The 128,033-nt window shown below is 37.3% G+C and overlaps 4 protein-coding genes across 8 annotated transcripts; 1 reads left to right on the plus strand and 3 right to left on the minus strand.

The window, feature by feature from the left end:
* Positions 1 to 3,378: 3,378 nt before the first annotated feature.
* On the minus strand, positions 3,379 to 21,663 carry HAT1 (histone acetyltransferase 1). The gene is made up of 11 exons (XM_026043628.1): positions 21,584 to 21,663; positions 19,380 to 19,451; positions 18,003 to 18,078; positions 16,334 to 16,454; positions 10,279 to 10,458; positions 9,904 to 10,025; positions 9,299 to 9,403; positions 8,849 to 8,955; positions 7,423 to 7,574; positions 6,075 to 6,191; positions 3,379 to 4,087 (listed from the first exon to the last, which is right to left on the minus strand). The coding sequence occupies exons 1-11, from the start codon at positions 21,588 to 21,590 to the stop codon at positions 3,920 to 3,922; spliced, it is 1,227 nt and encodes a 408-aa protein (XP_025899413.1). The 5' UTR covers positions 21,591 to 21,663; the 3' UTR covers positions 3,379 to 3,919.
* Positions 21,664 to 22,389: 726 nt separating this feature from the next.
* Positions 22,390 to 67,806, plus strand: SLC25A12 (solute carrier family 25 member 12). Its single transcript, XM_026043733.1, has 18 exons — positions 22,390 to 22,414; positions 22,952 to 23,005; positions 27,758 to 27,900; positions 31,491 to 31,606; positions 40,035 to 40,174; positions 42,505 to 42,651; positions 43,626 to 43,764; positions 44,546 to 44,639; positions 45,259 to 45,343; positions 49,785 to 49,869; positions 50,342 to 50,500; positions 54,074 to 54,126; positions 54,321 to 54,401; positions 61,857 to 61,997; positions 63,986 to 64,124; positions 66,315 to 66,473; positions 66,661 to 66,751; positions 67,316 to 67,806. The coding sequence occupies exons 1-18, from the start codon at positions 22,403 to 22,405 to the stop codon at positions 67,503 to 67,505; spliced, it is 2,028 nt and encodes a 675-aa protein (XP_025899518.1). The 5' UTR covers positions 22,390 to 22,402; the 3' UTR covers positions 67,506 to 67,806.
* Positions 67,807 to 70,417: 2,611 nt separating this feature from the next.
* DYNC1I2 (dynein cytoplasmic 1 intermediate chain 2) lies at positions 70,418 to 94,375 on the minus strand. 5 transcript variants are annotated; one of them, XM_026043843.1, is made up of 17 exons: positions 94,334 to 94,375; positions 92,724 to 92,841; positions 90,989 to 91,103; positions 87,725 to 87,869; positions 84,777 to 84,836; positions 83,396 to 83,511; positions 78,139 to 78,228; positions 77,716 to 77,878; positions 77,523 to 77,622; positions 76,972 to 77,097; positions 76,046 to 76,192; positions 75,627 to 75,740; positions 75,157 to 75,290; positions 74,044 to 74,188; positions 73,050 to 73,190; positions 71,969 to 72,094; positions 70,418 to 71,260 (listed from the first exon to the last, which is right to left on the minus strand). In XM_026043843.1, the coding sequence occupies exons 2-17, from the start codon at positions 92,829 to 92,831 to the stop codon at positions 71,147 to 71,149; spliced, it is 1,944 nt and encodes a 647-aa protein (XP_025899628.1). In that variant the 5' UTR covers positions 92,832 to 92,841; positions 94,334 to 94,375; the 3' UTR covers positions 70,418 to 71,146. The 5 variants fall into 5 exon arrangements, with proteins under 5 accessions (XP_025899628.1, XP_025899772.1, XP_025899700.1 ...); XM_026043987.1 differs by having other exon boundaries at positions 87,725 to 87,815; positions 94,334 to 94,352; XM_026043915.1 differs by lacking the exon at positions 94,334 to 94,375 and adding an exon at positions 94,196 to 94,218.
* Positions 94,376 to 112,553: 18,178 nt separating this feature from the next.
* LOC112951601 (cytochrome b reductase 1) lies at positions 112,554 to 122,084 on the minus strand. Its single transcript, XM_026044344.1, has 4 exons — positions 121,898 to 122,084; positions 116,235 to 116,443; positions 113,811 to 113,965; positions 112,554 to 113,600 (listed from the first exon to the last, which is right to left on the minus strand). Exons 1-4 carry the CDS (start codon positions 122,082 to 122,084, stop codon positions 113,300 to 113,302), a joined length of 852 nt encoding a protein of 283 aa, XP_025900129.1. The 3' UTR covers positions 112,554 to 113,299.
* Positions 122,085 to 128,033: the final 5,949 nt, after the last annotated feature.

Consider the following 128,033-nt stretch of genomic DNA (forward strand, 5'->3'; position numbering starts at 1 on the left):
GGTCATTTATCACGTTTATTTTACATCATTTTGCTTCCTCGATGGCATTTGGCTTATATTTTTTATTTTCTAGGTTTGTTTTTTATTGCTGTTCTTTTAGAAACTACGTTTTTATGGCTAGTGCATGATACAGAGGAGGAGAAGCACAGCTACAGGACACAGATCACAGCTATCGGGCAAATACCAAGCCTAAGAGAATCAAACTGCCGGGTCAAAGAATGAAGGGAGTGTATTGGAGTAGTTTAAAGAACAGAGGGAATAAAAACAAAATGCGCAAGTAATGCCACGTGCAAAATAATCCTTTTTCTACACACACGTGCATGTGCATATGCACATACTGGTAACTAGGGAGAAAATTCTCAGTTGAGAAGAGAGGATGACTGTTTATGTCCAAATTTATTTGCCTCCTACTACAGCCAGTATTAGTCTTCAGCTACACATCTACAAATTCTGTAATTTAGTTAACATGGGTTGGCTCAAACTCCAAGGTACATAGGAACTCTGATGCTATTTACCTCCACCTACTCTGGGAAAAAAATGGAAAATGTGTGAATTGAAGTTGCACCCTGTGTACTTCGGTCATTAAGGAGTCCTGTGCTCAAAAAATTGTGCTGCCATCCTCTCAATGATCTCGTCTAGACATTGCTATCAAAAATGCGCCTTCTAGTGAGCTGCCACAGCTCAAAAGATGCCCTATCGTACAACCTGTATCCACACCAGACAGTAGTGTGAAGACCCTTGTGGTGTCTTGGATGCATTTTTACAGCCGCGTGCTGCACCACCCACCTTGTTTCATCATAGGTTTTCATTGTGGGGGGAGGAATGACAAGATTCTAGCAGAAGAAAAATAGGGCTAAAAATAAAGGAAGAAATGCCATTTCCTAAGCTGCCTAGTGACACTATTTTCTTTGTTTTATTCCAGATCAGTTTTGGCCGATTTAATGAGCTGAGCTGGCTCCCTGAATGGTGACACGCGAGGGCCGCAGAGGAGCGTGGAGGCGGAGGCAGCAGCAGCAGGTGGGTGGCCGGGCTCGGCTGCCCTGTGAAACACACCTTGCGGAGGCCGGCCTGGAACCCCCGAGACTCCTAAGTTCCCAGATCTCTGTGTGGATAAACATTTGGATAAGGGGGCAGTGAGCATTGGGAAGCTGCTTCTAAGCCAGAGATACAGGATGTATAAATATAGACAAAGCTTATATAAGTTGTTACACCATGGCTGCAAGGAAAGTGAAATCACATGTTTATGGCTGTCATCTTGTTAGACTTATTCTGGATAAAGATCTTTTTCATGAAACTATGAGAGTGTAAAAAACATGATAGGTGTGTGTGTATATATATATATATGTTTGTGCGTGTGTGTGTTTACAAATACTTGTATCTAGAAACAGCAAGTATTGAATGTGAAACACCTCCCTTATTATCACACTATATGGAAACAAAAAAGCGGATAGCAAAGTGTTCTGAGTTGAACTAGATTTCATTTGTGTTCAATCTCTTCTGCTCAAACTGTACAACATCCTTAAAAGCTGCACATATACCTTTTACTTGAGGCATATTTAGAGCAATACATATTCCTTGCTTACTAAAGCAACAAGTTAGTGCTTCTCTAGAAAAAATAGCACACAGCTCTGCTTCTGCAATACTTTGTTTTTTTTTCAGTGGCAAAGAGGGAATTCTGAAACAGATATTTCGAAAGTCTTGTCTGTATTCTGTGATGATTCATTCAATTTGTGTCTGTCTTCTATCTGAAATGAGTTTTGGAAGAACAGAAGGCAGAATTCTTTCTTCCCCTTCTCTGTTTGATTCTCTAAATTGGAAAAATAAAAATATTTTAAACATGGAAATCTGGGAATTGTTAGATAAATGATACAGTTGTTCCATTATTGGTCTGAAGTCTAGATACATAATCTATAGTCCCATTTTTTGCAGTGGCTAGCTTCAGCACCAGGTACAAAAGAACAGAGTGAATACTTACGTGAATGAGTAGTGCTGAGTAGAAACTCTTTTATTATTTTTATTTTTACATTGTTAAAGATTCGAATGTTAGGGATGAAAGCCCATTCCTACAATTTCTGCTCCTCCGATATAAACCAGAATGAAGGTAGATGGTGTGGCCTGAGCAGAGCGTGCATCTATCTGTGTGGCTTTGAGTAATAGTCTTAGATTTTTACTGGTTGCACTAGAATTTTAGCCTCACAGTTCCAATTACTGCCACCTGTGCGGCTAATACCCTTTTGTAAAAGAAATATTGAACTCATGTAGAAATATAGAACTCATGGTTTTCATCATTGGAGAAGAATAAGCAGTGAAAAATTACCAGAGATGTTGATGTCTTTGGGGAAAAAAAAAAAAAAAAAAACTTATACTGGATGATTTTTAACTGCATTACTTGAGACAACTGAAATAGCTGCAACACATATTTGCTTATGAGATACCAGATTTTAATTCTTTTCCATGCTGTTTCTTTGTCAGCTTCCCAAGTCCATATTGTCCTAGCAAGCAATGTTTCACAAAGCAGTGATGTTGGCAAATAGTATTTTGCCATTTGGAAGCTTTGATTCCAACGTTTTAGGTGATAGGTGTTCAAATATATCACGTATTTCTAGCTCTAGCAGTTTGATACTGATGAAATAGGTCAGAACTGATGCTGGGAGAAAAGTAAAACAGTAAAATACACAACGGAAGATTTTCAAGACTTCTAGTGTCTGACAATCATACAATATGATAAAGGATAAGCATAAAGAACAACAAAGTCTCAGTGAGAGACGAAAACGAATTCAAAAAATGATCCATATAAGCAGACGTAAATCCTTCGTATAGACATTGTGGGCTGCTTACCCCCCTGCTGATATTGCACAGAGAGACAATAGGTCAGTCTTGAATTGCCTAAACTGCCACATAGCAGCTTTGTGTGTTTCTTCATAGGAGGCAGGGACATTTGCTGCCCAAGATATTGCTGCAACTGTCTAGACCTTTATTCCCACCATTACAGTAGTTTAAGCGCTCCTCAAATCCCGTAACTTCAGGTAGCGCTTGCTTTGCTTTCGCCATCTATAAACTAGAGGAGTTCTGTTGTTGCTGGTTTTTTTTTTTTTTTGATTTCACATCATTTATTGTTGAGCTAATTGTTTCATGATTTTTAAGTAACCTTTATTTTTGAAAATACATCGGGAAATCTTACTTACAGAATTATTTTAATGCCATCTTCTGTCCAGAATAGGACAGGACTTTAACAGGGTTCAGGTTCAAATGTTTAATTCCTCTGCTCTTGCTAAGATCTACAGATGAAAAGCACCTACGAAATCTAGGGTTATGTTCTTGCATCTGCTAACAAATCCACAAAACTGGGTGTTCCCCCCTACGGGATCTCATTGCAAATCTGTGTAGATAGTTGGCCTTAGTTCATAGGTTCTTTCTCTGCATGCAATTCAAGTAGTATCAGTGATAACTATGCCATTTTCTATAGCAAATGGAGAGGCGGTGCAGCCTATTCCTACCACGTGAAAACTGTCCCACAGACATGCACAAGAGAAACCAGTACAGCAGCCCAAGGAGAGTCAGGGTAGGAGAGATTCAGCAGAGCTGTGCTATAAACATTGCTCAGATTTATATACTAGCCAGCCTCATATCCCTTACCCTTCTATTTTACCTTACAACTTAAAAAAATACAAGCAATGGCACTGTGACTGTGCTTGAGAATCTACATTGTTTATTTCAGCAATAAGTGCCCTCAGACCTAGAATACAACATTTTAAAATCTACAACACGAAGATAGAAAATATTCAAAATGCACAGAAACACAAGTCACCTTAATGTGATTAAAACGTCACATGAGATCTTGCAATTAAGTAGCAGTTAAGGATGTGCTTTACAACACTATAGAAATGTGCAAGTTTTCTGTACAGAAAAGGTAGAATCTTCATGCTTGCGCAAGTCGTTCTAGGACTCTTCGGTAATCGGAAACAAGTTGTTGGAAGCTCTCTTCTAACTGTTCATGTTGCATGTTTAGGTCTATTTGGTTCAACTGGTTTGTCAGCTCCTCTGGTCTTAGACACCTTCTCATCTTGGCAAGTTCTCTCTGCTTTTTCTAAGCAATTAAACAAACAGTAATTTCAACACAACTAGTACAATCAGGAGTATTTACATTCATTCCACCTCAGTATCTAGTTTAAGGTGCTACTAATCCTAAAAAGTGATTAACACTGGTAGATTAGAAAAATCTTTAAAGCCTCACATTTTCAATATTACTGAGCAGAAAAAACAAATTTGATTTTTTTCTTAAGCAAACAGGATTACAATTAATGACACTTTTATATCAAGAAAAATGAACAGCATTTCATTTACTAAAGACTAAATTCTAGAAAGTGGTCCAGAACGTTGATATTAATCAAGCTTATTCCATTATCTCTTTAATCTACTCAATTCCCATAATTGACCATCAAAAATTAGTTTTAAGCCTCCAGTATGTAGAAAACATTTCAAGAATTGCTACAAATAATTCAAAAACTACCAAAGACAAGCAACAACAGAACTGAAATACACTAATAAGAAACTTACAAGCATAAATATGTATGCAAATATCAGGAGTGCCCCTTGCTGTTTGCCACATGCATGCAGTTTATCTATCTGCTTCTTAATGATAAGAAGATCTGAGGTGTTTCCCCCAAATATATTTTTATTCAGCTGATATACTGAATGCTGCACATTGCCTTTGTAGGATGATATACAAAGAATTCTCAGCATTTGCTTTGAATACAAATACTACTCTCCCATAAGAAGTTTTTTACATTACGTTGTGAAGCATTCTTCTCTGAAGGCCCTGTTTCTTCTAGAGAAGATATCCATGCTTCAACACTCAAACTTAAGGACTATTTAGCCCATAATCTTTCTAATTTTGATGCTACAACCAAATGTGAAAAAAATTCACAAGCTGTTCACCTTCTGAACTACTTTTGTGTCCTATTCATTAGGACAACAAATCTTTATTTCCTAGAAATAAAAAGAATGAAGGATAGAGTTGACTATCAGTCTGCTAGTGGTACAGTAGAAGCAAAAATCCCCAGTATTTTTAATGACAATCTCCTCGTTAACCTGGAGGCTTAACAAGTAAGAGTAGTTTATGCAATACTGTTTTATCACTCTGCTAACAGTCCCCTACATCCAACCTCCATACATTCAAAGTTTTGCTTTACTGATAGTGTATTCTCACAGCTAGAAGTCAAGGAGATTCTGGACTTCTTTGGCATTACAGGCTAGCAAGGTGAGTGTCGCTTTAGAAAAGCTTGCCAACAAGGCACTTTTTCATACTTGTGTAACTTTTCCAACAGGTCTTAGGTTTGCTCAGTAAGTACTTAGCACAGAATAGCTAGCATGCTAGTTGCCACAATAAGCTTAGGTCAAATTTGTAGTCTTTTGACTTTTTAAATACAGAATGATGATGCCACTAACAAATAATAATTTGTTTCACCAGTTATCCAGTGCTGGATAATTTGTTTCACCAATATTTCAGGTCTAGGCGAGATGAATTAAAGGTGCTGAACTGAGGATCCCGAGGAGCACACCTGGTGAGGAGTAACATTTTTGGTTTCCATTGAGTTCAGAAAGCTTGTCTGAACTTTATTGCTGGATTTACTTTACATTCCACCTGCATTTAGTTCTGTGCTGCCATGACTAGATTACTTATAGCAAATTGTCTTGTTAAGAACTACTTAACAAGAAGAGCAATCTAAACTGTACCCAGGCTGCAGTGTAAGCCTACTGCAATATTTACCTCTCTTCAACATTTTGGCTTGTTTCTTTAAGCTTTTCAAGAAATTGACTTCTAAAAAAGCTCATCTGGGCATAATGTGATCTGTAGCTGGATACCATAAACTCATTCAGGAGTCAAGCACAGGGTCTTCAACACAGCTATGTAGAAATGTTCTTTGCATCTGTGTATGTCATTTAAACGCTGCATAACTAATAGCAGTTGATTGGCAACATAATTGGCATCGACTATATTTATGGAAATGAAAGTAAAATCAAGTATAATTAGTCTTGAAATAAGTATTAGATTATATTTAAGTCATATACACCTTATAGGGGCCAATCAGTCTTCTTTTAACGTCCAGCCGATAGCTTCTGGACTGTTCTGCATCACCCATATCCGTTGCCCGCAACCGGAGAATTTCATAAACTCGTCTTGTGTGTTGCTGATGAATAAAGAGAATAAAAAAATCCTCAGTATTAAGAAAACAGTCTGCAGCAATGCAGAAAAAGGAGAAATTGAAACAGTTGCTCAGTTTGTCAGAAGCCTAAGTAGTCTGGAGAAGGATCCTGCTAGCCCATGGCTTAGATGAGTGGACAATTCCATGCAGTCAGTGAATGTTGTATCATCTGTAGGGATGCTTCAAGGACAGCAATTCCTATCCTAAGAGAGCAGCAGAAAGTCCACAAGTAGGAGTCCAAAAGTGCTTCAAAGAACTGACAAGAGAGTTGAAACCAGACAGTCCTTTAAAACTAGTAAAGGAGGTATTGTGTTCTAATGCGCTCTCAGTACTTACTGCTCTCCTTATAAGGCCCTCTAGAAGCCAAAAATAGGAAGATACAACAGTGTTTAAGTTCACAAGTAAAAGAATCAGTAAGGGGAAAATGGAAGTGATTTTGCAACCATGCTCTACTAGTAGCACATGCCTAGAGGAGAGAGAGAGAGAGATACTCAAGTTGCTGCTGTATTACTGTTGCATTAAGACCAAATATTCTTTTGCTGAAGCAAAAGAATGAAAAATGAATGGTTCATTTGCAATACTTAACAGGTTTAGCTACTTTTTTAAAAAAGCAACTTATTTATCCATTCAAGTTTAAGACCTCAGACATGGAAAAAAAGGCTACAGGCATTTCTTATACAGACTCTTCTTATACAAGCTATAACATTATCATAAACATATTTGACTACAGCTTCCCCCTCCCCACCTCCTTCTCCCCCAGCAGGTCTATTTAAAGTTTTCACAAAATGACATTCAAATACATTTGAGTTGAGCATCTCTGCATTTCAGTGACTGTGTTCACTAGCAAGTGTCATCACTCACTGGAGATGTTACCAGTGAGATGAACTGTTTAACTGCTTTAGCTCTCTGGATGCTTAGAGCTGCCTTAGTGTTTTGTATTCTTAAACAGCACTAACTTTGTATAGTTTCTGTTTTTACAAGAATATCAAGGTCATGTTCTACTATAACAGCACGAAAGGATGTAGGAAAGAAAAGGCATTTATCTAAAACCAGGAGCTTGGTATTTCACTTCCAGCTGTATCCTAAAGATCTGCTGAAATAAGAGAGCTTGTTAAGTTACAATTCTTCACCTGTACAGTCTTCACCTGTATGACTATATTACTTTTATACCAACTTGATAAGAATAGCTTCAACCACAACTGTTCAGATTTAATACCTTATTTATTTTCAGCTTTTGTTGCGCTTCCATCACCATTTCTTGGCTGAAACCCTGCATTAACTTTTCTGGGGAAAAGCAAAGCAGATCTTGGCAGAGCTTTACAAGAACAAAGTCTCTTAGCTTTACATAGCTGTCAGAAGGATCTTCAGCTAGAAGGAATATAAAAGCATATAGTTACTACAAACATTATTTGCTTCCTCTTCTCATATACAGTTAAAAATGGAGAAAAAAGTAGATAAAAATATTCCTCAATATGCTGAAAACTGTGCTTACTTAAGAGTTCTGCTAGACAATCTTTTTAATGTAGGATAGTATAAGGTGAATGAGACAGCAGAAGGACAAACTTCTAGCAAATAGTTGTCATATGCAGTTTAAGGATGATCAAAAGCTACTAAGTTACCAAGAGGAAGGACTGGGATGTAATTTTTTCCCCGCCTATCTGTAGCGCCATGCAACTACCTATTTATTTTTTGGAGATTTGCTTATGATCATTAGTAGTTAAAAATGCTTTGTGGATGAGTGACCTAATCTTATGTGACAAGGCCTACAGCAAACTGTTTATGGAAAAGACTGAAGAAGTTGTACTAAAAGAAATGTATTCCATTCCTTTTCACTGAAATTAAAGATGAGTGCAGTTTCTCCACAATAAGCATTGCCAACATACACTTCACTTGTGTTAGCTAAGCTATAACCTTGAGTTTAATATATGAACAAAATATTCATTTTAAGTAACATGGATTTCTTTTTTCCCTTAGTATTAGTTCTACGCAGTTAAACTTGGTAAAGAGAAGAGTTTACTTCATAACTTTAGATGTCATTTAACTAAATATCTTGATCATAAGAAGGTTGTTCATCCCAATTTTCCTGCATTTAGGCAAACAGTATGTTTTCCTTTGTTCCATCTGCTACTGCTTCCATTGCATTTTTATTTTCAGGTATTTACATACACATCTATAGTAACACAGGAATCTTCAATCAGCAATGCATGCCCCTGGAGCACAAATCCTGCGTAGACTTTGAGTGGCTGTAAAATTTTGGCTTGCACACTAATATTAATGTTATTTTAGAATATTTTTCAATTCTGAGTTATTTAACAACAGCAAGCTGAACAGGGAGTTTGAAAATGCCTGATCTCTTGGCCAACTCAGCTGCGCATCTCACAATAAAATAGCTAATTAGCTGGTAATCCGTTCATGGAGGGATTGGATTTTCCTGGTGTGCTGTTCTAAGTAAAGGATTTAAGGCACTACATTATATGCAGTTCTTCTATAAAACTGTACTATTGATCCTGAACCAAGCTGAAGGTAAATCTTCAAAAGACCATTTAATTTTGACAAACAAATGCAAAAAGTTTGCAGGCTAACAGTCTATGCATGCTACAGGTTGTGTATTAGACAGAGCAAGTTAAGAATTGAGCACAAACCTGTTATATCAAGTACTGTAGGAGAAGACATATAGTATCTATGAACTGTTTCAAGAAGTTGCGCACCATGGCCTTCTCCTTGGAACGGTGGTAAAATAAGCATCTGGCTACAGAAAAAATACATTAATATATCACCATTAAAATGCATACAAGTGCATGCATTACACTGTAAAGGTTTAAGAATCAAGTGATAGTGCATTTGTATTATAATACTAAAATTTATGTTTTAACAACAAGATTGCTGAATGTGTCTTAAACTTACTAAATATTCAAAACTTGCTTGAGATTCCCTCTACTTCAAGAAGGGAACAAAGAAATAAATCAGTGCATAGCCAGCTAATAATGGAGATTTTTTTAAACAAATCAACACCATTATAAACAAGTATTGGGAACTTCAGCAGTTCCCTCTTCTGAAATAAAAGGCAAGGCACGAGTTACGCCGCCAATTACCTTACACGTGGCCGGGTTTTGTCTGGGTACACATAGTAATTATAGACTGTCATGTAGCCTACGGTCGCAAAGAGCGTAGCTCCATCCTTATTATACTTCTCAAATCTGCAGATAAAACAGAAAGCCAAGCAGGTCAATTACAGTCGCGCTCCCATGCAGTGTCCATTTTCTTTTCCATTCTTCAACTGAATTTTCAGTGTCAGCAAGCTACTCTGTGAGGGCCCAATGGGTACACCTGCTATGTTCTGAATGTACAATTCACTTAATTGGTGTGCAGCAACTTGGATAAATCAGGCCTCTTTACAGCACTTCAGTGCACTTGCCTATTATAAAGATGAATAGGTGGCAAGTAAAAGAAAACACAGGCAAAGCTCATTTTACTGTTTAAGCCTACATTCAGGGCTCTAACAGACAACAGCATTTAATTCAGCTCTATTCTCAAGGCTTCCCAAAGCATAATGGAGGAAAACTCAAGCCTCATAAACAATGGTTTTTCTTTCCTGGGAAAAATATCATTATACTGCTCCAATAATTGGCCAGCCACAATTAAAATGCAGGCTTTGTGGAGGTAATAAGGTCCACTGTTGCTTTAGAACTGTACTTACACTAGAAAGTAGTTCCATCTTTCATCATCTATATCAATAAAGCTAGCAGTTTCAATAAACCACATCAAGAACGTCTGAAGCCTTTCATGATATTCTTGAAAGCCTGGACATGTCATGTCAGCCTAGGGAAAAAGCCAGGAGAAGTCAGGTGAAACCTATCACAGACATTCAGGAGAAGAATCTGCAGAACCTAATTAAAGCCTATATACAATTTTCTATAAGCAGGTTTATGGATAAGAAAAAATGATAAGCTAGTAGTATTTACCTGATCGTTGAAGCATTATGAAAGTACATCACTGCAAAATAAACAACTTTGGTTGCTCAAAAGCAGGGATTTGACTCTGCCTTGTATAAATGACCCTGCCATTTTCCTACCTTGTATATCTGGTAGGTTATATCTTCACCAGCTTCCTCGTTATGGACAGAGTAGGTGTGCAGCAGCATTCCAAAGGGCTTGAAGTTGACTTCCTTCTCCAGCAGGGACACAAAGTCATCTGTGTTGGTGCAAAATCCAGGAGGAATGATTTCTCTAATTTTACTTTCAACATCATCTGCCTGTAGAATATGAGAGGGAGAAGGATCAGCAGAAGATTAAAAAAAGCGACAGCAGTCACCGTTATTCCATTAGAGGCACACACAAAAGCAGGTGTTATGGCCTATCTGTAATTTTAAAGAAAAAAAGTGGTGAGTGTTCCAGCTCAGTAGTGACCCTTCCAGCAGATAAAGGAACCACACTGACAGGATCCAAAAAGGTGACAATCCAGCCGCTGACAGCATCAAAAAGCTGGTAGTTACAGCAGCAGTTCAGTGGCTAATGGTAGTGATGGAGAGAGTCCTGAACATTTTTGCTTTAAAATTATTGCAATTATCCAATCCAAAAAGTATTGGTAACTACTCTAATAAGAATATGTGGATGAAAATACAGTAATGGCAAGGTGAATAAGCATACTGAATTCAGTTACAGAGAAGAAATGCTGCCAGTTCACTGGATGTAACACATTTGTTTCTGAAAGTGCACTAGAACGCTGAAACTCTGACTCTTTAATCCAGGAACTCTCCAGGACTCTGCTACAAAGAGCCTTGTGGATCAGAGCCTCCTAAACAGACAACTAACAAGAGACAGTGGGTGATGCAGGAGTGGTGGGAAGGAAACAGGGCAAAGCCTAAAAATGGACATCTCCAAACAGTGGAATGACAGCACACATTTGCATCCTTGTATTTTATTGCTGGTCCCATAGGCAGACATTTTAGACAAAGGGATACATTACAGGCAGAAAGGACAACATGTAGCATGTTAACCACAGAACATTTCAAAACAAGTTTAACATAAAATAATAGAAATATGGTTTAGGGATACTGATGGCAAATTAGACCTGTGATCTAACACATCAGGGAGGGAAGAAATATTCTGTCAGCAAAAAAAAACAAAAGTAATTTTAGTCTCTGAATTTAAATATTCACAGTAAGAGTTAGAGACTATCAGCTGAGCAGACTTCATAATCCTTTTCAGACACCAAAAAGACCACTTGATTGAATACATTTACTACTTCTTTTTAACCATGAATATTTGATGAAGTTTCACAATAACTTATTACTGCTTCTCACCAGGCAATAAAACTTAATGAATTGGTCTCAACTTAACAAAACAGTACTCCTCAATACAACCCCTAAAAGCCTGACATTACATTCAACAAAATGAGCTTACATTCAATTCAAACTTTCCTCCAGACAATGAACCCAGGTTTTTACTTAATGGAGTTTGCCGTGAGTTCAGCTGTAATGTTTGTATTGTATCTATGTCCACAAGGACTGACACAAGAACACTTTGTGTTAACTTACTAAGCAGCTCTTTCACACCGTTTACATGCATGATGGGTATTAGTTCTAAACCAAGACCCTTGCTACTTAGCATTCAAAACAGGGAAATTAAGATGCTTAGAACAAAATACACTACAAAAGGCTAATACAACATGCTACTAATTCCTGTCCTTTCAACCATAGTCCCTTAAGTAGAAGCAATGCACCTGCAAATGAATAGCACTTTATCATTCAGTTACATTTTTAGTATAAAGAAAGATGGATGTAGTTCAGCACAAACAAGTTTTATTCTTAATGGTTTGGTACTACCAACATTTATATTTATATCTGTAGAGAGAGCTATTAAGCAGTTAATATATAGCTCTACAATACTTGGTGTTAGAAACCAGTTGAAATGCATACAGTCTTTACATCCATTTCATTCTCCAAACAAAGAAGATGCATTTATTGGAACCTTTTCTGTTCTGAGACAATATTGGCTAAATATTTCTTCTTTACATTTGCTGATTCTGTTCGGTTGTGCAAAAATAGCAGTATTTTTTGCAAAATCCATGAATTACGTATGTTAAGTAATACATGGAAACAACATTACAGAAAATTAATCTTGTTTTTCAACTATGAGTGCATTAAAGTCCGGATGTCTGCACTTTTGATAAGCTGCAGGAGGTCAACTAAGAATCCATAGTGATTTTAATTTTACACATTAAATAAAGGTATGGAAAGCAATCTAGAACTAGAAAGGAACTTCAAGCATCAGTTTGCTAATCTTTGCAAGAACTCAGACTACGGGGAAAAACATCTAAATGAATGAATATGTAGTATGGAATGTATGCAACATGCATCTAAAACTTTGCTCCCCTCAAGTTTCTTCATCTACCAGTTATAAGGAAGACAAAGTTTCACATGCTGGAAGTGTGCAAGGTACAGCCCTTACTGACCACCACCACAGGAAAATCTTTCTTTCCATAGAACAGAAATCACAAGATCAGATTTAGCAGACAGAGCAATAGAAAATCCTTAGTAGTAAGGCTAAAAAGTCTTTTCACCTGCTGTCTTTCAAAGAAGCTTCTCTTGAAATGAAGCCTATTGTAACTTAAGCGATTAAAAAAAACCCTTTCATACATTATTTTTATGGGTTATCAAGAATTATTTGTTAAACAGATAATCCCAGAAACATGAATTTGGGTAGTGGCTCAGGTTTCCAGTTTCAAGTTAGTGATTTCTAGGGAATAGAAATGTGGAAACATCACTAGCATAAACTAGCTTATTTTCTTAACACCTGTACTCTTTTATGGAAATATCCATTTCATATTAAGCACTCCCCAAACCCTTTTCTGAAGTGCTCATGGTCTAAAGAGTTACTGAAATAGGATTACTGCCTTTCCTTGCACATCGGTGAGAGGTTTGTTTCCTTTACAAAAGCTAGGCACTCATCTTACCAATTGGCATGCCTTTGGCCTTCTCTATTCCTCTGCTTGGGACCAAGCAGCATGCAAAACTTACATTTCATGGGAAAGACTTTATTGAGTGTTCACAGGAAGCAGCCAGGGAAATACGCACTGTTGAAATCGAAGATAAAGCCAAACACCACAAAAACACACCACAGATTATTTTCATCAAATACTGTTTACCATCTTCTGTCCTCAATCATGTTGTCACTGTACTTGTCTACTACAAGTAAAAGGCATGTACGTAGTATACTGTTTTTAAAATACTTTTAGAAATTATTTGAAAACAAATTCTAAAATAACTATGTGCATTAATTTCAGTTGAGAAAATAAAAAATCAAGTTGCACTGCTTAGTGAAAGTATGTCCAAAGTTATACTTTTATCTCATTAACTTTTGTACTGAAGCAGAAAGATTAGACCAGTTGCAAAGCAAGATAATGTATTTACTCCAAAGACTGTTTTAGAGGTTAGTGAAATATTTTTCCCCCCTCATTTGATGAAATCCAGAAAAAAGGAGCTTACTTGAGCAATCTCCAATGAATGACAATTCAGAGGTCAATGCCATTTATATTTATACCAGAAAAAAAGCAACATCTCTTCAGATATTTCAAATGATCATCTCCACCCAAGGGAGGGATTCTGTCCTTTCTAGCTCCACGGATGAGGTACCAACAAAGAAAATGTTTCTGCTCAGGATCTGATCATACTTTCTTTGCTGGGTCTTCCCCACTAACGTGGTTTAGATCTATCCTTCGGGAGACCATATTAAGACAGGAATAAATATGCCTGGAATTCTAGCATCTGACATTTCGAATCTCATCTTTTACTTCATTTTTGAGAAGACTTTGAAGAAAAACTGATGGAATTTGGGCAAATATCTCTCCAGAGACTTTAGCTGCTACATATTGAATTATATGATATATATTGATATGTGAATATTGAAACCAAACTTACTTTGAGAAACCAAAACCACTCAATATTTAACGTGCTTGTGTGGGGAAATAGATACAAATTCCTAGAGCGTGAATAGCTTTGTAAAGAATTAAAACCGACTTCTGCCTTGCAACCAGTTACCTCAAGGCAGATTGCTGTCCTCTCCAGAACACCATCTCTTCACAGCACAAAGACTACCTGTCATGCACTACGAACGGTTCATATCTTAGTATTATTACTCAGAGAGCTGAAATCAGCACCCAAATAGTTAATTTAGAAGCAAAAATGTCAATACGCATTTGAATTACCACCCTGCTGTGATGACAGCTAACATTTCAATCTCTGCAAATTCAGAGCAGATATAACTGAGGTATTCTTATTTTGGAGTGGCTAAATTAATGGCAAATACAAATGGCAAAACAAAACTGATGGCTTTTATATATATATATATATTTTCCTTCTAAAGTATATATACCTCCATACAGACAACATACTTGGATGGTCAGTCTTTTACAATTATACCAAGGGAAGCAAAGGCTAAGCAACCACCTTTTTCCAATTTGGTCAGAGCTTGTCAATATTTTAGGGAAAAGTATACAAGAGGCTAGCTCAGACACACTCTTATTTGTCCCTGTCACAATCCCTTAGGCAATCAGACTATTACTGTAAATGCAGCACAAGGTGTGGCGGAAGCAAGGGGTCAGAGTGATGAGAACACTTGCAAATTGTGCTTAGGACAAAATGGATCTTGTTTCTCTTCCCTGTATCTCCAAAGAATGGATGTGGCTTTCTTATTTGTATGAAGTATAGACAGAATGGGAATAAAATATTATCGTGTGGATTCACTTCACAACTCCATTTTAAAGTTATATTTGGGAAATGCTGGACTGAGAAATGGGTTTTTTTTTTTTTTTTAAATACGGTCATCGCTTGACAAACAGCTATTCCTTTTCTCCTAACAGCCTAACGAAGGCTGAAGAGTACGACCTTTCCTTGTGAGATATGTCGCCCTAGTCTCAAAAGCATCTCAGACATCCAGGCACTCAGCTTAAGCTAAGCAGAGTCTAAAAAACTTGAGGGAAAAAAAAAGGGGGAGGGGTGTGTGAAATCTATCAAATTCATCTAACAAAGTCAGCCCAACTTCCCCCCCCCCACCCCCACACACACTTTAGAATTAAATTGGTCTTTCCTTGAAAAAATATTTAAATGAGCCTTGATGAGTTTGAAATTAGCATCTTTAAATACAGTTTGAAATTAAAGATGTTTATTTTTTTTAAAGCTAATGAATAGCTTTTTCCAGGCAGAGTAGTTTGAAGTTAATGCAAATATATAGCACTTTTCACACTACAGAGCATTAAAAAGATCCATCAATAGCCAAATCAATGGCTCAGGGGGGAAAAAGGGAGAGAAATCAATTCAAGTTTCTCTTTCTTGTAGCTAAGTAAAACTCAAAACAGTAAGATCTTTTTTGTTGTCACTGCATCAGAGACCATTTCAAAAAATTGATTTTTGCCCCTCAGGAATTACACCAGTATATAATACCACAGGTATATGATACCACAAGTATTTAGCAATTTTATAATCATGGTTAACATATTAATATTTTATTCCTGTGCATAAATTCCAAATATCTTTCCTGAGCTAGGTGGAAGCCTCATTCACTTAGCTTCTGTGGACTTACCTCACAAAAATATTCCAATAGATGTACAGAGGGCAGTTGGAGATAAGTGGGGGAAGCTTTTCTACAAGTGCCCTGTAACACTAGAAAACTTGTACAGAAAAGACAACATCTTTCATGTAATTGTGCTCTGTGCTCCTGTGAGATATAAAATACACATGGCTAGCCAAGATAGGGGACAGCTCAGATCTTGCTTCTGAATAATCTTGTGCTCCATATTTGCTATTTAAAGAGACACAGTAAGATACCTTACCTTGGGGAGGTGATGGAAAGAACCACACCAAAACACCTACATACCCCTATCCCAATTCTACCTCCACGCTTTTCTTTCTAACAGCAGTTTTGGAAAACACTACTGATAGTCTTTCTCCTGGATTACATGAAATTTAGACTTGGCGGACCAATTTTTTTTTTTTGTGGAACCCACCTTGTTATTAGCATTTCATATTTGGCTGACAAATTTGACAATACAATTAGATATATGAATTCTTGCTCATAACCCTTTAAAACTTCCCAATAATATTTCAAGCACAGGTCTGGCTCTTTCTTTACCTCCACACAGTCAAACTTTTCATTAACTTTAGATGTATAGTTGATGCGGAAAAGCGTTGACAGGTTACCGGCGATATAATATAACAGGATCTTCAGACCCTTGTAACCAAAGGCAACTTCACTAAGAGAAAAAAAAAAAAAAAAACAAGCATGCTCAGAACTCTAGTTTAACAGGAAAATACATCACAAAATTTTCATGTGATGAAGCATACTAAATCTAATAGAAAAAGGGAATCAAACGAAACGTGTACTATTAGCTATATAATGCCTTACACAATTTCTACTAGTTATTTTGCTCCTCTATTGGACAAATAGGACAATTCCCTAAACAGAAAGGCAGCACATACACATACTATCACAGCTCTTAAAGTAATAATGAAGTATAAGCTATTTCATGTCTTCATTTTATTTCTTAATATCTTAAGCTAATTAACTTTTTACTTTTAGTGTTACATTTATTAAAACATACTTTGCATTCAGTAGTCTATTTTGGATTACACAGCTGCAAGCTATACTGCTCAAAGCACAAGCAGAAAATCAGTCATAACAAGTCTGCTTTGGTGGGCAGTTCCTACCTATAGTTACCAAAATTAACAGAAACAAGTGACTGCAAAAAAGAAAGCTATGAAGAGCAAAGCCTTTTTCACACTCAAGTATGATTTGGCAGAATAACCACTGTATCGTAGTGAAGTCCAAGGAACTTATACTGAAGAAAACTGAACTGTAGAAGATTGTTAGTTACAGAGAAATAGAGCTTTAATTCATTTAATTTTTTCTTTCTTTTTTTTTTTTTCTCTCCTTTTCTTTAACTGAACCTTTCTCTTGTGGTACTATATTACTGATTGAGAACTTGGACACAATTGTCAGCAAGAATTTGTTTATTTGTTACATTGACAGATTAAAGATTTTTCTCATTCCTGGAAGTATAACGAAGTTTACTGATGTGACTATTTTATTACTACTAATATATTTGGCTCATTCTGAGAGCTTAGAATGCTTTTTAAAAAAGCCAGAAATGAAGAATCTGTGTGCATGCACATATTTTAAGATTATTCAGGTCAGATTATAGGTCAGATTATTCAATAGTGACTTGTCACTGTACTTGGGAAAAAAAATGGAACAGTGTTTTCCTACAGTTTCTGTATTGCCCCAATATCTCCCTGGTTACAAGTATATGTATTCAGAGAAAAAAAGCTTCTGATTTTAGCATAACATTCAATGAGCTAGAACAGCTGAAAAAGGGAATTTAATGTTTCACTTATATATTCTATTGAGTAAAAAATCCATGTTGCAATGTGGAAAAAAATAAATTGATACATGGTTGCTAGGTAATTACTTTTGCACACATCACTCAATCATTAGCAAGGATTAATGATCCTTGCTAAATCTTGGAATTATGTCAGGAATGCAATAACTTAAGCAATTCTGACTGCAAAATGAGACATTTTATTCTCTGCTCATCTCTTCTAAGTTGCATAAAATGATTAAAGGCCCAAATCCTAGAAGTTAGACACCAAGGTAGCTATTTAACTTAAAAATTCATAAATGGAAGCATTGCTATGTCATTTTAAAGTGGCTTGGTAAAGCAATGTTTCTTGATTTTTAACAGTGAGAATGCAACCCTGCCAAACTCATTAACTGTTCTCTGGATACTTATGGTCCAACTTACTCATCTCCAAAGACTTGGTGACTATACTCTGGATTAAATGTTGTGTTGTCATCCTCCAAATCCTCAGGAAAGCGAACTATAAGGGAAAAGAGAGCATGAAAAAGTAAAACATAAGCTCAGGCTTGTTAAAGCCAGAGATGCTATGCTAGATTTTCATGCATTCTTCCACAACAGAATCAAAAGCTTCAATCATGAATCAATGCATGTTAAGCTGGTATAAAACAGAAATAAACACGCTTTGATGCATTTCATTTCTTCAAATCAGTAAGCCTAATGGGCACACAGCACAAAACAGAGAAATTGATGCAGCAATATTACAACTTCCTATATTGTGAATGTTACTTTACTCTCTCTTAAACACTATGGCTGTCGCTCAGCTGGATACTCCTACCATAAGCAGCTCCATCACATAAGCAATACTGCCTGCTCATTCTGTCATTAGGGGTAGGAGAAGCGAGAGCACTTCACTGTAGGTGGGTTTAATGGAGTAGTGAAAGGAAAAACATGCTGAATGAATGCGCTTATGTTCATGCTAAAGTTCTAGCAAATCAGAGCAGATGCAAACAAGTAGTTACAAATGCCAATGTAACATGGTGTATGAATATTATCAGAATAATTAGGTTTGATTTCTTAAATCGGTTTTACTCTCCCACCTCAAGGTTAGTATTAAATAATGTATTTGTTGGACGTATAAAAATACTATTGTCGCATCTACACAAATTCAGCACCTACCAAACAAGCATCTTATTCATGTCGATGGAAATAATAGTTGCTGCACAGTAACTGTGACATGTTCTTTGATAAAACAGACTTATAATTGAGAGAATAAAATTAGAGACTAAGGTGGAATTTTGTGGAGGAGAAAAAAAAGAGTTAAGGTACCAGACTCCTAAGCACTCCGTTTACTTGCAATTAAAATAACTTATTGATGTAAAATTGGAAGGAATATATTTCTTGGCTTAGGCATTAAAGTGACATTTCAGCCACATTAGCAAGGCACAGGTAGCTCCAGACAATAGAAACACATTTGAATACTGAATGAGTTGCATGTGTACAATGTTGTAGGAGTTACTGTTTCTATTGAAGCTGAAAGGGTTTGGGGCTATTTGCTTTTTTTGTTTGTTTGTTCTTTTGTAAGCAAATGTTGATTGTTGAATCACACCTTCATCATTCTATTAAAAGTTCAGATAAAAAATACTTCCTTTATAATAATTCTATAGCTGTACTTTACCTGCACTAATCTCAGAAAAGATTGTGCTATCCCATCCATTTATTCAACTATTTACATTAATAGCTATATATTAAAATCTGAATGAATTTGAGATATAAGAAGTTTATACAGGCGAATATCAAGTGCACTGTATCTAATGATGTTACCTAGTTTTAGTTGAATTGCTTCATTTGTGCTACACTTATATTCAGCCAGCTTCTTCTCCATAGCAGTAAGCCCTGGAGAGGAGGAAAAAAAAAGATGAAGAAAGTTTTAATGATGTGCACAAACTAAGTGCCACTCATTTAAGGAATATTTAGAGGATTCTCCAAAACAGAAGAGACAACAAAAATGGAACAGATGGATCAAAAGAGCCATAGTATGTACCCAAAACATAATATTAGATTTTAACTAAATAACCTTTCTGGAACTAGAAGCAAGATCTAGAAAAATGACTAAAATCATCAGCCTTTTTCTCAGAAAGGAGTTATTTTCAAAGGATTTAAAACTAAGCTATTACCAGTAAAAAAATCTTCAAAGCTGCAACTAGAAATTAACAGTTCAATCTAACAGAGGTTTCTGTAAAACAACATATATTCTCATATATAACATGTTTTCTGTAAAACAGCATGTATTTTCATTTCAGTACTTAAAAACATCCAGCTAATCTTAGCTAAGATAACTTACTGTGTTATTCTCTGGACAGCAGAAGAGGCCAGAGGCCTCAGAGGAGGTCTGGGCCCTACTAGGCCCCATGGTGCCTGTCATGACATCCTAGCAAGATTCACGTCCTGAGGACACTCGGATCTACACCGTGCTGTGGTCAGAGAGCTCACAAGTGCATCTGCTTGGAAAAAACCCTTCTTGTGGGATGTACTTTTTGTAGTTATTTCTACTTTCGTTTCATGAGGTGCAAACTAAATCTATTTTCATAATAACCACATCATTCTATCGAACTCACAGGTCATCTTCTGTAAACAGGACTTTAAGCTTACAGAGGCTCAACTATTCAAAAAAGGCTAGAAAATAAAGGTAACAAGTACAGTAAACAGCAAAACAGAAACTGAACAGGTATTTGGTCCAGCCCCTAGAAGAAAAGCAAGAAATTCTCAGTGCTGTATACAGCACCTAACTATTTCCTCAAGGGGACTTAGGGAAACAGGCTTATTTTGCAAGTGGGGAATTGCTGTGCCCCATCCCAGGTGGCTGCAAGTTTCTTTACAGCAATCCGTTTACTGAAAACTCCAAGAATTTCTGTTTCTCACCAAGCAGGACAGCAAATAAAAAATAATTAATTGGGCCAATAAATACTTTTTTTCTCCTCCTCCTGAAGTGCTCAGACATATCTGTAGGTCCTACTTCTCCGAGATGCTTGTGTACCTATACCAGAATAGGAAGGTGAACCTTTTCTGACTCAAGAGCTCCACAAAGCTTTGAAGAAAACAAAACAAAGACACAAACCACCACCACCTAATGTGGAAGGAATTCTGGTGCCTGAAAAAATAATTGGGGGTGGCGAAAAGCACACACTAAGTGCTGCGCAAGTACACAACACATCCTGTAACATCTTCCTGGAAGTTCTAGTTTTACCATCATTTCATTTAAAGCTGTATTTCCCCAGGCAAAACCCAGGCAAACTGCTTCTTGGACAATAAAGTGTTCTGCAAAATCTGGCAGAAATTTAAAAAATTAGACAAAGGAGCAAACCTGGTGGCACATCAGTGGTGAAAAAACACATAATTAAAATAACTTCCTCTCTCATCTCTCAGCAAAATTGTGTATACTCCTATATCTCATCCTGAGCCATGCAGTATTTGCTGTATGGCATTGCTGCTTGTTTTCCCATCACTTGCCAAGCTTGTCCAGGAGGGCAAACCCCTAAGGTCAGTGATGCAGAAAAGAACTTACAAGTTTCACAGTCCTAAATAAAGCCACATTAGCTGCTTCCACTTCATAGGCTGAGAGCATTTGAGGAAGAGCCCCTCTAAAGTTATCAAGCAAAACAAGAGAGGAAAGCCCCCAAAACCCGGCGCCTGCTTGGCTGCCGCTCGCCGCCTCTCGCCGGGCCCCGCGGGGCGGAGGGAGGCGCCAACGGCCGCCCCGCTCCGGCGCCTGCCCGGCTGTGGGCAGCGCTGCGCGGCTCTGCCCCCGGCAACCCCCCAGCGAGAGCCAGGGCCTCGTCCGGGGGCGCAGCGGCTCCGCGCTCCCTGCGGACGCCCGAGCCCAGGCTGCGACGCGGCCCCGCTCTCCAGAGGCGACATCGGCCTGTGAGAGCCGTCCGGGCCGCCTTTCCGCAACCCCCGAGGCAGGCCGCGGCCGGGCAGGCCCGGCGGAGCCGCGAGGCCGCAGCGGGCGGCGCCCCGACACTCACCCGCCATTTGTGAGCGGCGGCAGCGGCCGAGGCGCCCGCGCAGAACGAATCAGCCCGCGCGCCCACTCGCCGGAAATGAGAACACACACTTCCGTTTCCGGCTGCCAGAACACACAGTAGGAGCGCTCGGCGCCCTAGAAGAACTGCGCTGTGCGCATGCGCAGCCCCACCCGCTCCCTCATTTGCCCTTGATTTGCATGTCCCCGCCCCCGAGCGGCAGCCCCCGCCCTGCCGGCCGGTGCGCATGCGCAGAGTGTCCCGTGCAGCCTCGCACCTGGCGGGCCGCCCTGGCGCTGCCGTGCCGGGTTCGCCCTGCGCGCGTGGCCGGTGCGAGCGGCGCCGCCTGCGAGCGCCAGCGCCCGGGCAGGCAGCGCTCCTCTCTCGCCAGGTTGTCAGTGTTGAAGATAATCCTTTGGGAGGGCGACTTTAAAACAGACTTTTTTCCACTCCAACTTTAGTTATAGTTATTTTATTTTTTCCTTTTTTTTTTCTCGTGAATTCCATATCTAGGCTATTTAGTTGCACTGTTGTATTTAGCTAAGAAGCAGCATCCGGCTTTGCCACGGGCAGCAAGAGGAGGCTCGTGCTGAGGAGCTCCCTTTTCAATGCGGGGCTCCGTTCGAGGCGCGGGCCGCGCCCCCCGGCAGCGCCGAGCAGCCGCCGCGCGCGCCGGGCCGCTCGGGGCGGCAGCTCTCGGCGCTGCCCCGGGGGCGGGGAGCGGCCGGGCGGGGCCGGGCGCTCATTAGCGCGGCGGCCGTTGCGGCGGCTGTTGCGGCGGGCAGTGCCGGGCGGCTCCGCCTCCTCGTCGCCGGGCGCAGCATGGCGGTCAAGGTGACTCTTCCCCCTCCGTTGATGGGGGCATGAGGAGGCGGGCGGCCGTTCCGCTGGCCCCGCGGCTGGCCGAGGACAGGCGGGCGGCGGAGGGAGGGAGCCCCACGGGGCCAGGAGAAGCGCCGCGGGCCGGGGCGGGAATGGCGGGGCGCCCTGAGCTGGGGCCGCGCAGCCTGCGCACCCTGAGGCGCCGCGGGCCGTAACGGTCGCGGCGAGGCGGCCGTTGACTCGCGCGCGCGAGCGGTAACGGCCGCTGCGAGGCGGCGGTTACGGGAGCGCACGGGCTGTACCGGGCGCTGCGGCGCGGAGCTCGGCGGCCGCCGGTGCCGCCGGTTTGACAGCTGTCACCGGCGCTCGGGCTGTGTGCGAGCGGAGCGATACAAGCGAAGGGTGTCATGATGGGGATTCTCCTTATCGCTTAGATAAGAGACCTCATGTTTATTGCCCTTATCAGTGCAGATTGCCCTTTTTTTTCCCCCTAATCTAAACCCTGCCAGTAGATCAGCTAGTGAAGCATTAACTTACTTTTATTCACAGGTGCAATCAACTAAGAGGGCTGATCCTGCTGAACTGCGAAATGTTTTTTTGCAGGTAAACAGACCTGTCTTGTGTGGTTTGCTGGACAGACCCCCCCTCACCCCCCCTTCAGCAGTTTATCACAGTATCAGTCGTGGATTGTGCTTGTGGCACAGTTAAAAATTCATTTTGCAAGACTGGATGTCTCATCTGGCCCTGAGGAGAAATGGCTTCTGATGCAGATTGTCATTAAACTTTTCCAGATTATAATCTGAAATAAATTTCATAAATATTTTCCAATTTCCTATGGACAAAGTAATTAGTGCCATAGCTAAGTAGTACCATTTTTGAAATACCCTTCACAAGATTTCAAAACTTCTTAGATGACTGTCTGTTCCATCTTTGGGATTTTTATCCTTATAAATGGATGAATTACTAGCAATGATTTTAGAAATTATGATTATTAAAGCTGATGCGTTTCATAATAAAAGCAGAGTAATATAGATATTACCTCTGTCAAGGCATTAGAATTGATGCATGTAAACAATGTGAAACTTTTTCTACTCAGAGTGAAGCACTTTCTAAAAGGAAAACCCTCAATCCTCAAAATTTGATAATTAAATTTTTAACATGCTGATGGAATAAGAACTAACTTTTAGGTTTATATTGGACTCCTGATATTTCCAAAACCATTTAAATACCTTTTTTTTTTCCCCTTTAGATTGAACATTACTCAGTGTATTCAATAAGTTTTATTTTGTAGGAAAGGAAAGAAAATTAAGTTTTAGGGCTAAGTACATGTGAAAATCTATTGTGCCATTGTTGAAAAGTAACTTTTGGTCTTAACTTCTTATTTAAAAATCACTATATCCTTTTTGTCTGAGAGTAATAAGTTACATCTCAGTCATAGATTTTTTTTTTCTTCTTTTTTCTTTGTTTTTTTTTGTGTGATTGATTACTCTGCTAGAAACGCTTGAGTGTTGGAATCATACCATGAAAGTGTAGCTTTTAATTTCTAATAATGTTCTTACTTTCATAGATACATTGTTGATGTGCCATTTAGCTGTTAGGTGTGGGAATACAATAGAGTTTTAAAATCAAATAAGCAGCATTAAAGTATGAAAATAATGTACTATCAATGTAACACTGGAACGTTACACATCACTTTTCCAATTAATTTGTAAGATACTTGTACTCATTTCTTTTTGATAACAGAAAGTGAAACGTAGTGTCAAAGTACTCCACTCAATTTGGAAGTGTGAATATAGCAACATTCATGTTAACCTAAAAATACCCCAAACATTTTACTATTGAAATCTTCTGGTTTTCTTCTTATCTTCTTACTTTCAAACAAGCATTCAAATTATTTTTTTTCGTTCTCTGAAGAATCAAAAGTGCAGAAGTTCTCCTGCCCTCCCTTGCATATCTGAGACTGCAATAAATAAATAAATAAATATATAAAAGAATACAAGCAGTACAGACATGTCATGAATAGAAAGAGGCTTTATATTTGTTCTGGATTGTATTTGATTCTAGTAAACTTTGAAATCATATTCTTGCTTCAATAGATATCAAATAAATTTTGTCATAAATTTCATCACAAACATTAAGCAAAAATTAAAAGTGAACCTACTGTCTCCAGGACTAAGTTGCAGAGCGTCTTGTTACAAAATATTGTCAGCATTGCACGCATCATGGGTCAGATACGCCATGCTCCTTGGTGAGGGTGCAGGCTCGTTGTGTGTGCCTCAACTAAAGGGCATGCATGCCTTCCTAAATTTGGCTTCCCTTAGAAAGAGATAGAAGGGAAGACATGAACCCTGGGCCTCTTCATCATCCGTCTTGCGCATGCAGAGCATATTTAAATTTCTTTCTATTCATATGTACTCCCTAATATGGTATCTGAACTCCTCTATCCATCCAGTGCAATTTGCATCTTAATGGATGCTTAGCATTTATTCTTTTCTTGAAATTTCTGAAGCTTCATATATATGTTTTTTAATTTTAAACCGTTAAAAATCTTGTGTCATGAAAAAATGTTATTATTTTTCTGTAAGCCAGTAATTATGAAATGCAGACTTCAAGATTTTATATGTGTGCATCTTCAAAGCATGATGATACCTAACTTGGTATGGTGCAAATGCAGTAGTTTGTAAGTTCATGTTATGTCATGATATTTAAAATACACACATACACACACACACACCCCTATGCAAATTCACCAAATGCTTGCCTGAGACAGTCTGTACATAATAATGATTTTGTATTATAAAGTAGCATAATTTGAGATTGAGGAAAATACACTTGTAATAGGTGTATTTTATTTTATATATAAATTAAAGTATGATTAGTAGTTGCCTATTTTGTCCCCAGAACTGCTTTGTACATGCTCACATTGCATGATGAAAAGGTCATTTGAGGACAGATTTTGTAAGAGGATAGTTTAGCTGCTTTGTCACGCCATAATTTATTGACATGTTGCCAAGCTCTGTCAAAATATCATGACCTTCTCATATGGAGCTGAATGTATCTGGCAGTATTCTTATCTTTAAAAAAAATTAACAAAACTTCTCCTCTGAAGTTTTTTTTTGGTGAAACGAATCACTGTTTGTAATAAAATCAGATAAATTGTTGCCTGAAGAAATAAGTCTGAAACATTTGGATTTGGACTGTCTTTGTTAGGCCCATAAGTGTCATTCTGTTGTTATTGAGGATGCGTTCAGTATTCTGTATGTCCTGTGATCCTTCACATATAAAAAGTGCTTTGGATTATATGTGTAAGCAGAACGTATTTCTTTATCACTTATGCATCTGATTGAAAAGGAGGACTTTTACAAGTTGATTCAGTGATACCTAAGTCACAGTTTCATTATATTGTCATGCGTTGACCCAAAGAATTCCTGCCCAGTGCTGTATGTTCCTCTTTTGGCGGAAATAGTCTATTTTACCTCTTGGTTAGCTCAGTAATCTGCTTTATAATGTAAATTTGCATGGAGCTAACTACAGCCCTGTAAGAGGAAAGAGGGAGAGACATGGAATGTGAGGGGCTGGTGAGGAGGAAGAGGTCTGGAGGCAAAGATAAAAGCATCCTAAGTAGGCAGTGATACTGAGGCAAGCTCCTGTATGCTGAAACTGGGTCCTGACTGAGTTGCATAGGTTGTGAACAGCGGAAACACATGAATGAGACGTGAACTCATCTTAACACTCAAATACAAGATTTAAAACACTGTTGTAAGTGTTCTAATTCTTGTCAGTCCCTGGTAGAATAAGTTTGTTTTATTCCTCTTTCCCAGAAAGATGTGTCAGCTGTGCCAAGATACTGTGATATGTTTTGGAAGAGTTACAAATTACAGAGAAGGCCACTAGTTGAAATTTGAATTCACTACTGTACATGTTGCACTACATACTTCTGGACTGGGGGAGGCATTGCTTTTAATTATTTGTTTTCTCTGCAGGGAACTCTCGTAGTAATCTTTTAACGATTAGGATCTAGAAAAGTGAATAACCTTCTTACAAATGAATTAAAATCACTATTTTTCAAAATGAAAATTCTAAAGAAACTGATGTGAAGTTTTATAACTTTCCTTGCTCAGAAAGAACCCAGGTCTACATAAATGTTTGAAGATTTGCACGTAATTCACTTGTGTGTACAAGTAGCCTATGCAGTAGACAGTGAACATAAGAGATGGATTTTAAAGATATTAAACAAACTTGCTTACAGGTTTCTAGAGTGAAAATGCTGAGAAATGAACTCAATAGCCAAATACTAAACTGTTGGCTTACAGTAGTTTAGCAAACTGGAATTCTCTTGGGATTTTTCTTATTTTCCACAGTACAAATATAGTTTAACTTTGCTATCAATAAACTTAGGTTTTATTTCTAAGGTCATTGTCATGTCATAAATAAATACAAGACCTTTCTTTTCTGCAAGTATACTGCCATCATGAAGCAGGATCTAAACTTACGTAGTGCATTTTCCCTATATTCATTTTGTACATCGTGACTTCAATGCTACTTGCCATTCAGTGATGTTGCGAGAAGCAAGAGAGTAAGTCATGTGCTGTTTGTGTTCCCGAGCACGTAAGGAGTGGGATGGTGGTGCTGGTTATCTGCAGGTACGGCCGAATATTGTGATATCACCTGAAGTAGGCTTGACTTGCAAAAGGAGCGGGCAATACTTTCTGCTTTGGCCTCATGATCTTAGTTCAAGACATGCTTGGCTGTTTTACTTTTAATGACTTGTATTAATATTATTTAAATTACTTAGTGTTTTTAAAATTTGCTTAGAATTTAGATGTGAACATTTATTTTGTTGTTATAAAACTCAAAATCAAATCAGAGCTCAAAATCAAATCAGAGTATTTTAGTTGACTCAAATCCTTCTGTGTTTTTTTTCACTTAAATTATTTAAATGAGAAATGCCAAAACCATTACTTTTATAACAAAAATAAATCTGAAAGATCATTTCTTATGAAAAGAGAAATACTGTCCCACAATTACTAGTAGTAGGCATCTTTTGAACAATTGTTCGTGCTCACTCTTGTAATTGCAAATAATCAAGAGTTTCTGAAAATACATAGTTGTTTTTTTTTAAGAAGATATTAGAAGTTGTCTTTGCATAAACACTTCTGTTCTGCAGGGATAACTTGGTTGTTGCTGTTAAGCAACTAGTATACTAGCACTATTGCTTTAAATAAACTCTTTAATCTCAGAGCAGACATTTGTCCACAATTTCAAATAATCTTCAGTAAAGATACGATTTGGGTAATCACTAATGATTTGTATTAAATGGCTTCTTTTTTTTTTTTTTTCTTTTTTTTGCTGTAGTATGCCAGTGTTGAGAAGGATGGTGAGCGTTACATGACCCCAGAAGATTTTGTGCAAAAATACCTGGGGCTGTATACAGATCCACGTTACAATCCTAAAACAGTACAGCTGTTGGCTGGAGTAGCAGATCAAACAAAGGATGGGTGAGAATTTTACTTCCTATGAGAAGCCTGTAATATATTGATAAATTCGAGTTTTTGTGATTATTTCATTTTCTCAAATGCATTGCTGATTTGATTATGCTTTAACCTTCTCTGAGGAATGAGATTTTTCCCAAATACAATGAACTATACTTTGGAAGAAGGGAAAATATGATATATATAACAGTGAAGGGTTTGAAGTATTTTTTAAAATTGTTTTAAAAGAGGTTTGACAATTACTGTAAATGCAAAGTAGATTGAATTGCAAATATTTTTAATATAGTGTGACTGCCTTGGGAAAGGCCATCACAGACTTAGGTCCACAATCATAGACTTTTGCAGTGTCCTTAGTATCTATAATTGAACATGGAAATAGGGAAAAGGTGTCTTATTCCTGTAGTATGAAATACAAATCAAAGCACTGAGGACTTCAAAAAAGTGCTGCCGGTTAAGAAAGAGATACTAATGATGATATAAAGGAAGAAAGTGTTTTTCTAATCATGGTAAGATCACACTACAGAATGCTTTTCCAGCGCTGATTGTACATAGTGTTATTTGGTTTTAGATGGCCCTCTAAAACAAATTTCCAGAATGTCCACTAGTACTGAGATTATACCCTTTAACCAACTCATCTTCAAAGGAGCCTTCCCTGCATTTCTTTTTGCTATATGTAGGCTTCCAGATTCAGACTTGAATTGTAGTGGGAAGCATGAATGTTGTTAAAGTGGAAAGATTAAGATGCGTAAGATAAAATAGATAAATCTGACACCATTATGTGATGACATCCTTCATTGTTTTAAGAGTATTTTATTCGCTTGCATAGAGCAGTTTGTACACTACTTGCACTTTATTGCAGTGTTACATGATGGCTCTTTAAAAGACAAAATTACATCATTTTCATATGTTTGAGGTATATATTATAGATAGTCAGATTTATATATCTATATAAATCTATATAATCTTCATATATCTGTATAATCAAATTTATATTTTGTAGACACAGATATATAAATTTAATTCCAAATAAACTATGTTGTTCTTTGTGGCACATGGCTGTAGTTTGCTGTACTGTTAAAGATTGAAAGTGCTATTTTGTATGTATCTATTGAAATAAGAGTCTAACTGATGATTAGTGAAGCATGTTGAATATCTTGTCTGTCTGAAAGCTGTTACGTTTTAAAGTGTGCATTATTTCAGAAACTGTTTTATGAAAGGACCTTCCTTAATAAGAAATCAATAATTTGTTTTATTGCTTTCAGCAGAAGTTGACACTGAGGTGTCACATGTTTTGTTGCTTTCTCTGTGAATATAAGTTTTTGTTTTATTTTTAATCTGGGTAATGTTGTTCAAAGCAAGGTAATCAGTATTACTTATGGGTAAGTGGACTTTATCTACTACTGTATGGGAAGAATGAAATAATGAGAAATCATATGATCTGCAGTACAAAATATCTGTCTAAAAACTTGCTGATACTTGTCTAAAGTGTATTTTCTTAAGTGTTTTAATCTGTGTTCATCTCTAATCAGTATTTCATATAGACAATTTATTATGCCTCAATAATCATCTTTAGTTATATTTTTATACCTAGAAGCATATTCTTCCTAGACTTTGTAGTAAGCTGCAGTATAACAAAATCCAGACTCTAATAACTACAGTATTTATACAGAGAATTTAATCTTTAGCATGAATAATTACTGTGATCTTTCATCAAATTCTAATAATATATTACATCTTTCCAAGGACTTAAAGTTATTTATAAAGCTTGAGGGAGCATCATTACTCAAGTTTAATCCAGGCATATGTACATGAAATGGAAATCCACAACAAGTCATTGAGAAGGCATAGGTTCTGTTAAGAAACTTAATTCTTGGTTCTTCTGACATTTTCTGTTAAGCTCACTTACCCCTCAAATAAATGCTCCAAGCAACTTTTCCTTGTTAATTGTTATTGACTTTAGTTTGGCACCTATAGAAAAGAAACTTATTTGATAACTGGTTCTCAGTAGGCATGTTTTTTCTTTTTTTCTTTTTTTTTTTTCTTTAATTACTCTGTCCATACACTGATATAACTTTTTTCAGAATGCTACTGCATTCTCCTATTACTGTAGTACAAAACTAAATTGATTTGGTGGAGTTTTATAAGGTGATTCTTAAAATAGATGATTCTTCACTTTCAGAGTTACTTCTTAACTATTACAAATGCAAATAAAAAAATAAATAATAAAAAAATTAAAAAAAAACTATTTACAAATGCAAAGTAAAACATTCAAAGCATTCCTGTGTCATCAGACTTCAGGCACTATTTTCAAATTTAGGATTAGACTACATATCCTCTCTGAAGATATGTTTCTGCCAAAGCCAGCTAACCAGTTACACAGACCTAACTTGAGATTAATTATAAAATCAAAGGCTTTTTCTTCCTATCACGCTTTAAAAACTTAACAGTGCTCATTCAAAATTCTTCATTTTAATTGCTTGCTTTTGGCTACTTGACTTATCACAAGGCAGTTTCCGAAATTTGGAATTGTGTTCTTAAACTGGTCCTGAAGAAGCATCTATGTTTGGTAAGCTCGTCTTGAAGAAAGACCTATGTTTTGCAGAGTAGTGTCACAGCAATGCTGTACATTAATTCTTAAAGCAGTGTTGTGGAGAAATATGGCAAAGAGGTGTAGTATTATAAACACACTCTTCAAAACCATGCAAAATAAGCTATAAGAGTAGAGAAGAAATAAGAGAAAAATTTTAAAAGCATTGGAATGTTACAGGTGAAATGAAAGATGACTGATCTGGTATTGTTACAGAGCCTGTAATGCAGTAGGCTCAATTGGATGGGACTCCTCATTGTGGTGTTTAGTCTAGCTCCTGCTTTCTTTGCCCCGTAGTGGAGGAGCACAGGGAATATTCCTGCTCTTAGGAATCTGCAAGTTGATCACCTGTCTCCGTATCAATTCCAGTTTGAATTTATCTTTTTCAGTGCAAGAACCTTCATTTGTGTGCAGCATTCCAGAGATGTCATTAGAGCCCTATCTGGTGATACTTCTGCTTCCTCATCTGCTGGAAACAGCATTCCAGTCCCAGCATTCTTTTATTTATTTAAATTCTCAAATATGTAACTTTATAGTTCATATTATATTTGAACTGTATTATATGACTCTGTGTGTGTATATACATACTAAAATATAACTTCTGATCATACTTATTTTTTTGCATATGTTAAAGGTTATTTTAAGAAAAAAATTACATATTTTCTTATGTGTACCTTAAAATATCTTTATTCAAGTGGGAATTTATATATATACTACATATATGCATATACTGATAGGCCTCTAAATTTCAAGCTGGAAGGTTTTTTTTAATAGGTATCTTAACTTTTGAATACTATCTGCTTCAATTTATAATTGCCGGACAATAAATGATGATATTTAAATACCTCTCTTTTCATCTTTAGTATAAATTTTAAAATTATTTCAATTTTGTATTAAAATTGTATTCATGACTGGATCATAAAGTTTGCTAGAGCTTCAAGTACAAAATGTCATTGGTATTGTAAATATTTTTTGAAATTGTAACAACTTCTTTATTTTTGCCTTGTAGGTTGATTTCCTATCAGGAATTTTTGGCATTTGAATCAGTTTTGTGTACACCAGATGCAATATTCATTGTTGCTTTTCAGTTGTTTGACAAGAATGGCAATGGAGAAGTAACATTTGGTAAGAACATCTAAAGATAACCACTTTTAAGAAAGCAATAGTAATAGTATAGACTGTAAGAATGGTTCAGTAGTTCATTGCAACTAGAAATGCTTACTGTACAGTACAGCACTGATTTCCTAAAAGAGTTTGTATAAAAAAGTTGTTTTTTCTTCCAAGTGTTACCTAAAACACAAGCTTAAGAAATACATGTAAATGAAAAATATTTTACTCTGTCTTCCTGAGTCATGATTTTTTCACATTCCTGAAGTATTTGATACGATGCTACTTTGTTCAGTGTCATCCAAAGCAAAATTCTTTGTGTTACGGACTTCAAACCCCTATGGTAAGGGATTTTTAAATCACATTCTGGATCTCTGCGTATTTGGAGAATTGTCATTAGATTTAGTAGGAGTTGGAAATAGAAAAGAAGAAGGTCTAATTTTTAGAATTCTTAACTGGATGTTCCTTTTCTTGAGGAACAAGACCTACATTAATGTTATGAATGTGACTGATCTTGTATTTGGAATATAAGGATATGATTGTAGCTTTTAAGATTTTTATTTATTTATTTTTCCTAATCACATAAATTAGTAAATGGACAAAAATCTTTAAGCTAACAATGCCACTTTATGATATTGCTAAATAACTATTAACTTTGCAATTTGAAGAGGATTAGCTTTTATTTTTAAAACTTTGTATGTTAATGAAAATTAGATACATCAATGCTATGAATTTTAATGAATGGAATGAAAACTACATGTTATTCCTATCCAAAAGAATAAATCTCTCAATAAAGGAAATGCAAACTTTGCTTGGATTTGTAACCACTTACTCTTTGTACTAGTTGATTTTTCTTAAAATTATTGCAACTGTTTTTGCAAAAGAAGTTTAAACAAATCATACAGGGGTCTTTTTATGTAAACAGCATGACTTGAATTACGATATTTGTTAAATTCCATGATTAAGTAAAGGGTCAAATACTAAGCAATTTGGATATTCAATGTTTTGTAAAGAGAATCCCGTGGAATATATGTGGAGATGAGGTCATTAGGTCATGAGGAATTTATAATTGTATGACTTTCTTAATGATCATATGAAGGAATGGAGATACACACACGGTAGCTTATATGAACACAACTTGAAATAGCTGGTTCCATAAATGAATGAAAAGTAATTTCAGATGGTACACTTTTTTTTCACTCGGAGAATCATTATTTTTAAGTTCAGATCATTATTTTTAAAAGCTAAAAGGATAAGTCAAGAGAAACTGTAAAGCACAAAATTATACAAATTTGCCTAATATCTCTCTGTGAATTTTTATAACAAAAATTATATTTTTTATAAAGCTGATAAATTTTGAAAAGGAAGCAGTTCAGAGAAACCTTACTGTTTTTTTCTTGTTTTTAAAATTAATTTATCGAATGATTTCCTACTATCTGTAATAGTATTTTGACTATATTTATTAGTATTTTGCAACATGTCAAATTGGATACATATTTTGTGGTACAGTTTCTCTCATTTTTATTGCTGTTTTTTGTTGTTTTGTTTTCTTCTTGTTTGTTTGTAAAATGGACTGCTTTCTGTTTTAAACCATGGAGTTATTATACAAATTAATGCTCATATCTGGGGGGGGATGGGAGAGGGGGAAGAGTGATGATGTATGACACGTTCAGTATTTGACACCTCAGATTTGATAACTCTACAGTCAATTTCCACATCAATCTTATGGACCATAGAGGCTGTTTTTTAAATGAGCCATGCACTCCTTCATTTTCACACTACATAAACAGAAAGGCATAGAATTTAGTTCTGTGTGAAAACAGGAAAAATGAAAAGCAGGCTAGGAGAGTACAAAGTCTTTAGAGGAAGATAATCATTTAGGTGAAACGTGATACTTTGAATGTTGATTAAAGAACCTTTATGAATAAGAAAGGAAAGGCCAAGTCTCTCTAGTTAGTAGTGTCTACACTCCAAGCAGGAGTATGAATAATTAAACTAATTTGCCTCTCAAACTAGAAGAGAGTAAGTTAATAGTTCTATATTATAAAATTTGACATACTGTATATATTTCTGTGAATTAGTCATATATATTAAAAATCTAATTCAAATAAATTATTAGAAATATACTGAAATAGAATAAATTTAGCCAAGCAGGGTATAAATTGTTATTAGACAAGACAGTTCTACTTTAGAGGATAATGTATCCAATTTGCAGATAACCTCTCTTGGTTTTGGGAGCAAACCTAAGTCTTCCAGGCTTTTCTGGCTCGTATGCAATGCTATCTGACTGTATTGATTTCAAGGCTAACTCACACCAGTAATTCCTGACAGAACTGAGATGGATTTGTTTAGGTTTTTCTGCACTGTGCATCAGGAACTGGGGTTGCTGAAGAGAGATGCACAGAATCAAGTTGAGTCTCTTAGGGCAATAACTTGAACCCAGCACTGGTCTTGCTAGTGTTTTAAGCTGAGCTCAGACCAAAACATTGGAAGAAATGCTGGCCCTGGTCCTGTGGTAAGAAATGATCCTGCCTGCAAGTTGGCTATTTCCTCCAACCGTTTGGGTATGACTCTATGGCATTTTCAAAAGCATCCTGATCTACTTGGATTTTTCACTTACTTGGAGAGAGTTAAGTATATTTATTTGTTGTCGTTTGTTGTTTTTTTTTCTCTCTCTCTTTTGAAAGACCAGCTGTGTGTTCTGTGTTTTTTGAATACATCTTGCTTCACTCAGATTCGCACCTTTTGTTTTTTTAGAGTTTATTTACTGTCATGGACCTAGACCATACAGAGTCTCTATCTTTTTGCAGTCTCCTTTACCCATGGTCTGCCACTGATCTCTGTAAAACTTCAGCCTTTTCATCCCTAGGGAGAGAACTGTTGATTAAATTGTTTAACAGCGAGTCTCTATCCAACACACTGGGAAATGGAAAGGAGCAAATAGTTTATGACTCTTCAGAAACTCTTTGGTTAAAATATGTGTCCCCTCTGCTACGCTAATCAGTATTTTTGTCTACGTAATATCATATATTAATTAGAATTGTTGAAATAGGAAGCCTTTTATGTGCTGTTCTTAGTCACTTTAGTGACTTAGTGTGTCATCTACTTTCTTATTACTTTGGAACACTTTTCAGGAGTTTTGGACATCCCAAAATCCCTATTGAATGAGTGCTGCAAATGTGCAGATAGTATGCAGCAATATGTGCGTAGTGCGTCCACTGCTATAAAACTGAGTTGCCACTACTGTGTCTGAGCAATCTGGTAACCCAGTTTGTTTGGTGTGGTCTACATGTTTCAGCTATACTGAGCTGCACTTCCTGTCAGCTTGCTAAATAAAAAGCAAGAACATGACTGTTTTAATGACACCTTGACACGAGTAACAGCATAGATTAAGTCACTTTTTAAATCATGGAGAAATAGGAAAGAAAGTATTTATTTTCCAGATCAAAGGTCTTCCTAAGTGCTAGGTGAGTATTTAATGGGAAATATTTTGCTGATGAGCCATTAAAATACTGCTTCAGCTGTAAGATACTAAAAAGATAGAGCTCAAGCTGATAAAGATAGATGATTTTTCTTTGCCATCATTATCTTTCTTGTTCTGTGTCACTGTCTATAGCCAGAGAAGAACGGCAGCCCATCTGCTCTTTTGATCACAGAGTGCAAACTCCTTAATGTAAATGAAATATTTAGAAACAGCTCATAAAATTATTGCTGTTATGCTAAGGATATTTTTTAACTGCTATTCTTCAAAGATCTCTTTGAATTGAGATTAAAGGAAACCTGAATGTTCAATTTGTGTGAGCTACTTGCTCTGTTTCAATGCTGAAGCAGAGAATTCTCACTAAGGAGAAAGGGTGAAACCTGTGACTGTTCTTGGCATTTCTCTTGAAGTAGTTATCTAGCTGGGAATGAAAGAATTCTTTATATTTTATTCCTTGGGCAAACTGTACAGTGATCTGGACTGCGTCACTTTGGAATGTACAATTTCAAGGCTTTTTCCAACTAATCTTGTAGAGATCTCATAGAGAAAGCCATTTTCTGGTACATATATATAATATATATTTGCTGTAGTGAAAAATCTATAGCAGTGAAATATATATTCACTGTAGTGAAAAATCTATAGCATAGAATACATTAAAATGCATTAGGTACCTATGACTGCAATGTGTGCAGATGGGACCATAGATGACTGAATAGACAAGTGAAAAAAAAAAATCTTAAGAGCAAACCTCTAGCCTACTCTTGTAACCAAACCTGTCTTTTTTTTTTTTTTTTTTTTTTTTTTAACGTTTCTTCAGAAGATTATGGTTCAAAACAAAATGTTAAAATAATTAAATATGTAGTTACTACCTCAAGACTTGCCTGAGATACTGAGCTCATTCCAACTGTGGACCAAAAATGGTTGTTTACCAAAGAGGATAAGCTTAAGCAAAGAATTTTAACATTTCAAATGCACAAATTCATGCCAGGATGAGTTAACCATTTGCGCTCTTCACTGAACAATTGACTGATGTATTGGGAAAAAATATTGGAAAAATAAATAATTTTTGGTTAAATATAAACAGTTGAAAATGTAGTTTGCAAGTTGTATAGGAGAATGATGTTTCATATTTTTATTTTTTCGCTCTGTGTATAATGGAATAGTCTAATTCTTGGGTTTCTCCTAAAAGTTCAAACAGTGCCTAAAATATGCAGGCTAAATGAAAATCTGTGCTCTAGCATGAAATTTTCCATGTCAGTTAGAATGATAGAGTGATATTAGTTGTAACTAGAACATGACAAGCACTCTGCTCATTTCTGTTCTATTGCAAATCATGTCTTTCAGCTTGATTGACCCTCATGACTAGTGAAAAGCATGTGTTGGTAGATACACATTGCTGCAGCTGCTTAAAACTGCAGTGGCGACTTTAACTTGGCAACAAGTCAGTTTCAACAAATTAAAAAAAAAAGATTTTAAACAATTTCAAGATAAAGTGCATTATTTAAAAATTGTTGAGTGTCATTGAAAAAATGGATTTGATAGTGATGCTATCATTGTGCACAGCTGTTTTGCAGGGTAGAGCACTGCTCAGATGTGCTGGTGTTCTGCAGCAGTCCTTTTCTCAAAGTGATCAACAAAAGCTCTCGGTTTTTATAACTTATGAAATTCTTCTTCCTTCTCTGAAATTCAGTGTTGCCTGAAAGCTTTGTTTTTCTTGCATTGTTTCTTTGAGCCTGATAGGTAACAGTGTTTGATGGAGGCTGATCCAGAGTCCTGTGTATGATGCCTGCAGGTAGCTGCTCCAGGCAGCTATAATTTGTTTAAAATGACTGGGTGGGGAAATTCTGAAGTGATCTGGAGCGAATGTGTATCATCTTGGAGGTAATGCGCTAGCGCACTGGAGTAGTAGCGTGTTGTTGCTGGGGCTGATGGTAAGTTCAGTATGTCATCAGGCTGCTGACTTGTATGCCTATCAGAGAAGAAAATGAATTGCCCTAAGCCTGGAAAGAAAGTACCAGCTCAGTAGGAAAGAATTCCACTGCAGAAAGGTGAGCAAAGAGTGAGAAAAAGGACATTTATTAATGAGTAGTACCTATTGACAGGGACAATGATTGCATTCTGTAAAAAGTTATACTAAAATGAACGGTATAAAAATAATCTACTATTTGCCACCTGCAGAATATCTGTTGGAAATTTGAACTACTTGTAGTTTATCTTAATGTAGCAGTATTACTTGTTTTTAACTCATATAAAAAAATAAAGGAGTATAACATTAAGGTACCTTAATGTTGCCGATTTTCTGTGTTGTCAGTTCTTTGCTTGTGCTGTGGAAAAAATAAATTAAAAACAAGACATTTGTTCATAGTGTGGTGAAAGTGCAGGTGATGAGCACATTATGTATAATCTCTGAAATGTGATTGTCCTTTTGCAGCTTTTCTCATCACCAAGTTGTTGGTTGTGGTGATGGCTGTTTCCTTTGATATAAGGGAAGAGCCAACAAAATTGGATTAAAAATGATATTCTTGATATATTGTGAAGAAATTATTGCTATTCTGTGATAGTAGCAATTTCTAGTGCTTATCTGAGGATGTTTGAGAATACCCTGTCAGTGATTGCCTAATTATCTTACAGAAGAAAAATGTTTAAGGTGTCTGAAATTTCAGAGAAGCAACAGGCTAATTTGGATAGCAGCTTTAAACCTCTGCAGCCATGTACTGTGCTCTTCAAGTGCAATATTTATTTTATGATACAAAATCATGTTAAATATTTTATAGACATATATAAATTTATTTATTCATATACCAGTATTATTTTTATGTGCTAAAATATATTGATTTGTGACATGTTGACTAGCTGTAAATCCTTTCTTTAAGAAGGAAAATCAATAGTGTAGAAAACTAATTCTCAGTTGTAAGTAGTATACAATGAAGTGCTTGAATGAGAGTTAAGAAAAGACCAGTGGCTTAAGTTGTATTAAAACTCAGTGGAAGATTGGACTATTGAGCACTTTAGGAGCAGACCTTAATTTGGAAAAAAAATCATATAAGAAAAAAAAAAGTGTGACTTTTTAAAATTTAACATTCTGAAGCAAACATTGGAAACGGTTGAAAACAGTTGCAATGTGCTGTTTGTTTCAGCATATTATTCCTTGAGTTTTCATTAAAAGAAACCAGTGCTTTGCAGAAGTTATTTTTATAGGTGTGGAAGCAGTCAGTAGTTTCCAGTTCGTTCATGCATTAGTAGTCAAGCCAGTAGATCCAACTGAGCAGAGCTGCCTTCTCTTCCCTTTACAGTTTAGTGCCATTTTGAAAGTTCAGCAGTAGGCTGCTTTCATCTGTTTGTTTTTGTAGTTGTAAAGACTCTAGGTAGCCTGGTCAGAAACTGCAGTGAATCCGTGGTACTTAGGTTTAAATTTGCCTTTCTTGGTTCCTTAGCCTCTGGCATGGATGGAAAAATGTGCTATGGACAAAGCTTTCAAAGAATTATGGCAATTAAAATAGTTTAACACTATGTTGATTTTTTTCATTTCCTTAGTGCTTAGAACATAGGAAGTACCAATGTTGATGTCAATAGAGGAGACAATTACAGGTCGTCTGTTTAGGTTTTCTTAGGCTTCCCACTTATCTGAAAACCTCCTTTTAGCTTTCCTTGGAGTGGAAACGATGGTTTAAATTGCAGTTGTTTCACTATTGTCTGTATTTGACCTTTAAGTAAAGTCTAAGTTACAGCTAAATCACTGACCAGCATAGTCTGCCTTTTATATGTGTAATCTCAAATCTTCTGTGAAGCAAGTGATCTAGCCAAGGAATCCCAGTTTGTCTGTTCCTATTGTGAAGTGGATTTCTTCTAAGGATTTGCAATCCTTTCCCCACTGAAATTTATAAAATTATATAGTACCAGAATTGCTATAGATTTTTGTAAGGATGAATTAATCAAGTAGTCCTTTAACGCAGACAAAGCAACACGTCTTTTCAAAGTAGACAGTCCATAATGAGTATCAAAAGATAGTAGACTTCTCTCTATCATTTTTATGTTGGCAGGTTCTAGAATAGTTGATTAAAAGTTAAAATCAATTCTGGTAATTGGAGGTAAATAGTGAAAAGTGTTCATGTGGTTTGGCTAGGCGTCCAGTTAGTATTTGGTGTCATTAATTGGCACAGAAAATGGGCTTGTTTTACAGAGGGGCAATGTTATACTAAAGCATGCTTTTTTTTTTTGTTTCCAAATAAGGCTTTGACTGACTTCAGTCAGCTTTGGTTCAGCTTTATGCATTTGAGATTCCAGTGACAGTGTATACATACAGAGAATTCCATATTCTGAAATGACAGGGTTTTTCTTTACTTCATTTAAAAGAGGACATCTCTATCTTCACTTATCTTAAAACATTTTAATAACTGAGACTACCAATTATGTTTTATAGGATTTGATTCTTGTGCTAGGGCCTTATCAAAAGCTTTTAATAAGGTGCTTTCTGCTAAGTTAATGATATGTTTTAGATGGCATTTCTTATACCTATCTTCAATAGACATATTCAGACAGTGTGATTGTAATAATCAAGTTTCAATCAAACCATACTTAGTATGACAAATATTGCATGAGATTGTAATGTAGGTATTCGTGCTTTTGATAAGGGACTTAATTTGTCTCCTGGCAGAGACAGAACCACTATTGATTTTTATATCAGAATGCAAAATAACTCATATTTGTCATGCACAAGGGAAATTGTTTCTTAATTAGAACTAAATGAAACACTCCAAGGTTTTATGTAGTAATACAGAAAGTATTGTGCTCTATAGTAAATACATTCTTATACAGGTCTGTGAAGGTTCAGTTAGCAATTATTTTTAACAAAACTAAAACACCTTAAACAGCTGCTTTAAACTTCGTCTGTCAGCATCCTGCCTGGAACGTTTGTTAAATTATTGTACCAGAAAGCTCACTTCTTGTTTTTTCCCTCCTCCACAGCAAATGTCAAAGAAATATTTGAACAAACTATTATTCATCTTCAAATCCCCTTTAACTGGGACTGTGAATTCATTCGACTGCATTTTGGGCATAACAGGAAGAAGCATCTTAACTATTCAGAATTCACACAGTTTCTTCAGGTCAGTTATTAACCATCTTTCAAAGTAGAATAGAAATTCAGTTTTCTCTGAATATATACTAAGGCTGTTACAATATACGAAGGCTGTTACAAATGTTGAGCTTTTGCTGGTAGTGATAATCATTATCAGATTATCTACTGATTATCTACTCATGCTGAAAGTTGTGATGAATTGTTATTTCTCCATGCTAATTGTCTGAGCACTGTATATTAATTTTGCTTTAACTTGATCCAATACTGTTTATGAAATTAATCCTTTTACTGTTTTTTATTTTTTACTGATTGTTATTAAATGGGATTGAGAATCTGCTGCTCCTCTTGTAGGAATGTAATAGCAAAAATAACCTTAATCGAAGCTTAGATCTTTAATATAACCTTAGATCCTTAAGATCTAAGATCTTAATATATCCTTAATTTAACCAGTTGTTTTTTATGAGATAGCCTCTCAAGGAAAATTACTAAATCTTTTAACATAACCTTTACAGAACTAAAAGAAATGTTAATACTTGCTCCCTGCCTGCTTGCCGCCCCCCCATCTTTTTTTTTTCCTCACTAATTGTGATACGTGCTTCTACATTTGTGTTGGAAGTTTGGTCTTAAATGCAGCCAACTTTTCAGGAGACAAATCTGTTTTTTTCTGAGATGTTGCTGAAGCCCTCTCTAGATATCAGGCCATAGTTTTGTGCTAACCAAAAAGCTTCAATTGAAACATATTATGCAATTGATTATTGCATTAGAAGCAAATAAACGAAGACAACATTTATAAATGTTGGAAGAAGAAGAAAGTAGGAGGAAAACACATTATAATTCGGGAGAAGGGAATTTGCAAACTTGTGTAGGTGATTGTACTGAATCTGGTAATATGCAGTGCTCACCTCAAGATGTTACTTTCCTTTTAGTTTTCTGCCTCGTATGCCTGAAGAAAAATAGATGATGTACTACTAAAGCTGATCTTTGCTACAAAGTAATTTTGGACATACAATTTAATAATAAAGATTGGTAGATATGCTTTGATAATATCTATAATTATTGTCCAGGATAATAGTAGATATGGAGCCGATTCTAGAAAAAATGTGTAATTACGCAGGATCTGAAGTCTGTATTGAAAATTGAGGTACTAGAGGGTGATACAGTCTTTTAAGGCTGCAGTGTACCTTGATGTTACTTTCAAGGAAGAAACTATGTCCTGACTTTGATACCACTTATTGTCAGCTATCCTAGCAATAAACTGCTGTTTCTAGTGCAGAAGAAAACAGATTATTAGAAAGAAGCATATTTTAACTCAGAGCAAAGTGACAAATACGTGTTTTGATTTTATATTTACTGCTCCAAAGATACTGTTGCTTAGATTACAGTAACCTCTTATGCTCATTGTATAATAAGCAAGACCTTTAGTGTGGGAAAGTAGTATGGCTTGTGGCATTGTCGTTACGTTCATGTCACGTTGGATGTTGTTGTCCCTCCTTTTAGATATGACAGTTTTGTTTGTTCAGACTAACATTGTCCTGTGTGGATAAGGGCCTGGATCAGGGCAAAATTATTAGAACTTGATCTAGAGAACACTGATTTTGTGCACCCTGACAAGTCAGTGAAGAGGTGGGATAAGCTTGATAACTTGGCTATTATTTTAACTGCTTCCAGAAGTCTGGGTGACAGCTGAATGTGCTTTATTGCTTGCTTGAATAGAAGGAAACAACCTTTTCTGGACATTGAATTTAATGACGATTGCGTCATTATTTTCTTGCAGCTAGGTTACTGCAATGTGCTTTATATGCCTTTTTGTTACAGATTGCATAGGAGTTCTAAATTGCATGAAATGAGTGACTATTTCTGTCATTACAGGAGATATCTGTTAAGGGCAGTCTACATCTGTATTATAATAATTTTCACCATCTTCTTGTTTATTTTCAAATATACCTTTTAATGAATAAATATGATTGAGATAATATAAATTAATCTTGGATATGTAAGAGATCAGCTCACTTGGAGCCTTTAAGATCAATATCAGAAGTTTCCCTAGCAGTTAAATATTTATGTAGTAAATTATACTAGTCAAGACATACTATCCTGATATGTAAAGATTATTTCTCAAATTGGTTTGTGATAGATAAGATTTCCTTGCAGTTGGATAGAGGCTTTCCTTTTATGGAGAAATGAATCTGTGGATGGAATTAGTTTTCAGGCTTCTTGAGTTGGGCTGGCCTGTAAGTTTTAAGTACAGTTGTGTTATGATTCAGGCATGCTGTAAGAATATTAAATTAGTAGGATTACTGTGAACAGTGGGTTAAAGAACTTGGCTCTAATGTTCTGTTTCTGAATATTTCCTTCTAGGAGCTGCAGTCAGAACATGCAAGACAAGCTTTTGCATTGAAGGACAAAAATAAAAGTGGTATGATTACTGCGCTAGACTTCAGTGACATCATGGTTACCCTCCGCTCGCATATGCTAACTCCATTTGTGGAAGAAAATTTAGTTTCAGTAAGTGTGAAGAAGAGTACCTGAAGTTAAGGGCTTAAAAATAAAATTGTTTAATAGCTGTAATTTTTGAAATTGTTACTGCTTCTCCCCTGCTTTGTCTTTGTTTATTACCACCTTTGTGCTGGAGGTTACCACCTTCAGGACAGGGTGGCAGCACTTTCCAGCTACACTAATGCAAAAGTTTGGTGACCTTTTTTATGTGTTTAAAGTGCCATTGGAAGCAGTCTGAGTTTGTGTGCTGTACTTTATGCTAAAGCAATGGGCAAAGTATGTTTTGGAAAAAAAAATTTATTTTGGCCAGAAGTATCTGATTTCTAGATTTTGTTATATGACAACTTTCAGGAAGAGACTACGTACAGTTTTGTTCTTGTGTATGATGAGTATGGAAAATATGAATGTAGGTTCTAGAGGTACTGTAGTTATAGTTGTGATAGTCTTATCCAGATTTGTAGGTAAAGCAATAACATACACATTATAACTTTATACTTTTATAAACTTTTACTTTTTATGTACTGTTTTATCCTATATACTTTTACATTACATTATTTACGTTATTACTTTACATACTTTACCTACAGATCTTACCTCGCTCAACTTGCCTAATCGTATGGTATCTTGCCTTAAATTTCCAGTATCTATTAACTTTAGACTTGGAAATAAACTTTTCTTGCTATATGCAATGGCGTAAGCCATCATCTTTATGTAAGATAAATGTTCTTTACATGTATTTCTCTATTATAAAAGTATCTGTATTATAAAAATAAAGTATATGATTTCCTGAATGCTTCCAAATTTTTACCCTCAGGAAAACAGTGTCCTTTCAAATAATCCATCCCTCATGTGTCTCTTAGGATTAGCTGAAAATTTACTAGAAATCTGTCTTCAATTATTTCATAATTTATCCAAATCTACCCTGTAATTTGTAATAAGTGATTGTCAGAGGGTGCTTAACTTCATTAATATAATTTTTTCAGGTGGCTGGTGGAACTGTTTCCCATCAGGTCAGTTTCTCCTATTTCAATGCATTTAATGCCCTGTTGAATAACATGGATCTTGTTAGGAAGATATACAGTAATATAGCAGGTTCGAGGAAAGATGTTGAAGTTACAAAAGGTAAAACATATTTCCTACATTTTACTGATTTTTTTTTTTATATATATATATTTAAGTTCTGTCTTTTAAATCTGATGTTTCATATGTGCTAAGGCAAATCAGAGGCTGCGGTAGTATGCAAGGATAGTACTGTTACGAGAAGTGTTTAGAGGGTGATTTCCGTCTTCACAGGCTAGTAATGATTTACAGCTAACTCATTAAGGAGAAGAATTGAGATTCTAGCAGGAGCCTTGTTGTCCATATTAGTTTGAATGGATATCTGCAAAATAGTGTATTATTCAAGACTTTACCAGTCCTTAAAGGGGATTCATGGTTGCCTATAGAGAAGTAATTGTTGGGGAATGTGACAGAATGGGTTAAGTTTGAAAGTAGATAATCATTAGTCTCCATAATGTATTAAGGTCTTGTTACTTTTATCCATGATTAAATCTTATTTTTTTAATTTATGCCTGTATATTGGACATTGTTAATTCTTGTACATATTAAAGGTAACCATTGAAATTGTGAGTGCGTTTTTATAAATCTTGCTAATATTACTTTTTTTGTTGTTTTTGTTAACTTTGATGATGGCTTCTTCCTGTAATTAAAAGATGTGGAATCAAACATGCTTGAGTTTTAAAGGCTGGTTCCGAGAAGGATTTTTTTTCCTACATGTATCTTTTTTCCTTTTCATTAAGGATTTTGCTTTGTGGTGATAGATTTTATTTTTATGATATTTATGTGGAAGCATTTTTTTTTAAAAAAAGATAACCTAATTGCTTTATTTCTCTTTCAAATACAGAGGAGTTTACCCATTCTGCAATTCGATTTGGACAAGTCACACCGCTGGAGATAGATATTCTCTACCAGCTTGCAGACTTGTACAGTGTTACTGGGTAATTTATAATCATTATTTTTATCATTTTCTAATAATTGATATTTTCAGGGTGAAATTAAAGAAAAATCAAAATTAATGTAAATTTTGCATTCTATTGTATTTTATTACTGTATTCTTTTCAATGTAAACTGCATTTGGTATATGCATGCATTTTGTGAGTGATTTTTTTACATCAAGAACAGTTGTTATCTGTCATAAGTATGGCATATAAAGTAGCCATATATGTTACAGTAGTCCTAAAAGATTAGAATACACTGGTATTATTAGCTTTAAATATTGATGATGTTCTGAGTAGCTGTCTGCATGTGAAATGTTGTGATGGAGGGAAGATACCTAGAAGTTGTTTAATTTTGAATGATGTCTTATATTACTGATAAACAAGAATCCACTTCTGAATAATCCAAGCTCCCTTTACCTCCATTTGAGAACAATATGAAGAGAACACACTTCCAATTCTGAAGATTCGTTATTACACTACAGTCGAATTCTTATAAATACGTTTAAATATGATAGATGCTTTTTTTTTTTAGACTCTTTAGAGTGTGCCAGGAATGCTTTATTGAATATGCTTGATATTTTATCTAATAGTAATTTGTTTTCCTCGGCCTTGTATGAAGGCGTTTAACTTTGGCAGACATTGAGAGAATAGCACCACTGGCTGAAGGTGCCTTACCTTACAACTTGGCAGAACTCCAGAGGCAGGTGGGTAGGAGTGATATATACAATAAAACTGCTTAAGTGAATGCTTATTTGCACTTACATTGGGCAGATTTATAGCATGTGAATCCTATCAGACTTATATGTATGCTATAGTTGTTGCAATGAGGATGGAATTAGTGCACAAAACTGAGTATGTTTCTAACTAGGATATTGAATGTCATGCTGAAGGATGGCATGGTAATGTTAAAGAATATTTAGGAACTTGGTTTTCTTAATGACAGTACTTTTATTGATTCCTGAAAAGCATTTCACTTCACTAAATAATCTAACCCCATAATAAGAAAATTAACTTTTGGTAGTAAGAACATGAGTGTTAACTACAAGGAATATAAGGATGTTCTTTCTTGAAAAATGGGGTGAAATTATAGGCTTAATCATTTATCCAAAATGATCACCAAGTTTTACTGTACTCATTGATTATATGACTTGCACAATAGCAAGAGAATTCAACTTTATTATAATTAATAGAAAAAAATAAGAATAGAATAGAATAGAGTAGAATAGAATAGAATGGGGGATACAAGAGTACATTGTTCATGCTCTGTTTCACTAGATCTTTACATTCAGATTTGCTAGGTTTGCCTTTATCATGATTTCTTTATTAAATGTATAAATATATACTATAACAAAAGAGCCCCAGGCTGTCCAGCAGGCTTTTGAATGTTTTACAAAATGTTTTACATTTTGGTTATTTTTAAAACTGTCAGAACCGAAGAGACATGACCAAATTCATCCAAGCTTCTATTTAGACTTTCCACCACAGTTATCTACTATTATACTGTCCATTTTTCAGTAGTATAGCTTGCAAATTTGTATTAAATAATCTAAATTTTGGGGGCCTCCACTGTATTTCGTATAACGTATCATTTGAGAGATTTCTCCTTGCAAGCATCTCAGTGCAAAGCATCTAATTCTAGTTAAGTTGCGATTTAAATTTTAGCTTAAGCTTGATCTAAAGTTTAACCTGACATAATGCTGATATTGCTAATAGCAACATAAAGGGAAATCTCTTATGCTAAGCTGCTAATAGAAACAATTATATTCTACTCTGGATATATTCTGTGAAAATAATCTTTTCTGGAGCATTTTGTAGATGACTGCTGTCACTAGAATAACTCAAAGAGGATTAAGCTGAGTGTTGATAATATAGAGGTAATAATGCAGTGAAGATGATCTTTAGAACCATTGCATAGCAGATTCAGAAAGGAAGGCTTGTGTGCTGGGTGAATTACATGATTGCATAACCATGGATGCATGGGCCAGTTACACATTGGTATATATCATGAAAAACAAAACAAAGAAGCAGGATCTGATCTTAGATGTTATGATTGCACAGTCTTTTATCTATTTTTATTCTGTCAGAGTTTTATAAGAAAATGCAATTCTATGTAGTATATTCTCAAGTAAACTTTACAGGAAAATACAGTAAAAGCAATGTTCATCTGTTTTTTTTTTTTAACTCCAAAGGTATCTTCATTATCCCTTTCTCCCTTGAATATATGAAGAGTAGTAGTAGGAGGCCTGCTGCTTTTTTGTATGAGTGTATGCCATCTATGATCTGACTAAGTATATCTCTGTGTACTCATTAGAGAAGCACCTTTTTTCTTTCTGAAGATTCACATTTTCTTACAATGTCAACATTACTCTAGTTCTCTCTTCATTTATTTTAGGAACTTATTGGGTGTCTGTCAAGACATCCCAGGGCCCTGATTACCAAATGACATAACCTGATTTAGGCTGACTTCTGCTCCCAGCTGGCCCCACCAGTCTTTCTGCAGATCTCAGAATACAAGTAGTGTAGCATGGATTAGTGCAGAAATGTGGATAGAGCATTTATCCAGATTAATGAAAAATATTTCTGATAACATTTCTTAATTGTGTTGCTAAGTGGCAGCTTTGGTTTTAATTAGTGCCCTTGTGGCTCTCACTCACCTTTGAGTAGACTGTTAGGAAATAAAAAAGCTGATTTGTTTTGTTTTTCACTTCATATTTACCTTTGTAGCTTGATATTGTTATAAATGAGCTCATTGAAATAAAAACTTTCACTCATTATTAGAATAGACCATCTCTTCACGCTTCTGGTTCATATTTTCTGCTGTCAACCAAACCTATGTTCTTTGTCAAAAATGCACATTGGAAAGTAAAGTCATTTCATTTTCTTTGTTTTATAAAGAACAATCCTGTGGTGGACCTTATCCTAAGTGAAACTTGCATTATCTTATTATCTATATTGATGCAATGAAAGATGTTCTGTTGTGAGAAAATATCATTTCTGTGAGGTCCATCTGTCTCTGGAAAAAATGAAAAAAAAACAACTCTGCAATCACTTTTATATAATTGTAAAATCGCGTATTAGAGGAAAATCTAAATTTTAAAATAAACTCAGACTGTCTTTGTGGATTTGGTAGAAATGGAAATTAGTCTGCTTTCAACCATGTTTACTTTATTGTCAATTTTTTCATTGTGTAAGATCTTCTTAAAGTCTAGCAGCTGAGTATACCATGCTGGTGACAGCTACAGTAATTTTCTGTTTATAAATATTCATGATTTGAAAGCTATAGCATTAATTACATTCATTTACATATCTATCTTGAACATGCAAGTAAACTGCAAACTTTGTGAACACTTATTTAATAATATAAAAGTGACATTTCCTTCACAAAGAATTTCAGTTCCCTTATCCAGCGCCACATTCACTAGAATTTATATCTGAATGTAATGCTTTGATTTTGATGAGAACTATGTAGAAAGAAATGGGTGTGCTAAAATAGGATACTCTTTTTGTCTGTGAAATGAAGAATCAGTTCTCTTTCTGATTCTTTTGGGACATTATTATTACATATAGCTTTTATTTACATGAATCACAAGAGATACCTTTGTATTTTGCAAATTATTTTTGTGTCTCTTTTTTGTGTCTGTTTTTTTGTTCTTTTTTGTCTGAAAAATCTAATGTTTTGAGAATAGCATGGAAATTCTTTAGATTAAGTGTTTCTCTTGGCTTATTTAAAAGAAACTATTGTTTGCACAATTTATGGTTTTGATTCTATTGAGAATTTTGTTATTCTTCTCTGGTATGACATATGGGAGAAGGAAAATATCTTGTGGAAGGAAAGGTTAGTGGTTGTGTCCTGAACCTTTTATGCAATGGAAAAACTGTAGAACTATAATTTGTTTTTTTCTATATATTGATCTTTTAATTTCTTAGGCCTTTGTCCTGCATTGTGTACAGTGTGACAATGTAAAGCAGTAGCCAATTTGTGGATATCCACTATCTTTACAAATAGAGTAGTGTATGCTGAGGTACATGCTGTCTTACTATCAATATTTGTTTTTTGAATACTTCAGTAAGATAAATATAAATGAAGTAGCCTTGGACAGTTAGCTATAATCATCTTTGTGGCATATTTATCATATGCAACAGAGCAAAGCTTTTCTTTAGCATTCTGAGGTCTTATATAAATTCCAGCTGTGCTGTTAGGATTCAATCTGCTAATGATACAGGTTGCTTTTAAGAAAAAAGATATTCATGGCTGGGGTAATCTGCTTTAGTATTTACTTCAATATACACTTTAGCAATTAATATTTTGGCCATTTATATAAACACAGACAAGCTATTATGTACAGTGGAAAAATGAATCCCTTATTTAGGTAGAGAATGGAAGAGAATTTGGGCATTTTTTCATAGTTTTCAATGCAAGTTTGTGAATACTTGTATTTTTTTTATCAGTCACCTTGTATCTAATAACCTCATCTCTAAGGTTATTATAATATGAAGACTGATAATATAATGAGTCTCTGCAAACATTTTCCATACAAGGTACATTTATTTAAAACTCTTATGCTAGTGTATGTGATGGGAGTGAGTGATATCATCACTGGGTCTGTAAATTAGCAACCTTATTGTGGAACTAAATTATCAGAGGTCCTTATGGAGAACAGTTTGAGGAATAATTGACTTTTTTTTCCTTGTTTTGAGGGTATTAAATGTCATGTTTATGCTATATATTAATGTGTATGTGATCTTAGAATACACAGCATATTGACCAACACTACCACTGTGATTCAGAATTCCACTTCAGGTAGAAAATCTTATTGGAGCCAGAAGGAGTTCTATATCTTACAAATTAAAGGGAACAAAATGGAAAGCAGCAAAGTTGATACGGATTGTTGTGTTTGTGCTTTGTCATAAACATAATTGTTTTGGTTAAGTAAGGAATATGGAATAAAGAATATTTTATGAGAAATACACTTGAAAAATATGCTTCATCCACTAGTTAGTCTTTCCAGTGTTTTTCTTCCTTAACATAAAGCTACCTATTTTTATCAGATTCCTTCTGTAACTTTAAAAAAGGCAGTACATAAGTATCTCTGTTTCTCCATGCAGTTTTCTAAACATTTCTTTTTTTTCCTTTTCCCCAAACAGCAATCTTTTGGAGAGGTAGGCAGGCCTGTCTGGCTCCAGGTAGCTGAGTCAGCTTACAGGTTCACTTTGGGCTCGATTGCTGGAGGTGAGTGATGTATCTGGGTTTTGTTCTGCAGCTTGGCTTAAAGTAACAATACCTTGCTAGGCTACTTGAGTTCATCTAAGGTGCATTTCTTACTCTTAGGTGTGAATAATTGTCCAGTGGTACCACTTCTGGTAGTTCCATTCTCTCTCTTCTTTAACCCACTGTGCTCTAGTATCCTCCCCCTTCCTCTAAAACTCTGATCATTTCAGTAGCAAATTTCCTTACTGGTAATTCTGATTGCTTTTTTTTTTTTTCTGATTGATTTTCTTTGATCTCTGTATCATATTTTACATAATGGATTAATCCATGCTCCTTGAGACCTTTTTCTAGACTTACAGCATATTTCTTTCTTGCTTCCAACCAGTGAGTGAGCTTCTCATGTAATGCATTCCAAGTAGTGTTAAGTAAATGTTGTAGAAAATGGTAATAATAATTATATTGTAGATCTAATACTCCCAGTGCTTTCTTACAGCTGTTGGTGCTACTGCTGTATACCCCATAGACCTGGTGAAGACTCGAATGCAGAATCAACGCTCCTCTGGTGCAGTTGTAGGAGAGCTGATGTATAAGAACAGCTTTGACTGCTTTAAAAAGGTTTTGCGTTTTGAAGGCTTTTTTGGTCTTTACAGAGGTAAGTCAGTCAAAGATTTCATTTATTAAACGCTTCAAATCTAGTCTCTTATGGGAAAACTAGGAAATTTGATGCCATGTACAATTTTGCTTCTGTTTCACATACCCTTCTGTTTCACATACCCACATTACCCATACCCTTGAATGCTGTTCATGATAAAAATTCCTGCAATTAAGTATTTTTTTTCTGCTTTGTTATTGCTTTGTTCCTTGCTTCTAATATCTAATAAGTCCTAAATTCTGTGATGTGAGTATTGTGGACATGATTGTTATCCCACAAGTTAAGGATTGTGACTTTAGACTCGATGCAAACATCAGGAGCAGATTATCCTGTTTTGTCCTGAAGAGGAACAAAACTAGGAGATGGTCATTTTGAAATGTGACTGTTAAACAGGATGCCAAATTTTGTGCTGTGTTCTGCAAACAGTGGGACTTACTTTATGATTTTATCTTGTTTTCAAACAATTGCAGTCTATTATTGTGTTATCTTACTCTATTTTACTTTGAAACATACAAAAGGGAAATTACAAAAGTTGTAATTAAAAAAAAAAATTAACTCCTCTAAATGACAATTTAAAAATTTGAAACAACTTTTTATCGATTTTATCATATTAAAAGCTCTCTTAGGTACTGTTTTAGCTTAGCAATGTGATGTGAGAAGGTTTTATTGCGTTAGTAAGATAGCATAGTAAAATAGTAAGATGGAGAAATTTAACATCTTGTGGATACTGACTAAGTTTTTACTAATCTCACAAGAGTTTTCAATACAAGTGAATAGAAGGAGGAATATTTTGGTAAAAATACTAGTGAAATAGGTTCAACTATATCTTATAGGTAAATAAATCAGTTTTCTATTTTGTTGCTGTATCTTTCAAATAGCATATAACTCCTTGAGTTATATTTATGACTGTTCTCAAAATTAATAATTTCTTAGGCACACCTTAGTCAACAAGAGTACTTCTCCCCCTCTCCCTCTTTCCCCCTCTCCCTCTTTCCCCCTCTCCCCCTCTTCTTCCTTTCTGTCTTTCTTTTTCCCCCTCTTTTTATTTCCCCAACCACATGGGTTTGTGTAGCAGCTTGTGCAGCTGATAATCTATGATGTTTTGTTTTGTTTTCTAACTTTTGTTTTCTAATATTGTTAAATCAAAGGTGTTTACATTGAATTAAAAACAGTGCTTTGTGTTTGAGGAAAAAAATGTGTTTAAAGAATGTCATCTTATTAAGCATGTTTTTAATAATTGTGTTTAAGAATGTTTAATGCAATTGATTCATGTGGCTTTGTGAAAACGTTACATTTAATGAATGTTATTATGAATGTTGTTAAAGTCTTGGTCTCACAGAATTAGAAGGTATACTGACCTGGAAATAACAGAACCATTCATTTTGTGAGGAAGGAGTTGACTGAGAGTCTGTACCTAGGTTCTAATGTGCCATAGTTGTATTATTTTAATTGTAATCTAATATAACAGTATAATACTGTGTGTTTACCACACAGATTTGTATGCTTACTGGAAAAAGTCCTTCAGATTGTTACAGAAAACTTCCATATTTCGGTCAAGAAAATCATGATGTTCTTGGATGCTGGCATCCAACTCCTGAATTAATTCTGAAGTATTTTCTAAGCTGCCCCCCTAGCACAAGCAGAATTCCAGGTTCTCCAGATTGCACCGTGTATGTTGCAGCGCACTCAGCAGCGCATGAAAGGCAGAGGTGGGGGGATTGTCTGCTGGTGTTTTGTCTAGGAGTTTTGTTTTTTTAAAGTGTAGGCGCTGCAGAGCTTGATTTTCTTTTCATGCTAGATCAGAGATTCAGGCTGGGAGGGCAGCATTTCTTTTCGTTATTGTCAACCTTTCTTTGTATTTAATAACTACCTTTCCTTGGCATAGTAAGTCTGTAAATCGCACAGAAAGTACTGTGTTGGAAGAAAACACTACATTGCATATATTAGCCGCTGCTCCCTCTATTTAGGTACATTAACTCAGAGCTTTCTTTTAAGGAAGTAATATAAAAATCCTTTATCAGTTTTAAGCTATTAGGCAGGATGGTGGAAAGCTGCGTTATTACAGTTTTAGTGACATTTTTGGATATATTTAGCATGTATATATATATATTTGGTAGTAAATTGAGAAACACATTAACAAACTAATATTCTTTAACCACAGAATAATGTTAAGAAATTAACAGTTCTGTGAAAACTAAGCCTTTAAGTTTTATAATCTATACATATTTCGAAATGACTGTGAAGAAAACAGATTCTAAAATAACAGATGCTGCTATAATCTTGCATGTTAGGAAGTTAAGACTGCCATCTACTGATTTTTTGCTCAAAGCTATTAGTTCCTAGAAAGGTTTATGTGCTTTTGTCAAATGGCAATTCATTCTGATAGTCTGGCATTCTGATATTTTACCCAGAGGCAAAAGCCTTTTCAAAATCATTCCATCCACTAATGCTTCCTCTTTGTGGCATTAAACAATACTTAGTAGTAATAGAGTTTAAAGAAGTTCATGTTATAATGTTGAACTGCACAAGTGAAAATCTGCGTTATCTTTAGTTGACCATAATCTCCAGAAATTCAGGTTAGTGAGTCAAGTAGAAGTAATTTGATAGTTTATCATAGTCACCTTCTGTGTGTCCCAAAGCAGTCTCATAAGCACAGTATAACATCTGTATGGTTGAAGTAATGCAGTGCTGTGCTGTACTTACAGAACAAATGAATGGATACTGAATATTTCTGCGACTCTTTCCTAGTTCTAAGTTCCCATGTCTCCATTATCATCACTTACATAACAACATATAAATGAACATGTTAGACTATGTTAATATTTAGTGAAATATTATTAGTATGTGGATTGGATAACACAGCTGTTTTATTTTTTTAGTTAGTATTGGAAAGAAGAGTGCTTGCCTGTGTGAATGTCATTTTGCTTAAATGTTTGTCAGAGAATTTTAATTCAGATCTCTTTTGAAGTTAAGTCTCTTTCTAAACTCAGTTGAGCAGTGAAATAAATTAGTTGTGTGTTTCATGGAAAGGAATCAAACTATTTAGAGATTCCTCTTTGGTGATACCGAAGACATGCTTTTAAAAAGCAAAGGTCATTATTTTTCATATGTTATAATGATAAAAAATGATTGATGTTTTTGTGTATCTCAGAACTACCCTTCTGTTAAAAATTAATTGCAAGAATTACGGGATATATATATATATATAGGGACATATATATTAAGAGGCTGAAAAACTCCAGTCAAGTCTCCTCTTATTTGAATAGACATATTCAAGGTCCATATTTAGTCCTTCTTACTCCTATTTTTTTCTGTATAGCAACAGTATCAGGCTTGGCATGGTGTGGAAGGCACCTATGGTCACTCTTTTCATTGCTATTTCAGTGGAAATCTTAATATAAAAGGGTATAGGTATGCATTTAGCATGCAGTGCTCTAGCAGCCTCACATGTGTAACTGCAAGTCACTTCAAAGGATATCCCATGTGCAGAAAGGAATTTCTGTAGAGCTGTAATAGATATTAGTTTATGTATTAGGAAGATAATGTTGCCTTATGATGTCTTTGTTTCTATAGGCTTGTTACCACAGCTGATAGGTGTTGCTCCAGAAAAGGCAATTAAGCTAACTGTACGTATCTTTTTTTTTTTTGTTTGTTTTCTGGCATCCTTTTGTTTGTTAACATACACAGGATTTGTTTCCTAAAATGTGTGAAAGATGACCACTTACAAGTACTCTAATAAATATGGGTACAAATATACTTTCTATATGCTAGTAAGAAGGAAAAATAACAAAAAACTTTTAATGTATTGTATCTTTATCAGGTTAACGATTTTGTCAGAGACAAATTTACTAAGAAGGATGGTTCCATTCCACTGCCTGCAGAGATCCTCGCTGGAGGCTGTGTAAGTACCAGACTTCTACTTTTCCTAGGAAAAAGTGGTTCTCACTCATGCGCAATACAGTTAGAATGACAATGTATGTGCTGTGTGAACAGAGCTGATGTTTTCCTCAAACTCATAAGAACTGAAAAAGTTATTTCTTTATTTAGAAACTTTGTATACATTTGAATTGAGTTCCCTGGGAAATACATGCTTGAAGAATTTTTTTTTTTGGACCAGTTTCTAACCTGTAGCATCAGCAGTAGTTGTATTCACAAAAGGGCCTTCAGCTTGGCTAAAGAGAGGGTGTCTCTTCTCACCTTCCACATTTAAGCTTGAGTAGTGTTAATGGTTAGTGTGGGAAGATATAGATAGTCCTTGACATATTACAAAAATCTTGTTTAGAGTTCCTTCCCCCTTTCCTGCCAAAAAGCTAGGGTATTCCTAGCTGAAGATTTTAAAAAGGAAAGAGATATGCCCTTTAGCTTGCAAAGACTACCTCCTAATGAGAATGTGGAAAACTAAGTAATGTGTCCTTATGTTTCAGTTAAAAATGGAAGTGAATTTTCCATTTAATTACTTCATATAAAAGTTAACTACTCCAGATGCTAACCCCATCCTGTATGTAAATACAATACATGAACTTGAGTTTTCATTGAGAATGAAGGTATTATTTAGTGGATCTCTCTAGTATCTTTAAGTGATCTGGATTGATTTTGGTAGATTATTTTGTGTGTGTTTGCACATCGGCTGATTTCATTTGTGGGATTCTCCCATAATTATTAACACTATAAAATGTCTAAGCCTTAAGTTTTTTTATAGCAGAGAACACTAATAACTTCCAGTTGAGCAGGCTGACAGGCTGGTACAAACCCTCAGCTTGCAACAAAACCTGGGGCAGAAAGGTTGTTGACCTCTGCATGCTTTTAATTCAATGAAGCAGCCCTGGAGGGAGACTGCTTATAGTTCTGCCTGATTGAATTTGGCAGCCTGGTACATGCTTGAGTCTTCACCTGTCAGTGTACAAAGTTTATTTTCTGAGAAATGTGAGAAAACAGCTGTGATGTATAGCTAGGAACAGACTAGATTTTTTTTTTTCCTGGGAAGCTCAATAACACAGGAAGCACATACAGATCATTTAAAACAGAATATGATTCATTAGTGCTTTTCTGTCTGCTGTCATTACGTTTAAAATTCAAATCAAACATCTGATAATTGGTTTTATTATTTCATGTTATTTTGTACAAAAACGTATAATATTGAGTAAGATATTTACTAAAAGCTGTGGCACTTCATAGGTAGCCCTTTTTGAAATCAACTTCTTATTTTCTCTCCTTAGTAAATATGGTAGCTGGGGTGAAAATTGAGTTTCGGATAAATATTCAGAAATTTAGATGCTTCTGTGAGGCTGAGCAAATTTATAATCTGTCCAAACACAACCCTTTCTTCTAGATGACTGTCTTAGCTCATATTCTCATCTCATATTTGAAGGTAATACTTGTTTCATTACATTTGGGGAGTTTCTAGAGAACACGTTTTAGGAGAGCCATTTTTAGGAGAGGAGTTGGCCACAATTTAGCAGCTTCAAGGATGTTTTCCATTCTAGTAGTCTTCTGTGGATCATCTAATATCTTACAAATTGGTAACTTTTCTGTCTGCATTGCTTAGTTTTGTTTCAACTATTTCGCTTCTTCCTAGATTACAAAAATCTTTATTAACAAGCCTATAAAATTAGTTTAAAAAACCTGGAGAGGATCAGATCACTAAAGCAGCAGCTAGGTAATAGGTTAGTATCTCTCCTCATGCTCTGTCCTTTCTCTCTGCAGTTTCTATTTCGAGTAAAACAGGATAGCAGCTGTGTGACCTGTTGGGCTTGGACTTGCTGGGCTGTTTTGGAACACTGTTGAAGACTTTCCATAAATCCCTTTCTGTATTTCTGTCACTGTGAGGCTTATTTCCTGACATTTCTTGTCTATGTTACTTGCATGGAAATTGTCATAATCTTATTTCTGGTATTCACTGTTTAGCATTTTTCCACAAAATATTACGAGCCATAGCCATTTACAACCAGAGTATTGCCACAAGTCTCTCCATAGATGTCTGATCTCCTCTCTGGAGGATGCTACCAGCTTTCTTCATCTCCCCTTGATTCCTTTCTTGCTCTCTCTATTAGTACCATATGATGGGTTACTGTGGGACTGCTTTGCTCTTGACTAAGGCGAAGTTAATTTCAGCATCTCCATTTGGGTAGATTGTTTTTGTGGCCTTTTCCCATGTTTGACATGTCAATGTTTTGCTAAAAGTACATTATAAATAAGCTAAATTAAAAACATTCTTTTCTCCTTTCATAGCACCAGAAGGAGCAGCTTTACAAGCCTGTGTGCTGCTCTCAAAGTTGTGCTTAAAGCTTCCTACCTTCACTTGCCTGTGAAGGCATCAGACCTTCTCCTGGTTCATAAAAATGATGCTCTTTTTCATCACTTGTTGTAGTGGATGAGCTAGCCAGATTCTTGGCAGTTTTGTATAGGTGACAGCACAGGCCTTACTGATTTGCCTTACACAGGCAAGAGGCTCACCTTCTTGCAAGCAGTAACAAGGTAGGTTGTGTGTGCTATGGTCCTCAGCCTGGACCCCCCAAAAACGTTGTGAGGAAGTGGAGGCATTTTTGGAAACATTCCAACAGACCTAACAAATTCTGCTCCTCTTTGGATGGCATTGCTGCATCGGAGTGTTTATATGGCAGTTCATTAGTGATCAGCAGCATTATTCATACTTATACATGTGCAGGGAAAACAGTTTCTTTCCCTACTGTTACTATAATTAATTGAATTACAATTCACTGCAGTTCAGTGATTAGCCTGCATCCTGCCTTTGGAGTCCTGGGCTGCCATTAGCTGTGAGGTGCAGGGGCGCTGCGCAAGGCTCTGGCAGTGCTTCCCTGTCCCCTGGCAATGGGCAGTGAGCAGGGAGTGTGTCCGAGATGCACCGTGCTGCTCAGAGGAGTTTGAGTGCATGAGTCACTACGTCTTGAAGACAAGGTGCCCTTGGGTACCTGCTTTTCCTCATTTAGGCATAGGTGTTGGAGCATACATCTAACAGTAAATAAATGATTCACAAATATCTCTACAGTAGACAGAAAAATGCTGTGATTTTAAGCTGTAATTCCTATCAGTTACATAGAAAAGATCACAGAATCACAGAACGGTTGTGGTTGGAAGGGACCTCTAAAGATAGCTAGTTCAGCCCCCAAAGATGAATTGCTCCCACAAGAAAATGTATATTATGCCTAGCATTTTGAATGGATGAATCCTGTTTCATCTGAAAGATGTTTCTGATCTTCTGAGAAGAGGCTGGGAGAAGCACTGGCTCTAAGAAGCCTTGGAGGTGGAGGCAGTGCATCTCTTGATGATTATAGGTCGAAGATGTGTCTGCATGTGTGGTTGCATATATGTACACACAGAGGTCCAAGTTTACCACTGAATAGTAAAAACCTTTATACATTTGAATATTAAATCTTACATCTAAATATAATGGATTTTCTAAAAGTAATTTTCATATGCATTTATACATTGTATTTTTATATATATGCATATAAAGATATATACGTGGTGTATATTATTTGAGGGTCAAAGTTTATCAGGCAAATATAAACATGTATTTCTTTCTGAAAAAGAAGGAGTTATTTTTTATTTGATAAACAGAAAAATACAGACTCACAGTTGCAGGCTACTTTTATTTCAAAATCTGGAACATACTCTACTTCTTTCTATAGATAAAAATAGAAGCAGAATTAAACCTTCTACTGTGTTATATTAACCTCTGTTGCAGAAGATTGTCCCTAAAGTTAGGGACAACAAAATTATTGTTCAGTAACAGATAGTAAGCTTACTGTAGGTAATTTTCAAGTTCCTTGATGTTTTAAGGGCTGTTTTAAGTAACATCTTATTTTAGCTGCTTGCCTGGGACACAGTTTTGGTCCAGGATGTGTTGGTTTCAGAAAGGAAGGAAGGAAGGGTTCGAAACAGGCCTCTCTGCCTTTGTAGCATATGCCTCTTGGGTGGAATTGGAAAGGGCAAGGGGTCTCATGTTGCAGGGTCACTTGTGTATTTCGTTCAGCCTTTGGCATGTCATGAGGGGTTTGCTGGGGGATCTCAAACTACATCTTTTCTCTTATAACCTTTGCTGTCAGATTTAGTTCCTTTATTTGCTCCTTGCAGAGTTATTTTACATGACATTAAGGTTAACTAGAAGCTTTTATTACTAGTATTTTTGATGTGTATGAATAACCTCCATTCAGAAACAAATTTGTCAACCTTTTTTAAAGTGTCCACTGTAATTTATGTGTGAAGGGTTGTTTCTGTGAGGGGCAAATCTAGATTTAGTGCACATTCTCTAAACAGAATTCATGGACTGCAATATGTATGTGTGCATATATATACATGTGCGTGTGCGTATGCATGTGCATGCCTGGGTATTTAAAATACATAGTTGACAGCTGAGGTAAGTTAATTTGAAAAAGAGTGATGATGATTACGAATGATTGACAAAGAAAGGTGGAGCTTTCTTTGCACTGCGACCCTGCCCTGCCCAGGCAGCACCTCCCTCACCTGCCTCCAACATTTGGACCATTTCAAAGCACACAAAGAAACAAATGCACATTCACTTTTTTAAAAAAAGTACACAGTGAAAAAGTGTTTTTCTTGTGTTACATGTCCTATGTAAGAGCCAACACTTGTTTTTTCCTTCTTCCTCTTGAATGTGATTGTGCTATATTTAAGGAGCTCACTTGTGTTCCTGCAGTTCCACTGAGTTCAGCCCAGCTCTTCACATGAATCAAACCACAGCTGCGTTACTGCTGGGCAGAAAAGTTTGCAGTCCTCCAGGCACTGCTATGCAAAAAGTCGAGATTGGGATAGAAGCATAGGTTGCTCATACATGGTATTTAACAGGGCATCTGGACAGTTACAGGTGCCTGTTAAGAAATTTGTCAGACCTGTGATTATTTGATGTTCAAAGTGTTAATATAACTACAGAGCTTGTCCAATGGTTTTCTACTGATTTTATAAGCATATATGAGGATTTTCAGGATAGTTTATTTATTCAGTAACCTGTTTATCAAGTCATATTTAAACATTAATATTGCAGTAATATATAATTCTAGATTAATAATACACAATGAATACTCTTAAGTGTGTAAATGTATTAGTATTGCTATTGAATTATTACTGCGTGTTATGTTTAAAGTCTTATCTGTTAATTTCTGCTTCAGAAGGCGGCTGTTGCTGCCTGTAACAGAAAGGCTGGTTGTTGGGCACCTAGGAAGGGGAACGTTAATTGCAGGAAAATTGAATTCGCGGTAGAAAATAGAAATGTTTACGAGTTGGCCTGTGTGTGTTTCTGTGATAGGTGTTAGACAAATACGAATAGTTATTTTGGCTGCTCTGCAGGATGTGCTAATTTATAACAGATTAAAAATAAAAAAAAATGAATTTCATATATATGTAGGCAAAAATACATATTTAATGACATAATAGCTCTCTAGAAGGAGTGATTTTCTATATTAGAATCTAAATTTGAAGTTATTTGAGAGCTGTTTTTTACGGTGCATGGTATTATATAATAATAGAATTCTGACAAATATTATTTCTACAATTGCTAAAAACGTTAGCACAAAGAGATGACAACAATTTGAAATTATTTTTGTCTTTAATGCAATACGAACAAAACCCAGTTATTGTTTGGTGGATCTTTTCAGATAAGAATCGTGTAACTTTTATTTAGATTGAAACTTTGCCAGGCAGGACAGTCATTTTGCCTTGCATGCACGAACTGGAAGGGAGAGGGTGAGACGAAAAGCTCACGGAGCCTGGGGGAACGTCTTTGGATGCAGGTGGTACCAGGAGCAGGTGCCTCCTCAGGGCATCCCGTGAACTGATGGCTGCAATACATGTCTTCAAAATCCAGCCTTTGATTTCTTTCAGAGAATAGAAGGGAAGGAATGCAGAGCAGGTTAACTAACTAGACTGATTTTTTGAGTGGAAAGCCTTAGAGAAGTAGCAACTGTAGTAAAGATAATTAACTAAAAGGGGGGTTGATCTGCTACTGTCAGGGTTAAGGTGCTTTAACACTAAAATCATAATAGTGATGATTTTGAAATTTAATATTGAATGTAAATTAAATAATAAACAGGGTTTGCAGTAAAACAATGGCAGTATGTTCAGTGAAGTATGTACTCCTGTTCACAGAAGATTTGATGCATCACGTGCCACGATCCACCCGAGTGCTGAGTCACTCTTTTCAAGACCTTTGGAATGCTCTAACATCTCAAGTCTGAAATACTTCAAGCTACCAGCGTCCAAGGCATTCTTCAGGGCTAAGCTCAGCTTCTTCTGCCTGCTTTTAAAGAGGTGGAGGCTGTGTTGTAGAAACAGACAGGACAGCGTTAGTGTTCATTGCTTCGGAATCACTTACAGGGCGCGTGTGCTGGCCAGGAGGTGGTTCACAGGTCTCCCCCTCTGGGGGGAATTTTGAAAGTGAAGTAAAATCTAGCTGTTTTGTGATTAACCACACATTTTTCCAGACATGAATGTCATACCTACAGCATACCAAAGAGAAAACTAAACATGTCATTTTCAATGGCTTTCCATGCTTCTGAAACAAAACTGTCAGACTGAATCTCCCTCAAATCTGAAATGTAGTTCTTTGGAAGGCTTCCATTAGAATACAGAACCTGAAGCAGCTCTGCAACATCACTGCTAGGGAAAAGTGTGCAAGGTAGCCCTTCAGCCCTGCTCGTAAAAATTATCCCCCATGTAAAACCTGTCATGGCCAGCCCAGAGGAAGTGACTTCCTCTCAGGATGTGGCACCTGTTTGTATCTAGTGGCATATTTTGAAATGTTACTCTACCTGTTTAGATTTTATATTTTATTTCCAATTAGGACAATTAAAGGCTGCTCTACAAATCTCCAAACACCTTTTCTAATAATTTAAAATTACACCATTAAATGCAAATTTATCTTTCAAACAACATCACCACTAAATGCAAATAACATGTCTACACATTGGTGATGAATTATTGTTGAATAAACATAAGGTCTCTTTTATATGCATTTCATGTTCTAGTAACACAAGTCTAATGACTATTTTACTTTAATATTTAGTATAATATTTGAAAGGTTTTTATACAGCTTTATGACTTTTAGAAAGTGATGTGAAGGAAAATGAGAGACAAACCAAATTAATCCATTCCTGCAGAATATAAACATCTGGATGTAAAAAATTATAAATGCGTTCTCTTAAATATCTCTCATATATGAGAATTCTGAGAATATAATATATGAGGATATAAAATTCTCATATATGTCTCACTGCCAGTGCCACTGCAGTGATAAACAAAGGCACTCAGCACTTTGCAAGGGCCAGCATGTCACTGTGTGCTCTAGCAATACAATTCACTTTCTTTTCCTTTGATTTTACAGGCAGGAGCTTCCCAGGTCATCTTCACTAATCCACTGGAGATTGTCAAGATTCGGTTGCAGGTAGCAGGAGAAATTACAACAGGACCCAGGGTCAGTGCACTTTCTGTCATGAAAGATTTAGGCCTCCTTGGTCTTTATAAGGTAAGTATTCCTGCCTTCTTGCAGCTCTGTTAACTTGGTTTATGTTAAATTTAAAATTGTTGAAACAAGAACTGCTTCAAAAACAAAGAAACCTTTTGAATTTGAGAACAATCTCTTCCTGCAGGGCAACCCCTCAGTGGAAAACTGAAGAAAACCCACTTTTATATTAATGGCAGTGGGATACATAAAAATACTCTCCCATTCTATCCTTTGGGCTTTTATCCCAAGCTCCAGGGAGTTCTGTATTGCAGACCTGCTGGCTTCTAGCACAGAGCATTTCATTTGGTGGGTTTGTGAAAAGTTTCTTTAGTTTTCCCTGTATGTTTTTCTTACATTTATTTCAAATCTCTGCTATCTCTATTGTTATCTTTGCAGTAGGATATTCTCTTTGTCTTAGTAATTTGACGACAGTGAAACACTAGTGGAGTTTAGCAGGATTCAGATCTTTAAGAAGTTAAGTGGTGGGATTTGTCAATAACAAATTCCACTGAAAAGAGCCCACACTGTACAGCACTTTAGCAGAATGCCAGTCAACAGATTCTTGCCCTGCAGGTACACTTACTGCCATCATTACAGATCAAATGTAATGGAGCAGAAGCTATTAGCTTCCTTAAACAAGGAAAAGTATTTCTTGCCGTACCTTTTGCCAGTGCAAGGGGTAATACGTTAAATTCAGCAGTTAGATCAGCTGTGTAGTTCAAAAATACTGTTTTACCTGATTTATCCATGGGTGCGCAATAATATTATAAAAGTGCGCAAATTTCTCTCTAAAACTGCAGCTTTTTTTTTGTTTTAATTCTGTAGATTGGATTCATAACCATTACATTTCCTAAAGATCACAGATATTTTAGTAGATGGGACAAAAGTATAATTTTTGTGTGCAGTAATGAACTGAGCTTGCTGAGAAATATGATTTTTTAAAATTGCATTAGCATTTTTGAGGACCTGTAAAAATTCATTTTACAGCATAAAATATTTGAATGAGAATTGGAAAATTGTCAAAGGTAGGTTTTTTTTTTTTAACCAGGTCTTCTACTGGGTCTTCTCGTGAGCCCCACACAGGTTTCACACTGTGTGTTGCCTGTTCCTCCGGAGAGGGCTTCAAAGGCTCCTTGGCTGGAGCTGCGGTCCTAGCACGGGGTCGCGGGGAGCTGGGGCAAGGAGCACATTCTAGTGATATGTTTGCTCCCCGGGAATGCACATGAGATTTTTTGACACGTAATCACTTACCTGAGCTTTGTACAGCAGGACTAAATTTAGTTTGTACCCGATTAATGACTGGAGTTACTAAAAGAATGTTAGATACATTTTGTTAACGGTGCTTCCACTCATTTTGCAGCATGCACACTTCTGCTGAGGAACGCTTTAATGCCAGGGGTTGGCCAAGAGCTACTGCTGGCAATTTTGTCCTGGGCCTCTGGTTTTGTCTCCGTGCTGCTCTGCTGTGTTTGGAGAGCCTCATTGTGGAGCTGCTCCCCTCTTGTTGCCAGCTGCCTTCAGTGGGGCAGGCGAGGCCGCAGGGAGGGCAAGAGGGACCTTAGGGCCGACTGGTCCTGCTTAAACACTCTGGGGCTGGATGGAAGGAGTGATGTGCAAGGACTTGCTGCAGCTGCTGCTTCTGCAGGTTCGTGTCAGCAAGACGTCAGGACAGACTTGTGCCCTTGGCTGCTTCTGCAAGTCTCATTCAGACTTGCCATGTGTTTAAAAAAATATTTACTGATGTCGGAATTGATGTCATGTGCTGCTTACCAAACTTAAAAATGAACCCTGAAGCTTTCTTATTCTTGAAACTGTTATAATATATGTTCTTTATTTCTTCAAGGTTCAAGTCTATGTGTTCTGTTTCCTAAGACACGTTTTGTTTTCCGTCTTATTTATCCAGCAGATCAAGAGAGTCGGTACTTTGTGAGCTTAGGATGCTTGCTGGATATCAATTTTAATCTTACTTACATCATTTATTTGTATTATGTCTCTTTTCTGTGTGACAGGGTGCCAAAGCATGTTTCCTCAGAGACATTCCCTTTTCTGCAATCTACTTTCCTGTTTATGCTCATAGTAAACTGATGCTTGCTGATGAAAATGGCCATGTGGGAGGGCTTAATCTCCTTACAGCTGGTGCCATTGCAGGTAATTTTGCAGAATGTTTTCTTGAAGCAATTTTTTTCTTTTAGTAATATTTAATATTCATTTGGTAGCCTCATATATAGGAAGGGTACCTTACCATTGTATCTGATTTAATCTAAATTTGATCACTGTTATCCTTAGTGGGAGGCGATGTAATTTTGATGAGAGCTAATTACATTTGCATAATGTGGATAAACAGCGTAATGCAGCTCAGCAACTTGTAGTCAAATTTGATCTGTCTGTCTCGATGGGGTTTTACTTGTTACTCTGCTCTCTGACTTGAAGGCTAATTTGAATCTTTGATGAACATAAAATGAGCTATGATAAGAGCTAAAAAGAAAATTACTTATTTAGTTTAGGGTTCCTGAATAACTGAGGAGAAACTTAAGTTACCTTTAAAGGTAACGACCAAAACTAGAGCTTTAATTTGTAAAGAAGCTAAGGTTAAAATATTGTACTGTGAAGTATAGAATATTTTAAAGACTTTGCAAAAGTGCTTATATAAACAGAATAGACAGCTGTGATAAAGTTATTTTTACTGAGCAGTGAGTAGTAGGAAGTGTAGTGATGGATATCTAAAAATGTGGGTTGAGATAACCCCATTCTGTGCTGCTGAGCAGACATTCACTGTGATTAAAAAACAGCTGAAACCTTTCGATCCTGAACCAGTCAGTACCGGCTTCTGTGAGGCTTAGCTAGACCGCCGGGCTGCACAGTCCTACCTACAGTTGCAAGAAATCATGATATAGCTGCAAATCATGAGCGCTCTGTATGTAAAGAGTATCCTGTCTTGGGCTTTCAGCAGAGCTTGTTTGCTCCTACTCTTGGCCAGTTGGATAATTTCCTTGGGTCACAGGGAAAGGGAGAAACCAACTAGGAAATGAGGAACAGATTTGTAGCTCTGTTCAGTCTCAAGTTATATTAATACAGATCTGCCAGGAATGGAAATTTATATCACTGTACTCACCAAGGTACAGACACAAACAATATACATGTTGTTTGACTTGAGTCTCACTGTTTTTATTTTTTTTGGTCTGCATGCTTCACAGCTTTATAAATTTGATCTGTTTTTCAGAATCATTCAACTATTATGTGAGGAACCCCATTAAAAATGTCCCTTAGGCCCAGTTTTATCCCTTGTACAGGAATTGCCTTTCTAAGCTGCAAATTTCCAACTCCTGATTGCCTGATTGCTGTTAGGATGCCCATCAGGGGCGTGCCAGGCAGGAACACAGTACGCCCAGCTCTGCCTGCATATGGTTGCCATTAGTGTGTGGTTTGTACAGTTAGCTACAGTGCTCCTGTGCTCCCTGAAAACCCTCTGCATTGAGCAGCAGCACTTGTGGGAGCTGTGATTACCTATGCAAATCACTGACTCTTTAAACTATCCAGTCAACATTAATCAAAAATTATCAAAACTCTAAATTAATTTTGAGCTCAAAGTCAGATGATGGTTTCTCTTTATAAGGGGTTGAAATTTTTACAGCTGGACCCTGTAAATACTGAGAAAGACCTCGGGTAACACCCACAGCTGTAAGCTGGGGAGTACATTTTTGAAAACTTTGCCCAATTCTTTGAACAGAAAGCCAAGAGCGGGCCCTGCAAGTGCAGCTTTGTTCTTTCACTGTTGTCTGATGTCACCTCATTGGTATTAAACAGATTTGTAAAATACTGCTAGTATCTTCTTTCTATATCTTTGAAGGTATCTATTCTCCTACAAAAGTTCTCAGGTTCCAAACACGATCATTGGTATAGTTTCTTAAAATATATAATATTTTGCAGGCTATTTAAAAATACTAAGTTTTAAACAGGCTGTTTAAAAAACAATAAGTTTGCACCATTGACTTCTATGAGGCTAGATATATGGTAAGAATGATATCTGTATGGCACTTTTTCATATTCAAAATTATTTTTAATGACACACCACTGTCTTGCTGATGCTGAGAGGATGATTCTGGTAATAGATTTTATTATTTCCCTTACCATCAGCTATAGCCCTTAAATCTAGAAGAAACTCGAAAGGATAATACTAAGAACAGCTTATATTAGTATCAAGTGTACGAACTTGTGTTTTTTGTAATCTCTAATTCTTGTAAAAAAGATTGAAGTTTGCAGTTGTATTTTTTTCAGTTAGAAGTGTTCCATCTTTTATGAGATTCCTTGTGCAAATTAAATGTGGTTTTCTTCTAAAAGGGGTGCCTGCTGCTTCGCTGGTAACCCCTGCTGATGTCATCAAGACAAGACTGCAAGTGGCGGCTCGCGCCGGGCAGACTACGTACACTGGAGTTATTGACTGTTTTGGAAAGATTCTTCGGGAGGAAGGCCCTTCTGCATTTTGGAAGGGAGCTGCAGGTGAGAAAGGCACTCAAAATATTCACACTGACCTCAAATCTGTGAAGCAATGTTCGCTTTGCTAAATAATCAAATTAGAGGGATATTTAAAAGGTCTGATTTTGAAAACTTTACGTATTGTTTTAAATGTTTAGTTTTGCCTGAGAAACTCTCTCCTGTTTGTGACATGACTTGTCATATTTAACAGCTCGTGTGTTCAGATCTTCACCCCAGTTCGGTGTTACTTTGGTCACCTACGAACTTCTGCAGAGATGGTTTTATGTTGATTTTGGAGGACTGTAAGTCAAATATTTGATTCTTAATTTGCACACAAATCTGTCAAGTACAAAATCTTGTTTTTTCCGTGCATGGGACCATTTAAATTTAGTGTCCCTAAGCAGTGGTACTTAAAATATTATACCACTGCGTAAAAAAACATTCCATTCATCACTAATAACAAGAAACTTCCTTGCATGCTACCTCTTTTCAGTAAGAACTACATAACACGTTGTGTTGTGTTTTTTAATACACAACATAAAATTTGTGTTTCCAGTCTTGTAGGGTCTGTTGTTCTTCTCATCTGTATTACTGGAATTTAAGGAAAAAATTAGTTCTAGGTACTTTAAAATAATTTACAAAGCTATCAGTAAAAGTGTAATTTCTGCTTAGGCCTCCATTTCCAGGTAAGTAGTGCTCTTCCAACTAACCTTACTTGATGACAGGAATGACTTACAGCTGGTTTTAATGATCTTGCATACTCAGATCAAAGCTTTAAGCAAGCAACCTACTTTGGATTTTATGTTACTTAGGCTTAAAAATACTTTAAATAAAAGCAAGGTGTTTGTTCTTATTTCTTTGAACAGTAAACCTTCTGGATCAGAACCTACCCCAAAAACTCGAATTTCAGATCTTCCTCCTGTTAACCCTGAGCACATAGGTGGATACAGACTTGCCACAGCTACTTTTGCTGGTATAGAAAATAAATTCGGTTTGTATCTTCCAAAATTTCGGTTGCCTAGTGTTGCGTCAGCTCCACCAAAAAGTAGCAGCTGAAGTCTGAAGAGATGGTTGCGTTTGACAAAGCGATGCAGTGGAAAACAAAAGTCACAAGCATAGGACGCTGTTTGCGCAGGCAGCTGTGTGCTGATGGAGCTGACCTGAGCTTGCAAATCAAGTTACTCTTTTCTAATACTAGTGCAGCTATGTGCATTTATTTGTTTATAAACTAGGCATTTGGACACAAGAAACTGCTGCCTTGGTTCAGTGCTTTGTTTTTACCAGTGGCACCTACAGCCTAGACTGCCTAGCGCAGCCTGCTTTTAATGTAACTGTACATATTGTACATCTCTGTACAGAGACATCACAGCATCTATCTACACACATTTATATAAGGGGTGTTGCGGTTCTAAATAGTTTAAAATGTACAGAATGTTTTGAATGAATTGTTTAAGAATCGTGACAATAAAATATTTAAAAACATTTAAGTCAATTCACTCCATTGTATTTACTGAAAAGTTGCGCAATGTGATCTTTTTTTCCCCCCCACAGATTAAGGATCATAGATTAAGGGTTAAGATTAGATCAGGTATGTATAGTACAGTATGTAGCCTTTGAAGGAATTCATTCCCCTCTTAGGTATTTAGAGCAAAGGTATTAAAATCAAGAAGACTGGTGAGATGGAACCTGAGTGAACAAGAACGGACAAGTCTTGCTTGTGCTGGGGATCTGCCTGGAGATGCATTTGATCTACATCATGCAAGAGGAAAACATCCTGCATCTCTAACTGGTAAAATGAACTCCAATAGGATTATACTTCTACCTGGTTCTGGTCTTGAAACAGGGGAGAACTAAGTGATTAGGAAACAAATAGATGGGCATCCATGGTAAGAAGAATAAGGAATTACAAAAATATAATTCCAGCATAAATTCCAATTCAGTGGTATAAGTTAGCGCTAAGTAGAGAGGAGAGAGAAAAGCTTATTTCAAGTTTTGGCAGACATTTTCTCTCTTTAGTTGGTATAGTTTTTCAATCCAGTAGGCCAGAGGAAAGAGACATCTACATTTCTAGTCCTCTAGCAAAAGGAGGTCAGAGCAGCTGTGCAGCCAGAAAGGAAAGGTGATTTCTAGCCTTGCTTATTGATGTGAGAGAAGCTCTATGCTTCAGTTTAACACCTTTCTTTCAGGATTACACACACTGGAACTCAATGAACCTCAGCAGTATAAATGGGTTTGCAGTTGTTTTTGTGCCCAGGACAGCAACTCAACGTCATGTTTTAGGCAGTTGTGAAAAGGGTTTTGAAACAGTGACCAAACCCCACAAAACCTTCCTCCAGCTCTGCCCTCAGGCTCCATGAAGAACCTGCTGCTGCTGTACAGTATTTTAAGGAGCTGGAGATTACAGGGCACTCAGGCCCTCACTCACAAGTCTGGTACATGCACCTAACTCCATTAAAAGGCTCCCTGACATTACTCCTTTCTGTTGAAAGGATAACCTGTTTTACCCACTTTGCCTAGATCTAGGCTTCCCAGGAACTCTCACTCCCAGAGCTGCTTACACAGTCTGCTGTCTTCTGAAGAAATACTGAAATGGTGCTAGGTACCCACCAGCCTTTAATCTTAAGTCAGCTGTGACAGACTTGATCAAAGCTTTAGGAGATCTGAGAGGGGGAAGTAGCATTTCTATTTCTTACTGCTCCAGGGCAGCCATTGGATCGTATGGCTCCTGGGATGGTCATTTACAGTATCATCCAGCATCACTACTGGTCTCTCTTTAACTTTGCAGATAAAATGTCTACATTTCTTTAACTTGATGGTATCTGTGAGGAAGGAGGACAAGGGGAATCAAAAGATAGTTTTCACTGAAGTCACAAAAGGCCAAAACTGAGCTTAAGCCTCATCTTACATGTGGCCTATGATTTTATTTCCAGCAAAACGTCTCATCAACTGACTAAGTCTGAAGGGTATTATGAAATAACCAAAAAATTCCAGGACGATAACAGAAAATTCTGTTCATTAAGGATTCCTGTGCCTAAAGGGTCATGGACAAAGAGCAGCACATGATCTGCCTCTTCTGTATACAGTTCACATGTTTTCCAGCATTCCAGCTGCTGGCATAAGGTTGAGGAAATCGTATGAGCAAATGTGAGAGTGAATAGCATGACTTTGGATTGAAAGAATAGAGGAGCCAGTAAGGCTACAGCGCTGGAAAGTTAAAGACCGTGCACTTCCCAACACACTGAAAGAACCTTCTGAAGACAGGAATGCTATWGCTSCARCCWSCATCCASARGKATTKCTAGTAWCAGAGAMAAAAAAAAAAAAAAAAAAAAAAAAAMMAMAMAMAMMMAAMAAAGGACAACAACAAMAAAAAAAAAMAACTTTTCTGGCCCTGGTGCTGATTAAGCAGCAGTAAAAACCTGTTTCTTAGGTTTAAGCATATAAAATGTCATTTCTGGCAAAATGTAGCAGATAGTAAGAGAAACTTGGGTACTTTCGGCCCACAGTCTTAAGTTGTCAGTCTGCAGGACTGGTTTATTGTGTAATCGGAACAAGTTAGAACATTTAAAATTGCAAGAAAAAGGCTCTTTAGATGAACTTGACTTGAATTTTATTGTTGTTCAAGTTTGATGGAAAGTTTCTAAATTCTTGAGAGATTAACTCTAAAAATTCAGCCTGTACCAGAAACTTCAGCCCTTCTGTTTTGAACTACTGAATGATGATTTCAAAAACAAATAAATAAACACCCCATCAACCCAGCCAAAACAAACACAGCAGCAAGGCTGTAGTTTACAAAACCCCAAATAATCAAATTAATTAATAATCCAAACAATTTAAATCAAAATCTAGCTCTTAGGCTCAGGAATAGCAAATTCTGACCACAGCCTTTCTCCTACCTAATTGCTACACTAGGAAGGAGGTTAGAAATCAACTCTATAGTTAGTTTGTAAAATGAAAGCAACAGCCTCAGCAGCTTTCTACCCTGAACTACTGAAGGGAGACAGAGCCGGATTAGGACAGCTCACGGGTGCTTATATAACATTTATTTATAAATCAAGTCTCACCTTTTAATGCAGCAATTCAAAAAGAAAAGAAAAAAAAAAAGCGACTTAGTATTAAATATGTATTTCATTAATTCAGGTCCAATTATCAGTAAGTTTGTAACTACAGACAAGTTTTTATTCACATGTATTACCCACTACCAGAGCCTGAGGCTTATCTATATATAAACAGTGAAACTTACTTGGAAGATAGGCATGCATTTCCATAGGTAGTTTGAATAACTCAATTTATAGGACCCTTCTGAGATTAAGTACCAAGGTTAGTCAGTGTAATACAGAAAGTTTGGTTTAGAAACATTGTCTGCTTTTCAGAAATAGATAAACTGTTATGAAGTGGAAGTTTCAGAAGTCTAACAGCAAATTTACACTGGGTTAGTGTTTCGGCAAAATAAGTTCCTGGCAAAGTCTAAGTTAACTGTATTAAAAGTTACACAAATCCAAGAATGGGCTTGTAATTTACATATAAAAAGTGACAACGCAAGATTTGACTTTCCGTGATCTTGACACATTATCAAAGTCCACAGTTTAATCCGTATAGTCTTCCCTCAGCTATTATTTAAACTGATACAGGCTTTTCCGCTTTCAAGACTTGCATCGAATCCTTCTCCAGTTTCGCCCTGCCACCTCTGCTGGCCATCTACGCGGGTATGCGGGTCGCGGCTTCCTCTTCAGCATCCGCTCGGTTGGCATTTATTTCTGCCAGTGTTCGACCAAATCGAGTCCACTCGTCGCTGCGAGGAACGGCAATTTGCTGTTGGCAAACATAATGTTACTTGTACCTCCTGATAAATGCAAACTCAGCACATTTTCAGCAGCAAATTCACAGGTAATGCTCAGAAGAGACTCTCATAAAACAGCATCGCTTTATTTAATATACCTTCTAAAAGAGTCTTAAGGTCAAAAGTGCTAACAAATAGAGGCAGAACTGGAGAGCCCTGTATTTAAGCACCGAGATGATACTATCACAAGTTCATTGATACACTTGTAAATCTGAGAGATGGTCTCCAACTGGTAATGAAATAGCAGTGAAACAGGCCCCAGTGTTGTAACGATGACTTCCAAAAATACCAGTTTCCCAGCAGGAACTAGACCAAGGCGGCTTCATTTCAAAAATTCTTTGTTCAACATTTCTCATATTATTACTGTTGAACACAATTCAGTTACAAAGAGGACAAAAAAACCTCTGTGATTGTTTCACCTTATTTTACCAGCCTTAATTTTTTTTAAACACACTTAGAGACTACCTGGCTGCCACGCTGCCAGCATGACTGCCAAAAAGTTAGGCTAAAATACTTGAAATAGAAAGAGAAAAGATTAATATGAAATTAATTTTAATCCTTGAAGAAAACTATAGCTTTATTCCTAAGACAGGAAAAATAACAGTTAAAAATAAGTTCAAGAGAAGGGTAAAAGGCAAACGGAAGTGTTCTCTATTTTGCCCATTATACGGTATACATACCTCTCCCACATCGTATATAACGATCTGCCCCTCAGAATCACCGACAGCGATCTCTCTCCCCGAATGGGTCCATCTCACACGGTTCAAGGCAGGATTGCCCTCCACAGAAATGCTTGCCGTTGGCACCTGCATCCATTTAAAACACATTTCTGTTTAAAATGCATTGCTAAACTGGCAGGAGGGTTTCCTGACTCTAGGTAGCCAAGTGCATCCAATCCGCGAGCGCTGTCTGAGGGGCAAGTGGCCCACGTTGGAGCTCAGGCTGGACAAGCAGGGCGTACGAGGGCTCTGAAGAGCCAGGAGCGGCGGCGGCAGCGCCCAGACAGACAGTGCTGCGCTGTGGGACAGAGGAGCTGCTGCCTCGGCAGGGCCGCGGGCACCGCGAGGCGGAACAGCGACAGCCCGGGGGCACCGACAGAGATGGTGACAGAGGGCAGGCATGAGCGCAGCTCTTCCTTGTATTTTATTACTTACTTCTTTTTTTTTTAAAAAAAAAGTATAAGTAGGGACTGGAGACTTCCGTCACCTACCAGTTTAAACCTGGAAAAAGGTTTATACTATGAGCAAATATATACCCACAGTAGGAAACCGAAATCTTTAAACTTTTTAAGTTTAAAATAAATTACACTTTTGCCAAAGTACTTATATGGCAAACAAGAACAGTGGCACAGAGCAAACAAGACGGCTCCCAATGTGAAGCTGTAGGCTGCCACGGCCAAACTGGCAGAGGTCTGAAAACACTTCCACAATGTGGCACTGACAGAGATTTTGTGCTTCTACACATAAGGCAATAATTAATTGCCACCAACATTCATTATAGGAAGCAATGTGAGTTACCAATCACAGAATAATATATATTACTCTAGCAGAATAACAATAACCTACTGGAGCTCCAGAATATGAACAACAACCAAACCTACAAACAAACCCTCCTCCTCACCAAAGAACTCCATCCAAATGCTCTGGTTAAACCCGAGCACCTTCCTCAAACTGTGCAAAGCCGGAAGCCCGTGGGCAGCCTGTGCCTGCCCGCGCTGCCAGCCTGCGCTGGGCTCCGCCACAGCCTCCGCCTCGGCCTCACCTCCGTGTCGTTGTTGAGGTTCCACAGGTCGAGCCTGCCCATCCCGTCCACACACGCGAACAAGGCCGGGTGAGTTGGAGACCACATAACATCATAAACGTAGTCCGAGTTGTCTTCAAATGAGTAGAGTGGCTTATTATTCTGTGAAAAAAAGCACACAGTATTCTGCGCTTCAAAGTCTAAAACCAACAAGCACGGCAAAATACAGAGAGGTCTTAGCTGCATTATCTAAACGTGATACACGTTCTGACTTGCTTCAAAAAATAATTCTGGAAGAAACAGCCAAAATTAACTAATTATCAGACATGATAATTTCCTGAGCATGTGGCCTTTTTGTTGCCTGCTACTATAAAAGCCACTAGGAAGCCAATATCATTGTAACAGACTACAAACTGAATGCATTTGAGGTCTCAGAAGTCAAGGCAGTACTCAGTCAGGGACAGTCTACATGGTTACCGACAGACTCTAAGTCGCTTCCTGCGCTCCGCGTTCCTTGGGATGGCAAGATGAGAGCGAGCGGCAGCGCTGGCAATGCGAGCGACACCTGTTTCTATAGCAGGCTCCTGCGTGGAGCTGATTGACACGAGTTTTGGTGCTTGTCCCCTGCCGCTCTAAAAATTGTAGCAAAACATTTGCCTGATGCAGGTTATGCGGTAACTGGCCCTGCTCAATAGCACTTAAAGACTGAACTGATTTTACAACGTGATTTGGACTTGCTAACACTAATAGCTGAAAATGGGTTGTAAGAATGAAGAGAACAGATCAGAAACGCGCACACGATGCGCAGTCGGAAGGCAAAGTGTCTTCATGTGGTTAGTTACAGTTTCGTTCCTCAGCTGTCTCCTCTTTGTAGGAGCCCAGAAGGACACTGTGGGTGAATGAGGTTGGTGCAAAGCCCTGGAGAAGGGCAGCTGCCCTGGGTTCGCTGCGCTTGCATTACAGCACCACCTTGTGTCACGCACGGTGAAGAGAAGCACTGAACTATTTTAGTTACCTTAGTTGTCCAAAGCTTCACTGTCCAGTCAAAAGAAGAGGTGACAAAAAGGTGCGAGAAGTCTACAGGCCCAACTGCTGCATGGCAGTGGATCCCTGTGATGGGTCCCTGGTGTCCTTCAAACATCTCGCTGATTCCAGCTTTGCTGTAAGAATTAAGGTTAATTTCTGTGAAAACCGTACATCTGATTTACTTAAATCCAATCACAAGCACATTTTCCTGCTTTGTACAGATGTTACCCAATGCCAAAGGCTTCATCACAGCAGGCATGTGGAAGGCAATGTTTCAATGTGGACCTTAACATCAACATCTCTTTTTTGTTATCCTGAAGTGTCAAAACACACCACAGGGAGCAACCCATGTCCCACCTGGCAGGGGCACATTTAACTGCACAGTTCTTCAGGCTTCGAGTCATACAAAGAACAGAGCCCCTCCTCAGAAATGAACAGGAACCTTCCCCAATTTTAAGCAGAAGTTACACGTACCTTGCTAAGACAAAGTTCAGACAGAAAACAGTAACAAGATACTTCCAACAGTTTCTTATCCAGAGGGATAAAAAGGAAGGGGAAGGCGGGGGGAGGAAAGATGAGCAGGATGTTACACAAAAATGATACAATTTTGGTTATTTCGAAACCAGAGAGCTGTGCAGCAAGGCTGATGTGTATTCGAGATGAAACCTGGACTCTCAATTATATTTAAGAAAGCAATTGATAAGATACAGCCAGACAATTTCAAAATAGATTGAACAGCAGGAGAAAGGCTGGCCAATTGAGGATCTGTGCGTGATGTTACTGTACAATTATTACAGCCCCGATACCAAGTTTGGAATGTTCCACTACAATTCAAATGAATAAAAACAAAGTGAGCTGAGATTGGCCTCATCTCTGCAAACAATTCTTAGCAGCGTAGAAGCAACTCAATATTCTAACTTTCTAGTTTGGATGAAGCTCTTACTTGGGTAAGAGTGTGTGCTGGATTTTACACACAGTTATTTTCAACTGCTTCAAAACCACGAACTGACCGCACGCTATAAATACACTTAGCAGTGTAAAGCACACAGGGACTTGTCCTTTTACTATTTTTATCCCTTAGAGAAATGAAGGTTTTACTCACCTGCCATGGCGACACGCAGTGTACACGGAGCCCTCCTCGCTTCCAACTACAAAGTTGTTGACGTCTCCAACAGGGAAGGACATGCACGTAACCGCCACTGCCTTGGACTGCTTGTGAACAAGCTCCATGCTATCCTGCAGTGACAGCAGTACACATGCTTTTGAAAACCTGCTGATATTAACATTTACACCAAGTCAGTTAGATTTTACTTGTTTAGTTTGGTAGGAGTAAGAAAGTTCTTTCTTCCTTTTTCAGAAAACACAATTTTAAGAAAATTAACAAAACATACAGAAAGGATTGACAGGGAATTACAGATTACACAGGAAGAAAATGTATTTTATAACCTGGTCATAAAGGTACTGTAACTGTATATGTTGTGTATTGTAAAAATGTTTATTAATGCTTTTTAGATTGCTTTACAAAATCCTTATCTGGATTACTGGATACACTACCAATACCCAAAGTTATACCTGTGGCTGAGAAAGCATGTCCAGACTCCACGAGCATATCTTCCCATCAGTTGAGATACTAATCAGATTATGAGCATTCTGGGTCCCAACGACATTTACGCAGTACACAGGATGCTAAGAAATACAAGATATTTTCAGAAAAAGGAATTTTCAAGCAACAAGTTCTGGTATAGTTAATATATTATAAAATATACAATGTTTCCTAAGACATGAAAGATCAATCACCGTACGGTATGAAGAATACTCTCCTACAAAACAGATGCTCGTCTCATTCAAAAACTAGTTCCTCAGCAATAGCATTGGAAAAACACGGACATAAACATTTAAGCATCATCAATCAAGTGCATTGGACGGGGTTTCCTAGAGGTTAAATACATCTCAACAGGGAAAACAGTTCTTGTAGATATTTCACCCCCTACCGTGTGAGCAGCAGCTGAGAGCGGAGTTCTCTGCACCGGGGTTCTCTTATTGCTGCGATTATCCCATAGCACAATCTGGCCCGAGTACGTGCCACCAACCACTAGGTTAGGATGAAATTTTGCAAATGTGGCTGACATCACTGCTGACTGAAAGAGAAAAGAAAAACCTTTATCATTCAACAATGCTATGTTTAAAACCAAAGAAAACATGACCAATTTTAAGTTTTCTGCTTAGATTTATTCAATATGGTATTTTACTATTCAGTTACACAAGGACTCACAATGCCTTGAAATGAAACCCCAGCACTCTTAGTTTCAATTTGTATTGATAAATAAAGTAGAAGGGAAATAAAGTTTCTCTCAACTAATAAAGTAAAAAAAGGTATATATTTCTCCTAGTACAGTGCATTAGCGCTGGAAGGTCCACCAATTTCAATAATGTTTTGCTACATTCTGAGGGTCATTACCTAGAGAATCTAACAACACCAGATTCATTTAATTTTGACTGAACTATGCAATTTCCCAGACACTATTTTCATAACAACGGCCATACTTCTATCCCAGGCTTGGTGCAGCAGGAAAGATTCACACCATTCTACCTTCACAAGTCCTCCATCCACCTGTTGCACTTGTATATTCCTAGTTTTCATCTCCTCGGGCTACTTTCATTTCATTCTGTCAGCTAACTTCAAGCAGTATAGAGTTCCCATCAATCCCTTCACATAAAAACTCTCTTTGTGGGTCAACCGTTACATAAGAGCGTTTCTGTTTGTGTTGAAGTCTCCAGCTATCAACATCTTTTTGCAGTACATGTGTTTAAAATGAACCCAACCCAACAAAATCATTATGCTGACAAATATAATGAAGGCACTTGACCATCAACATAAAACTTCTAGCCTGCAGAGACTGAAATAAATGCCCCATACCTGGCAGTGAAAGACATACTCTGGGGTAGTTTTCTTGTACTTCATGTTCCACACCAGGGCTACGCCATCAGGCTCATGAGGTGCATCTTCATTGTTATTGTAGGAGGCTACAAGTAATTCTGGGTACTGTAAAATAAGTGAAAAAGGTTCAAAGTAAGTAGAATGACAGTCTGGACAATCCTAGAACCTAACTGATAGAAATCTTAGCTTCTAAAACACAATCAACTTACATGCCACATCTTGTTCTATTTGTCATAGTAACTTGTCTGTAAATGTAAAGGCCATTACTTTTAAGTGTGCTTTGTATTTTAAAGATGATAACTCTACAATGTAACTTGTAAACAGTAACAAATATACTGAAGGCTTTTTCTGAATATTACAGGGATTTGCTACTTTTTTCAGAAGATTAAAGGTTCTTTTTGAGAACCATGGAACATCTAAGACCTATTCTACGTAACACTTAGCAATCAATAGTGTCTACTGAAGAATTACCTAAACAGAACTAGCAAAATTTACAGACAACTACTTCACGTGGCACAAGTGTTGTTTACCTGAGATGACCAGTCCAAACAACTGACAACACGATGCTTCGACCAACGTTCATCAAAAAACTGCCTATTCAAGGACAGTTTTGCTCCTGCTTGAATCTCTCTGCAAAGGTAAGTAGAAAATATTAATCTTAGATCACATTTCAGTTACAAGTTTTGCACATTCTCAGTAAAGCAATCAATGCTCTCATGTTACCCTTCTTTGTCTTCTAAGTCTCTTCCGCTATAGTCGAAGAAGATGTTAATCTGCTCAGAAAGGGCTCTTTCCACAATCCTTGTGGAGTGGTCAAAGAAACTTAAGAATTCTTCAGAATGCAAAATTTGTTGCTTTTCCTCTTCTGTAAGTTCATGAGGGGCAACTGCAAAAGAGTTATATATAGATTTTTTATAATACATATTTTCACAAACTGTTTTTGAGAAAGAATTTCCACTAACTGGAAATTGAAAAATTTGTTTCATAACATGCATACATGTTAAATACTTTTCACACTTTTTATTTACTTGCTGAGTATTAAAATGTAAGTCAGTCAAATAGATTTCAATTTAATGGAAAGAAAAGTTAAAAATTGCTATATGCCTTTCTTCACAGGACAGTGACATGTTCTGAAGTGAACTGTACCTTCCTCCTCCTCCTCTTTTTTTAATGTTTTTTCTTCCTCAGGTTCAATTGATGGCTTTGGTACAACCACATCATCTTCATCTTCCTCATCTAAGGAGAAACAGGACAGGCTGTCAGAGTTTTTTTAAGGGGAACAGTAAAATTTTATGTGAATCTCAGGTAAGTTCATATAAACAGGTATCATTTACCTTAAAATACTGAAACTGAAATAAAGCATATGAGAAACTGTAAAGTAGCCAAAGTGGAAATCTTCCTTAGAAGCATTAATAATTCCACAAAAAATAATACAGTCGATGCATGGTGTATGCAACATTCTGACACATTAATGCCGTAGAATAAAGAAAAATCAAATGTCTAAAATAGTCTTCAGAGCAGCTGCTTACTTGTGATCTGAAACCATCAGAGTCTAATGGGTCTTCGCATGGCATGAAGATGGCTTACATTAGCTTTCAGGTTGCTATTCTGAGGCAAATTTTGCTAAAGATAATAGCAGGGAAATTACTTTTTTTCTGTCATTCTAAATGCAAGTCTCATTATCTGTATCATGTTTGGCAAAAAAGAACTTTACAGCCAAATGTGTTTTCCCTAATTGCAATGAATAACATAAAATGCTAATGGTCAGGAATACTGACAAGGTTTCCCGCACTTTTCATATTCCTACATTTTACTCCTTCAACACTGTAAATCAGAGAATAACTTTAAATTACTTTGTGTTGTGGAATATGCATTCCCTGGCTTTTCTTCATCTGCTTTCTGGAAGAAGCCTCCGAAAAGCCTATTTTTATTGGCTAAACAGCTCTGTCATCTGTGTGCAAGGGGCCGGCAGCAGGCGCCCGCCACCCGCCTCCTGCAGCCTCCTATTCCGTGCAGTGTTCGCAGCCATCTCCGGAGCCCCGCTCCATGGCCCCGAAGGGCAACAAGCCCCCTCCCCTGCACAGGAGGAGGGCGCCAGGGGATGGGGATGGGAAGCAGCTGCCAGGGCCCGTCCCAGCAGCCCGGCCAGCTGACCGGGCCGCACGGGCAGATGGCGGCGCTGGGCCGGCGTCTCCGTCTCCGCGCGAGCTGCCCGCCGTGGCTCCGCCGTTTTCTGCCTGGCTGCTCCCAATCACAGCTCTCCCCAAAGGCAACTCCGCGCAATTACCCACACGCCAGGAGGTCCCCGCGCGGGCCTTGGCCCTGCAAACAAAATACAGCTTGTGGGCCATACCAGCTGCCAAGCCACACACATCGTGATGGGCTTAAAGAGGGCTGAAAATCTTCCTAACTCCATAGTGTAGGCAATAAAAATATAACTGTACCTGCAGGAAAGAAAGCTTTAAATGACACTGTATAATGCACGCAATAATACAAACTCCAACTTAATCAAAATGATAATGACGTATGCCAATCCTACATTACTTGAAATTGAGCGATTTTTACGTTCTGACAAGTTTACAGAACTAGGATAAATGGCATGAATGATTTCAATATATGCTCATACTTTTGAACCAAATGGTGAAGGTTAAAATCTTTCCTTTCAAGGGCCTCAATCAGCCACAAAGGAAAACAGTAATCACTGTCTTTTCAGCCAGCCCAACCGCATTTGTCAGCCCTTTCTCCGTCAATGCAGCCAGAGCAATCAACCTGCCAAACATTCAGAATGGAAAAACAATCTGAAAATACAGGGTATAATGCACCTGCCAGTGAAAATGGCCATTTCAAGAAAAGCTAGTGATCTCAGTGACCCTGCTGAGGAGGCGGTGGTGCAAAGGGGAAAGAACGCGTAAAAGAATTCTTAGCGATCTCCACTCTCTTGCACATTGACACTTCCTTACAAAGCATGCCAATTACAGCTTTTGTGCTACTTAAAAAAAATGAAAGCTTTTTTGGGCAAAATAATCACGCAGAGAAAGAGAAAGACACTGCTCCTTTTTAGATGGATTCACATGTACAGCAGACCAGTAACCTGAAAACTGTGCAACTTGTAGCTATTCTCAAGCCACTGAAATCCTAATGGCAAATCACTATAGGTGTGAACACTGATAAATGTTTAAAAAAAAAAAAAAAAAAAAAAGCACTGCAAGTTAACAGGCAGGATGTGGGGAACAACAAATTACTGAACAACATATGCTACTATGGCCACTTGGAGAAAAATCCCCGCCTGCTCCATCTCTCTCCACCCCATCACCCGAGCAGATGCAAACGATGCCCCAAGCAGAGAAGTTGGGTTCTGAGTCATCCCACATACATTGTCCTCACTCTGAATGCCCCAGATCAGAAATTTCAGCCTCCCACCCCCAGGTTAGCTGCACTACACTGATTCTAAGCACCATTTTCAGTGACAGGAGTCAAACTCTTGTCAGATGCAGATGGTCAACCCTTTAGTGCTAAGTGACCTTCTAATCTACATATTTTATTCAAAAAATCATGTAGTTGATTGCTTCTGTTTTTTAATGTTTGAGACATAAATGGTTTATATTACACAGATCTAGATTCCTTCATTGTACTTTCCCTACACACAGCCAACTGATATTAGTGCATTTAAAGGCAAGACACAGCACTCATTTTAATTTCTTCCAGGTATCCGACATGAAATTGAACCTGTCATCTCGCTATGATTTATCGGTACCTACCGTAGGTACCTACGTAAATCTAAAACCTTCTCTCTTAATTTAAAGAGCAGCCGTAAGCAAAACTGACTTTCTCATTAAGAAATCTGAAGAAAAATATCAAAAATAAAAGGTAGAAAAGCACACAAATTTCTGATATCATTATCTCTAAGCAGCGTGCTTTCTCACAGAACTTTACAATCTAAAAAGACAGCAAGAAGCTGTAAGACAGTTTGGATTTCAGAATTTTTATTTTAATTACTACTACTCATTTACCCTCACTTTATGTAATAACAGTTCACGTGCTAGCATTTGCAGGGAGCTGCCAATAATGTGCATGCAAGCAAACTTTGGAAGAACAGCCATTTCATTTGGGAAGAAAGTTTCACCCCTGGAGTCAGAAACCCACAATGTAGCAGTATGCTGCGTTTGTTGAAAGTCAGGTATATGAAAGGTAAATGAACTTGAAAATCTCCAAAGCCCAGTCGGTCTCAGTTCATTCCCCTCCTTATTCGTTATTGACTTCATCTACTTCATTCCTGCCACTTCAACTGTCAGGATACAAAATCCAATTGCTCTTTTTAACAGAAAGGCTGCTAAGACTTAGTAAAGCCTTGAAGATGGAAAACAGGACTATGTCACATCAACATATGGATGAATACTCATTAAAGGATGCTAAGTGATTAACTCCATGCTTTTTTTTCTGACAGAGGAACAGGGAATCTGAGGTTATAAACTGAGCAGTGAAGACTACATAAAAATAGCAGTTACTTTAGAAGTGACAAGTTTCTTGTCAATGAATGCTAAAACAGGTTTAATGAACCATTGAATTGTTACTTTGAGTTAACATCAAAATTGTGATGTATTTTGGCGAGACGGAAAGAAAAGCAGTGCTGTAAATTAGGCTGCACCCAGCAATAACACTACAGAGTGAAGTTCCAGTCGTCTGGGTAATCTGTTGCTGCAGAGTAGGTTAATCAAAGTTAAATCATCTGTGAAATGGATGGCTTTTGTTAAGTTCAATGTGTCTTCATATCAAGTTTTCCCATCTATATTTCACTGTACATTTAAAGCATGCACAGGAATCCACATGAATACAATGCTCCACTATAATACTTGTATAAAAAAAAAAGTTACATTAATTGTAACAGCATCCAGAGGCCCAGTCCTATACACCAAATTGGTATACTCTACAGAGTCAAGAAGCCAAAATATGTTTAATATTTATTTTACAACACATTCTCAAAGAGTGTAGAAAGTGCCTGGAGTTGGCTGCAATACACATATGTGCTGTATTGTGCAGCAGCACTGGACATAGTTATTTCATTAACCCATTAACCCTGGAAAAGTCTTAAGTGTGACAGTCTTCAGGCAAAGCTGTAGTCACCTATATGTCTATCTTGGCGTTAGCCACGTTAAGGGCTCATAACGTCTTTTTGGCTGCAACGGTAATTTCTTCCTATGCAATTTTCAGAAATATGTTACCAAGTTACAAAGGAAGAGATCAGAGAGCTGTCCAGCAGAAAGCAGTACAGCAAGAACTGCAGGTGAAGGGAAAATACAGTACCAATATCAGAGTACTCTGCATCAACAGTGGCCAACATGGGGCATGCAGAATATCTGGACAGATTCCACACTTCATGCATGAATTCTGAGGTTATATTAAAGCAACATATTCGTGCTTAAATAAAATAATGGAAGTTGTAAGAACTGTTAGGATGCTAAATGCATACGACAACATGGTGGTGTCACTTTTCAAAAATCAGGAGCTGGATATTGTACTGGATACGGTTATTGTATATCCATACATATGGGTTTTGTATAAGAGATGACAAGGCCATCTGGTGTTTTCAATACGGGTCTTTCCAGGGGTAAGAAAATGAAGAAATGGGAAAAGAAATCATAATTCTTGTGATAGCATTTTTTGTCTTAGCAGAAGGAAGCTGATAGTGCCAATGACACTAAAGGCAAATGGAATTTCCTTGGTTTCGACATCTCAACAGCTGAACACAGCTGAAACGAGGCAGTTTCAGTCAACTCCCATGAGGAGTGACCTTCACATCTTAAAAATCAGAACTCTCCAGGTAAAAGCTGCTTGCTATAACTGCTTGTTGTACTTAACCTAAAAGGGGTATCTTTGAAAGTGAACGTCAGGTTTAGGAGGTGGATCTCCACTACATAACTGTCACATCAGTGGTATTTCTGCAAAGATTCCTAGGGCAAGCAGGGAACTGTTTTGCTTTAAAACTAAACTTTACCATACTTCCCAGCTCTACTCCCCAAAAGATTAGTTTTAACTTCACTTTGTTTTCCAGTCTTCAAATAACCAGCCTGGGTTTTCTTAAGCATCATAAAGACAAAAAATAACCCACTTTTATTTGTGAGCTCTCAGCTCCTTAAGCAGCTCAATTTGTCTAATCTGCATGTTTACTAGGGGGTGAAAAAAATGCAAGTATTGCTAAAATGAATGTTAGACAAGATGTAGAATGACAAGAACATTCTTGAGCAAGAGCTGTATGAACTTAATGACAGAATTTGTATCAATCATCTTTCAAATGAACCTTCATTCTACCTTATTAGGTTTTAAAACCATGAAGTGTTGGTTCCAATTCATGAAGTCAACATTATTATAGTTGAAGAAAGAATTCAGTACTAAGTTAGTCATTCACCTTCCTTTGGTTGAGTCATAACAGGTGTTTGCGTCTCCTTTGTATAAGTAACAACTTCTCGAGGAGGAAAGTCAACTTGTGTAATTTTGGCCATTCCAAGCTTAACAGGCCCACGTCTAAATAAAATGAATAGAAACATCAGAAAAAAATACTTAATTTTACAAAACATATCATATTTAGTCTATAACAATACATGCTCATCACATCAGACAACACAGCCTAGTAAGAATTAAATCCCATGGAAATTAACCCCTTAAAATTCACAGGATTATTATTGCTATTTAAAGTCAGCAGCTATTTATACATTTAAGACAAGAAGATGTGCAAATGCAGATAGACATCTGGAATATAAATAGCATTTTAAAGTCTTACTCCTTTGCTGTTGACCAGGGTACTGCTGTGTACTGTGTCTAGGAAATAGCCTGTCTTCAGTGGAAGAGACCTGCTCACAAGTCACACTTGCAAGGTTAGGGTTCTAGGATTTCAAAGCTTGAAAAACAGCTTAATTGTTCTGAATGAAAGAGCATTTCCTAGTGCATTTAATGTGCTGCCCATCTTTTGATTTACCTCTAAGATGCTATTTAGAACCCCGAACTACTGCAAGTCTCATCTGAAGTCCACACAGGAACAGGTCAGTTATCCATGATGCAGTGTGCAGGGCATGATACTGGAAACCTCAATGCTTTCACTCTACCCTGGCTTATGAAGTGTCATCTTATAAACACAGATACAGGCAGCATCACCTAACTACAGTACATAAGGTACTTCCAAAAAAACATATTGTATTAATCAGAACCACTTCAGTCACTGTATTTTCCTATAAAAGGTAATTCCATTAGGTGTTGTGGTCAATACAGCAACTATCGAACAATTAAAAGCAGTTTACCCATGTAAGATTTAGTTTCTCATTATCTACACTTCACCTAGTTTAAGAGGAAAGAAGAAAAGGAGAAAGTCTTTTTTTAAGAGACTGGTGGGCTGAATCATGGCTATAATCACGTGTTATGAGTTTTAGCAAGACTTAAAATGAGCTACAATTTTTATAAGCAAACTTGAAATATTAATGTGTATGTTATATTAAAAGATAAGAGCCAATCCTTGCTTCAAACAATTACTTCTAAGCTTTGTATGCTAAAATAAATTATTTATAGAGTTTATCTGCCAAAGAAAAACATCAACCATTTAGTTTTGTTATGAAAAATAAGTAGTTTTACATGTACTTAATAAAATCAAAATTTCCTATTGTGAACCAATAGCACTAAGTCTTGGAACACTGTGAACCTTCATTAGACACAGAATATTGTCTTAACAAGTACTTAAGCTCTAGTACTCATTACTTATAAATATATTAAAGAGGGAATATAATAAATCTATGCAATACCCCAGATCGGAATCAGAGTGGAGCTGAAGAACTGATGGATCAGTATCCCAATGCAGCGTCCTGATACCACAAGTTGAACAACCATGCAGCATTAGCAAAAAAGGCCAGAGATTAGTGAAGCAAATACACACTACGAAACGCTAGAGTTATAGTAAGCTTACAGTTATTTCATCTCAAAAAACCCAAAGCAACGTAACACCAGTTAAGGGAAGTTCACTAAAAAATCAGTGCAATAAAACATGCAGCAAATACAAAAGTTGAAAAGCAAACACCAAATTCAGAGCTATTAGAAAAGAAATAAATTATTTTAAGGATTAAAAGTTAAAGATTTGCAAACAAACATAGCACTTATAAGAGGCAAATATAAATATTTTAGTTATTGACAGGAACTAATGCAGACTTTAAACTCCTTTGTAAATCTATACAGATCTGGTCACGTCCTATGAAGAACCTTTGTTAACATTATGCAGTCTTGCCCAGAGCATTAACTATGTGGAGGAAATTGTCATATTGGTGAAGGAAATGAGTCAACACATAAACCTTCTGGTAGTGAGGCAAAAACACATTTCCACTGGGAGAGAGAACTGCTAGAGTTTCCAAGATGTGACACTGCAGTAATTATGGGTTAAGCACTGCCTTGGGCTTGTAAGTGTCATCTGATTTAGACACAACTCTTTTTAAGGTACACAAATCTCTTAGATATAGTGGGCTTTATATTAATAATATATTTCAAAGTACTGTGATATCTTGTTGCAGTAACAAACATCCACTGTAAGTCACTCCTATATCAAAAGATATAGGAAACAGGGCCTAAATCTTGTAAGAACAGTAAGAATGCAAAGGAACAGTATCAAGCCGGAAAACAAAATTGCTTACTCATGAAAATAAAGCAAGACAGATGTAGGTAACAAGAGGAGCAGAGTCTGCTGTTTTACTAATTACTAAATAAGTTAAGCTAGAGGGAAAATTCAGGATCATAGAGAAAAAAGATTCAATTAATGAAGGAGGTCATCTCTGTAATGCACAGTCCCAGCACAAACTATAGAGTGTTACCAAGGAACTGAAATAATAGAGTGAGATAAAAGGGCAATATTGGAACACCTTAAACTTGCTAACGTTACTCCTACTGACGCAGAGCTCATACTGGGCTGCCAAGTATAACGCTATGGAATTATGACACAGTACAACCTCTCCATCAATTTTCAGGTTCAAGTGGATGTGTACATCAGGCATGCTTTGCACATTTTTACTAACATAGGAGGATACAGACATCTGTTTATTAGTGGACGGGAAGAACTTTATCCATTGGTCAGAGAACAAACAAGGAGAGTCTTTCTAATAGCAATACTATGCTATAAAACTGGCTATATGGTTATATCTGTTCTGCATTTTCAGGGCCCCTTTGTTTTCTAGAGAAAAAAAATATCTCCATGTCTTGGAAGTTATCAAGATGACCCACATTTAGTTCTAAGTCTTGCAAATGGTTGAAGCTAAGAGGTTTAACATAAAAGCCTTTGAGTCTTCATGGAAAAAAGTATGGATAGAACAGCATTACGTTACTATGTATGTGAAAAGTACAACTGGAGAACGCAGAATGCTCGCGAGGTGGAGATACATTCAGCACTCAGCATGAATGTGGAGTCTGGCCACAGGTATGTGACCTAAATATATTGCCATATTGAAGTCACATATATTTATTTCTTGCTTTTTCTCCTAGACAGTCAATTTAAACATAAAATGCCAATTTATTCACAATTCAAGATTACTAAAATTTTTCTTTTATTGAACAAAAGAACCATGATATAAGTTCTTTAGTTACATGACAAATGAACGCCAATTGCATAGTGAAAAACTATATCCTCAAAACACCAGTGTCAAAAAGAGTTCGTGTTTATTGCTTGTTGTATTTTTTCCTGGTTTTAACTTCATAGTTACTAAAACTTGCAACTTTTCTTTAGTCCATTAAGATCTAGAATAATTGGAGACTGTAATTCCGCATGTATAGTGCATATGCATACATGTTACTCTTGTCTTTTAAAAGATGTGTGACAGGGGTACACATATTCACTTTCTCCACAGGGAAGACTCATACAGGAACAAAAATAACTGAGAATATCTGTCCTTTAACCAGATCTCATCCATGAAGCATCTACACCAAGTTTAAAGTACATAAGCAATTAATTGGTGTGAATATATAATTTATCAATATTAACAGACAAATAGTATTTTTGTTTACAGACTGTGCACAGGATATGACAAATGATGGAAACTCCCTTTGGAGGTAATGTTTCCCATCTTATAAGCCATGAATTTCCACTTTGAATTCCCAGTTTAACAGAAATATTTAGCTGTCTTTAAAGCTGTAATTCTCAAACTGTCATGCACAAAAGAAAAAATTCTCATAGAAATGTAGCAAGTACTGGATCTGCTACAAGAAAAAAACAAACAAAAACCCCCATACCCTGCAGCTGTACCAATATGGTGCTAGGGTAGACAATATCTACTACTACATGGAAAAAGGAAATAGCTCATGATACATATATGCCCTCCTTTCAAAGGCTGAAAAAAGCCCCAAAGTGTGATTTTTCCAGTTGTTCTACTGTCCTTACATGTTCACGTGCACAAGAATAATACCACAATACATTCAGATTCATTTTACTTTACACTTGCAAGTTTAAACAACTCTGCTAATGCTACCAATTTCAAAGTAGCAAATGTAGCTGTATTTCAAATTCTGAAGTAAAGCACTTGGATAAAACAGTCACTGCTCACAGATTCAACACCACTGTAACCTCACAGTTAAATCATGACATTCTCAATTTTACTCGTGATTTCTTATAAAGTTTTGATTTCTTATAAAGTCTTACAAAGTCTTGATTTCTTATAAAGTTTTGATTATTCAGAATACAAGTGTTAAACAAAGGAATACGACAAAGAAAGTGGCATACCTAGATCCAACAGCGCCATCCCCGGAGTCCTGGCTTCCAGCCTCACTTGGCGTACTCACGGATTTGGAAGACGGAGAGGTAGGAGGAGGGACTAGATAGTGAAACAGACAGGTATCCGCTGTTACTACTCGCAGAGGTTGCACAGCTTAGGATGTTTCCAAATTAATTGAACATGAAGCATTTAAAAAAAAATAATGGCAAAAAAAAAAAAACAAAACATGGATGAAAATGAACAGTAGAAAGAGAGGGGAAAAGACAATGTTAACATTTCATGCTGGATGTTCATGCAATTTCCTGGCATATATGCACCCAGGGCGTATTTAAAAAAAAAAAAAAAAAAAAAAGAGAGAGACATGGAGGGAAAGACATTTAAGAAAAAAATGATTTGAAAATATATTTTTAAAACTGAACTTGTAGCAGAAGGTGGCAAAAACTTGCAAAAGAATTTCCACTAAATTATGTTGCTTAAAAGAGAAATATAACTGTTTGACACTAGTTATCTTAAAAATATAGGGCGGCAGATTTTGTGGCAAAACACAGTCTCTGAAGTGTGAAGAAAAAAAAAAAAGCAGTTTTGGAGCATGCTACTATTTTTGCTTTAGTTTAAGCCAAGCACACAAATCTTATGTTGTCTATCCCAGGTGTCTGGTACTGAGTTTTGTTTTTCTTTTTATTAGACAAACTATCTAGTACTACTATCTACTACTACCAGCTACTATCTAGTACGGTTATATGCAAATACACTTTAAAAAGCAACATGGTTTTTAGGAATTTACACAATACACTGAATGATATCATATTATTCGAACAACACAGAACTATTTCAAAAGTTCTTTCAAATTTTCTTTTAAAAAAAGAAACTTAAATTTATGCTTAAGAATTAGGATGTGCCTCAAAGTTTGTCACAGCTTCACATTTTAGTAATAGGTAACACATTCAGTCAACCCATTCACTCTTCAACTGAAGTATGTGAATTAGAAACTTATTTTGTCACCATTTAAAAAAAGACACTTTATCTAGAAATAACAGAAAAAATCAAACTAGAAATAAACTTGTAACAATATACATAGTCAAGACAAAAATAATAAATTAGGGCATTAGAGATAACTATTTTTAGATCTGGCTTTGTGATGTTACTACCCTTTTATTCCACCCATTCTAAACGCTCTCTCATTTTGCTAAATATTTAACAGCCTCTCAGGGTTTTTAAGGCCTCTAAAGTAGCTGTCAGTTCTGTTTTACGATCCATTGAAACTGTGGCACAGAGTCTAAAATATAAGCATTGCAATCAAAAAAATACATTGCATCATAAGTACAAGAGTAATCAATAAATGAAACCAAGGCTAATTTAGTTTTGAATAACTCCAGAAAAGAATAACTCTGTGCAAATGTAAAAAACTCCTGTAAGGCACACAAGAATTATAGCAGTTTTAAAATGGAAAGGCTTTATACAAATGAATTCAATTTTGGTGGATTTTTGAGAAGAGTAACAACAACAAAAGTAATTCTCAAATTTTCCTTCAACAGAAGTAATTCTCAAGTTTTCCCTCATAAAAGCTGCTGTTCAAACTCCACTGAGCTTTCCATTATAAAAAAACTGTAATAAGAGAGCAACATGAAAGAGAATGAAGGTAAAACAAAACATATACAAACAGAACAAGCTTTACTGCTATCCAAAACTTCACCGAAAAAAATTAAATACAAGCTGTTTCTTCGGTAAAAACTCTTTAAGCTTTCTACAACATTTTATTCAAAGTAAATATTTAAACTACACTGATTTTGTATATTTGCACACTCTTCAGTTAGCAAGTTAATAAGTTAATCTAATAATTAAAAAAAGATAATAAGATCATGGGCATTAAGAATTACACTGCTTCAAGAACTGAACCAAAATTTATGCCAAATTAAGTGGCTTAGTACTTGATGCTGCATTGCCCTCTTGTGGAGGGAGCTGTTTTCAAGGAATTCTTCCTATTAGTTACCAGATACCTATTTAATACATATGTCTTAAGAAAAGAGTAAGCATAATTCCACCTAGCACAACAGAGGATGGAACAATAGTCAACTTCTTGGAAGTTATTTTGTTTCACTAACTAATGCCTTCTTATATAAAAAAGGGTGGAAAACACACACTTTTCCTACTATTTAACTATACTTAATACGCTATATACTACGCTGCCATCTCCTGTAAGAAAGGCACCTTTCTTTGGCCTTCTACTGGGACACATTTTGTCAGGATGCAGTCAGCAGACTGAGCTCGCACCTCTGCACACTCTCTTGAGGAATGGCATAGGACATGTTAGCTTAGTTTCGGATCTGGATCAGTTCGGGGTACCTTGCACTGAAACAGAAGGAGCCTGAGAATCTGTGTGTACAGCCAGGTGTGGCTAAGGAGCAGCTTCCCGTAACAAAATGAACTGCTGCAGCTGCTCTAACGGAAAGTGCTTTAATGGTATTATTCCAGGCTCCGCTTTTAAACACCTCGGGGTTGCCCAAAAGCAATTCTGAAGATGTAGCCAAGCACAGACCTTGCCAATCAGAAATGATTCTTTTTCTGTGTTTGTCAGCATAGTTGAAAAAAATCATCATCATTGCATCAATTCTGGAAAGGAAGTTTTAACACTTCCTTGAATTTCAAACCTGGAGGAAAAGAAAGCGGTGTTCAAGTATCACTCTCTCTGCCCTTGTTTTCAAGAGAGACACAGCCAAATAAAGGCAAAGAGCAACAACCAATATAGTACACCAATACACCCATCCAAGAATGGCAAAGACATGAATTATCGTCCTACACAGTTAAGTTTTATACTTAGACTTACTATGACTCCAAAATCCATCAGGTATTTGAGATGAAGAGAATTAGGGAGTAAATATGCAGAAATGAAACAAGCCAACTCAATATGAAAATATCAGAATTTAGATGTGACATTATGAAACAGTGAGAAGAAATCCAGAAGAACAGTAAGCAGGGAAAATAGGTCTTAAAAAAGAACATAAATGCACCGTATTTGTACATTTTAAATATGCTAAAAGTGTGTCAAGTACAAAACATATCTTTTATACATATTATACTGAGCTTTTACTGAGACACTTCACTAGATATTACAAACGAAGACAACCATGCCGAACAAAGTACTACCAAAAGCAGACAAGCAAACCCAAAAAACAGCAGCCAGGAATTTAAGATATTTATATAAATTTCACAGTCCTAACAACAAATTATGAAGGGAAAATGTTTATTTTGTAAATTAATGCTACTATTCTTACCAACAGGAGAGTCGGGTGTTAACCCCATACTCTGAAGTAATGCTTCAGCTTCTCTCCTCTTCTTTTCAAGATCAGATTCTTCTTGTATAGGAAGAGCTTCTTTCTTCTGATCAGTCTAAAATAAAACAGTAATTAAATTATGGCATTTACATGGTAGTAAGAACCATTTAATTTTGTTTCTGACATTTCAATAGGCTTTCTGTGGTACTGAAACAAGTTAGATAATTATCATACAGGTTAGATAATTAAGCCCGATCCTTTCTGTAGATAAACAACGGTCAGGAACACTTTTTTTCTTATATTAATGCTAACCTGTAACACTATAAAATTATTAAGATGCGAGGCTGGATATAGTGTAGCTGTTAAGAATAATTAAAAAAGAAAGGATTTCTGATTATTATATAATTTCTGATCGTTTTAGCTATTTTTTTTCAAACAAAAACATCGAAGGGCTGTGAGAAAGCTTTCTTTAGAACCTCAGATGCATTCATGAACAAATATAAAACCTTAAAAACACATCCAAAACTATGCAATAACTGCTTAACATTGAGAAGTTAGCGACAAATTTAATTATTTTGTTTCATTTTTTCCCGAATTTCACACAACAAAAGAACAGTCACATTCCCATCTTCTTTAAAAGATTCTGAGCACTTCTCCACATTTTTCACAGCTTTTTCAATTCCAGAAATATAATTAATAATTTAAGGTATTCCCAATTCAAGCCACTGACAAGTGAACATTTTTGTAAATGTAAATTAATTATTATAAATACAAGGCTTTAAAAGAAGCAGCAAAAACTAGACAAGCCTACTCTATGACAACATCACAATTAAAGACCAATTACTCTTTGTATGACTGCACGTTATGCTTCTAGTCCATTGTTTTTAAGAATGTGTACAGACAAACACTCCCAAACTTTGGGGCAAGTTACCAACTGATCAGCCATTGTATCACAAGTGGAACCTCAAATACAGACAATATATTGGTCAAAATATATTTCCCTCGCCTTTCTGTCTGCATCATGTTGCTGGCAGCTGCCCAGTCTTGAGTCATATGCTAATTCAGGAGTCCTACAAGATCATAATCAAAATACAGAAATGTCAAGAAAAAATGCTCTAAACATTTTGTCTGTTGACAGCTTTTATTTATGATATGTAGTCTGCTGTCAGGAGCGAAGTGGCTAGACAACTGTGACATATGTAAGAAAAAAATGCAGAAGACTGTAAATAAACTGAGTCCATATATATTTAGCATGTATTGAAAGTGCTGCTCCAATTTTAAAATTCAGGTTAAGAACAGAAAAATAAAGTTATCAGCAGAACAGCACTTAGACATTTAACATGGGCATCCTGAGAACCGCATCTCAGAAATATGTTCTCTTAAGGAAGGCTTTTGGGCTGTATCACAGCTGCATCTCACAGTGCCTTGATTAACGATGTCTCATGCATATACGTATAAATATTGGATTTATGAAAATACAAGGGTGGGTTTTTCCTCTTGTTTGTATATTTTAATATAACTTATTGTATTGACAACTCTCTGTCTATCACTATTGATAAATTTAGGGGCATTTGTTCTTCACAGAAAAGGAGACTGTTACATTTGCACCAGGAACAGAACATTAGACTGTGACTAAAAAAACATATAGCAAATAACTTTAAGTAAACCTATCTTTATAGTTCAGGCAAGTAACACAGGGAAACAGACAAATTTCAAGGGAAAAAAAAAATCTTACTTCTTTTTTCTTTCTTTCTTCCTCCTTTCTTTTTTTCTCCTCCCTGATTTGAGCCAATCGCTGTTTCTTGCGCTCCAACTCTGCCTTCAGCTCACTTTTGTCAGACATGGTTGAAACTCTGATCAACACAAAAACCATAGAATGGTTATTTGCACTGTTTTAAACACAGCAACTTTTCTTTTAGTAAGCAGCCATTAGTGCATCTGTGCTAGTGCACAAAACCTGGAACAGTGAAATCTCTTAAAATTGTAATTAAAGTCATATCCCTTTCCACATTTCCCTCAACATAACACAATCCATCTGTTGAAAGGATTGTTTTAAAACAAAGAACTGCAGCATGGTGACAGCATCCATTCCCAGGGCACTTCTGAAGCTGTTTGAAAGAACACTTTTGAAAGATACACGTCGAGCACCAAAGATGGTGCTATGTGATCTCGCAATAGGATCCTGCACAGCTGTAGAGCCAACTACAAAACTAACGGATAAGAAAAAGCAAGAAGAGTCTTTTTGCATCATCAGCATTTACTTTTAATTTTAGTACTTTATATATTGACAAGCTGCAAGTTAGTATAGCTTGCCAATATTTAAAGAAGAGGAACTGCAGGATTCAAAAATATATATTTAAGAAAAGATTTAGTAGGATTAATAGAACTTGCAAAGCAAAGTAGGTTCAAACATCATAGAAAAAAATATGGCATGCACAGATGCTCACTTTCAAAGAGTACACTGTGAGCTAAAGTACGGGATTTTTCATAGCAAAAAAAAAAAAAAAAAAGAAAAAACACAAAAATGTTTTTCTACATAAGTAACCCCATTAAGTACAGACACAAAACTAGAAAAAAAAAAGCCCACTTTCACAGCTTTACAGAGATTTAAAACACAGGTATGAAGAACTGCGTAAATGGGCCAAGGAATAGAAAGTTAACTCTTCTGCTGTTAAGCAAATGCAATCACATCCAGTGTAAAGGATGCAAAAGCAGTTCTGCACCGAGGGACCTACAGATGCTTTCACATTCTGCTGGTGAGCGAGGACATCCAAATAAGTGTAAATAATACACTATGTGCCCAATTGACACCTGCAACTGTTTGCCTAGCACAGAAAAAGAAAGCAAGTCCAGCCGGCGGCAAGCCCCGCAGGCTCCCCTGTACGGACGGCGCTGTTTTTCATGCGTTTTGACTGACACCGGCACTGCTAATTCGAGCTCCGGAGCCCGCAGCCGGCGTTCCGGCATTTTAAGGCCGCGTCCCCGCTCCGCCCGCGCGTCCCCGCGGCCGCTGCCGCCACGCAAGATGGAGTTCCTGCCGGCCCCGCGCCACAGCCGGCCTGTCAGCCACAGCTCCCCACCCGGCCGCGCCGGCCCGGCGCGCGGGGCTCCCGGGAGCTCCGGCTGCCGCTCCCGCCCCACAGCGCGACCGCGGCCGCCCCTCGCCGTGACCCCATCCCCGCGGAGCGGCCGCGGCCCCGCGCGCACCTGTGAGCGACCGCGCCCAACCGCCCCGCGCGCCGCTTCCGCCGCTCCACAAAGGCGGCGGCTGACAGGCGGCGGCCGACGGCGGCCGCCGAGGACCAAACCCGTCCCCGACGCGTTTCGGGGTGCGCAGGAACTCACGGACGGGCGCGAGGGCTCGCTAGCGACCGAGGGCAGCGAATTCCGGCGCCGCGCGCGCTCGCCTGCCGCGAGGAGCAGCCCCACGGGAAATCACGCGGGGAAGGAGCGCGAAGCGGCGGGCGAGGCCTCCGGGAGCATCAGCTGCGGCGAGAACAACGACACCCAGCGTGCCCTGCGTCCCGTTCCGCCCCTAGGGCGCCGGGCATGCTGGGAGCTGTAGTCTTGGGTTGGGCGGAGCCCGCGCCGTGGCGCGGCCGTTATGGAGCGGCCGTTACGGAGCGGCCGTTACGGGGCCTCGCGGTGGCGCCTCGCGGGAGCCGCCCGGGTACCTCAGGCCTTGAGGGCGCGGCCGGGGGCCGGGCCTCGCGCTGGAACGTGAGGCAGGGAGATGCTTTGGGCACAGGACTCCTGGGAGGGTGAGGAGCCACACGAGCCCCGGCAGTGCCGGTGACCACGCCATGAAACAACTCAGCCTGATGGAAACCTGCACTGAGCTGCGTATTTTTAATCCTAGGCCAGGCAGGCTGGCAGCCATGATCTCTTCCATGTTGATAACACGTCATTGCCGGTGTGCTGCTAGGGGCAAAATTGCCCACGCTAAGGCTTAGCTGCAGATGTCCACAAGTGGAGCTAGGTACGTGTCAGGCTGCTAGCAGCACTAATCTGATATGGCATTATATGCAAGGAGGCTCCTTCTAGTGAGGACGGACTCTATTAACGTTATGTCAAAACTAAACTGCATCACTGTGGTTGTCAGGCAGGTGCAAAATAGCACAAATAGTTTTGATACCAGTACTGATGGCTAGTATGTGACATTCCCAGTTGGTAAACAGCAATTATCAGAATAAGAGTGTTACCAATGAAGTCTTTGATTCCTCAGACTGTGCTTCCCCCAAAACTGGGCTTATCAAAGCAGAATTAGTATGGAGAACTCATATGGTTCACGTGGAGCATGGGTTCACAACACTTAGTGAAAGGGAGTTTACAGAGGCAATAACTGTATTAGCTCCAGAGAAAGCTAAATTTTCTGCTGTTATGAACTGGAATCATTTCTTTAAAATCACTGGAGCCAATGGATCTATGAACATCCGTGTCAAGCAAGGGTATGTTCTGAACTCTTGCTGACTTGCTTGTGTTCCCAGGAAACCCTGGAAAAGGACTGAGCTTTTATTCAGGCTGTGTCATAAACAAACAGGCTGGTACTTTGCTGGGATAATTCCCAGGAGATACTGTCAGGAATCAGTGTTGATGATTCACTGCTCAGTAGTTTTTCATCTCAGAGTTCACACTGTACCTTAGTGAAAACTAGAAAAAGTATCTGTTGTCTAAACAGCTTCTGATCATTAAATAAACCTCCAGTACATTTCATAAGAGAATGGGTGTTGCCATTGAGAGAGATTGTAAATGTGTGTCAGTGAAATGGTCAAGGAAAATTGTATGATATGCAAGAAAAGTGTTTATGTCTTTCCTCAGTGATGGATATGTGAGAATGGCAGTAATGAACTTCAGCCAACACCTGTGTTGTTGGTTACAGCAGCTGAGGATCACGTTATCATGTTTTACATTTGTCTTATGTTTTAGAAAATAGACTATGTAGATTTTTTTTTTTTTTGCAGTGTCAGTATTCCTTTTTTCTTTATAAATGCTCACAGCTTTCAAATAGTTCTATCTGAGTCAATTTGGCAGTGACATAAATACTGACCGAAAATATATGCAAATCTGTACAAACACTGTGTGATTTGTTACCATCCATTCATTTCATAAGTAATAACAGATCAACTAAACTGTTTTTTTTTTTTTTTTCCACTGCAGATGGAAGGATCAGGAACTGTATGGTGGGAGGAAACTCTGTGGATCTTGATAAGTGAGTGTTGTCTCCTGGCGTCTTCTTTGTGTTGACAAATATATTTTGCTATAGGGAATCCCAATTTTATAATGATCTCTAAGAATATGGAAAATTATACCACAAGAGGACATCTTTCTGGCTCTAGGGATAGAAAAAGAGTAGTGTGTAGTGTTTTTAATTCACCCATCCTATGCCCTAGCTTTAGAGTGAGCACAGCTGGGTTCAGACCTGAGCACCTGCCTTACCAGCTATTGTGTACCCTAGTAAGCAGAATTAGTGTATTTCTAAGAAATTATTTTGATTTGTGTAAAGGATTGATAAAGACAAATCTGTTTTCCCCTGCAGACATGCATGATTTCAAACTATAAACCAGAAGACATTAATCAGTTCAGAAAAGCCTCTGCTTTTGTTTTTTGGAGAACATCAGATTCCTGTGCCGCCTGATTTGACAGATGAGTAGATAGCAAAGGCAAATGGGCCCTCACCTTGCTTAGCTGCCTCCTTAGGCTGCTGGAGAAAAGGAAACAGTTGTGATTTGTTCTGAAGAGCCCAAGAGTTCTAATGGAGAGGGCAGCGCCCTCCTGCAGTAACAGCCACTGCTGTGATGTCCTCTCTAACAGAGACTTGGAAAAGGCAGCTGGGCTGCTTTTCTCCGCTAAGTAAGCCAGGCATCATTTTATTTTTTCCCCATATTTCAGGAAAATTAAAAGTCCATTTTACAGACTTAGTGTAGTCAAAATTGTTGGGAAAGTCTTATCCCATAATATAAAAAATATTATTTTCTATTATCGTTGTAATAGTCTGTGGTTTTCCCTTCAGGAAATTTGTTAGGTTGTTAATACAGTTTCCTCTCTCTTCCTCCCCCCTTTACTTTTCCTGTTAGATGTATTTTTTTTTTTCCCTTCCTCTCTGTTGTGTCAAAATAAGGTGATGGTGAATGACGGGTCCTTTCTGAAATGAGAACACTTTTGCAATCTGGTAACCTTTGGCACAGAACGCACATACTAGTGAATGGCCCAGCACTTTAGAGTGATTCACTATGAAGCATTACAGAAAATAGGTTTACCAGTTGAAAAATTTCAAGGCAAGTTCTCTTTCGTCAGTATGGTCTCTGTACAGCACTCCCATTTTTTTTCTATTATGTGGTTAAGAAGAGAGGAGATAATGAGAGTTTCTTAAGGGATCCTCTAATGCACCAAAGTGTGTACTAGTTCTAATGATTTTTAAGGGAGAGAATGAAAACACTGGCGGGAGATTAGGTAAAAGAAACTATTTTCAGAAACATTGCACACAAGGCTATATCCTACGTTCTTTTTGCACACCTAACTCCCATTAACCTTTATGGAAGTTAGGTGTATTCATCAAAGGGAGGATATGTCCGAATATTTGTTAAGATTCTGAAAAAGCTGCTTTTGGATGTATTGTGTTATTAATGAAAAAAGTCAATAGAATAAATAGAATGTAATATAATAAATATGCAATGTTGACTATTGAGAATTTTTTAACTTTCATAATTCAAATAGTTTTCTGCAGGCAAGCAGAAGTACCATTTTGTAATACTAAGGTATTTTTTAGACTAAATATAAATAAAAGCACACTAAGATACTGAGATTTGCCAAAAATTAATTCTATTTTTCGTCTAATAACCTCAAACTATATTACTGTAAAAAAGTTAAATTACTCTTGTGAAGTTTATAATTACTTACAAATTAAATAAAAGAGCTAAAAAGACCAACTAATATGGGATTAGAATCCAGGATTACTGACTTCCAGTCTTCTATTCTTACCACAGAGTAATACTTATCTATTTTGGTATAGGAAAAAAAGGTGATTTCTAGTTAACTTTTCATAATTTTGCATAGTTTGGGGAATTAGTTGAGTTAGGTGAGTTTATGCCAATCCCATGACATGCAATTTTAAGACTTCTGTAAACCATAAGACAATGAAAAGCATACATCGTAAAATGTTAGAAATTTAAACAAATACCGCTTTTAGTTTTTAAAGGCTGGGAGAAGTATACAATTTCCTTCAAATAAGGTGTATTTTGTTGCTATATATGTGTAAAAGTGAATACCGCTGGCAATTTTTTATCCAATAAATGCTTTTTAACCACAGGCGTCATCTCCACAGGTTTCAATGGCTCTCAGTGTGCAATTTCCTGTGGAGCCAAATCTGTCCTTTTGGTCGGGACCAGTGTTACAAAACACAAGCCTCTTTGTCTCAGAGAAAATTTGTTAATGACAATTTAGAAGTTTATGCTTCTGAAATGAGGAATTTGACTCTGTTATTCATTGATGCTTTTCCTCTTTCAGACTTAAGTTGCAGTTAAAAGCAATGTAAGTGCAGATAAAGATCTATATCACAAATCAAAGAAGTAAAGCAAAAAGACTTCTGACCTATACCCATTATATATCATGTTATATATTCTTTTAATTTTTTACATTTTAGAATATTAATATTACTCTTTCATATATTGCTTATAAATGTAGTTTATTGAGCTTCAATTGTTTCTGATGTAAAATTAAAACATTTGCAGAAATGTTTTGCAGAAATTCGCAGGCTGTTTTTATAGAAATCTTTACTAGTCAGGAAGGAAAAAGCACGTTTTAGTGCAATGTCTGTCCCTTAAATGTGATCTAAAAATTCATCAAGAAAAGGATTGTAAAGCCTGTAAAAAGAAAACATTATTTATATATTTACTTCAAAGTTTTCAATGTGCTGCTTGAGTGCGTAGTAGAGGGTTTGCTTCTGGTAAAAAGCGAACTAACATCTATCCTGAGTTCCATTGCCTAGGGAAGAGTATGTATATGTTTATTTCAATTTACATGTTCTAATATAGAAGTTTTTAATGATGCATTATTTACAGTAGAGTCTAACCTGTTCAGAGAGATACTAGCCAACTGTATTTGCAACAGCCAATTAAAGTTGAAGAAACAAATGCAGATCCATTAGATTTTATTTTAGGTTTACTGGTGAATATAGTATTTTATCGCAGTTGTTTCTTTGAAAGAAATAAAATATTGTAGCTAGCTAATGGAATATTTTAAAATGGACTATTTTTTCCAGCTCTTGTCTTGAATCTGCAATTCTGTTCAGGGAGAAGTTACTTGAATCTTCTTCACCTTAAATCTAACCTAGAAGAGGCTTTCGCCACAACTAGTGTTTGCTGCTGATTCCTATATGACAGACTTTATTTATGCCAAATCTCCATTTTTCAATGTATAAAATTAATCATATTTATTTCAGTAATAATGTTTGTTACAGTTCACACTAATTGATATTTGAAAGGATTTGGAAGCTTTTTGAATGGCAGGCACCGTATCTAGTTGTTACTATAATCATGTCTGCATGGCATAGATTTTAACTCTTTTTCCCGACAAAAAAATCAGCATCTGACTCATACACAGATCATTTGTGAGCTTTTCCTTCTGCAACCTTTCGTAAGCTGATTGAGTTAGCTTGGTGACACAGGTTTGAAGTAAGGATGACAAATATTACCGAGAGTTTTAAAGGAGTTAACTTTAAATTAGAGTGATAGAGGCATTCAAATGGCAGTTAAGAAGTGACCTTCCAATTCTTAGCTCTATAGTCAACTCAAAAAAACCCCAGTTTTCTTACATATCAAATAATTTTTAGAAGTAAACATTTTAAATGACTTAAAATGTCTAAAATTTTATGGTTAAAAGATGACCTCTTTCAGGATGAAATTTTCTGTGGGCCATTGTTTGAACTTGTGCAGTCTGCTAAGGCAAATTTCATATATTTCCCCTGAGAAGGCAAATTACTTTTCATAGAAAAGGATCAAATGCTTCAGGGTGGGTATGCCATATTAATGATGGGAGGTGGGACAGTGAGGGTACAAGAATTGATGGGACACTTACGGTTCAAGGGATTCAGCACTTTTCATTTGTACTGGAAAAAATGTAAATGGTGTCACCCTCGCCTCCTGGTGCAAAGTTATCAGACAGGCATCACTAAGTGCATCATATATCTGACATTAAAATGATTGAAATGTTATTTCATTCTATTTCTTTTCTTTTGAAAATCTTACTGCAAATGAAAAAAAATCATGTATAATACTGGAAGAAACACTTCTGGATTATTGCCATGCTATCTCAAAGCTAATTGAAATCCAAGATGTTTGTATCAAAGCTGTAATGAGACACTGACAGGTATCTTTCTGCCCCACTGGAAATGTAATCTTTCTATTGAACATTTTGTCCTGGAGAATTTCATCTGCAATAGGAATAGGCATTTTGCATTTGAATCAAGAAGGTCACTGCTTTAGATCAGATGATATGGTCCACATTCCACTTGCCTCTAGATGAAATGGATCCTTTACTGTGCTGAATTAGATGGAGAATTTTTACATGTAATTATCTTATTGTTTCATCTGGGTGAATTTTGAATACTAACACTACCATCACTTTTTGAACTGTGCCGTACCTATAAAATATCAGTATGACTCTTAAAAAACAATCATTCCCTAGTAGTATTACGCTTTTATATTCAGTTGCATTTCTTAACTAAATTAAAACGGAATAAGATCACAGCAGTTGATATATTGATGATATGTTTGATCACCTGATAACATTTTCCTCAGTTTTGCAGCAGTATAGCAGAGCTAATATTTGCTCAGACTTTTTAAGGGCAAACTTATTAAATTCTAAATACCTAGAAATTATTTCTAAAATATATATTCAATTTTTTTTTTTATTTTTCTCACAAATAATTTCATTGACATGAGAGACACAGTAAAGCTGAATGGCAGTTGCATTGTACTAACTCACCTTCAGTGTTAAAGCTTGCATTACATTTTCTGGAAAATGTGGCCTGTTATTTTTGATAACAAATTATATCAAGTGTGTGTACAAAGACAATATTTTTTCTTCCTTTGTTCTGACATGAAAACATGCTATTAACATTTTCATTTCATCAAATGTATATATTATTTAGAGAAAAAAAAAAAAAAAAGAGGGGAGGGAATAAGCGATCTCTGACTTTAGAAGGGATAATGTGGAAGGCCTGGATAGCACCTGTGCAGATATGATCCTGTTCCTATGTAAACCAGTGGAAATTTCAGTGCTGAGTGCAGTGAAGGCAGGATCATGTCAATTAGAAATGTGTTCCTGGTAGTCTTTCAAAATGTCTCCGTAAATCACTGTTGGAAACCGATCAGTTTGATATTGGAGTTCATCTTATTAAAATAAATTTCATGGTATTGTGTAAAAAAAAAGGAAATAGCTTTAATTAACTTTTTATTTAGTTTTTTAAAAAGGTTAAGTCATATCCAGGATTGCCAAATATCCATATTTTATTTGCTGAAACACCTAAGACTCCACAGTACATTGATGTGGCTCTTCCTGTACTTGATTTGTTTCTGTGCTATAAAGAGTAGTGCTAATGCTAGGAAGCTGAGAGATCAAAAATTGCTGTGTTAGGCATTGGCCTGAAATACATGTAAAACAGACTTTTTCTGTGGTGCTGTAGCAATTGAAAATTCTGATTCAGTGTCTGTTAAGAAAGCGTTGGAAATGCTTTTAGATATTTCATAACTAATATTCAATTTCTTAGTTCAGTAATTGTAAAATAGCTAAAATATAGCACTAAGCACTTTTACTGTAAAAAATGTGGCTCATTCTAATTTGGATTTCTTTTGAATCGTCCATCGTTCGCAGGTGATTCGGTAATGGCTGAAGAGCACACGGCAAGCTGGCAGGGCCTATGGCATCAGGTTTGCACAGAGCTTCTTTCACACTTCTCCAGTCTTGGCCTATTGCATTCCAGGTCCAATAATCTGAGTCGTTAAATTGCATTCGTGTTAAACATATTGACCATGACATCATACAATGTTATGTTATATATTATGCTACATTGTGTTGCATTTACAAAGAGAACAGCATGTGATTTTGAAATCATAGAAATTATATTGTTTCTATACATTTTAAATTATAACTTTAATATAAATTTATATAACTAAGCTATTTTTACATATTTAAGATATCATAAAATATGTAAATAAGATTACATAGAATTTGACTATATAATGCACTTATCAATATGTGCATATAATACATATATTTGTTTATGCATAAATAGTTATATAATTAGGATATTGAGGTTATTAATATATTTAGGTTGTGAATCAAGTCACAATATATTGCCAATGCCTTATTATAGTTTTAACAGAACCAAAGAGCCAACAAGCTTCATGAAGAAATTCAAAACAAAACATTATTTTAAAGTGGTATATAAGGAATCATTCTGTAGTATTTATTTATAATAATGAGTAAAAGAAACAGGAAAAGATAATAAATTCGAAAAGAAATAAGGAAATATTGTATATCAATAAATATATAGCCTGAATCCTCAAACTGCTAAATGCATTCTTCTCCGATGAGAGAGAAAAAAAAAAATCTGGGGTGCCTTTTTTTTAAGAACAAGCACGAGAAATATTAGCTTAAAGGTAATTGTTTTGGAAAGTTAATTTAAGCTGTTGAAAACAGGGTCATAGAATAAAAGTGCCATTTCAACCATATAACTGTAATAAATTCAACTAATGCAGAAGTTCATTCTGGCAAGAATAAACAAGAATTGCAAAGCCTCATATAGTCAGAAGAGAATACAGAAATGTATCCAAGTGAGTAAACACCAAATGAAAGCTTAGCCCTCCTTGTGAAGAATCCATTCCAGCAAGAAATTGAACTCTGGACTTTTGCATCTGAAATCAATGGGACTCCCTAGAGAGCTAAAAGGGAATCGGCAGTTTCTGCTGACAGTAGGCCAAGGATCTCTGCACTGTGCTGTAGTTCATAAAGGCTCATGTTCCCCTGCTTCGCTTTACTCGATTAACTTCTTTACTAAATAGAACTTGGTGTTCTGATTTTTAAAAGTGTATTTGCCAGGTTTTCTAAGCTGATGCTTTGTATCCAAAAAAAAAAAAAAAAAGGTCGGATTTTCTAAATTTTATAAAAGGATATCAAAAATATTATGATATTCTGAAATGGCTTGGAAGGAAAATAGAAGTTCAAAAATGTTATAAATTTGTAAATTTGCAATACTAACAGTATCAGCATTAAAACGGTAGGCATTTATGGAGAAATACTTCATTATTATATGCTTTAAAGAGAAATACTTTATAATTGTATGCTTATACTTGAACTGGAGAAAGGCTATCAAAGGCAAGTAATAGAGAGAAAACAGGATCTGTGAAACTAGGTTTCATGAGACTGAGAATTTGTGGTGGAGAAGAATTCTGAGGCCTCAGAAAAAAGATATTAGTTATAAATCAGGATTAATTTTGTAGTGAAGGACCTGCCAAAATGACAGTGCTGGAGTATCACATATTGTGTGTGTGCATATATATATATTTGCATGTATGCATTGTATATATCTTAAATTCCAGATCACTGTCCTGGAACACTCCCAAGCAAGGGAATTACATTCATGTATAATGAGCTGCAAAGAGAAAGATTTTCCTATATCTTGATGAATATGATATATAAGACAGAAAGAACTGCTGAACAAGATAATGAAAGCTTGGGTACTCATAAAATTGTTAACTGTCTGAGTCAGAGACAATCTGTTAATCACATATGTAAAACCTGCCAGGATAAAGCTTTACACTTGAAGCCTTGAGCCTAATAATACTAAATTTTTTTAAAAGTATTTATTTTGAAAGTGTTTCTTCTAATTTCCTATCGTACATCTACTTACTATGCAAGACTTTCCTAAAACTATTGATCATCAGCTTTTTTGGGGAATTATTAAGTGGTCATGGCACTCCAAAGCAGAATTCATCACAGAGAGTAGCAGTCTGAGGAACAGTGAACTGTAGAACTGGGCTACCTGTTCCCTTGTCTTTACTTCAGTGATCCTTCATGTCATTCTGAATTATCCGGAGACCAAATATGGTTGAATATTGCACAGGTACCTCGGCTGTGAATCTTTTTCATTGCAAAACTTTTTGATAAAAATCCACAAAGACACCACAGTGACTAGGTAAGCTTGTGAGGATATCCATGCATGTCTCTGAGGTGAGAAACATGAAAAAATAATAACTATTCCAAGATTGTCTAACATGTCATTATTTATTTTGTGGTACCAAATTTTTTATGTTCCAAATACAGAAGAATTTTACACAAGTAAAATACGTCAGGAAACATGCATGCAGGAAATACAAATCGAAGTGGTTTATCTCTGTCATCTGTTTTGTGTGTCTGCCATAAACATGACTAGCTCCTCAGTTCACATCCCAAAATCCAGTTTTTCCAGTGGAAAAACCTTGAACTGTTAGCAGAACACTTTTCCTAGGGAGAGAAAAAAAGTCAAGCAGAGGAAGGGGAAGATTAGGCAGAGTTTAATCATCAAGAGCCACTTAATGAACCATCAAAAGAAACCAGGTCTTTGGCAGAGAAAAGATACATCATTCATACAAAGCAAAACTGAGTGCCATTAAACTAATGTAGCATGATCTGGTTAACTGGAGACATTTATGTAATTATTTGATATAGTACCTTGTGACATCTCCAAATTTGCAGTCAGATGGATTGATGTGGGTTACAGTGGATGAAGACATTATATACTGTAAGAAACTCATTTTTACCTCTAGAGATTTTCTAACTTGTATGAAATAATAAAGAATAATATTCTTGACTATATCGTTGCAGCATATATATACATGTGTATATGTATATATGTTCCTTTTTTTTCTTATCAAACACAAGAGTAGTATGCCAGTCCTTTTACAATTATAGCTCAATAGAATTCAATTAATTAAAGCAGTAAAAAAGACTGGGAAACTGCCGATAAGACTTCGGTGTTTCCACTTGAAATCCAGTTTGCGCACATATACAGGATTTAGATTTTTTTCTAATTTATGGAAAATAACTTCATTATATTTCTAGCTAGTTTCCAGTGATGTGGCATATATATGGTTTTATTTTATTGGGAATTTTACTTTCATGAAGGCTCTCCTTATTACATTGCTGATTTGGATCATAGTGGCTAGTTGCTTTTAAAAAATCTTGTTTGTTCAGATTTCCATGTTGAAAATGGAAATAGGATCTGATGACTTTGTGAATTTTCTCTCATCTTCATAATGTCACTTCTCTGACTTTTGCTGCAAGTGCAAAAAAGGATTGAAGCAAAGAAGAGCTATCTGCTACTAACATATGTATGAATGAAAATGACCAATAGAACTACTGGAAAGAGAGAGACTTGTTGCCCTGTTATAAGAGTCAGGAAATCTTTATGAAGCTAGAAAAGGCTTTATAGTTCATATGAAATAGTGAAAATTTCAGTTTATGTGAGCACATGTATCTCAAAAATGCCCTGCAGCTACATTTATCATACATAGGATACTGTACTTAGTAGGAAAAACATGAGCCTGCTCTTTGTCTGCACTGAGCTTGCTAGAGTCTTTCTTTGATACGGCAGCAGTTTGAACTAGCAGCAAGAAGCCCAACCTTGAGCCAGTTAAAGGTTTTAGCTGGGTTGCAGCGCTATGCAGGAGTGTAAAGTGACCCTGTATGTGGAGTCAGTTTAATCATGAGATAATCATAACTTTGGAATCAACAGTAGGAGAAAAATAGAATCAATCATTCTATTTAGGTGATTTAATTTTTATGTTTAACTTAATTAACAAAGTTACTATTAAATTATCTGCCAATAATTCCAACATTTGGAAACCTGTACCCTCTCAGAGCTAAGCTCTCCCACACTGCCTTCTGCTGTCAGTATTTACTGTATTCTTACTCTGGAGTCTTACTTTTCTCATGAAGTACCTTTCATTCTGTTACAAACAGAATATATATGTTTCAATATAACAAAACATATTACTGTCTATAGATCCTTTAAGATTAGCAGACAACAGCAGTTGGAAACCAGCTGTGTATGATTTGATATTGAACAGGTCTGCCTTATAAACAGATAAGCAAATATTTTATCCAATGTGTTAATGTTTGCCCATTCAGCGCAAAATGGAAGACTGCACAAGAGACTACCTAGACAATGAATTGCTAAAATGACTGTAACGATGCAGAGTTCTGTAGTGACTCTTTTCTCTATGTGCAGGATCCCTGCACATAAGCTGAACTCCATCTGGCAAATTCTAATGACAGTTTTTCTTACATGTATGTTACACAATGCAGCATGGTCAGCTCTGTATAAAAACAATATATTGCTTCCATTATAGGTAGGCACTTGTATTAGAATACAAATAGTTTCTTTGATAATCTTGATTTGCTGACTTGAGACAAGTAGCTTTCCATTTATTAGTTGCAGCAGAATCAAAAATAGAGGCTGATAAAATAATTGACTAGGAGTATAGCTGCAGATGGCATTGTCTGTGTGTCCCACTCTGTCTGTCTTGTTTTTTTTTCTCTCTCTTCTTAGGGGAAATCAGTTATTTTCCCTTGTGTTAAATCCAGTTGTTCTCCTTAGTAGACATGTAAATCTTGGTGTAAGTTTTACAGGAGAATAAAAAGTCAAATGAGCAGGAAACTTGCACATGAGAACAACAGGCAGCTGCAACGGGGAAAAAATCAGGCTCCTCAATTTGTTTTCTCTCGAAAATAAAAGCTCTCCGATATTCTTGGCTTTTTGAAGGTAATATGCCTTCAAAGAGCAACAACTCATTTCTGCTTTTCCTAATGTTTTGCATATAGGCTGCACAGGCTATATTCTCTCAAAATGCATCAGTCATCAAGTTATAGTTACAAAGTAACTAAACAGTTTTGAATGTAGGCTATTAAGATGAATATTACATATTTGTGCCAGAGTAGACTCAAGCCACAGAAGTATTTTTAATTTGAAATTCAATGGGTTAGATAAACAGCCAAGGAATTCTTTATTGTTAGAGTCCTACCTATCCAAAAATTGTACTAGTAAATTAGGTATGGGCATTTTTAATGTTTAAAGATATGGAAAGGAAGAATAAATATGATAGAAATTATGATACGATACAAATAATTACCATATAAACATATTGACAACATATAAAACTAGAAGAGTAAATCTGAATTTTAACCTGTTGGAGCAATGTGCAAAATGTCTTTCTGTCCAGTTATTAACATTTCATAAGAACTTTCTTAAAAGCAGATGAGTCCTTTAAGACATTAGGAAATTTTTTATTCATACTAAACTGACTTGCCCTCTCCAGAATGAATGATTACTGGGATTATAAAGCAAAGAAAGTGTACTCAGAGATAGAAAGGCTTGGGGGTTTTTTGCAATGATACAGCGGAGTGACTCAGGAAACAGAGTTAGGAGGAAATACTCAATGGAAAAACAAGGGAGGGAAGCTTGGGATAAGAAATATAACTTTTCCAGTGGAGCACATTCAGTGCTGGGAAATATTAATCATAATAAGTGCAGAATAGTGTAATTTTTAGGTAAAACTTGAGACATCTGAGAGTCTCTAAGGACTCTAATGGTTGACTTAGGAAGGAGACCTGGGCATTGCTGTGAACAGCTCAAAGTATATGGAAGTGTAGTCATATCCCCTATAGAGGTTCCTATATTCATTTCTGAGTTGGTAAACTTAAAATTCTGAAGAAGCTGAACTGGAGCACACAGTGCTCCCCAATGACCAATGTGGGTGTAGGAAGGAAGAAATCAAATCCAAAAAAACAGCACTGTCTTTACTTCGGTGCCTGGGTATTTTACGTTATAGGAAAATTAAGTGCAAACAAAAATCAGAGAATCAAACACCACTTCAGTGTCTCTGAAGCCCTTAACAGTTTTGGAAGGAATTCTTACCCGTGCTTACAATTAAATGGAGTAGCAGCAGTGCGAAGGCTTTGAATGCCTCTTACGCGTTGAGAATAGTTGACTGCCTGTTTTGCCTCTCATCTTTCATTTATTTGAGGATAGGATAGTGGTATTTAGGTCTGTACACCAAGGCTTTGAGCTTTTTGTTACATACCTGGAGTCCCATAGATGCGCAAACTCTTACTCATCTTTTGCGGTTCCCTTGGTTCTGCCTGCAGTGACATTGGCCTGATGCTGCTTGGAAGCAGAAAGCACTTCAGTGGGATACACATAGCAACCAGCTCTGTATCTGTTAATAAGAGGAAAGAACCATCAAGAAAAACGCGGAGGCTTCGTGATAGCTTGTCCTGTACTGCAGCACTGTGGAAGCTGCTGCAGTTACATTTTGCAGAGCCCTTTGAACTTCTGTGCACAGCGTGCGACAAAGCGAGGGTGCGTTTGTCTGTGCACACGGCTACAAGCTGAAAAAAAAAATAAAAAAAGCTATCACATTTCTAGCTGCTGTTCTTGTTAACTGTGGAGACTGGTATCAAGTGCCTACAATGGTAATTTCCACAAAGAGAATAAATTATCAACAGGAACAACAACCTAGGTCAAAGGGGAAAATTCTGCTTTTTGATTATTTGAAATCGGAACAAATGTTCACTTTTTCAAAGTGATGATTTTAAAGGGGTAATTTTTGTGTAAGAGTGAAAAATCACATAGCAAAAGTCAAAAAGTTCCTATTTTTTTCTAATTATTACTACTTTTCTATCTTGCATATAAGCTAAATCCCTAGGCTAGCATGCTCGCATATTCTCCTTATTTCTTCTTTTAGTTAAGCTTATACTTACAAAAAAATTACAAACAGCAGTTGAAGAAATCTGAGGTAGAGCAAAGTGAAGAACAATTTCCAAGTCAGAGAGATAAAGAACTATGTTTCCCTTGTCGCTTTTTAAAAAGTGTCCCTTTTAAAACAAAATAAAACTAAATATCTGTTTTATTTAAAGGCATGTAAGTCATATCGCGTAATTTGAAGCAGTGACAGACTAGCAGCTGACAGAGGCAGTTTTGGTAGTGCTTGCCACCTAGTGGATTACTGCTTGTATACACATAGAATGAAAAGGACCATCCTCCACAAAATATCTGAAAATCTGATTAATCATATTATTTAATAATACCCTGCAAACTTTGAATGCAGCTGAACATTCTTTTCTTTTGTCAGAATTAAATACTGTTGAAATTTAAAGGAAAATTGCAGGCATTTGTATACCCCATGAGACAGTTCAGTCACTCCCGACAGAGGCAGGGTGAGGTCAAGGAGCACTCAGTGCCCATGGACAGGGAGCTTGGACCCAGCCGCAAGCTCAAGCCTCGAGTTGATAGATGCTGGTGGAATCTGTGATGATCACATTTGCCAAACGTGAGCAAGAGCATTGACATTTATTCCAATTTTATCTTTTAGCTTTATCTGCTTTTAGAGTTCTGATATCTCAGTTTAATTTGCAGCTAATAGAATAAGGAAAAATGAGCATTTCTTGCATTCGTCGGCATCTGTTTGGTTGACGTGGACTCCAATCCTTTCCTGTGTATTAATTTACCCTTCCTAACTGCCCACTAGATTTGCAGAGATAAAAGTGTTCACTGTCCTGTCATACCAAGCAGAACAGTTCAGAAATTAGTAGCAAAGTTCAGAATTAGTAGCGAAGATTCAGTCCTTACCGAATGTTAAAAGTTGTGATTTAGCAACATAATACAATTCTGTATTCAGTGGTATCATAAGCTTGAAAAATAATTTTTATTAGCATACAAGTAAGTATAAGGAAAATACACATAATTAAACATTTGTTTTCATCTACAAATATGTATTGCAAGTAAGAAAACAATAACATAATTCTTAAAGTCCTTGTGAACAGACAGATACAGAGGAAAAAGTTTTGTAAAAGAATCAAATGAAAGTTTTCTGAATCAGAAAATATTTGGCAGTACCTTTTATTGTCTCAATAAAATTTCCATGTACACAAGCTATCTGTATTTACAGTCATGCCATCCTTTTGATTACATATAGTAAGAAGTGTACATGTAATAACTATACATTCAATATTAAACTCTAATTTTTACCATCATTTCTCAGGTGCGTTAATGTTGGAACAAAACACAGTTCTGCTGCAGTGCCCAGTACTGCAAGACAGCATGTAAATCCATTTAAAATGTTTTTTTCCCTCACATATAAAAAATAGTAGTTTTTATATTAGGCATGTAAGTTCCTATATTTTTATAGAAACCCAAACTTGAAAGGTCAGATGTATAATCCTATCTCTGTAAAAATGTAATAATATAGAATATTCCAAAGCATCCATTAAAATGCTGATTAAAAAAAGCTAGAATTGTACTTTTCACTTATACATACAGTTAAAAAATATATCATTTTAGTTTCCATGAGCTACTCCTACACATAACTGCAAGTTCTATGGAAGAAAAGTTAATGGAAGGCCACTTTGAGAAACAGATTTAAGATTTCTGTTTTTTTTTTTTCCTGAAAAGAAAACTCTCCAAACTCCTTATTTTTTTTTTTTTTAGTATTTGAATTAACTTGAACTAAGATATCCCTGCTTGCTTATGTGACACCGTGATTTCCCAGAATAATTTCCTTATGATTTTCTTCTAGCCTGTTTAACCTTAAAATTTGAAAAAGAAAAATACAGCCTGGTAGATTACCCTTGAAAGGCTGGTAGTCGTCGGTTTGCAGTGACTTTTATGTCTTCAGCATGGAGACAGAAGAAATGCCGCCGTTCTTTTCTGAAGCATCGTTACTCTTATGTAGTACTCTTGGGGATAATTACTACTATAGCTTAACTTTAACAGCACACAGAACTATGCGCCTGCAAGTTGCCATTTCAACACATCCAGTTCACTGATGTAAGAAAGAAATCACAGATTTTGTGTTTTATTTTTTCCAGTATACTGTATGGTTAGACTTTCTTCCAGAATATTCCCTGTGACTACCTTGCATGCAAATGTACACTTTTATTGGATGAGTTAGTGCCAGGTAAGGACTGAATGAGCTAATTTCACAGGAGGGTAAGACACAGTAATGGGGCAATACATGGCAACTTAAAACGTTGTCACCTCTGTTGCGCCTGATGTAAATAAATGAACTCATGCTCCAGGAGTGTTAACAGAGCACCTTTCACAAACACTGAATTTGCATCCACCAGCTCTACGTTGCTTACTGATTCTACGAAAAAACATAGGCTTGTATGAGCAGAGTATCACAGGAAACCACAGGAAAAAAGATAACAGTTAAGTGTTTTCCAAAAGGTACCGTGACTTCCTACTTAACAGGCAATATATAAATTTAGTAGGATGAGTTACATAATAATGGCACATCAATCAAATACTAATATCATGTAAAAAGAGCACTCAATTTTCTCTCACAAAGTCCTCATCAATACTATCTGTATTTATGCAGAAGTTGCTCAGTACATTTTCAGGGAAGAAATAATTTTGTGGAACTTGAAAAAGCACATCCTCAAAAATGGGGAAAAACAGTCCAGTGCACTGTACCCAGCGGGACTGTGAGTGTCACCCAGTTGGACAGCAAGGCCTTCTCTCATACCTCAGGTATCCACCCAAATATGTAAGCAATGACGTAGAACTAGAGGATGCAGCCCTTAAATACCAAGTGCTTTCTACACTGTACAAATAACTAAGTGTTATTACAAATCAAATCACAGGACCTGAGATGCACTTTGTCAAAGGAGATCCAAAATAATGCATATCCAAAATAGTATATACTAACATAACACTTTGAAGTAGAAAATTGCATATTTGGCAAATCTTAATGTGACCGAATGTTTTGAAAAGCTAAGCTAAATGAAAATTAATGTAGGCTTTAAAAAAGTAGGAAATGCTATGCTGTCTGAACCACTATGCAGCCTTCTTTGGTAACATGATTAGTGATAAATTTAGAACAGCTGTTGCAGTTATCAAGATTACTCTAGTGAGCTCTGCAGCTTTTGTAAGAGATCATAATAAAAAAGCTCATCACTTTGGACATGTGCAATCAAAATAATCTGCTGTAATTCAATGGTAGTAAAAATAAAAGCATGGCTTATATTTGTAAAAAAAGAGTAATACATTAATACTCTGATTATTAAAACAAGCTATAAAAGTAAAGTGCCACTACAGACTCAAATAGGATTATTTAACATATTATTTTTAAATAAGAGAAGTTTAAATGGCTTGATTAGACTAAAGTTTGTCTTCACTCGTGCAATGCCAGTGTGGAAATACCCATCCTGGCTTTCAGTTAGCTGGTAACCTTCTTGTTGTGCCGCTCTTTCTTGAGAGAAAACGCTTCTCACTTCAAGTTCTTCTCTCTGTGATCCTGCTCATCAGTCTACTCTGGTTTCCAGTTTCCTAATTTCTAGACTGGTGCCGTAAATCAAGTGAAATTGTACAATCAAATCAAGATAGTAAATACTGCCTTCTGGAATCAAAGGAAGACTTGATTTAAGTAATAGGTATATATAGAGAGATATGTATAGGTACACACATATACACTTGAAATATATAGTATGTATATACACACACTATATAGTGTGTATATATAGTGTATATATATATAGTATATAAGTATCTGTAGTTGTCCAAATAAGACGAATTCTGCCTTTGCTACCTCACCATTTCCTTTGCACCTCAGCGACAATCACCCACATCCAAAGCTAAATGCTCATACAGCAGTGTACCCAATGTAGTTAAAAAGGTCAAAATTTAAAATCTGATAAACAATGTAAATGTTTTTCAAAACAACATAACATTTCATGAAAATTTTAGGCAAACTGTTTCTTTACCTAAATTTAAAATCTGAGGCTAGAAATTTTTACAGTGCAACTCTGCAAAGTGCTGATGACCTCAAATTCCACAGATTTTTAGCAGCCAGTGAGAGGGTTCATCAGCTTAGAAAACAAGCCTTTTAGAACATGAACATTATCAGGAATTAATGCTAACCACTAAATTCTCTTCTCTGAAATTCACTTACAATTCTCACTCTTACCTGTAAGATTCAGAAAAATATAGTTTCAATAACTTTTCATAAGAGATATGGGCATTACATTTAGAAGTGACAGACATTTTCCCATTAGACCTACTTTTAAAGGCATTAAACTTGGCATATTTTTTGTTCCAGCTCTCATTTACTTAATGAGGATTAAGCATGAACTAATATTTAGAAGTTACTGGAATTCAAATTCATGTGCTGAGATCTTGAATAACTTTCAGCAAGCCCAGCCTATTTCTATATCGGTGAAAGTGAATCAGAAGTATTTTTGGCAACGTAATAGTGCTGTTAACACTGTATGTTTCCCTTACATCGTTGATCGCTGGCCTGCTTCATCAAGCTTGAGGTTTCGTTTTCTGGCCGCTTCGCTGTTGAAGTCCACGTCGGGTTTATCTGCGTTGCTGCAGTCGGTCATGGTGGATTCGGCCTCGGTGCCTTCGGAAGCCCCTCCATTGGGCCGCGGAGCTTTGGGCAGCTCTTCAGGGGGGCGTCTCCAGTGGGGCCGGCTGGCCATCCACAGAACCAGCGCACCAAAGATTACGATCAGAAGGCCGAGGCAGTTGACAAAAATGGCCTCTGGGGGAGATTCCCTGTATGCAGGATTTTGCCTGGAGGGAAGAAAGAAAGTTTTAAAAAGGTAAAAAAGACAATTTCTAATGGCAATTCTGATCTAAAAGCAGCAGTTCTTTGCTAGGCAAGATGTCTTTTTAAAACAAAACAATGACTCAATAGTAGACTGCTATTATTCTGTGTAAATAGGAATGCAGTTTGCAAAGAATAAATTTAATAAACAAAAGAAAAAAGTAAATAATACTTACAGTGAAAATATAAGCTTTTCTGTGATTCCCATAAGAGCTGATGCAATCACTGTTGCAAAGATGAGCAGGCCTGAATAAATATGTATTGGCATGAGAGCTGCTCGAAGACGAACTGGAGCAAAAGGGAGTAGAAAGACTGCAAAACCCAGGAAAAGCTAAACATGAAAAAGATTCAGAGATAAGAATTAATAGGATACAAGCTGCACTTTTCAAGCAGATTCAAAATCATCATAAAATTTCCATTTTGAGATACCTTTAGGTACAAATATAGTATAAATCAAGATTTTTTTTTTAATGTGTTCCCTTTCAATACTAAGACCAAAATAATAATTTTAGATTAGCACCTGTGAAAAGACATAAAATATTTTACAAAGAAAGCTGAATGATAATGTTGAAACCAAAAACAAAGAAGAGAAACAAAGTTTCAGTGTGAAAAGTTTATAAGACTTCAAAGGTGTGAGTAGCAACATTTTAACAGTCCTTTCAACTTCCCTTCAATTTCAATTTCTCTCCTTTTATTATAGATTTACATATAATTGAACATCATAAGGCAGTTTAACTATCTGTTTTTAGGGGACTATAGAATTCACCTTGTTAGAGTAGTTTGGATTATATTGGTGCCAGTGCCCAAAAGGCCCTGGTCTCCGTCAGAGCCTACCGGTCAGGTGGTGTTCACAGAGTGAAGGTGTGTGGAGGCAGGGGAGGATGTTCAGGGGCCACCCAGAAGGCCTCCCCTTAGCACTCGCTCTGTGCTGGACCATAACCCATCACACCACAGGGTTTCATCACAGACTTGCCCAGTCTCACTGGGACTGCATCCCACCCTTACTTTGTCACATCATTACTTACTCCTGCTGCTAAATTAGAAATGGTGAATGAATTTTTAAGTTCATCTTGCTTTAACTTCCAGCCTTGTTCTGTCTTTCCATGCTGCATTCAAGAGTCTGGTGTTTTCTCCCTAGGAAGCTTTTTGATATACTCTAATCAAATCATCTCTTCATCTTCTTTTAGATCTGAACAGTCAAGGCTTTGAAAGTCTTTCCAAGGAAGACAATTTTTTCCACTTCTCATATTACTTTTGCAGCTTTTCTTTGTATTCCATATTCCATACTTTCTGTATTGGTCTCCCTAATTTAATTATAAGAGAGTATTTTTACCCCTATATAACAAAATTATTTTTCCTGTTGTCACAGCATCACGAGAAGTCATTTGTGTCCACTTTGAATACTTGTTTTTCAAAGACATTGCTTTCTGAAAGATAGTCTCTATTTAATGTTTCTGCTCTATTCTCAAATGTGTAACTTTGTGCTATGCCATATTATATAGTGTATATAGATATAGACACACACCATATATATACTTTTGGCTTCAGCTCAATGTATTTACACTTCTGTTTCTGTAGATGTGTTATTATTGAGCATCTCCTCAAGAATACCACTAAGAATTATTATTATTATTTATAATATGACTATTGAAGGGAAAATATTTACAGTAAGATTTACTTGTTTTACCTCTTATCATCTTCGCACATTACGTTTTAGATCAACATACCACTTCTGGCAAATGTTACACAGAAATACTGTATTAGTATTTTATAGCACCAGTTCTCTCAATCCCTTTAGGCCTCTGACTGGAGACTTACATCCCTGTTTGAAAGACGTAATGCCACAGGTTGGTGTTACTATGGCCAAGGCAGACAGGGCTCTGAGTTAAGTGACACCAATTATGTTCATAGTAGCAAAATGAGAAACAGATTGAAGATCAGCAGATGGCCCAGCAGTAACTTGTTCACATGTCTCAGCCTTTAGATATTTACTGCCCCTTCTTGCACCTTGCACTTGTCCTGTCTTGAGGCCGAGAAATGACAAGCTATAACTATACTAATTGAAAAAAGACAAAATAGTAATTCAGCTGAGAACTCCTTAATAAATGTCCTAAACATATTTAAATAATCTGCTGACAAACCAAATCACTTATTTCTCTTTTAAAAAATAAACCATGGCTTTGTAAATGAAAATATTCTTTCACAGTGATTTTTCAAAGCAATCCAGGAATCCGTTAGAATCATGATGCTAGTCCACACATTTGCTAGTTCCCCTGTGATAACACCAAAATAAGAGACGTGGCACTTTTGCTTCAACTCCAACAGTTTATAGAGCTTAAAAACACTACTGTAAAACTGAATAGTAAATACACTGCAATTATCCTAGCAAATAAACAAAATATGCTTTAAAGTACACTTTTCTGTGAGGTCAAGGATAAAGTATTTGCACGCTTACATACTAATTTGACACATGACAGAATATAAAATAGACATCCCAATAGCTGCAACATAGTGCGCAATAGTGAGAGCTTACTGTACCTTAATTATTCAACACATTCTTAAACTTTACAACCTGGTTATAAATAAAGTTAAATGCTGACCTGGAGAGAATAAAATATCACAGCAGTCAGCCCAATCCAGCTGTGCAGGCTATACATGTTGGGAATGTTGCTGGCATTGTGGTAGTCAAACACGGCGACCATAGAAACAATTGCAAGAATCATAGCTATGGTATTTAACCCAGCGTGGATGAACTTCATCAGGAGTTTGCTGCATTTCCAGGTCCAGGGCAATCTATATACAATAATGGCTGAGGAAAGAACAGAAACAGGATTTCATACTTTATAGAATAACTTCTCTAAGATTTTAAGAATCATGCTTCATTCCAATACAAATTACAGGGAAATCAAACATTTAATCCTCTAAAGAAAAGTCCGTTAAAATGTTTTCCTTCTGCACAACCTAACACATCACATATTCCAAATATAAAACCAAGGCTTAAATACAGTTTTTGAGGAGATTTCTTCTTAACTTTACAAAATTTTAGGTACATTCTATTCCCAATAAAGGCCTTGCTCCTTAAAGTGATCTAACTTGGATTTTTCTAGTAGCCAGATCAGAGGAATAGGTCCAAATTCTTTTATCCAGAAAGTCAATCTCTAGGGAAGCATGTAAGAATGTTTTTATATTCATTGTCTTTGCCAGTTTTGAATGCTCTTATCAAGTAATTATATAGGTATTTATAATTATCTATTACATAAATATTAAGACTATTTTAAAGAGGAAAATGCTACTTTGATTTTAAGGGAATCATAATCTGATTCTAAAAAACGTATTTGGCAAATAAAATTCTTCAAACAATCTTAGATGAATATAAACTTTTTGTGTTATCATATGTAATACTAGCAGGCCATAATGTGTCTAGTCTGAACATAGCAGCACTTTCTAAACAGTGATTAAACCGCACATGCCCATGAGGACCTCAAGAGCTGCTTCTCGCAGCTCTTTCCTCAGCTCTCCACTGCCACATCCCTTCCACAACTCCCTGCCACGTGCCTGAGCCACAGATGCTTTCCCAGGGGAACCTGTGGCTTTCCCATGGATCAAACCACATGCCTGAAGCCCCAGGTACATCTTACTACAAACCTGTAGGATTTCTAGATATGCAACAACAAATAAGTACCTTCAGGTAATAGGGGACAAATATTTATGTGCATGCTCAGTTACTTGCCAAAAAAAAAAAAAAAAAAAAGACTAGTGCCCATAATACCTTTCCCAAGCAAAAAACTGAGCTTTATTGATCTGGTTCATCAAGAACTCCTTTAATATTTCTGGTTGTTAAATGGCATTGAGATTCCTCTATATAATTAGCTATACTAAAAAGCAAAGAATAGAATGTACACAGGCTTAAAAAAGAGTTTCTGTTCCAAACATTTAGAAGCACATTACTATGTGCACCAGATAAGAAAAGTATGTAATACCTGATAAATACAAAGATGAAGAATTGAGACAGGGAGTTCTCATGCTTTCCTCATTAACCTTAGTTTTTTCTTTATTCTGCATGTTGTGTGAAATAGTGCTGAATACTAACAAATGACAAATTAATTTTTAAAATCTATCTATACTTATATTTTATTTGGATGCATTCCAAAAAGCATAAGATTGTACCAAACAACTGACAAAGAAAACTCTGTTTACAAGTGGAATTTCCAGCCTGAAAGTGGATTTTAAATCTGTGTCTGCTTCTAGTTGCTGTGTCAGTATGTAATACTAGAATGGAAATGATCAGAATGCATAGCACTTAGGTAGTTCTCAGTACTTTATTTTTTAAAAAAGTAGAACTAGTAAATCAAAATCAGTAAACTAGATGCCTACTGTCCAGACAGCTTGAGAATAGTCAAGCTATAAAAGGTAGATTGATTTTGGTGATTCAGTACTACTGATTTGGATTGCTGATTTTGTACAGCATGTATGCCACAAGACCCCAGTTAAACCTCAATATCTCATGAAGGTATCTGAAACTGTAGGATAGAAAAGCAAATGAAAACAGAGTGAGAGCCTGGACACTTGTTAACATTGCCATACATCAGAGTTATATGGCGTAGGTTATATGCCATAGCCTAGACAAACGCATACCAGAGCATTTGCACTGAGCGCTGCCCATGACTTGGGCAAATCTGCTGGTCCACCACTGTCAGAAGAGAAGGTCCCATTTCCCTACCATCACTTTTGCTCAACATGTCACTGTATTGTCCCCCACTTTGTCACAATGGTGTGTGCCTGACCAGCAGGAGGGTGCTGGAGTACACTGAGGCACAGAGGGGATAGACGGAGACCTGGTGGAGGAGGGACCTGCTACTCTCAGTGGCTTCAGCTTTAAAGACTGCCTCAGCAAGAGGTAAAAGCACACACAAAGCTCCTGCACCCACACCTGTTTAGGTGACATGCTAAGGTAGAGCTGTGAACAACTACCTTTAGTTTAGCATCTACTGACAAAAGATGAGGATCAGGCATCCTTAGATAGAAGTTCTTTACTCAGATGTCAGTCCTGTTACGAGCTCTGATTTTCAACTTTCAACAGCTTGTGTTTGGTTTGAAATACCTGTTCCTCATCAACCATATCTAGCTGAAATTAGCTTTCTAGGATTTCTGGATGCCAAATGCTCTGTGACTGTCAAGGGCTGCTTGGAGATCCTCACACCCCAATGGAGTCACGCAGCGTGGCTCAGGCTGCGTGCACGGACATTGCCGCTCTGAGCTGCCAGAAGGAGCACTCCGCCCATTTCCTTTGCTGCTCCTTCATGCACAATCCTGTTGCTTGCTTTCTGCCAGTTCTGGACTCCTGCTGGCTTCTTTTGAGAACTACTTTAACACTAAAATGGACAAAATTAACCCAAAGGAAACATGCCCATTTATGATTTCAGCAGAGCTCAAACTAAGTGTATTGCAAGAGCTGCCCCTCCACAGCTTGGCTGTGATGAGACCCTGAGCTCAGCAGTTTACCCTTCACATTCCTGAAAATTCTACAACCCATCAGCTCCTGGAAAATACAGGAGTTGACAGTTTTTCCTTGGAACAGATGTTGTGTTATGTTCAAATAAATGTAATCCTAAAGTTTTGTCACATAACACAGAGCAAGGGGTTATCCTCAGAAGTGATTTAAAGGTGAAGGAATGTTTACTTTAAGAGGTTTGCATTACTGAAAAAGGATTGTGATCAGATGATATTAGAAAACTTTATAAAAATCATATTTACCATTGAACATCTTTTGATCTTTCTGGCCTGCTCCACCATCTCAGGCAACTTGTGAAACTAGCTCGTCAGCCATTGTAACCTGCTCCAAGGATGGCTTCCTGGATGAATCCAAGAGCATCATCCGTTTTCCAGCTATTGTTAGATGGCTGCTTAGTCCCATAGAGCAGTTATATCTGGGCACTTTGCACCTTCTCTGGCCAAAGACAGGAGGAACCACTGTTACTCATTTACTCATTAAACAGAAAGGAGGGGATTCTCCTACACTATTTTCCCCACTCTCTCCTCCTCTCTGCTTTTGTGCATGGTGCCCCTTCCCACTTCTGCCATCTATGGCACTTTTGAGACCTGCTGGAATGAGTTCCATTTGGTAATCCAGCAAAATCTCAGTTTTTTGAGGGTGCTTTGATTTTCTGATAAGCACCAGATCCGACAAGCACAAGAATTGGCACAAACAAAGAGGGACAGGAAGATGAAGCCAAAGCCCAGAAAAAGCTAAAACAAACAGAGGGCAACAATGGGACTGTTTTCAGCTGGAGCGAATTGTTAGATTGGCCCATGCATCTATGTAATTTCATCCATACAGAAGAAATTTAATTGACTCTAGAACTTCACATGATAATGTGGTAGATTAGGCCTTTTTCTTTCACCTTTAAGATTAAGAAAAACTTCTGCTGTATTCTTTTATTAATACATTTCTGCTCCTATGCTGTTGCTTTTAGGCTCCCGGCTCTGACTCTGTTCAGTTTGCTACAGCCCCCAGTGTTGCCGACGCGGGGTCGGCAAGCCTCGTCCGCTAGCTGGGCTGACCTGGGGTTGTCCTCACCCCAGGGCCCTAGAGCACAGATGCCAATATGGGGGATGCAGCAAAAAGGCATTTATTGCGCAGTTCAGTCTGCCTATATACTCCAATAAAACGCGGAAACTCACCTACTACCCAGTTGGGAGACTAATTTCTACTTTTTGTCTTGTATGGCATGGGGTTATCAGTAAACTGCATAAATTAATTCTGCTCCTAACTCCCGTGACATCGTGAGATCTTCCAAGCGCTATGCCCTATGCTCTATGCCCTATGCTATACTACATCATCTGCTTTTGCTAAGCTCTTTACCTTATTAAGCCCTAAAAGCACAAAAAACTCCTACACCCCAGAATAACCAGGCTCCTCCTCAGTCTACAGCAGAGATGGGCAAACCCACAACAAACAAACCCACTGATCTGTTCCTCTATTTTCTGCAATTAAATGTATGCAAAAAAAAAATCTGTAATTTGATATCCTAGCAAAGTCAACAGGTGTTTTATTATTCTTTTACTTATTTATAGCCTAAAATTGCACCTCACATGACATTGGGCAATAGCAGCTAACTGAAAATATACAGCAGCTTCAGAGCGTCGCAGTGCAAGCAGGGCGGTGCTTGCTGCTCGTGCTTGTCGAGCCTTGAACGCGCCTTCCAGCTCCTCTGGAACCAAGGTCCAGATGTGCTGGCCTCCTCCCTGGCTGCGTGAATGCTGCGTCGCATTCACCAGGGAAGCTCATGTAAATAAGGTTATTAAACATCAAATGGTACTTAACTCCACCTCTTACCAAGTACTCCTGTTCACACTTATATTCTGCATTCTTCCTTACTTAGGAATAATGAAATCTTCCCCTCAACTCTCCACAAAGAAATCAGTGGCAAAATTATAGAGCATTTCCACTGTTCTTCTCAGCAATATTTATTTGTCCTGCTTGGACATTACTGATGGTTCATTAATTCTGCTCATGTTGAAACTAGTCTGAATTTTATCACTGGCTTTATGGGAAATTATTGCTGTAGTTCTTCTCTCTGCTTCTTTCTCCTGTTATTTTAAGGCATTTATTTTCACCTCCAAATTTCAAGATTCCTAAAGTACTGTCCAGCACCTTTATTTTTGCAATATTTAGCTCTAGTGTAATTCTGTGCATAGGCATAGCTAAGTTAGCAGCTCTAAGTATTGCATTTTTCTTTTCTTTTTTTTTTTACCGTAAGCTGAATTCATTTTTGAACTAGATCAGGTCGGACTTATTTTTCTGTTCTCTTGGAATTAGCTGTCAGTAACACTGACAGCAAAAGCACAGTTCAAAATCCACCATTTTTATCACCACAAGAAGCCAATAAAACCTTGCACTTAAGACGCAGCACTTTAGACATAGCACACTAAGGGCGTACGATGGAGAAAAGAGAAGGGGGGGTGTTGTTAGTGCCGTAATGGGGCGCACCGAAGGGCGCTCGCCTCGGCCGTGCCGCGCTGCCCAGGCGCCGGGAGCCGCGCAGTTAGAAGCGCGTCGCAGAGCGTGGCTCGCGGCGGCGCGCGGAGCTCGGCAGCGCTTCCCCCGCGCCCCCCGCTCCCCCTGAGCCTCCCTGCGCGCCGGCGGCTCCTCGCCCCGCGCCCGGCCGAAGGGGCGGCCGCGGCGCCGCCTACAAAGGAGCCTTTGTGCCGCCTGCTGCGGCCGGGACGCGCCGTCTGCCCCGCGGTCCCGCCGCGCACCCACCGATGCCCTGCACGAAGATGAAGCCGGTGACGACGAGGACCGGGTGCCAGTTGAACTCGCCCGCGCCGCCGTCCCAGCTGAGCCCCTCACGGTAGTGGAAGACCCAGACGAGGGCGAAGATGACGGACACGAAGCCGGCGAGCAGCGCCGAGACGAGCAGCGCCAGGAAGCGCCAGTAGTCCTCCATGTTCGGGGGCCGCGCGGCCGGGGCCGGCACGCGCGGGACGGGGCGGGGCGGGGCGGGGCCGGGGCAGGGGGCGCCGGCCGTTGCCGCGACCGTTACCCGGTACCAACGGCTGCCCTCGCCTGCAGACCCCGGGCTCCTCGGCGCTGCCCCCTGCCGCGGCGCTGCTCTCGTTTATTTTTTTCCGTTACGTGCTTTTCACAAACTTGACAAATTTTTCTTTGCATTCGGAGCTCAGATTTCAACCGGCCCCTGTGTGTCAGCCCCAGCCCAGGCCCCTGCTCGACTCGGCGCCGTGGCTCTGGGCATAGGGAGCTGTTGGGCCAGCGGGTGCGGTGGGTGCTGCTGGATAAGGAGCTTGCAGAGCTGTTACAAAGATAACCTCAGCAGCCACAAGCTGCGAGAGATAAACCAGAAGAGGGAGAGCGGGTGTGACAGGGGCAGCACAGGGGGAGTGCATACTGTGAACACACTCACAGGAGGAGCGCCCGGCACGCCAAGAGTGCGCCTGGACTTGCTCCCCGTGGCCGCCCGTGATCCCCTTCACTCGTGCTGCGCCCGGCAGCTACCCGCCTTCCTGCACGGACGCTGGCCCAGATGTGCGAAAGTGTTTGGGGCTGCTCCGCTCAGTGTTGCAAGACCTGCCAAAATGAGGCGCTTTCATTACACGAGAGGCAGAGACAGGAAGCTGCTGCCGAGTGGGCGGTGCTGCGGCCGGCGCCCCTAGCCACACATCCCTGCAGAGCGGAGCCACGAGGAGAGCAAGGGAAAGCCCTGGGGCTCGTGGCTACTTGTGCCAGTGACACTGAAGCACCAATATTGTTAGCTTTCCTAGGGCAGTGTGTGTAAGAGAGTCATCTCAAACGTCCGCTCACAAACAAATTAATTCCAACAAATTAATCTATATACCCTTTATTTCTAAACCAACAGATAATGAAATCATAAATGTCTCCTTATCTACAAAAAATGTCTTGTGGCACAGTATAGCATTTATATATGATACATACCAGGGCATTTTTACATGCCCATAAAATAACAACTTTGTATCTTCAGTCCTTCACCCATTGGCTTTTAAACAGTCGAATATAGAGATATCACTCTCCTCTAGTAGTATTTTTGAAAACCGGTGTTTAAAAAGTATCTGTGAACCTTCCAGATTTCTGTTGAAATGCAACAGATCACAAAGTATCAGTTTCACATAACTGTTAGTTCCATGCATGAAATCACAAATTATTGCATATAACTGCACAAAAGGATTTTTAGTCCCCCAGACTTATTCATTCTTTCCAGTTAGATGATATGGTATAATAAAATGTATCTTGTCTTCCTACAGCATACACACACATAAATATTTCTCTTAAGTCATCTTTATGTCTGTAAACCTAATCCTCCAAATTGCAAAATACTTAGAGTCAATAACAAACACAGAATTTTATTGAACTGTGAACAGCGAGAGAGGAGTTTTGAGCTAACCATGAGCAACATGCTCTCTTTTTTTTATTGTTTTTGAAATAAAGCTTAAGACACTTTAAAGCTTACTAAGTGTTAAATAAACCAAACCAGAACAAAGTGCAAAAAAAAACCAAAGCAGATTAAGCGAAATGAAGGGTACTTCGAGAAAAAACTGTAACACAGGAAAAGACTTTAGGCAGCACGATTAGCAACTCCTGCCTGTATTTCTCATTTCCTTTTCTTCCACCTCTTTTTGCCTATCTGATCTGAGGACTGAACTGTGAATTTAGTGATCTGCCTGGGACCTGCACCCCCCCAGGTGTGAGAATGAGGCTGGCTTGTACCGGAGGGTAGCCCGACTCTTGGATTACTGAAGCCTGCCTTTGCATCACTGTGAGTAGGTGCCACAGCAGTTCATGATCTCTCCTCTGGACTAGTCATTGTTTGAGCCTTAGAACAAGACATTCCAAGCAAGTTACAGTCTCCCTCCAAACATTTGGAGAAGCTCTCGGAGGCCACATGGCTGTTCATTGCATAAACACACAGAACTGCTGAGATACTCCAGCTATGTTTGCCCTAGCAGGCAACTTAACTGATGGTGGCAAAAAGGCCTTACCAGGAGTAATACCGACAAGTGGGCTGAATTAATTTGTTTTGGACCAACACCAACAAGCCAGGACATTGCTTTTACTCTCTTGGCACTGAACTCCATGTCAAAGAGGCAGCCACATTTCACTTTGTCTGTTGAGGGCCTTGCTAACTGAGCTTTACAGGAAACGTGGCTAGTGAACAGGACTCTTGCTAAAATAATCTGCTTACATCCTTGAGAAAGCTCTTGCTGAGATAAGTAAGGCAGGTAGTGCGGGTCCAAAATCCTCTGTTGGTTTATAGGCCAGTCATTATTACCTATGCAGTGAAAAATCTTTATTGTGCCTTAATCCATAGTTATTTTCCTTCCAGAAATTTCAAAGTAATTTTCTAGTACATTTGAAGTCTTTTGTAACAATTTTTGAAAACTGTATGACAGTGGGAAGTTGTTGGAAAGTTCCTTCTATATGAGTAAAGATAAAAAGTTCCTTCTACATGGGTAAAGATAGAACAGCCCTTCTGGGATGTGGGCTTTGTTTCGCTGAAGAGGTCATGGGGAGGTGGAAAAAAAGTGATTTTGCGAAAGTACAAATGCTGGAAGGCTGTTGCTGTGTTGCTGCAGTCCATGAAACAGTTCTTTATAAGACAGAAACATCAAGCCAGCTTTTAACCAGGAAAGAGAAGGGGCAGCAGTGTTACGAAACACTACAATAAAGGAAATACTGTGTCAACAGCAGGGACTTTTCTAGGTCTCTGCTCTGACCATGCAACTGTGCAGCAATTGTGCTGCACATCCACATATCCCAAAGTTAAGAATAACTGTGGCTCCAAAACATAACTTCTGTGGTGTTAGTCTGAATGTGGGCCAAGTGAGCAGCCAAATAAACATGTCCAAATACCCATAATTGTTTTCCCTCATGCTCTCATCTGGCAAGCAACTGTTGCTGGAGACTGGCTGATGGGCCCGCGATCCCACAGACATTGCTGCTCCGTCTTCCACACAGTGTCTCAGGTAACCCAGGGCTCTTGAGCCATTTTCTGGAATTTTAGCTTCCCCTTTCATGCTTCCTTTTTCCTATTCTTGAGAAGACTGTGCACTTATTCTTCCTCAAGAATATAATGTTCCTAAGAACGGGATGTTCCTTCCCCAACTCACCCAAGAATAAGGAATTTGTATGCCTCATTTACCAAATAAGTTGTTAAGCTGTATCAACAAGGGCAATTGTAGCATTTTATCTACTCATTCTGCCAGGGGAATATCTAGTTTCTTTTATTATTTTAAACACTCCATTTTTGTACTTTATTTGTAATCTTTCATATTCAAAGCAAGCATTCATACTTATCTGTCAACAGCAGGATGACAGAAAAGTCTTTTGCTGCTCCTGAAAGTTGTCACCATTTTGTAACTTCGTTAAAACAGAAATAAGAGCTCGAGTTACTAATGTTTAGATACCAAATCTAGCAAAAAGAGAGCTTCAGGTAGTCCTCTCTGAATATCTAAGATTATGACAAAGATATAAACAACATGCTCCCTTCCAGTATCTCTTTTGATAAAATAACAGGACTTATCCAGAGAAGTCAAGAAACTATGTAGAAAGTTCGGGTGATGTCACCTAACTGGGAATTTTGCCAAGAATAGCCAAGATCCCTTCAATTTTGTTTGCAATATGCATTTGAAAGTGTACTTGTGTTAACAAGTCATATACATATATTTATATTCTAGATGTGTTTATGCATTTTTTTTCTTGGGCCACTAATGCCAGCAAAAACATTGCAACAATGGGCTTTTGATTTTTTATCTTCTAAGGCATGCATTTAAAGCCTAATTACTTGAGGCTTTATCTGCAAACTCTGGAAAACAGGACCTTAGCAGTAAATACCAACTGAAATTTTAAGTAATATAACTCAGAATTTCACAGCAATCATTCCTTAGGCCAATTTTCTGTAAAGCTGCAAACTTTACAGAAGCAGTGAAGGGATTTGCTGATCACAACTGTTAGCAACTGTTTATGAAGAGTGAAAAAAATACATATTTTTCATTTTATTTTAAAATGGAAGTAAAAAGCATTTGAGTAAGTTAGACCTACTTTTTGGGTTTTTTCTTGGCTAGTATTTTTGTTTTTCCTTCCTTGTAAAAATGTCACACTTCGATGCCCATAGAAATGATTATGGGGATCATGTGCGCTAGATTTTTTTTCTCCCCCTTAACGGGAACCATATGAGCATTCTCAGAATTTATCTACTTTACAAATACTCTTTAGCATAGTGAATTATTCTGATTTTGTAAGAGCTTTTCAAATATCTAATTTACATTATGGAAAAGAGAAAGTTAAGTGTTGTAGAATCATCAGATATGGGCATCAAGCCGTAGACTTACAAGTTAAATTTAATGCATTTATTGAAAGCTCATATCTATTGGATACTGCACATTAGCACTGCTCTGCCAGCATCAGCAATCAGAACTTGTTTTGTGCCTTACGTATACAAAACAAACTACTGGCTTTTTCTGGCAAGAGTTTTGAATTTCAAAATTTAATTTGAAATAAAAGTTGTTGACAAAGGTGGCCTGCAACCAAGCAAGCAGAAATTTGCCTTTAGTTCAGGTATATGGTATTTTATGAAATGTAACTAACAAGCTGTGGTCAGGATTTTCCTCTCTTGAAATATATATATATATATATTATATATATATTATATATATATTTATATATATATAATATTTATATTTATATAAATATTTATATATATATAAATATAAATAATTTATATTTATATTAAATATTAAATATATATATTAATATATATATTAATAAAATATTTATATATATATAAAAATTCTTCAGGGCTATAATAGGTACAGAAATCAATGCAGTTGTTTACACCTTGAGAAAGCACAACTCATAACCATTTACTGACTCTGACTCTCTAGTGTGTCCCAGCCCTTTTATAAGTAGGATGACAAATACACTCAGAGAGGCACTCAGGGCTGGCCATTCTGGATTCACTGTTCTTCAGTACCTTTTGAAGTGTTTCAAGTTAAACAGAATCACATCCTCCTAAGCAAGAATAAAAATGTCTGTGCATGACCTTCCATGATGGAACATCTGCCATTATCTGTAGTTTAGCAACACACTGTGTATTTAGAATAATATAATTTCAGAATATTTCAGAATATTTCAGAATATTTAAGGTTGGAAGGGACCTCTACAGATCATCTAGTCCAACCTTCCTGCTCAAGCAGGCACACCTACAGCATGTGGCACAGGGTGGCATCCAGGCGGGTTTTGAAGACCTCCAGAGTAGGAGACTCCACAACCTCCCTGGGCAGCCTGTTCCACTGCTCTGTTACCCTAACAGTAAAGAAGTTGCTCCTCACCTGGAGACGGAACTTCTTATGCTTCAGTTTGTGGCCATTACCCCTCGTCCTATCGCTGGCCACCAGTGAGAACAGCCTGTCCCCTTCCTCCCTGCATTCTCCCTTCCTGAACTTATACATGTTAATCATATCCCCTCTGAGCCGTCTCTTCTCCAGAGAAAACAGGCCCAGCTCGCTCAGCCTCTCCTTCAGAAAAAATCTGTCTGCTTCATCAAAGGCTGGGTTGCTGCTGGTCACGCTAAATAGCCACATTTTTCAGTGAGTGGATGTTGATGTGCAATTGTTGATTTAGTACACACTGTCACAAGCAATGGCTCAAAAATAACAGTTGCTAGAAAAGTAGAAGCATCAGCTGATCTTTACGAACTGTACATCTACTATACAACAAACACTTATTTTTTACAATTAGAGATTTAAATGTCTTGCTTCGGAAACTGAAATATAAACTAAAACGTAAAAAAAAATCACAAATATTAGTATAAAAATGTCAATACTATTGAGATCTGCTTTTTAGGACTGCATGGCACTTCCGAAGA

Source organism: Nothoprocta perdicaria, unplaced genomic scaffold (assembly GCF_003342845.1).
Source record: "Nothoprocta perdicaria isolate Ctin4 unplaced genomic scaffold, notPer1 scaffold_0, whole genome shotgun sequence".
Classification (NCBI taxonomy): domain Eukaryota; kingdom Metazoa; phylum Chordata; class Aves; order Tinamiformes; family Tinamidae; genus Nothoprocta; species Nothoprocta perdicaria.

Bases quoted from the DNA above. Each gene is read 5' to 3' on its own strand.
- DYNC1I2 (XM_026043843.1), bottom strand. From the start codon at position 92,831: ATGTCTGACAAAAGTGAGCTGAAGGCAGAGTTGGAGCGCAAGAAACAG. The intron at 91,104-92,723 runs GTAAGATTTTTT...GTTTTATTTTAG, and splicing joins AAGAAAGAAAGAAAAAAGAA to ACTGATCAGAAGAAAGAAGC. The intron at 77,879-78,138 runs GTACAGTTCACT...ACTCTTTTGCAG, and splicing joins AAAAGAGGAGGAGGAGGAAG to TTGCCCCTCATGAACTTACA.
- HAT1 (XM_026043628.1), bottom strand. The intron at 10,459-16,333 runs GTAAAGAAAGAG...CATATTCTACAG, and splicing joins AAAAGTTTGACTGTGTGGAG to GCAGATGATGTTGAAAGTAA. The intron at 8,956-9,298 runs GTAATTGGCGGC...TTTTTTCTGTAG, and splicing joins AAAACCCGGCCACGTGTAAG to CCAGATGCTTATTTTACCAC.
- LOC112951601 (XM_026044344.1), bottom strand. From the start codon at position 122,084: ATGGAGGACTACTGGCGCTTCCTGGCGCTGCTCGTCTCGGCGCTGCTC. The intron at 116,444-121,897 runs GTGGGTGCGCGG...TTCTTTCCTCAG, and splicing joins CATCTTCGTGCAGGGCATCG to CCATTATTGTATATAGATTG. The intron at 113,601-113,810 runs GTAAGTATTATT...TCTTCCCTCCAG, and splicing joins GAAAAGCTTATATTTTCACT to GCAAAATCCTGCATACAGGG.
- SLC25A12 (XM_026043733.1), top strand. The intron at 64,125-66,314 runs GTAATTTTGCAG...TTCTTCTAAAAG, and splicing joins TACAGCTGGTGCCATTGCAG to GGGTGCCTGCTGCTTCGCTG. The intron at 66,752-67,315 runs GTAAGTCAAATA...TTCTTTGAACAG, and splicing joins TATGTTGATTTTGGAGGACT to TAAACCTTCTGGATCAGAAC.